Source organism: Microcaecilia unicolor, chromosome 12 (genome assembly GCF_901765095.1).
Source record: "Microcaecilia unicolor chromosome 12, aMicUni1.1, whole genome shotgun sequence".
In the NCBI taxonomy this organism is placed as follows: domain Eukaryota; kingdom Metazoa; phylum Chordata; class Amphibia; order Gymnophiona; family Siphonopidae; genus Microcaecilia; species Microcaecilia unicolor.
Window position 1 is genome coordinate 94,871,157 of NC_044042.1, and position 131,156 is coordinate 95,002,312.

At 45.8% G+C, this 131,156-nt stretch overlaps 1 protein-coding gene across 2 annotated transcripts; it reads right to left on the reverse strand.

Moving 5' to 3' along the window:
* Positions 1–39,824: 39,824 nt before the first annotated feature.
* Positions 39,825–116,310, reverse strand: LOC115482188 (E3 ubiquitin-protein ligase RNF113A-like). 2 transcript variants are annotated; one of them, XM_030221786.1, is made up of 10 exons: positions 115,935–116,310; positions 91,304–91,383; positions 84,454–84,561; positions 78,963–79,070; positions 78,259–78,368; positions 68,015–68,121; positions 67,806–67,895; positions 57,302–57,395; positions 56,254–56,360; positions 39,825–39,965 (listed from the first exon to the last, which is right to left on the reverse strand). In XM_030221786.1, exons 1-10 carry the CDS (start codon positions 116,029–116,031, stop codon positions 39,892–39,894), a joined length of 975 nt encoding a protein of 324 aa, XP_030077646.1. In that variant the 5' UTR covers positions 116,032–116,310; the 3' UTR covers positions 39,825–39,891. The 2 variants fall into 2 exon arrangements, with proteins under 2 accessions (XP_030077646.1, XP_030077645.1); XM_030221785.1 differs by having other exon boundaries at positions 115,908–116,310.
* Between the last annotated feature and the right edge of the window lie 14,846 nt (positions 116,311–131,156).

Sequence of the window (131,156 nt, forward strand, 5' to 3'; positions counted from 1 at the left end):
CAGTCACAGACCTTGGTCTGTGTAATGCGCTAGAAAAACTGAGCACCCTTTACACTTATATAATACATTATTTTGGATATTTAGTTTGATAGTTTTTATTTTTATGTCTTTAAATTTTCTATTTTTGCTTTTTATTATTGAGGTTTCTGGAGTATCTGTAGTTTTACACTTGTAGAAACCGATCATAGGATTTACCCAGTATTTGTTTGAGATTAAATTTTAACTGCCAGACCTTCGACCATTGTTCTAACATTTGGAGATCCCTTCTCATTGTTTCTACTCTCTCCAGGGTATCCACTCTATTGGCTTTGTGTCATCCGCAAAAAAGGCAAACCTTTGCCTCCAACCCTTCAGCAATATCTCCCAGAAATATATTAAACAGAATCGGTCCCAGCATCGACCCATGAGGAACTCCACTGCTCACCTTCCTTTCCTCCGAGCGGATTCCATTTACCACCACCCTCTGCCACCTGTTGGTCAAAATGTTTTCATACTCTGAAATCATTGTGGTACAATAATTTCACTGTACAAAACCAACTTGCACTGTGTTGCAGACAGTTGAAGTATAAAAAGCATACCTTTTAATGAAAGGAAAAAGGAACCCCTCAGCTGCCACACATAAAAATAATTTTTTGATTTACTGTGCTGTCTAATTCTCTTTCATAGATTCTTTAAAAAATATATATATTTATATTTTTTTAATTGCATTGAGTGTTGCTTTAAATTATAACTTTAATCACTACTACTTGAAATGGTAAATTAACCATACAGTCGCTAACGGACTCATTTTCGAAAGAGAAAAACATCCAAAAAGTTTCTGTCTGAACAGATTTCTTCTCAAAACGTCCAAATAGGTATTTTCGAAATCTGTTTTGTAGATGTCTGTCTATGCATTTTGTCTGCAGTGCGTCCAAAGACGAGATTAGGGTGACCCTAACACTTACATTTTACATCCATAATGGAGCACAACCAAAATGTTTAGGGCAAAATGTTCATTTTGGTCTTGACCTGTTTTTCTAACAAATAAGTCAAAAAGGTGCCTTAAATGACCAGATGACCACTGGAGGAATTCAGGGATGATCTCTCTTACTCCTACAGTGGTCACTGACCCCCCTCCCACCCCCCCCAAAACGTGAATAAAAATAGTATTCAATGGCCTCGGATTTTATAGCCAGGTCCATTAGAGCAGTGTTTCCCAAGTCCAGTCCTAGAGTACCCCTTGCCATTCAGGTTTTCAGGATATCCACAATGAATATGCATGAACTTGATTAGGAAACACTGCATTAGAGCAGCATACAAGTTCCTGGAGTAGTGTAGTGGTGTGTGCAGTGCACTGTAGACAGGTGGACCCAGGCCCATACCTCCTCCTACCTGTTACAATTGTGGTGGAAACTGTGAACCCTCTAAAACTCACCAGAAACCCATATAGGTGCTCCCTTCACCCATAAGGGCTATTGTAGTGATGTACATTTGGGGGTAGTGGGTTTTTGTTGAGTTTTGGAGGGCTCAGCAGACACGGGAGCAACAGTGAGATGTGTGCCCTAGGGTGCCCCATTGCTCTTCTGGGATGTCTAGAGGACCAATTTGCTAAAAAGGCTGACCCTTCCTACTTCCCAATTGCTTGATTTTGTGTTAACATGTGCTTTTTTTTTTTTTTTTTTAATAAATGCACAAAGTACAAAACCTTGTTGGAAATTAAATTTTCAAAAAAAGAGACATTTTTCTTTTTTTTACGAAAATGGGTATATTTCTAAATGTGTAGTCTGAATTGTTATCTATGTTGTCTGTCTTTTCAGATTAAGCGACGGGCATCCGAGGCTCTCCCTGAACTACTGCGTCCTGTTACTCCCATCACCAACTTTGAAGGTGCACAGGCCCAGGACCCCAGTGGAATTTTTGGACTGGTGTCTAATCTAGAGCAGCTTGAGGTGGATGACTGGGACTTCTAGCACACCATAGTGGCTCTGTGACACTCAGAGACATTTTATTTCAGGATGTTTGAAATTTATGGTATTCCGTTTCTTGAACAAGGAAGTGTTTACAAAGATAGAATTGGTTCTGGATGGTACCTCCGGCTGCCTGGCTTCTTGCACAAAGTTCCTTTTGGAATATATTGTGAATATATTGTGAGAGCCCCTTGATTTTGGCACTGAACCTGATGAATACTTCAGTTTCCTAGATGCAAGTTATATTTATAAGCACAAGAGAATGTATGTTGCCTACTCCCTTCCCTTCATTTTTAAAGTTGCTCCTAGCACTGTCAGTATTATAAGTAGGAAAGGTATGGGTCAGACAGTTCAGCAAGAGAATGTGCACATCAAGCATTTAAAATATGTCTCCGTATGTTGGAGAGTAACTTTCTCCTTTAGAGCAGGCAAGGATATGGAGTGAAAGATTGTTGAAATTCCACTTGGTACTTTAATACAAACTTATTTTGCATGAAGATAAACCTTTTGTTGTAAAGGAAGGTGCTGATGTCCAAAAGGTATTGATTGGATTCTGATGTTTCAGTAACGGGTTGGCATAGCAGTAGGTGAAGCTCTGCTGAGAATACCTTGTACCTTGCTTTCTTTTCTTGCACAGACTGTCAGGTATGTACGTGGTGGGGAATACAGCATTCATTTAGTATTTACCTTAGCATGATAGAGTCCAACAGGTTTATATTTGGTTTCTGTTGTGTCTTCTATTGAGCTGAAGCAGAATTTCTCATAGCTGGCTGATGGATCCCCCTCCCCCCCCCAGCCAATCAGATTTTCAGCATCTCACCTATATATACATGCAATAAATTAACATCCATTAGAAAACCAATATATGCTAATGTAGATCAAGCATAGTCGTAGATCCTGAAGACCTGAGTGGCTGCAGGGGCTCTAGGTCTAGCCAGAGTTTAAAAGTATAAGATAGTCATAAAGTGTGAATTCAAAGATGTTTCTTTGGATAGAAGTGATGATGGTCTATAAACTTAGGTTTCTTAACAGTAATGGGGGTTCTTCTTGGATAGTAGGATAAATGATCCATGCAGAAGGTGACAACAGACTGCCCCTCCCATAGCCCAGAATAATCCAGAAATCTTTCTAGCATGTGCCAGCCTTCCCCCACATCTGTGCTCCTGTACTTTCCTCAGTTCTTTGTAACAGAGAGAGAATGAGGGAATATGAAAGAGAAATGGCAACCATTCTCTAAGAGGGTCAGCAGGATGTGCAAATCACTTATTCTTGTCCACAGGACACCAATTACAGGTAAGAAACCACCTTTCTCTGTGGACAAGCAGGATAGAGTGATCTGCACAGGTCAGTGCAGGAGCTGAGGATTGTTTGAAAGAGACTATTAGTGTGGCATTTGGTTGAAGGCTGGGTGTAGTCCAGGCAGTTGTCAAGGGAGACTGAAACGCTGCAGGTCATCACTTTCAAAGGGTGTGATTGCAGTTATGGTTGTCTAGGCAATAATTTGGAGAGAAGAAATGTACCGGTGCCTATGGGGCTGCTCTAAAGCAATCATCTAGAAAAGCAGACTGGATATTTATGAGGGAGGTGTCTGTTGCTTGCAGTTAAGAATCTACAGATTGCAGAAGGTTTGTGCTCTCTGATGGTAGAGAGTTCTCTTGGGAACTGGCTGACCAGGTCTGTTAGGTTATAGGAGACAAACAGCTGGGGTCCTGGGTCTGAAGATGGTGAAAGAAGCACATGACAACAGTCAAATATGTGGAGTGTTTCATTCAGCAAGGGTAGTGGGTGTATAAAGAGGGGAAATGATGAATTGAAGTGAAATTGTGAGATGATTTTGCATACAGTCTTCAGAAACAGGTGAGGGGCAGACAGTTTTACTAATATTTCATTTCTTATTTATAAGTCATCCACTGTTTTATATCTGAGTGATGTACATCAAGGATGAGTGCCTTCCGCAGGGTGGGGAGCAATGTTGCAGGCTCAGTGGGTGATGGTGTTAATTGTTGGCAGCTGATGGATGAGAGGTTGATAGAGGTGGGTTTTCCCTCCTCAGTGTGATAGAAAACTGAGATGGCTGCCTAATAGAGGATGGTATTGGAGGCTGAAGTTATTTGGATGCTATTCAAGGTTGCAGATGCAACAGGACACCAATAAGACTTGTCTGTGGGAAGAGATTGGATTGAAGAAACTACGAAGCTTTCAACATCCAAGCTGTGCGTGTTAGACTTCAAGTTGAGGTGCAGTTGCATGCCATTGTGTTGTGTGGCCACAGCTGATTGGAGAGGAAGGTGGAGAAGCATAAAAGCTTACAGCTTCTGAAATATGGCAGCTGGGGGTAGGGGATCATGAAGATAATACAGAAGATTACAAAGGACAAAGCATGTATCATGCAGCTGATAGAGAAAGGGGGTGTGGAGGCATAAGCCAGGTAAGAACCCCAGTATATCAGAAAGGCATCTTTGGCTATTCCTTTGCTCATTGAGGTGAGTCAAAAGCAGATCAATTTATTGGTAATACCCCAGCTGTGAAAGATCTGAAGACAACCTCGTTATGCCAGTTGAAGGTAGGCAGCAGTAAGGAATGTCCTCAGGGAAAAATAGCATGCTATCAAATTTTGTGTGTCTGTGCAAATGCAGTGAGATATGGTGTCACTTTGAGATAGAACATAGCAGAGTGAGGGACCATTTGCCCTGAATTCTGAGGTTCTAGAGGTGGGCAACCCACCAGTCATGGAAGTGTCTAATCTATGGTGTGGGGGCTGAAGATGTTGGGTCCAATGGGTACAGAGTTGCCAGTGTAGTATATGCATTTAGAGTCTGGTGAAAGGAATGACGCAACCTGTAGAAGCTATTTGTCCAAGGAATTTCAAGATAGAGCAGGAAGAGGTGGTCTTCAGCTTGGAGAGCTTCTGGATGAGATAGATATATCTATCCCAAGGGTTAAGTTGGAAGGCCTTTGAACAGGTGGCTTCCAATTGAGTTCCAGTGACTTCTAATGATTATGCTGGAATGAAATAGGATTTTCTGCAGTTGAGGAATCCTAGGCATATGATAGTGGTTTGAGTAGCCAGTCACACTACATGCTGAGTGTGTGCTGAGTTGTTTAAGGATGAAAAGCAAGATCTGTTGCTAGTGAAGACATATGGAGAGACCCAATGGAAATACTCTGGTAGTGTTTGTTGAAAAAAAGAAGGTACCTCTGTTGTGCTAGGTAGATTGGAATATGATTATAGGTATCCTTGCGATTTAGAGATATTGATCCTCTTCGTGGAGAAGAGTTAAGGATGAGAGTCCAGTGAGAGCATCTTGAATTTTTGTAGAGTGATGTATGCATTGAGCTCTCTCAGGTCTAGAATCGGGCTGACAACACACACACACACCCCAGCCCCCTCTCCACCATTCTGTAGCAGTATTGAATTGAAGCCAAGGGAGCCTCCTTCACTGTGCTGACAGACAGCAGATTGGAAATCTCAGTGTGGAGGATGATTGTGTTGCTAGTAGTCTGATGAGGAGGAGAGGGAAAGAGGTTGTAGGACTGCTGGCGAAGAAATGGCATTTAACAGGTATGCTGGGGGAGGGGAGGAGAGCCTGGATTGCCTTCAGAGGTTGGGTTTCTGTGTCCACCCACCTAGGGCCCAGGCCCACCTAATATTGGGCATCTACCTACGTCACTGGATTAATGAGCTTATGAACAAAAATAAGATTGATATTGATAGTGGGGGTAAAAGGATCGCCAGTAAGTCAAGAGAAAAGCTTGTGTGATGGAGACTGTAAATAAAGCCTGGAGGGTAGTATACTGGTCTTTTGTTCACATTGATAGTATCGGACTGTGCACACCAAGCCCATGGCTATGTTGTCATGAACGTCTTCCTTCAAAGAAAAAGCCCACAGTCAAGCCATTTGACAGACTCCAGCAGCACTGGCTGCTGCTCTAAAGTAGGTCTGAAATGCCTTATAGGTGGAACATGTTGAGCACCTTCTATGAAGGTCTAACACCTTTGCAAAAAAAAACTGGAGGCCATTTAAATAGTGAGGATGAGTGACTTTGAGGCATATTTTCAAAGCACTTAGCCTTCCAAAGTTCCATAGAAACCTATGGAACTTTGGAAGGCTAAGTGTTTTGAAAATATGCCTGCATGTGTAATTGATAAGTGATACCTGTGATCATCTTTCTTCCCACTTAAGTGATGGTGTGGTGGTCCCTATTCAGTGATATGTTCAAATGTGAACAAAAGCATGTAGATCTCTTTAGAGAAGAATAAATCACTGGCTTGGTGTAGCTAGAGGCTAGGAGTACACTGTATTTGAAGACCAGCTGTCTACTGGTGGGGATGAGTGAGATGGGTTTGCTAGATCTTCGCTTGAGTTTCCAATTGCAGCCTGTGAATGGAGGCTGTGGCCATTTCCTTAGGAGGGTCAAGATAATGAAAGATGTCCAGGTTCTCCATTCTAGGGCCCAGTGGTGCTGGAGTATAACCAAGGCCATGCATACCTCTAATATCAAAAACTTTGAATATATTCAAGATTTTTGGATTTTTCTGGGCAGATGAAGCACATTGTTCAGTGTTGTCAAGATATGACCTGCGTGGCTCACTCTATCCTATCTGTCCCTGGAGAATTTCTTTAGACTTCTTCTGATGTATATGCTGAGGAAGTGAGGGGCTCCTCCCTGTTCTCCTCAGGACCTTTTGAATGGGTACAGCATTCAGCTAACGTACCAGAAGATTTCTTAATGTTGTTTAGTACTGCCTTACCCCCATCTGGCTTGCAATATTTTCTGGGGAGAACGCTGTTGCTGTTCAGTTTGCTATGTGGCAGGGGCATAGCCAGGAGTGCATTTTGGGGGGAAGGGACAAGTTATTTTCTTGTCCCCCCGCAACATTGAGGCATAACTTTTCTGGCAGGGATGAAGCTGGCACTTCCAGGCATATTCAGTTCAGTCGCTGAACTGAGCATGCATGTGAGAGCCGGCATAGGAGGCCAAAGTGTGCCTGCTTACTCAATGCTGCTCTGTCAGCAGAGGCAGGAGTCATGGAGGAGACTTCTTCAGCTGGCGGGGCTTGGCATCCCCGGCAGCCATTAAAGTGAAGGGGGCCCAAGCTTCAGGCCCCTGAGGCTGCCCCATGGCAACACCACTGGGTAGCAGTTCTGAGGACTCCTAGAGCATTCTGCATCAATTTGCCTGGTTCTGGGCTGCCTCATTCCTTTATTTCTGTTTAGCTGTGTGACTTTTTTTTTTTTTTATAGGGCCAGACCCTGTCTGGTAATAACTGCTCTTGATGTGAATTGGCTGTATTTATAAGTTGCATAGTGTTACTAGTAAAAGATTTGATAATAAAGTTCAGGCTCCTGAAAAACACTTCCTTGGTGGGGTGGCAAAGGGGGAGGAAGATTGTTAAGCTGCATAAACATCAAATCTAGCCACTTTTCTTCCATTACAGTTTTATATTTCAGTCTCTTTATTGGTATATCAAAAAGGTCAATTCAAAATACATCCACCCAAAACAAAGGCACAATCGTGTGAATATGACAATAACTTTACAACAGTCTAAGACAAACCATGGATCGTAAAATCTAACCCTATTGGCTGGATGCTATGAACATCATTTAACCTGTACATGTATGATCTAACCCATTTCCACTTCCCTCCCTGTCCCTCCCCTCCCTATGCCCAGCAACAACCCTTTTACAAATGATAGTGCATATGAATGAAAGAAAACAGGAAGAAAAAAAAAAGAGGAAAGGGGGGAGGTAGGGGTACAGTGGAGATGAACAAACTTCCACTAAACTAATTACTTCCCTTCTAAGTAGTGATTTTTTTTCCTTTTAATAGTTCAACAATCTGCTGCGTGCATGATGGGATAGTATCAGCCAGAAGGTCAAAAAGTACTTTTTCACTGAGAGAGTGGTGGATGCTTGGAATGCCCTCCCGCGGGAGGTGGTGGAGATGAAAACGGTAACGGAATTCAAAAATGCATGGGATAAACATAAAAGAATTCTGTTCAGAAGGAAGGGATCCTCAGAAGTTTAGCGGAGATTGAGTGGCAGAGCTGGTGGTGGGGGGCTATTGCTGGGGAGACTTCTGTGGTCTTTGCCGTGAGGATGGCAGATGCTAATCAAGGTCAGGTATACACAAAAGGTAGCACATATGAGTTTATCTTCTTGGGCAAACTGGATGGACCGTTCAGGTCGTTCTCTGCCGTCATCTACTATGTTACTATAAATCTGCATCCTTTTGCCCTATCTAACTCAGGAGTTCCAAGTCTGTCCATCCTCAATTGATCTAACATATACAATTAACAACATTGCAAGTTGAGAGGAGAAGATTGAAGCCATACACACAATATAGTCTTTATTCCAAATGTCATAGTGTAACTGAAAAATGATTGAAAGCCCTTTGGCGAAGATGATCATTCTTCCAGGTGATTGAATAAGAGCATATAGTCACTGGTCGTTCCCACCATCCTGACATTGTTCTTATTAAAGATTCCCAGAAGGATCTAATGTATTTACAGTGCCAGAACATGTGACCCAAGTGCGCCCTTTCAGATCCACACTTAGGGCATTTTCCTTCTTCTGAGATTCCAGCCTGTCATGTGCGATATGGAGAAATGAATAGTCTCATAAACTTGTACAGTGTCTCCTTATGTTGAATCGAGGTCACATGCCTGTGTGTGTAGATAATAAAGTCCTTTAATAAGATGTGGGCAACCTCCGTTTCTTAATCTCGGGGCCATGCGGATGCCAGGTTTTTGTATGAAATGGCTGGGGTGTTATCCTGTAAATATCTATGATGATATGATAAAGGCACCCCTTGTGTTCCCCCAAGCATGAGGGTCTCAGACAACACATCCTGTACATCTTCGGATAGATCAGTCCATTGCAGGGAACCAACATAGTGTTTTAATTGCTTATAAGCAAAGATATGAGTGTGAGGTAGATCATGAGTCTGTTGCAATTCCTGAAAAGATCTCAATCTTCCCTCATCTGTTACAACATTGAATAAATATCTTAAACCTTTCCTCGCCCATAACGAAAACATCCCCCCACTCTGCTCTGGCAGAAAGACTGGGCTCCCTGTAATGGAAAGAAATGGGGTCACCGATGCCGAAAAACCAAAGTGGTGGCACAACCACCTCCATGCTCTATGAGCTGCATAGAATATTGGGAATTTAAGATTCCAGTGGGCAGTGGTTTTGTTGCGTGTAAGATATGACTGAGGTGTATCGGATGTATGATTTCGCCTTCTAAAGATGTAGCTGAGAATTTCTCGGTCCCACAAAGCCAATCGTTTATATGGCGCATTTCACAAGCAACAGTCAGATAACGGATATTTAGTAATCCCATACTGCCATGGGGTTTGGACCAGGTCTATGGACAACCATAGTTTCCTTCCTCTCCACAAAAATGTCTGTATCAATTTATGAAGCAATTGCAGATCCCTTGTCTTTAAGAATAATGGGAGCATTTCAAAAGTGTATGGCCAACGTGGTAATATAATCATGTTAATTAGGTGTATACATCCCCATAGGGAGATAGGATAAGCCACCCAAATTTGAAGTTGTTTGGCAGTATCTGCCAACAATGGTTGGATATTCGCTTGATACAGCCTGGACAGATCCATGGGTAAGTGAATTCCCAAATATTTGAGGCTTGTGTCCATTCACTGCAGTGGAAAGTCCCCTCTCCACCCTTCTTTCACCTCCACTGCATTAGGAAGGGCTTTAGATTTCTCCAGGTTTAAAGTAAAGCCATAAAACCTCCCAAATGCCTGTCTCACAGTAAGCAGTCATAGTAAAGAAATTTTAGGATCTGCCAAGGTTAAAAACAGATCATCTTCAAATACCAATAGTTTTATCTCTTGGCCCGCCATCCTCACTCCCCTAATGGAACCATCCAAGCTGATCTGACGAATCAGGGGTTCTATGGAGAGAACAAAAAGTAGTAGAGAGACAGGGCCCCCTGACACGTGCCCTTCTGTATAGGAAAGGCCAATGTTTGCTCCCCATTTACCAAAATTTGTGCTTTGGGCTATTGATACAGTGTCTTAATGGCATCTAGGATCCACCCACCGATGCCCATAGAATCATGTACATGAATTCCCATCTCACTTTGTCAAATGCTTTCTCTGCGTCTAGGCTAACTGCAATCACTGGCAGTCCCTGAAGCTTACTAGTTGACATGGCCACCAGTATTTTCCTGACATTGCGTACTGATTGCCTATCTTAACAAAACCGGCTTGTTCATCCCTGATCAAATTAGGAAGCTAGCAGCTTGGCCAATAATAAGCGATATCAGTCTATAGGAATCTGCTGCATCTTTAGGCTTTCCTGGCTTTGGTAACTCCAGGCTTCATTCCTTTTCCCTCGTGGCTCCTTATGCCTGGAATAAACTTCCTGAACCTGTATGTCTAGCTCCATCTCTACCTGTTTTCAAATCTATGCTGAAAACCCACCTTTTCACCACTGCTTTTGGCTCCTAGCTACTACTCAATTGCCTCCCCTTGTTCCTTCTCACCCAGTACTCCCTCGCCCTTAATTGTCTTGTCTGTATTATTTTTAGATTGTAAGCTCTATTGAGCAGGGACTGTCTCTCTGTGTCAGGTGTTCAGCACTGCGTGCATCTGGTAGCGCTATACAAATATTAATAATAATAATTAGTGCTGTGTTTTTGTGAGGAGATGGCTCTTTAAACCACTGTCTGAAAGTATGCAAACAGGGGTTCCAACAATGATAGCTGTAGAGTTTTATAAAAGGCTTCAGAGAATCAATCAACCCTAGGGGGCGCAAGGACTTAATTACTACTACTACTACTACTACTATTTAGCATTTCTATAGCGCTACAAGGCGTACGCAGCGCTGCACAAACATAGAAGAAAGACAGTCCCTGCTCAAAGAGCTTACAATCTAATAGACAAAAAATAAATAAAGTAAGCAAAGCAAATCAATTAATGTGTACAGGAAGGAGGAGAGGAGGGTAGGTGGTGGCGAGTGGTTACGAGTCAAAAGCAATGTTAAAGAGGTGGGCTTTCAGTCTAGATTTAAAGGTGGCTAAGGATGGGTCAAGACGTAGGGGCTCAGGAAGTTTATTCCAGGCGTAGGGTGCAGCGAGACAGAAGGCACGAAGTCTGGAGTTGGCAGTAGTGGAGAAGGGAACAGATAAGAAGGATTTATCCATGGAGCGGAGTGCACAGGAAGGGGTGTAGGGAAGGACGAGTGTGGAGAGATACTGGGGAGCAGCAGAGCGAGTACATTTATAGGTTAGTCATTAGTTTCTTGGCGTGTGCTTTTGATTTTGTGTTTTGACAGGTTAAACAACCATTTCCTCTCTCTCCCTTTCCATCCCACTCTTGATTTTCTTGAATGTCTCTCCTATCCCCCATCAAGCGTCTTTTCTTCAAGCTGAAAAGCCCTAATGCGTTCAGCTTCTCTCTATTACCGACTGAAGCTTCTGTGCCCGAAGTGGGGCATTTAATAAATCGACCCCAGATTGTGATAATTTTGGAAGATTTGTCTGATCTAAAAAATCCTGTACAGAGAAAGCGCTTAAATTACCATCCTCTCTGTAAAGGGCTTGAAAATGAGTTTTAAAGATCGATGCTATGCGATCACTATAATTAGTTATCCCTACCTTCGGGTCCTTCAGCACTGATATAGTCCTAGTGCCTCCCCAAGTTTTAATCAGCCTTGCAAGTAAGCGGCCAGGCTTATTACCAAAACGATAAAGTTTGTAAAGGCAATAAATCATACTTCTAGTAGTATACTCATTTATTTATTTATTAGGACATGTGTACTGTCTTTTTGAAGGAATTCACTCAAGGTGGTGTACAGAAAGAATAGATCAAACATGAGCAATAGGCAATTACAGCAGTAAAAATATTTAACAATACAAAGTATGGCATGCAGGCTTACTTTCGAAAGAGAAGGGCGCCCATCTTTCAACACAAATCGGGAGATGGGCGTCCTTCTCCCAGGGTCGCCCAAATCGGCATAATCGAAAGCCGATTTTGGGTGCCCTCAACTGCTTTCCGTCGCGGGGATGACCAAAGTTCACAGGGGCGTGTCGGAAGAGTAGCAAAGGCGGGACTGGGGCATGCTTAACACATGGGCGTCCTCGGCCGATAATGGAAAAAAGAAGGGCATCCCTGACGAACACTTGGCTGACTTGGTCCTTTTTTTAATGGTGTATACTCCTCTGAGGTATGAGTATTCTCCTGGTTCTACTAATTTGATACAATACCATCCAAAAGAACCCCCCCCCCCCCCCCCCCCCCCCCCCCAAAAAAAAAAAAAAAACTTTTAAATATAAAACAGAGAAACAAAATAGAAAAAAAGAAGAAAAAAACGAAAAAAGAATATATGAAAAAACTTGTGTAAAAAACTGTATGGACTCAGTCCCTTATTTTTTTGGTTTTCAAATGCTAATTGTGCTCAGTCTCTGGGTGTCCCATACTACAGCGGCTGCCCAACCAGTAGTGGGGTATAACCCAAGTTCACATCGTAGCACCCCCCTACCGCCTGTCTATGATGCTAAATTAGAAATATATCCTTCAACTGTACGTTTGTAGTCCTGCCACTCACTGGTGGACAAGACTATCTAATATAATAAAACGCACCGTGAACGTTCTAATGAGGACAACGTTCTGAAGCCATCTGACGTCACTCCCTGAGTCCCTGGCTGTAGGGTTCGTGGCGTTCGTGGTGTGAAGCCACCCAGCCGTCTCTGCCCCGCCCTCGCGTCTAAACAAACAAATCCGGAAGCGAAGCGTCAGGGAAGGAGGCGGCGCTCCCGACGTCTAGCCTTCCCTTCGCTGTGTTCCGCCTTCAAAAAAAGGCGGAACACAGCGAAGGGAAAGCCAGACGTCGGGAGCGCCGCCTCCTTCCCTGACGCTTCACTGCCGGAAACGCCACGGAGGTAAAGTTAAAAAGAATAAAAAAAACAAAAAAAGGGATGCATGGATGCGAAGGGGGGGGGCATGGATGCGAAGGGGGGGGGGCATGGATGCGAAGGGGGGGGGGGAGAAGAGGGCGGGCCAAGCTGGGACATGGGAGAGAGAGGAGCATCGAGGAGGGGCCATGGAAGGGAGAGAGGGGACTTGCTGGAAAAGGATGAATGGAGGCAGCAGGGGACAGAGGAGCATGGATTGGGAGGGCAGGGCTCAGGGAAAGAGGGAAATTGCTGAAAAGGGATGAATGGAGGGGGCAAGGGACAGAGGGGCATGGATTGGGAGGGCAGGACTCAGGGAGAGAGGGGAAATGCTGGATAGGGAAAAATGGAGGGGCCAGGTGACAGAGGAGCATGGATTGGAAGGGCAGGACTCAGGGAGAGGGGAATTGCTGGATAGGGATGAATGGAGGGGACAGATGGGCATGGATGGATATGGATTGCAGGGCAGGCCTCAGGCAGAGAGGGGAAATGCTGGATAGGGAAAAATGGAGGGGCCAGGTGACAGAGGAGCATGGATGGGCATGGATTGGAAGGGCAGGACTCAGGGAGAGGGGAATTGCTGGATAGGGATGAATGGAGGGGACAGATGGGCATGGATGGATATGGATTGCAGGGCAGGCCTCAGGCAGAGAGGGGAAATGCTGGATAGGGAAAAATGGAGGGGCCAGGTGACAGAGGAGCATGGATTGGAAGGGCAGGACTCAGGGAGAGGGGAATTGCTGGATAGGGATGAATGGAGGGGACAGATGGGCATGGATGGATATGGATTGCAGGGCAGGCCTCAGGCAGAGAGGGGAAATGCTGGATAGGGATGAATGGAGGGGGCAGGTAACAGAGAAACATGGATGGCCATGGATTGGGAGGGCAGGGCTCAGGGAGAGAGGGGAATTGCTGGATAGGGATGAATGGAGGGGGCAGTGCCCATGGAGAGAGGGGAATTGCTGGAAATGGATGAATGGAGGGGGCAGGGGACAGAGGAGCATGGATGGGCATGGATTGGGAGGGCAGGACTCAGGGAGAGAGGGAAATTGCTGGATAGGGATGAATAGAGGGGACAGATGGGCATGGATGGATATGGATTGCAGGGCAGGCCTAAGGGAGAGAGGGCAATTGCTGGATAGTGATGAATGGAGGGGCCAGGTGACAGAGGAGCATGGATTGGAAAGGCAGGACTCAGGGAGAGGGGAATTGCTGGATAGGGATGAATGGAGGGGACAGATGGGCATGGATGGATATGGATTGCAGGGCAGGCCTCAGGCAGAGAGGGGAAATGCAGGATAGGGATGAATGGAGGGGGCAGGTGACAGAGAAACATGGATGGCCATGGATTGGGAGGGCAGGGCTCAGGGAGAGACTCACTCTCTCTCTCACACACTCACACTTTCACTCTGACTCTCAAACAGTCACTCTCACATACACTCTCCCAAACATACACACTCCGAGGAAAACCTTGCTAGCGCCCGTTTCATTTGTGTCAGAAACGGGCCTTTTTTACTAGTATATATATATATATATGCAGTGCTACAAAGCGGGGAGTACTTATCGCTCATGTAGATGGGTCAGCTCGGTGCAGGGTCAATCCCCGTTCCTGCCTGCATGTGATATAAAGTTTCTTTTAATTTCAGCAGTGCTTATAGTCCTTGTTCTATAATTCTATCTCGTCATGCTGGTAGTTCCCGACATGCTTGCATGTTTCACCCAAAGAGTCCTCAGGGGAACGATGGATTGCAAGTATAAAATAGAAAAATAGAGAAGATAAAAATAAGAATAAAATTTAAAAAATGAGACTAACAGTAGACAACTGAAGCTCGAGATTATGTAGTCACAATAATAAGCTCACGATTCATATAACCATTCAATTCAAGTAGCTAAACTTAGCCTTCATGGTATATTCAATCAATGTTAGCAGGGCAGTATGTATAAATTTTCTCATGGCTGACCTTTGATGGTCTTTTATTTTTAATGACCAAGCCACAAAAATGTGCCCTAAATGACCAGATGACCACCGGAGGGAATCGGGGATGACCTCCCCCTACTCCCACAGTGGTCACAAACCCCCTCAAATTAATATTTTTTCCAGCCTCTTTGCCAGCCTCAAATATCATACCCAGCTCCATGACAGCAGTATGCAGGTCCCTGGAGCAGTTTTAGTGGGTACTGCAGTGCACTTCAGGCAGGTGGACCCAGGCCCATCCCCCCCCCCCCCCCACCTGTTAAACTTGTGGTGGTGGTAAATGTGAGCCCTCCAAAACCCACCACAAACTCACTGTACCCACATCTAGGTGCCCCCTTCATCCCTAAGGGCTATGGTAGTGGTGTACAGTTGTAGGGAGTGGGTTTTGGGGGGGCTCAGCACACAAGGTAAGGGAGTTATGCACCTGGGAGCTTTTTCTGAAGTCCACTGCAGTGCCCCCTAGGGTGCCCAGCTGGTGTCCTGGCATGTCAGGGGGACCAGTGTACTACGAATGCTGGCTCCTCCCACGACCAAATGGCTTGGATTTGGTAGTTTCTGAGATGGGCATCCTTGGTTTCCATTATCGCCGAAAATCGGGGACGACCATCTCTAAGGTCCACCTACATGTTGAGATTTGGGCGTCCCAGATCGGATTATCGAAACGAAAGATGGCTGCCCATCTTGTTTCGATAATACGGGTTTCCCCGCCCCTTCGCAGGGACATCCTGCGAGGACGCCCTCAGGAAAACCTGGGCGCCTCGTTCGATTATGCCCCTCATGGTATACTAGCAATGTCAACACAATACGTAGTAGAACATTATAATTGGTAGTGAAGGGTAAGGCAAAGTTGTAACGCATAGATAGGTAAGAAAGTAGGAAGAGTTAGAAAGTAAGGTGACTGATTTGAAGAAAGTTGCACATGAGGTCACAGAGATGGTTAAATATCACCTCAGCTAGGGTAGGAGTGGATGAACATATCCCGCTGCAGTATGTACAGCCCGAGTCAATCCTTGTTTGTGTGGGTGAGACTAACAAGTTAGTTTCTTCTTCCATTAAAGACCTGGTTGAAGAGCCAAGCTTTCACCTGTTTCTGAAGTAGAAATAGTATTGTGTTAAGCGGAGCCTTTCAAGCAATGCATTCCAGAGTGTGGGGGCTTGCGGGTATCACATGTAATGTCTTTTGGAGAGGGTGTGGTTAGTGATAGTCCTTGGGAGGACCTTAGTGTCCTTGCCGGTGTGTAGAGGATTATCCTATTCTTCAGATACTTGGGCCATTTTCTCAGGGCCTTGAAGATCAGACATAGACTTTTAAATTTAGCCCTGTATTGTACTTGTAGCCAATGAAGTTTTTGCAAAAATGATGTGATGTAGTCACGTCGCTTGCAACCTTCTATAATTCTTGCTGCTGCATTCTGAATCAAATGGAGCTGGTACAGGCCCTTTGTAGTCAGGCCATTGTATAGTGCATTGCAGTAATCCAGTCTTGATGTTAAGATTTATCTTCTCGATGTAAGGAGAGAGGCAGCGTAGCTGTCGCAAATAGTAGAAGCAGCTCTTGAAGGTTGCTTGGATTTGGTGAATCAGAGTAAGTGTTGAATCTAACTGTATTCCAAGGTTCCTGACTTGTGATTTGAGGGGAGTTCATTCTTTCCAAAAGGAATTTTGATGTCAGGTATGTATCCACTTGTGTTAGGGACCCAGAGAAGCTCAGTTTTACTTGGGTTCATGCAAAGTTTGTTAGGTTTAGCCCATTCTTGAATTGATGTTAGACAGGTAATCAGTTTATTAAAGGCTTGTAGGTAAGTCAGGTTCAGTGGGTATGAGTAGCTGTCCATTGACCGAATGAGCTCAGCTAGTGGCTTGAGTTAGATATTGAACAAAATAGGTAATAGTATTGATCCTTGTGGTACCCCACAAGTCAGTGTCTATGGTGGTGATGAGTTGCTGCCAAACATGAATTGTTGCCTGTCTGATAAATAGGATCTGAACCAGGCAAGTACTTTTCCATTGATAACTGTCTCTGTCAGTCGTGCTAGCAAGATATCATGATCCACATTGTCAAAAGCTGCTGAGAAATCTAGCAGTCCTAACATCGAGGCAAATCCTTTGTCTCAGTTTCTGTGAAGATCATCTAGCAGGGATACGAGGACTGTTTCTGTTCCATAACCGGGTCTGAATCCAGATTGACAAGGATCTAGCCAGTTACTCTTTTCTAGCCATTCATTAAGTTGAACACAGACTGTTTGTTCTAAGAGTTTCCCTAGAAACGGGATGTTGTGGATACTGTCTTGTAACTTTCAAGTTTGTCGTGGTCAAGGTTGTTTTTCTTCAGCAGAGGGGCCACCACTGCCCTTTTTTTTTGTGTTTAAATATTTTATTGGTTTTGTTACAAAAGAGAGAATAACAACATGCTGTTGGTAGTGGCCCATTAGAAAGACAGGTGTTCACAATTTTTGTGGTGCCTTCTATAAGGCTGAGAGTTTAGAGTTCTGATTGCGGTTGGACTGATTGATCCTTCCAGCTATGACTGACAGCTCCTGAAGACGCCAACTGAGCGAAACACAATTTCTGTGTCAGACGCCAATTGAGCGAAACACAAATTCTGTGTCGGGCTGGACAATCTTTTGGAGAAATAGGAGTGTTTGACTCTAAATCTGTTTGGAAATTACGGAATACGGGAAGATTTCCGTGGTTAAAATTGGAACTATGAGATGGGCAGAACCGGATGTGGTTCGCCAGGTGGACTGTTGATTCATTAAGAAGAAAAGTCTCTATCACGGACTGTCTCAGATTCCGGAGGACTTTTTTAGTGAACTTATAAGGGTAATGAATGAATGGATGGATGGATGTGAAGATATGTTTTAGATAATTTTGTTAGGGATTGTTGTGGATTTGTATAGTAAAAATAAGGTATTTTGATAAGTTTAATACATGATTTGTTTGGGAATAAAAATAAAAAAATGTATAAAAATGTTATGATTTTTAGTAATATTTTCCTGTTTTGTATTTGGCCTTCTATAAGGCCCATACTTGCCTGCTGCACTGGAATTTCAAAAGGCATTTGACAAAGTACCTCATGAAAGACTCCAGAGGAAATTAGAGAGTAATGGGATAGGGGGTAGTGTTCTTTTCTGGATTAAGAACGGGTTATAAGGTAGAAAACAGAGAGTCAGGTTAAATGGTCCATATTCTCAATGGAGAAGGGTAGATAGTGGGGTTCCCCAGGGGTCGGTGCTGGGACTGCTGCTCTTTTAACATATTTATAAACGATCTAGAGATGGGAGTAACAAGTGAGGTAATTAAATTTGCTGACGACACAAAGTTATTCAAAGTTGTTAAATTGCAAGAGGACTGAAAAATTACAAGAGGACCTTATGAGACTGGGAGATTGGGCATCCAAATGGCAGATGACGTTTAATGTGAGCACGTGCAAAGTGATGCGTGTGGGAAAGAGGAACCCATACTATAGTTACGTGATGCAAGGTTCCACATTAGGAGTCACCGACCAGGAAAGGGATTTAGGTGTCATTGTTGATAATATGTTGACAATAGAAAATGACACAGGGATGGGGACCCGTGGTAAATTCGCAGTTTAAAAAAAATGTTGACAAGGTTTACCACCCGTGCGGGAGTGAAGCTTTTTATCTCCCTGCTGGAGCAGTAAAAATACATTGCTCCCGCAGTAAAAAATAAAAACCCCAATTACCGCATGACCGGTGTCTCCTCCCTCCCTCCTTTGTTCTTCCCTCTCTTATCTTCCTCCCCGCGAGACGCAAGAAGATTCCTCATAGGCCTTCTCCGGGGCCTTCTCTCCTCTGCTGACTCCTGCCTTGTGATGCAACTTCCTGTTTCGCAAAACAGGAAGTTACAGCAGAAGGCAGGAGCTGGAGGAGGGAAAGCCCTGGAGCAGGCCCACCCAGCCACATTGCACAGCCACAGACTTTACCGCAAAGGCTCTTGCAGCTCCCTTCCACTCTGTCTTAGCAGCAGCAGCAGCAGCATTCTCAATCTAATCTCCTTGGCGATTCAGACAGGATGCCTGCACGGCTGACCAGGAAGCCTTCGTTCTCCATGGACATTGATCACCTAAGCACACAGTTGAAGTGATGCCCTGGTGATGTCACCACCCAGCCTTTCTGTAGCACAGAAAACTTAATAAAGTTCTCTACACTATATATATTGCACATGCAGCCCTCTTGCCTCAGTTTCTTTTTGTCCGCAGTGTGGAATGACCCAAGTTGGTTTTTGTTTAATCCATCAGTTATTTTCAGTCATCATTAGAGATGTAATTTATTGGGTTTTATTTACTGCTATATTCATAATTAAATTGTCTGACTACAGAAGTATATCTCAGAAGACTTCCTGTTCGGATACATCAACTGCAAGCTTTAAAAAACAAAAACCCACATCAAAGCGCTTCACTTCGGCATTGACTTAAGAGTCTATGAGGAACCAAATACCTGCTCTCCCTCTTGCCTCAGTGCCCAGGGATCAGGTTTCTTCAGTTCCTGCTTTCCCCCTTGCTTCAGTGCCCGGGGATCAGGCATCTGCTTTTCCAGCAGCACAAAGTTTTTACTGGAGATGGAGCCATTCTGACCTAATGTTTAGAGCATCTGCCTGTGAGCCTTACATTCTGTGGTAAGTTGTCTTGTCATCTCTTATAAAGATTTCTCCTCGATGCTGAGAATCAAATTCTGGTGTCTCTGAGGAGATTTTGGTACTGAAATTATATTGGAGTATTAGGCACATTTGGTACGTGTCATCTCTCTATGTCGATAACTATAACTCCTCCTCTAACATACACGTCAAGAGCCAGTTATCAGAAGCGACAAGGAGCTCTCAGTGCTGAAGCCCATGATGCTAACACTCTAACTCAAGTGAATTCACACGTTCGATGCCAAGACCTGCGATGCTAACACTCAAGTACAGGCTCCAATTAACAATGGTGCCTAGAAGTAATGAAAATACATCACAGAATCTACCTGGTTTATTTCCTCAACCAATTAACAATGGTGCCTAGAAGTAATGAAAATACATCACAGAATCTACGTGGTTTATTTCCTCAACCTCCGAACGGCTCCATATGAAGGAGTCGGGTAATATATATATATATACTAGCCGTTAAGCCCGTTAAAACGGGCAAGTATTGGTATGCTCTATTTTGATGTATAACTCCCTCCCTCCCTCCCCTCGGCTCCCCGCCCTTCCTCCTTCCCTCCCTCCCAGCTCCAAGGCCCGATTCCCTCCCAGCTCCATGGGCCCCCCCTCCGTCCCTCCCAGCCAGCTGCAAGGCCCCCCTCTGTACATCCCTCCCAGCTCCAAGGCCCCCCTACTTCTGACCTCCTATGTCCAGCATCCTCCCTCCTTCCCTGCCAGCTTCAAGGCCCCCAGTCTTTCCCTCCCTCCCTAGCTCCAAGGCCCCATTCCCTCCCCTCCCAGCTCCAAGGCCCTCCGTCCCTCCCCTCCCTCGCAGCTCCAAGGCCCCCTCCTCCTTCTGAGCATTTATCCTGCCTTCCCCTCCCCCCCCGAGGTCGCTGTTGTCGCCGCTACCGCTCCCCCCCCCCCGAGGCGCCACCGGCCCCTCCCTCCCAGCTCCAAGGCCCGATTCCCTCCCAGCTCCAAGGCCCCCCGTCCGAGCCAGCTCCAAGGCCCCCCTCCATCCCTCCCCTCCCTCGCAGCTCCAAGGCCCCCCTCCTCCTTCTGAGCATTTCTCCTGCCTTCCCCTCCCCCCCCCGTGGTCTCTGTTGTCGCCGCTACCGCTCCCCCCCCCCCCCGAGGTTGCCACCGGCCCCTCCCTCCCAGCTCCAAGGCCCGATTCCCTCCCAGCTCCAAGGGCCCCCCCTCCATCCCTCCCAGCCAGCTGCAAGGCCCCCCTCTGTACATCCCTCCCAGCTCCAAGGCCCCCCTACTTCTGACCTCCCATGTCCAGCATCCTCCCTCCTTCTCTGCCAGCTTCAAGGCCCCCAGTCTCTCCCTCCCTCCTAGCTCCAAGGCCCCATTCCCTCCCCTCCCAGCTCCAAGGCCCCCCCCCCCGTCCAAGCCAGCTCCAAGGCCCCCTCCGTCCCTCCCTTCCCCTCCCTCGCAGCTCCAAGGCCCCCTCCTCCTTCTGAGCATTTCTCCTGCCTTCCCCTCCCCCCCCCCGAGGTCGCTGTTGTCGCCGCTACCGCTCCCCCCCCCCCCCCCGAGGTCGCCACTGGCCCCTCCCTCCCAGCTCCAAGGCCCGATTCCCTCCCAGCTCCAAGGGCACCCCCCTCCATCCCTCCCAGCCAGCTGCAAGGCCCCCCTCCTCCTTCTGAGCATTTCTCCTGCCTTCCCCTCCCCCCCCGAGGTCGCTGCTATCGCCCCTCCCCCCCCCCCGAGGTCGCCGCTACCGTCCCCCCCCCCCCCCCCCCCCGAGATCGCCACCGGCCCCCTCCACCCGGGCCCTCTGTTCTACATTTAACTTACAGCGCCGAAAACCGCAGGCAGATCAGCTCCGTCGGCCTTCCTTCTCTGCCTGTGTCCCGCCCTCGTGTGACGTAACGTCAGCGAGGGCGGGGCACACAGGCTGGGAAGGAAGGCCGACGGGAGCTGATCTGCCTGCGGTTTCGGCGCTGTAAGTTAAATGTAGAAGAGAGGGCCTGGCCTGGTGGAGGGGGTTGGCTGCGACCTTGGGGGGGGGGACGGCAGCGGCGACCTGCAGGGGGGGAGCGGCAGCGGCAGCGGCAGCGGCGACCTCCGGGGGGGGGGGGGGAGCGGTACCATTAGCGGCAGCATCGACGTCCGTGTGGCAGTGACTGCACTCCTCCTCAGCGCAGAGTTTCCCTCTCTGTTCCGTCATCACGTCTTGACGTGGGGGCGGGACAGAGAGGGAAGTCTCTACTGCGCATTTGCAGGTGAGTCGGTCACTTGCCATTTATAGGTTTGATATATATCGAAGCCAAAGTTATTTTGTAATAACAGGCTTCCTCTAGGGATACCTACCCTATTTCTCTAGTATGTTTTTTATCGGACTTCAACCTACCCCTACTTTGAGATGCGGTTTTCTTCTTCTATTGCCTTACTACACCTGCTCACTCAGTTCATTCAGAACCATCAACAGCGGCAATAGGTAGGAATACTAATATTTACCACAGTCAGCTCAGATCCTGAACAGACTTTTGTAGTTTAGCAGTTCAACTTATTCTGTCATCTCTCAATTTAACAGTATCATTTGGAAGAGCTCCTGTTTCCTTCTAAGCAGGATCCTTACTTCCAATAGAAATACATATTTTCTTAACTACCAATCTATTACTTCCGTTGGAAAGTTTTTACTGCTTTATTTCTTTTTTGGACTCTCAAGAACATGACATTTGGTTCTACTATAGTGCCTCCTGCTATATCTTACAATTCTTCTAAAACTAAGACACAGTGTCACAAACCTCCCACAGTGGATTTCCTTATTAGAAAGACCACACGGAGCATCAAGTTGATCCCTTTTATTCTAAATTTGTTTATCTGCAGGATTTGGTTGTTAGCCTCTCAATCGACTATAAAGAATGCTCAATTTGCAGTTCTAATTTTATCTACTGTTCTGGTGATGATGATGATTATACTTAAATTGAATAAAGACTGTTCAGATTACTTACCTACTCAACACCTGTCATCTGTCCATTAGATGAATAAATATATGCATTAGATCTTATTCTCCATTAAACCATTCAAGAATTACCAGAAACATCTAAACCTTCTAACTGTTGGATTGCTACAATTTTGAATGTTCAATCTACTTGATTCGCTCAGCTATACATAGCTATCACAGTATGGTTAGAGTAGCTTCTCTGGTGCTTTTAATCATCCTGTCCTGTCTTTAACTGCTCTCTGTAAGAGGAAATCTTTATTCCAGTTAAATCACAGTGCAGTCAGTTTTTTGTTAATTTTTTAGCTGTGTAGGTGTCAAAAGTCATACCAGCAAAAGCGATGCAAAGACTGCATACCATTCAATTAAATACATTTCACTTCACGTATTTCCTCATGCCAAAGATGAGAGGGGTTTTTTTTCTGTGTTCAATCTCCAAAACTCAATATGAACATTCCAAACGCTCACACTATCTCACAGCTAAAACTTAATGCAGAAAAAACACAATGTCTTGTACTTACCTCACAATATAACACAAAAAACTTCACCACCATAACCACACCATACTGTTCTCTTCCTGTCTCACAAAACTTGAAAATTCTTGGAGTCACCATTGATCGAAATCTCACTTTTGATGCCCACGTGAAAAACACTACGAAAAAGATGTTCCACTCCATTTGGAAACTCAAAAGAGTAAAACCTTTCTTCCCGAGGTACATCTTCCGTACCTTGGTACAATCAATGGTAATAAGTTATCTGGACTACTGCAATGCACTATATGCTGGCTGCAAAGAACAGACTATTTAAAAAATCCAGACGGCCCAGAATACGGCCGCCAGACTCATATGGAAAAACTAAATACGAAAGTGCAAAACCCTTAAGAGAGAAACTTCACTGGCTCCCACTTAAGGAACGCATTGCATTCAAGATCTGCACAATTGTACACAAAATCATTCACGCAGATGCCCCAACCTACATGCTAAACCTCGTGGACCTACCTCCTAGAAACTCCACAAGATCTCGCAAATTTCTCAACCTACACTTCCCCAGCTGTAAAGGACTAAAATACAAGATGATGCATGCCACCACCTTCTCCTACATGAGCACGCAGTTATGGAATGCATTACCCACAGACCTAAAAACAATCGACAAAACAACTACCTTTCGCAAATTTCTGAAGACATATTTCTTCAACAAGACCTACAATGAGAACCTACAGCCCCACTAACCCACTTCACCAACCCATTCAGTTATGAAAGCCCACCTTCTATAAATACCCTAATAAATCCCTTCCTTCTTCTTCCTTCCCTTAACTAATCTCTACACAATACTAACTATACTTGATTCACTGGAATAACTATGTTATCAGTACTATGTAAGCCACTTTGAGCCTGCAAATAGGTGGGATAAGGTGGGATACAAATGCAATAAATAATAATAATAATCTACCATACTTCCATTTTTACAATGCAGTCTAACGTTCCTGCCTCTGATTTACATAAGAACATATGAATAACCATAATGCGTTAGACCAATGATCCATTTAGCCTAGAATCCTATTTCCAACAGTGGCCAAGACAGGCCACAATTACCTGGCAGAAACTCAACTAGTGGCTACATTCCATGTTCACAATCCCAGGGCAATCAGTACTTCCCCATGTCTATCTCAATAGCCAGCTATTCCCTTTCTTTGATGGTAATTCCATTGAACCTAACTTCAGCACTGTGAGTATTCATAGTATCCGTAGTCACAGCAGTACCTCATCTTCATTACAGTGGACTCTCATATTCTCATATTTAGATGTTTGTTTAATTCTACGCCACATGCTGGCATCTGCATTTTATGCATTGCTGATTATGGAAAGCTACCATTTCATTCACTGTCATAGTTGAAGTGTACGACAGCTTCAATCATCATTTTCTTCGTACTATCATATCATCTCGCTCGTACTCTCTATTTAAACCATCAAATTCCGAAGACCTCAGTCTTTCTCCCATTATTCAACCACAGGATGTCAACACTCCATATATTTCCTTACCCTCATTTTCACATAAACTTGTTGCCTAGGAAGATATTAATTACTTTTTACCTTAGTTCTTCACTTCAGTGCTAGGCTGTCCCAGCAAAATTTTATGGTACGAACACCCCTTTTTATCCTTCTACATATTACTATCAAATGTGGCTTCTGTCAACACTGGAGAGCGCATCTAGTGCAACATACTTTCCTGGTTAATAAGATGGTGTGCACTACATCAATCTTTGGATCTGACACCCATTCAATTGGCTCTCAGTAGTTTTTTTTTTCTTCAATTCTTTGCCAAAACATATCTTTTTATGCAGACAGATTATCACATTGCCATGTACTTTATTTACATGCAGACAAGTACCAGCTTGTAAATATTGTGCAAAGAACGCTTTGAATTTAAATAATTTCTTCTCTTTCTCAGATTCATTGCCTTCTCTTGAATCTCTCCCTGATTTAATGAGCAACAATTTATGTTTAAAACAATTTTTTATTGAACATACAGTAAAATAATACAACCATTAACTTTTGTCAGACGTTCATTTTCCTATTACATAATCTCCCTCTTCCTCTTTTGCGAAGCCATAACCCTACAATTGACATTCAATACTGGGCAAGACCAATATCCAGCACTAGGACAACAACTCAGTTAGGTCAACGATTCATCGAAGACATGGACAAGGAAGTCTAGTCTCCAGACTGTCCCCAAATAATATTAGGAGTCCTAGCGTTTGGACAGAACTTATGAATCCTTCCAAGATTGATAATAATATTAGTAATTCATACAAAGTTCTTTGTCCTGATAGATTCCATCTCCCCAATGGCTCCTTTATGCTTTCCCTTAACATCCCCTCCTTCCCCACCCCCCCTTTCCCCCCTATGAGCAACAATTTATTTAAACTTCACATGTGGCCCATCAAGGCCATTTTACTCTGTCCTATCTTACCAGTAGGAATTAATAGTTTTGTTTTCATAACATTCCCTTATTACCAATAATTTCAATTATTGCTCAATTACGAATTTAGAACAAAGTAGCAATCCACCTTTACTAAATCCACTGGAATCAAGACCTTCTTAACGCATTTCTTCCAATGCATCTCATACTACAAATTTTATAACAGATGCAATTGAATTCAATTCACATCATACTAGCCCAAACACTATGAGTCATGCACTACATTGCTATTCATCTACCACCTTTATTGTTGAAAAACTTGCCTTTCAACATACAAAATCAAGGCTGCCTTCGGTACCTTCAATCCTTGATTTTGTTAGTCCGGTTTCTCTGTCTTTTCTATTGAAAAGTAAACACTTTTCTGCATGTGTCTAGCAGTTCTTTCTGTGTCTTTTCCACAAACAGGTTACATATATTATTTATCAAACAACAGATTGTCTTTTTCAGCAATACAACTACATCTTCTTGTATCTGTTTCTCAAACAGTCTGTTACCCAAAAATCTTTTGTTATCACTAAATGCACACTCTCCTTAATTCTTATATTTCTCCTATATATCTCTTATTATGTTTGCTTGTTATAATATTACCTTGTCATTTCACTATCATGTACCAAAACACTTCTGCTATTACTAAATGTATAATTTCTCATGTATTACCACCATTCATGATGTATTGTAAGCCGCATTGAGCCTGCAAAGAGGTGGGATAATGTGGGATACAAATGCAACAAATAAATAAATTAATCTTAAGCCTATATTGCACAACCCATGATTCAATCAGATCTATACACCTAAATATTAGCGCATTCCAATCTTTTTAAGACTGGACACAACACCGAAATAACATCTGTATATATAAAACTTTGAAACTGAGCTTGCTCCAATATAGCCCCTAAAGACTGCAAAACCATATTAAATAAAATCGGCAAAAGGAGCACACCCTGAGGAACAGGGTGATACTCAAACTTCCAAAACATCTTCCCTGCACCTGACTTGGTAGTTTTCTTAATGCATGGCCATGAGTGCTGGGGGCTTTTTTTTTTTTTTTTATCCGCTGCAGTAAAAAAAGGCTCTGGCACATGAGAAAAACGGCTCCCACTGCAAGCAACTTGGTAAAGGGACCCCTAAGTTTTTTGACACTAGAAAGTAATCTGTCCTAGAAAAGGAATGGTGGACTTTAGAACAAAAGTTAAATTCTAACGCTTTAGGGTGGCATAACCTCCGAATATCCAACAGGCCTATATCAGATATTACGTTTTTAAGGTCTTTATTTATAGATTCAGAACATCTACATGGTTTCCTGTCCAGCAAAGGGTCCAGTATACAATTAGTCTCCAGCGAAAATCAAGTTGGCAGGGAATTTTGACAGTAACGTAGATTGCAATGATTGAAAAAAAAAAATGCACTATTACCTGTGGAGGGGGCATAAAGATAGGTACATCATTTTTCTTATGGGAAGCCAGGGAAAAAAATACTGTTTTATGAAACCACTCTGTAGTTTTTCTGATTCTTTTATACATAAATGAGGTTTTTTTTGTAATAGATGTGTCTGCTTGAAGGGGTTTAAGGTAATTTATTCTTTTTTTTTTTTCTTTTTAATTGGATTATTTAGCCCATTTACATTTAATGAATAAATCTTAAGGGAAGGCATAGGGATGATAGCGAATGCTACATACCTGTAGAAGGTATTCTCCGAGGACAGCAGGCTGATTGTTCTCACTGATGGGTGACGTCCACGGCAGCCCCCTCCAACCGGAAACTTCACTAGCAAAGGCCTTTGCTAGTCCTCGCGCGCCAATGCACGGCCGTCTTCCCACCCGAACCAGCTCGTGTTCATCAGTCCCATATGTAGCAAGACAAAGACAAGGGAAGACACAACTCCAAAGGGGAGGCGGGCGGGTATGTGAGAACAATCAGCCTGCTGTCCTCGAAGAATACCTTCTACAGGTATGTAGCATTCGCTTTCTCCGAGGACAAGCAGGCTGCTTGTTCTCACTGATGGGGTATCCCTAGCCCCCAGGCTCACTCAAAACAACAAACATGGTCAATTGGGCCTCGCAACGGCGAGGACATAACTGAGATTGACCTAATAATTTATCCAACTAACTGAGTGTAGCCTGGAACAGAATAAACATGGGCCTAGGGGGGTGGAGTTGGATTCTAAACCCCAAACAGATTCTGAAGCACTGACTGCCCGAACCAACTGTCGCGTCGGGTATCCTGCTGCAGGCAGTAATGAGATGTGAATGTGTGGACAGATGACCATGTCACAGCTTTGCAGATCTCTTCAATAGTGGCTGACTTCAAGTGGGCCACTGACGCTGCCATGGCTCTAACATTGTGAGCCGTGACATGACCCTCAAGAGCCAGCCCAGCCTGGGCGTAAGTGAAGGAAATGCAATCTGCTAGCCAATTGGATATGGTGCGTTTCCCCACAGCCACTCCCCTCCTGTTGGGATCAAAAGAAACAAACATTTGGGCTGTCTGTCTGTTGGGCTGTGTCCGCTCCAGATAGAAGGACAATGCTCTTTTGCAGTCCAATGTGTGCAGCTGACATTCAGCAGGGCAGGAATGAGGATGGGGAAAGAATGTTGGCAAGACAATTGACTGGTTCAGATGAAACTCCAACACCACCTTTGGCAAGAACTTAGGGTGAGTGCGGAGGACTACTCTATTATGATGAAATTTGGTATAAGGAGCATGAGCTACTAGGGCTTGAAGCTCACTGACTCTACGAGCTGAAGTTACTGCCACCAAGAAAATGACCTTCCAGGTCAAGTACTTCAGATGGCATGAATTCAGTGGCTCAAAAGGAGGTTTCATCAGCTGGGTGAGAACAACATTGAGATCCCATGACACTGTAGGAGGCTTGACAGGGGGCTTTGACAAAAGCAAACATCTCATGAAGTGAACAACTAAAGGCTGTCCTGAGATGGGCTTACCTTCCACACGGTAATGGTATGCACTGATTGCGCTAAGGTGAACCCTTACAGAGTTAGTCTTGAGACCAGACTCAGACAAGTGCAGAACATATTCAAGCAGGGTCTGTGTAGGACAGGAGCGAGGATCTAAGGCCTTGCTGTCACACCAGACGGCAAACCTCCTCCATAAAAAGAAGTAACTCCTCTTAGTGGAATCTTTTCTGGAAGCAAGCAAGACACGGGAGACACCCTCCGACAGACCCAAAGAGGCAAAGTCTACGCTCTCAACATCCAGGCCGTGAGAGCCAGAGACTGGAGGTTGGGATGCAGAAGCGCCCCTTCGTTCTGTGTGATGAGGGTCGGAAAACACTCCAATCTCTATGGTTCTTCGGGGGACAACTCCAGAAAACGAGGGAACCAGATCTGACGTGGCCAAAAAGGAGCAATCAGAATCATGGTGCCTCGGTCTTGCTTGAGTTTCAACAAAGTCTTCCCCACCAGAGGTATGGGAGGATAAGCATACAGCAGGCCGTTCCCCCAATCCAGGAGGAAGGCATTCGATGCCAGTCTGCCGTGGGCCTGAAGTCTGGAACAGAACTGAGGGACCTTGTGGTTGGCTTGAGATGTGAAGAGATCTACCAAGGGGGTGCCCCACACTTGGAAGATGCGGTGCACTACTCTGGAGTTGAGCGACCACTCGTGAGGTTGCATAATCCTGCTCAACCTGTCGGCCAGACTGTTGTTTATGCCTGCCAGATATGTGGCTTGGAGCAACATGCCGTGACGGCGAGCCCAGAGTCACATGCTGACGGCTTCCTGACACAGGGGGCGAGATCCGGTGCCCCCCTGCTTGTTGATGTAATACATGGCAACCTGGTTGTCTGTCTGAATTTGGATAATTTGGTTGGACAGCCAACCTCTGAAAGCCTTCAGAGAGTTCCAGACCGCTCGTAACTCCAGGAGATTGATCTGCAGATCGCGTTCCTGAAGGGACCAGCTTCCCTGGGTGTGAAGCCCATCGACATGAGCTCCCCACCCCAGGAGAGACGTATCCGTAGTCAGCACTTTTTGTGGCTGAGGAATTTGGAAAGGGCGTCCCAGAGTCAAATTGGACCAAATCGTCCACCAATACAGGGATTTGAGAAAACTCGTGGACAGGTGGGATCACGTCTTCTAGATCCCCAGCAGCTTGAAACCACTGGGAAGCTAGGGTCCATTGAGCAGATCACATGTGAAGACGAGCCATGGGAGTTACATGAACTGTGGAGGCCATGTGGCCAAGCAATCTCAACATCTGCCGAGCTGTGATCTGCTGGGACGCTTGTACCCGGGAGATGAGGGACAACATATTGTTGGCCCTTGTCTCCGGAAGATAGGCACGAACCGTCCGAGAATCCAGCAGAGCTCCTATGAATTCGAGTCTCTGTACTGGGAGAAGATGGGACTTTGGATAATTTATCACAAACCCCAGTAGCTCCAGGAGTTGAATAGTCATCTGCATGGACTGTAGAGCTCCTGCCTCGGATGTGTTCTTCACCAGCCAATCATCGAGATAAGGGAACACATGTACTCCCAGCCTGCGAAGCGCTGCTGCTACTACAGCTAGACACTTCGTGAACACCCTGGGCGCAGAGGCGAGCCCAAAGGGTAGCACACAGTACTGGAAGTGACGTGTGCCCAGCTGAAATCGCAGATACCGCCTGTAAGCTGGCAATATCGGGATGTGCGTGTAGGCGTCCTTCAAGTCCAGAGAGCATAGCCAATCGTTTTCCTGAATCATGGGAAGAAGGGTGCCCAGGGAAAGCATCCTGAACTTTTCTTTGACCAGATATTTGTTCAGGGCCCTTAGGTCTAGGATGGGACGCATCCCCCCCGTTTTCTTTTCCACAAGGAAGTACCTGGAATAGAATCCCAGCCCTTCTTGCCCGGATGGCACGGGCTCGACCGCATTGGTGCTGAGAAGGGCGGAGAGTTCCTCTGCAAGTACCTGCTTGTGTTGGAAGCTGTAGGACTGAGCTCCCGGTGGGCAATTTGGAGGCTTCGAGGCCAAATTGAGGGTGTATCCTTGCCGGACTATTTGAAGAACCCAACGGTCGGAGGTTACAAGAGGCCACCTTTGGTGAAAAACTTTCAACCTCCCCCCGACCGGCAGATCGCCAGGCACGGACAAGTTGATGTTGGCTATGCTCTGCTGGAGCCAGTCAAAAGTTCGCCCCCTGCTTTTGCTGGGGAGCCGAGGGGCCTTGCTGAGGCGCACGCTGCTGACGAGAGCGAGTGCGCTGGGGCTTAGCCTGGGCCGCAGGCTGTCGAGAGGGAGGATTGTACCTACGCTTACCAGAAGAGTAGGGAACAGTCCTCCTTCCCCCATAAAAACGTCTACCTGAGGAGGTAGATGCTGAAGGCTGCCGGTGGGAGAATTTGTCGAAAGCGTTATCCCACTGGTGGAGCTGTTCTACCACCTGTTCGACTTTTTCTCCAAAATGTTGTCCGCTCGGCAAGGGGAGTCCGCAATCCGCTGCTGGATCCTATTCTCCAGGTCGGAGGCACGCAGCCATGAGAGTCTGCGCATCACCACACCTTGAGCAGCGGCTCTGGACGCAACATCAAAGGTATCATATACCCCTCTGGCCAGGAATTTTCTGCACGCCTTCAGCTGCCTGACCACCTCCTGAAACGGCTTGGCTTGCTCAGGAGGGAGCTTGTCCACCAAGCCCGCCAACTGCCGCACATTGTTCTGCATATGGATGCTCGTGTAGAGCTGGTAGGACTGAATCTTGGCCATGAGCATAGAGGAATGATAGGCCTTCCTCCCAAAGGAGTCTAAGGTTCTAGAGTCTTTGCCCGGGGGCGCCGAAGCATGCTCTCTAGAACTCTTAGCCTTCTTTAGGGCCAGATCCACCACACCAGAGTCGTGAGGCAACTGAGTGCGCATCAGCTCTGGGTCCCCATGGATCTGATACTGGGATTCGATCTTCTTGGGAATGTGGGGATTAGTTAGTGGCTTGGTCCAGTTCGCCAGCAATGTCTTTTTTAGGACATGATGCATGGGTACTGTGGACGCTTCCTTAGGTGGAGAAGGATAGTCCAAGAGCTCAAACATTTCAGCCCTGGGCTCATCCTCCACAACCACCGGGAAGGGGATGGCCGTAGACATCTCCCGGACAAAGGCCGCGAAAGACAGACTCTCGGGAGGAGAAAGCTGCCTTTCAGGGGAGGGAGTGGGATCAGAAGGAAGGCCATCAGACTCCTCGTCAGAGAAATATCTGATGTCCTCCTCCTCCTCCCACGAGGCCTCACCATCGGTGTCAGACACAAGTTCATGAACCTGTGTCTGAAGCCGTGCCCGACTCGACTCCATGGAAACATGGCCACGGTAGGAGCATCGAGAGGTGGACTCCCTCGCCAGCACCGGTGAAGCTCCCTCCGCCGACGTCGTCGGGGAGTCTGCCTGGGAAGCGGCCGAAGCCGGTACCGCAACTCACCTCGGGCAAGGGGCCAGCCGGCGCCTCACTCGACGGTACCGGTGGCGCAAGCACCCCCGGTACCGGAGGGGAAGGGTGCAACAGCTCTCCCAGAATCTCTGGAAGAACAGCCTGGAGACTCTCGTGCAGAGCGGCTGTAGAGAAAGACTGAGAAGCCGATGCAGGCGTCGATGTCAGAGTCTGTTCCGGGCGTGGAGGCTGTTCTGGGCTGTCCAAGGGGGAGCGCATAGACACCTCCTGAAAAGAGGGTGAGCAGTCCTCCCGGTGCAGATGCCTACTGGATGTCGACTGCCTCGGCGACCCAGAGCTCTCGGTACCGAGACGGGAAGGAGACCGGTGACGATGCTTCTTCGACTTCTTCAAGTGAAGCATGTCACCGGAGCTTCCCGGTACCGACGAGGAGGACGTAGAATCCAGCCATCGCTTCCTCGGGGCCGAGGCCGAAGAAGGTCGATCTCGGGGGGGGGGGGGGGGGGGGGCTGTACCGCAGGAGCCCTCAGGGTAGGGGGAGACCCACCCGAAGGCTCACCGCCACCAGCAGGGGAATGGACAGCCCTCACCTGCACGCCAGACGAAGCACCACCGTCCAATGACATCAGCAACAGCGGAGGTCCCGGTACCACTGACGTCGATGCAGCCTTTCGATACCTCAGTACCGACAATGGCGAAGGTAGGAGCCTCGATGCAGTCGATGCCGAAGGTAAAGGCCTCGATGCAGCCGATGCCGAAGTCGAAGACTTTGATGCTGTCGACATCGATGCACTCGATGCCCGTGCTGTTGTCGTCGAAGAGCCCGAGAACAACACGTTCCACTGGGCCAATCTCGCTACCTGAGTCCTCTTTTTTAAAAGAGCACAAAGACTGCAGGCCTGCGGGCAGTGCCCAGCCCCCAGACACTGAAGACACAAAGCGTGCCTATCAGTGAGCGAGATTACCCGGGCGCACTGGGTGCACTTCTTGAAGCCACTGGAAGACTTCGATGACATGGGCGGAAAAATCACGCCAGCGAAATCAAAATTCGCGATGATGACGAAGGGCACCAAAAAGAAGGGAGAAAAACCCGAACCGAGGCCAAATAGGCCTGTCCCGAAAGCGAAAGGAAACTTACTCGGGAAAAAGCTGGAAATACGGGAAAAGGGTAAAGACCGATCGGTCTCTCTTTTTTTTTTTTCTGGCGAAAATCGCGAAGACGCGCGAGGGTCAACTTGAGGGGCATGAAACGGCGGTAAAACACGACCGTCCCGAGCACGGACAAAAGAAGACTGATGAACACAAGCCGGTTCGGGCGGGAAGACGGCCACGCATGCGCATCGGCGCGCGAGGACTAGCAAAGGCCTTTGCTAGTGAAGTTTCTGGTTGGAGGGGGCTGCCATGGACGTCACCCATCAGTGAGAACAAGCAGCCTGCTTGTGCTCAGAGAAATATAATTATATTCTAAATGGATGGCATTGCATTTAGGAAGTTTATACTATGATAGACACAGTTATAAACAGCAAGAAGCCCACTTGTAACATTAAACATAATAATAATAATTTTACTGATATAGTCGCTGTAAGGCCCAGTCAAAAATGAAATAGAAAGAGAGAGAATAAAGAACCATACACGTTATTCACATTCTCACGTGAACTCACAGCAATGTGAGATAAGCAACATAGGGCAGCACTCCCTGACATGACAAAATCGTTGAGCAATAATGCAGAGATGCTACAATGATATAGATGATAATAGCATGTCATGAAAACATTCAAGGGTAGATACATAGTGCAAATATTATGCACATAGCAACATGGCTGCAAATACTCATACAAAGTAATTTCAGAGGCAGGCATATAGTCATCTCATAGGGGTGTGAAATGATTCAGTGAATTTTTTTAAGATCTAGTTTCATGTAAGATTAAGTATTGTTCATATATGTAACTTTGAAAATTGCTGGGTAGACTAATCCGTACTTTGCATTCATCTGCTTTAAAACAGGGCACATTGCTAAAAACTGTTTGCGTGTTGTAAGTTTGTTTCTCGTCATCAGGCACAATATGTATTTTATTACCATTCCATTGAAGGTCTTTAATATTTTTAGCCTTCGTCAAAATTTCAAATACTTGCGGATATCGCAGAGCTTTCACGACTATTGGGCATAGGCCACACATATTGGGCCTATCAGCTGGCATGTGATGAGCACACTCCAACTCAAATGTTCTAGAAAATGAGATGTTCAAAACTTTTAGAATGAACTCTTCAAAGAATTATTGTCAAGCAAGCCTAGGATCTGGAAAGTAGACGAGTAGAGAACGTAATATGAGCTTCAATGCAGTGTGATTTTGCGCCAAGGTGGGGTTTTTTTTAGTTACCATTTTCATATTTGTATGTAATCCTTGATTCCTGAGGCAGGCGGGCTCTCCCACAAAACACAGCCCCATGTCGGGTGTGTTGGTGCTAATAAAGGTGTTTTATTCAATACTACCTGCGTTGAAGCTGGTGTTGCATTGTCTACCCTTCTGCTTTCCTTTTCATGTAGAGATGTTCTCCTGTTTTGTAATCCTAGGATCTGAAAATTATTTCTCCTAGAATCTGTTTCCTGCATCACATGCAAAACCCGTGAGTTTTTCATGGTTGGTGTACCATAGAAATGCTTCATCTCATTGATCATCAGTCTTTGAGGAGGACTCCACATTGCATGACTACATGGGCTGATACCCAAACTCCTAAGTGCCCTGAAAATGACAGATACAAATCAAGGGGTTGGTGGTTGGGAGGCGGGGCTAGTGCTGGGCAGACTTATACAGTCTGTGCCCTGAAAATGACAGATACAAATCAAGGGGCTGGTGGTTGGGAGGCGGGGCTAGTGCTGGGCAGACTTATACAGTCTGTGCCCTGAAAAAGACAGATACAAATCAAGGTAAGGTATACACAAAAAGTAGCACATATGAGTTATCTTGTTGGGAAGACTGGATGGACCGTGCAGATCTTTTACTGCCGTCATCTACTATGTTCTAATTCAGATATTCTAGTTTCTGATTTCGTTTGTTATAAACTTTCAACTGTAGTGGCATATTTGTAATTTCGGAGTGCATAGAAATGATGTTTTGTGCATTATCTTGCACAATAGATTTAATTACAGACAGTTCAGAGAGAATTGGTTCAATAAGTTCTTTTACTTCGCTAGCTGCCGCCATTTTAACTGGAGTAGCCACGTCCTGTTTAAGTCTTTTGTTACTGCAGTTGGTACATGCAGTAATTTTTATTTGCTTTCAATGCAGGCATGTTTCTGTGACAGCCAGATGTGATTTTCGTTGAATAAACTATTATTAGCACGATGTTTGTTGTGAAAATTCAATGTTGGGGAGAGCGATGTCTTATGCTGCCATCTTCAATGTGATGCAAGCTCTGCCTCATGCAGCCTTCTGTGTATAAAGGTTGCCCACCTATGTTCTGTGGATAACACTCTCATCCTTCCTGTGTCATCAGCTCGTAACCTTGGGGTCATCTTCTACTCCTCCCTCTCCTTCTCTGCACATATTCAGCAGACTGCCAAAACCTGTCGTTTCTTTCTCTATAATATCACCAAAATTCACCCTGTCCTTACTGAGCACACTACCAGAACCCTCATCCACACTCTTATCACCTCTCGCTTAGACTATTGCAACTTGCTTCTCACAGGTCTCCCACTTAGCCATCTCTCTCCTCTTCAATCTGTTCAAAATTCTGCTGCACGACTAATATTCCGCCAGTGTCGTTATGCTCATATTAGCCCTCTCCTCAAGTCACTTCACTGGCTTCCTATCCATTTCCGCATACAGTTCAAACTCCTCTTATTGACCTATAAGTGCATTCACTCTGCAGCTCCTCTCCAATCTCATCTCTCCCTACATTCCTCCCCGGGACCTCCATTCACTGGGTAAATCTGTATCTGCACCCTTCTCCTCCACTGCTAACTCCAGACTCCGTTCCTTTTATCTTGCTGCACCATATGCCTGGAATAGACTTTCTGAGCCGGTACGTCAAGCTCCATCTCTGGCCATCTTCAAATCTAAGCTAAAAGCCCACCTTTTTGATGCTGCTTTTAACCTCCTAACCCTTATTCACTTGTTCAGAACCCTTATTTTATCATCCTCACTTTAATATTCCCTTATCTCTTGTTCGTCTGTCCTAATTAGATTGTAAGCTCTGTCGAGGCAGGGACTGTCTCTTCATGTACAAGTGTACAGTGCTGCGTACGTCTAGTAACATAGTAGATGACGGCAGAAAAAGACCTGCACGGTCCACCCAGTCTGCCCAACAAGATAAACTCACATGTGCCATTTTTAGTAGCGCTATAGAAATGATAAGTAGTAGTTCTTGAGCTTGGGTGCATGGACAGTCTCTGAAGTCTTATGTAGATGCTGTAAGATCCTGAGATCTGGATGCCTGGTGGTGCCTCCTTGGCATCTCAACTTTGTGCTTTCAGTACTAACAGATGTGCCGTTTGAGTATCTTGTACAAATTCTACCATGAAAGATCTTAGCTTAAAAACAGTCTAGCTCTGGCCCACTTAAATCATTCCTGGCCACAAAACCACCAGAATTCAGTGGCCCTTAACCAGGTAGTGCAACCGAATACTGGCTCTGACCAGCCTCCTCAAAAAGGTGGCAAGTCAGGGGTGGCGTTGGTGAGGCGCCAGGGTTATGTAGGTCCCTGCCACTATTCAGCGTCGGGACCCAAATAGCTAAGTGGGTGAATTTTAGATTAGCTCAAAAGCCCCTCTCCTTCCCTGGCTTTGACAAGAGGGCCCCCCTTCCATAGCTCCCTGGTGGTCCAGTGAGGGTGGTGGTGCCAGAAGCAAGGCCCCACCCCTGGTGGCAATATTCAGTTGGAACCCACATAAGCTCTGGCAGCCAGGACTTAACCAATTAGGCACAGATATTCAGGGAAAGGGAATGGGGATACACGACTTTTTTTTTTTGCACGGTTTACATGGTATATACAGGTACTTATTTGTACCTGGGGCAATGGAGGGTTAAGTGACTTGCCCAGAGTCGCAAGGAGCTGTAGTGGAAATTGAACCCAGTCCCCCAGGATCAAAGTCTGCTGCACTAACCACTAGGCTACTCCTCCACTCCATAGCATTTATTTATTTGTAGCATTTGTATCCCACATTTTCCCACCTATTTGCAGGCTCAATGTGGCTTACATTTGCCGTAATGGCGGTTGCCATTTCTGGGTAACAGAATTTAAAAAGACCACCATGGGCTAAATATCTACCCCAGTGTTCTCAGTAGCTATCTGTTCAGCAAGGATAACATTAGAGCTGCTCAGAGGGAGGGAGGGGCTGGGTTGCAGACCGTCTTCATCATTCAGACATGGAAGAGTTTCTTTGGTCAGACTGTGTTTAGAAGCTGCCTCCCCTTCCTGCTGCCTCTGAAGTGACAGTGACCTATTAAATCAAAGAAGCAATGTTGTCTGTATATTGTGTAGGACTCATTTTAAGAGGAAGGGAGGCCTCATCCTGAGCAAAAGCATAGCTTGATTCTATCACAAGAGATCTGGTAGTTGTTACATCCCTTTGTACCGTACTACAGGTTGGATGCTCAGCCCTTGCAGGATATAGCTTTTGGTACTTCCCAAGTGTACGGACTAGTCTTGTGAAATAAGGAAGGCCACAGATCTTACCCACTAATTTTCTTTCCCTGAGTCCCTCCAGACCAGTCCAGAACCTGTCCAAGATTGCTGAAACACTTTTTTTTTTTTTTTTTAATATTTTGTTTATTAGGCAAGTAAACATTTAAACAGAGTGATGCTGAAACACTTATAAGAATTCATTCTGTGGACTCCAAGCGGATCAAAGCTTCATTGTTTTTATTTTGTATTTTTGAACTTCATTTTATTCAGTCATTTCTTGTATGGCCTTAGTTTGTTTAAATTCTGGTTGAGTTTCATTTGTTTCTTGTGACCAGGATTTTTTTTTTTTTTTTTTTTTTTTTTAAAGAGGGATATGTCCTTTTACTTTGACACTGAAATAATGACTAGTGAAAGCCTGCACTCATTCAGTGGTTCGTATAAGGCAAACACAACAGTGTCTGGCCTGATCAGGAGGAATTCAAGGAAAGAAAATTGGCAGGTAAGATCTAATTTCTCCTTGCCCTAAATTACACAAATTATTTTTTTCACAGTAGACATGGTCATAGTAAAATAGTATGCTATATTAATATCAGCCTATATGGGTATGTAATCTCCTAGTTTTAAATTCAAAGAAGGACCCCCACATCCGTCATTTTCCAAGAGCATTCAAATGTCTTCTTTTGGTTACCACATGGATTAATCAATTTGTTTTCCTCAGTTCAGGATTTTGCAAGAAATGTTATCGTTGGCCACTGTGACTTGCTGCAGAATCAAAATCTGTTGCACTAACTATGCTACTCCTCTACTGTACTCCAAAGCCTTGTTAAAAAGTTCAGTTGCAACTCGCTACTGCCCCTCCATCCTAAAAGAAAAGAAAATTATTAAAAACCTATCTTTTCGACGAGATATATCACAAAGATCAACATGTGTAATTGTATAATCTTTTGAACTTTTAGTACTGTCTTATAATGTCTTTTGCTTTAACACCATCATGTAATTCACCACCATGTAACACAAACCCTCTGTAAACCTAATGTATATTCACTTCTATTTCCAGTACCCATGATGTATTGTAAGCCACATTGAGCCTGCAAAGAGGTGGGATAATGTGGGATACAAACGCAATAAATAATAAATAAAAATAAGCTGTGGACTTGGGAAAAGCCACTGCTTAGTCTTATTTTATATACCTCTATCATGTCTCCCCTCAGCCGTCTCTTCTCCAAGCTGAAAAGCCCTAGCCTCCTTAGTTTTTCTTCATAGGGAAGTCATCCCATCCCCATCATCATTTTCATCGCCCTTCGCTACACCTTTTCCAATTCTACTATATCTTTCTTGAGATGCGGCGACCAGAATTGAACACAATACTCAAGGTGCGGTCGCACCATGGAGCGATACAAAGGTATTATAACATCCTCACACCTGTTTTCCATACCTTTCCTAATAATACCCAACATTCTATTTGCTTTCTGAGCCGCAGCAGCACACTGAGCAGAAGGTTTCAGTGTATTATCGATGACGACAGCCAGATCCCTTTCTTGGTCCATAACTCCTAACGTGGAACCTTGCATGACGTAGCTATAATTTGGGTTATTTTTTTCCCACATGCATCACCTTGCACTTGCTCACATTAAACGTCATCTACCATTTAGCCGCCCAGTCTCCCAGTCTCGTAAGGTCCTTCTGTAATTTTTCACAATCCTGTCGCGAGTTAACGACTTTGAATAACTTTGTGTCATCAGCAAATGTAATTATCTTGCTAGTTACTCCCATCTCTAAATCATTTATAAATATATTAAAAAGCAGTGGTCCTAGCACAGACCCCTGAGGAACCCCACTAACCACCCTTCTCCATTGTGAATACTGCCCATTTAATCCCACTCTCTGTTTCCTATCCTTCAACCAGTTTTTAATCCACAATAGGACATTTCCTCCTATCCCATGACCCTCCAATTTCCTCTGTAGCCTTTCATGAGGTACCTTGTAAAATGCCTTTTGAAAATCCAGATACACAATATCAACCGGCTCCCCTTTGTCCACATGTTTGTTTACTCCTTCAAAGAATTGAAGTAAATTGGTCAGGCAAGATTTCCCCACACAAAAGCCGTGCTGACTTGGTCTCAGTAATCCATGTATAGAACTGGTTACCCATAGTACATCTATTCTGTAAGGTAAATTGTAATGTGCCCCTTTTTTTTTTTTTTTTTTTAACTTTAGCTCCAGCTGTTTGGATCTAGATTAAGGTCATATACTACTGGTTAGTGTGTACTGTTAGTGCAAGCATGTACGAAGACTTAATAATCCCATGGTCACATGTGCTGGCCACACTATAAAAGTAAGTTTGGTTTAGTCTTTCAGACAGCATCTGCAGGTAAGTGTACAGGTCTATAAAATGAGACAGATGTACTACAATTATATTTAATTTACAATAAAAAAATGCACATCAAGTTCAAGAAGACCCAGAGCAATAACTATTCTGTTTCTTTTTCTTGGTCAGAGTGCTGAGACTGCTGTGCTTTCCATTTCTCTAATTTTGTCATCAGGTCTGCAAAAGAAGAGAGGACAGAGGAAGGATGTATTTTAGTACCAAACCAAACAGCAACCCATAATGTTCTCTCTGTGAAACACTATAAAACAAAAAAGGTGAGAATTCCATATCCAACCCCACTGCTGTTGCTATCATTAGATGCTGAAAAGGGCCAGTGTACCTTCTCCAATGGGAGAGGGTGCACTGGCCCTTCTGTATGCTCCATCAGATGGGATTCTCAAGTAGGCTTGGCTGGATCAAATTTATCAACGTCCAGCAGCTACTCTTAAAATTAATGGCACTTACACTCCCACTTTTAGGCTGAAGAGAGGGACCCGAGAGGGATGTGCTTTATCCCCATTGCTTTTTGCATTACTAATTGAGCCATTAGCATGTTCCATTCAACATCACCCTGATATAAGGGGACTCTGTTGGGGAGGAGATGAGTATAAAGTGCAGCTTTTTGCGGAGCAATCTCTTATTCATTGGGAAGCGGAGCATATGGTTGCTCTTTCTAGATTAAGATAAATATGTCAAAATCTGAAATCTTAAATATTACTCTTGAAGAGAATGTAGTCTCAGTTGAAAAGTCTTATAGGGCTTCTCAGAGCATTAAAGCCAATCTTCCAGGGAAATGGTGAAATAAGGTCTTACCTGCTTATTTTCTTTCCTCTACACCCTCCAGACCGGTCAAGACGCTTGGGTTATGCACACCTACCAGCAGAGGGAGACTGAGAACCCTAAAACTTAAACCAGTATGAGCTAGCAGCCAACCCCCAAGCAGCCAGTAAATCCTTAAAGCAGAAAACAAATGAAACCAATAAACAATTATAACCCCGAAAGGTCAAAGAACCCTGTACTCAGAAACAAAAAACATAAAACACGTGCTTCAACTGACCGAACGCCACAGCGCTACGGTCCCTCTCTGAAATGCAGAGGAAATATATGTATAGCAAGACTTGAAATTTAGATACCTTTCAGCCATAGCAACATAGACCATAAGAACACCAGAACTCTGCCAATCATACTCACCACAAAGAAACATGTACACAGCGGGAGGGTTCTTGACCGGTCTGGAGGGTCTAGAGGAAAGAAAATTAGCAGGTAAGACCTAATTTCACCTTCCTCAGCGACCCTCCAGACCGGTCAAGACGCTTGGGAAGTACCAAAGCAGTACAACTCCTAAGGGCGGGAACCTTGCATCCCAGAAGTCAACACTGCCGCACCAAAACTGGCATCCTCCCTAGCCTGCACATCCAGTCTATAATGTTTCACAAACGAATGCAACGAGGACCAGACCGCCGCCCTGCAAATATCTTGAGGCGGAACCAGTCCACTCTCCGCCCAGGAGGAAGCTACTCCCCTGGTCGAATGCGCCTTCAGTTGGTCAGGCACTCTACGTCCCTTGATCAAATATGCCGAGGAAACCGCCTCCTTCAACCATCTGGAAATAGTTGCCTTAGAAGCTGCAGCTCCCTTCTTTGGACCGCCATACAACACAAACAACCTATTTGAAGACTGAAACTCCCGAGTCCTGGATAAATAAACCCTCAAGACTCGCCGAACATCCAGCTTGGCTAAACGGCGCTGAGACGCATCTCCCAACTTATCTCCCAGCACTGGCAAAGAAATGTCCTGATTTACGTGGAAAGACGACACTACCTTGGGTAAAAACGATGGAACAGGCTTCAAAGAGACCTTTTCCTTTGAGAAAGCCAGGAAAGGCGCACGACAAGATAAAGCCTGCAACTCCGAAACTCACCGCACCGAAGTAATAGCCACCAAAAACACCGACTTCAAAGTAAGATCTTTAAAAGTACTCAACCTCAAAGGCTCAAAGGGAGGCCCTACAAAGACTTCCAACACCAAGTTCAAATCCCACAGCGGTACAACAGGCCACCGAGGACAAATCAACTTTACAGCACGTAAAAACCGAACCACATCCGGGGAAGATGCCAAGGAGACTCCCTGTATCCTTCTCCGAAAACAAGACAGAGCCGCAATCTGCACCTTCAAAGAGGAAAGAGCAAGACCTCTGTCTACACCATCCTGTAAAAACTCTAACACCTCCGGAATGGAAGCGGTCCAAGGCGAACAAGAACGATTGTTACACCAACCTTCAAAGATCCGCCACACCCTAACATAAGCAAAGGATGTGGAACGTTTACGGGACTGCAATATAGTATCAATCACCTTAGTTGAAAAACCTTTCTTCTTCAGCCTGTCCCTTTCAAGAGCCAGGCCGTAAAGTGAGAACAGAGACGGGTCTGGCATCACGATCGGACCTTGCACCAACACCACCGACTCCGCCAGCGCGAGCGGCCCGCCTATCGCCAGACATACTAGATCGGCAAACTAAGGCCAACGAGGACAATTTGGAGCCACAAGAATTACTGTCCCGGCATACCGCTCTGTTCTATGAACTATCCGTCCTATCAAGGGCCAAGGAGGAAACACTTACAACAGCTGGTGAGGGGGCCACGCGAGCACCAGGGCATCGATCCCCTCGGACCTCAGATCTCGCCGCCGGCTGAAAAACCTAGGTACTTGAGCATTGTCTGACGAGGCCATGAGATCTATCAACGGCAGACCCCACTCCTTCACTAGGCGACGGAACAATGGACGATGTAGCGACCACTCTCCTGGATCCAACGTGTGCCTGCTCAGAAAATCCGCACTGACGTTGTCTACTCCGGCTACATGACTTGCCGAGAGACTCTGAAGATAAAGTTCTGCCCAACGCATTAACTCCGCCGTCTCCTCTGACACCTCTCGACTCTTGGTACCCCCCTGATGATTTACGTACGCCACCGCCGTGGCACTGTCGGACAGTACTCGAACTGCCTTGCCTTCGAGAAGATACTGAAGAGACTGCAGTGCCAACCTTATCGCCCGAGTTTCCAACCGATTTATGGACCACAAGGCCTCCTCCTCCGACCAGCGACCCTGAGCTACCTCTCCGAGACAATGCGCCCCCCCAACCTGCTAGACTGGCATCCGTTGTTAGCACCGTCCACTCCAGAGGATCCAAGGGCATGCCTTTTTCCAGATTCGGCGTGTGAAGCCACCATCGCAGGCTGAGACGAACCGGATCTGGCAAGCGCAGTCTTTTCTCCAAGCTCTGAATCTGAGGAGACCACCGCTCCAACAGTGCCGCCTGCAGCCGCCTCATGTGAGCCCTGGCCCAGGGCACTACCTCTATCGATGCCACCATGAGTCCCAAAATCTGAAGGTAAGAGTGAGCAGACGGGAACCGTTTGGCACAAAACTGGCGAATCAATAACTGCATCTTGGCAATTCGAACTGCCGGTAAAAACACCCGGCCCTTCGCCGTCTCGAAGTGAACCCCCAGATATTCCAGGGACTGAATCGGTTCCAGGTGACTCTTGACCAAGTTCACCACCCAGCCAAGCGACTCCAAGAAAGCTACCACCTTCGCCGTCGCATCCACACTCTCCTGAAGGGACTTGGCGCGAATGAGCCAATCGTCAAGATACGGGTGTACCAACACTCCTTCTTTCCCCAAAGCCGCCACCATGACCACAACCTTGGAAAAGGTACAAGGCACCGTAGCCAGACCGAACGGCAGCGCACAGAATTGAAAACGCTGTCCCAAAACCGCAAAACGGAGAAACCGATGATGCGCCACCCGAATGGGAATACGAAGATAGGCTTCTGACAGATCCAAAGATGTGAGAAACTCCCCCTTCTGCACCGCTACTATGACCGAGCGCAATGTTTCCATGCGAAAGGAGGGAACTTTCAAAGCCTCGTTGACCCTTTTGAGATCTAGAATAGGCCGAGAGGAACCTTCCTTTTTGGGGACCACAAAATAAATCGAATAACAAACTGTCCCCCTTTCCGAAACCGGCATGGGAACGACCGCCCCCAGATCTATCAGCCAATGAAACGTCTGCTGAATCGCCCTGGCCTTGACCCGAGAGCGGCACGGAGAGGCGAGGAAAAAATCTGGAAGGAAAGTCTCGAATTCTAGCGCATACCCATCTCGCACCACCTCGAGTACCCACTGATCTGACGTGATATGGGTCCACCTCTGATAGAATTGACTCAAACGAGCCCCTACCCTTACCAGAGGCTGGACCCGCACCCCTTCATTGTGAAGCATGCCCAGAGGACAGACCTCCCCCCGGCGCATCTCGGCCTCCTCGCCGACCTCCGCGAAAGGGCTGAGTACGCTGAAAAAAATCGAACCAACTTATCCAACTCTTCTCCAAACAGCAAGGTCCCCTTGAAGGGGAGAGAACGTAACTTGGACTTAGACGCTGCATCCGCCGTCCAACCACGAAGCCAAAGAGCCCGACGAGCTCCAACCACCAATACCATATTCTTAGCAGAAGCTCTCAGCAGATCATAACTAGAATCTGCCAAAAAGGAAGAGCCCATCTCTAACTTGGCTAGCTCTTGCACCAAGGAAGCTCTATCTAAGGCCGGGCCATCCAAAAGACTTTCAGCCCAACAGAAACACGCCCTGGCTAACTAGGCCCCCGCCCAGAGCGGCCTGAAGTGACAATGCCGAGAGATCAAAATTGCGCCGATTGAAAGACTCTAATCTCCTATCCTGCGGATCTCTGAGAGCAGCCCCCCCCCCATCAACCGGAATAGCCGTAGCCTTGGTAACCGTGGTCACCACCGCATCCACTGTCAGCGACTTAAAGGAGTCCTTATCCCTTTGCGGAATAGGGTACAGTCTCGCCATAGCTCTGCTCACCCTACAAGGAGAATCTGGGGAGGACCACTCCTGGACGATCATATCTCTGAGATCCAAATTCATGGGAAAAGTACGCGCTGCCCGCCGAATTCCCTTAACTAAAGGGTCAAGCTGCTTAGCGTCCACTACCACCGGCTCAGGCGAATCAAACCTAAGCATGGACACTACCTGCTCAAACAGCTCAGGAAGCTCATCCCTAGGGAAAATGCGCACCACCGAGAGGTCTTCACCTGGCAAAGGCCCCTCCTCCTCAGAAACCTTGTCCCCTAGGAACTCATTCCCCAGCAGACTACCCTCGTCGTCTGAGGAAGGCAAGGAAAACAAATCTGGCTCTTCAGACCAATCTAAACGCTGTCGCTTAGCATTCAGAGGCCCTGCTCCCTTCAGAGGCTCTAACTGATTAGGGCCTGACTGCCAGGCCTGAAACATGGCCCAAATAAAATCCGGAGGAAACACCATGGCCCCCGCACCTTCCGGAGGCCTGGAAGCACTCTGCCCCGGACCTTCCAACAGCGGGCGAGCAGCCACCCCTGTGGCGCCCAAATCCAAGATGGCGGCGGTTCCCGCCAAAATCGGAACCGCCGCTACGGGCCCAGAGGACAAGTCAGATCCGGGCAAACCTTTACCGTTACCTGAACCCTCCGCAGCTAGTACCGGAGGCGAAGAATCAGGCTGTTTAGGCTCCCCACAGAACCTGCATTGCGCTCCTGGCACGTCTATCCTCCTTCGCACACAAGAACGGCAGCGCGACGGCTTTCTCGCCGACATCGCGAATTTAAAGCGGTACACCCTAACGTCCCAGCTCTCTCAAAGTTGCTCAAAATCCCCAGGCCTCTCTGTCAGCTTCCCAAACAACACAGTCAAGCACTGCCAAGGAGCCAAACACTGTTTCTTTTTCTTTTTTTTTTTACACTCACAACAAAAGCCCAGTTGCTAAGAGCTGACAGGGACTAAGCACTCAAGTTCCTGCCATAGCAGGAGCCCAGGCAACAGGCAGAAAGTTCAGAAAGGATTTCAAAGCTACAAACTGCCAGAAGTTATGGCTCTCAAGGTTCCTGTCACAACAGGAGCCGAGGCACATGGCTGCCTAACCAAAGGCCAGCCGGGGAATAAGCCACACACCGGCTAAATTCCACAGAGAAAGTGAATCCCACTGGACCCGCTTTTCTTGAAGCACTCAACCAAAAATAATTCCAAGTATTAGTTAAGAAAATCTAATCCTGACTTCCGGTGACGTCACGCTCTGCAATGGCGGTCTGATTGCGGAGCTCCCGTCTTCCAGCCCGAAAACGAGCTAATATAACGAGCAAACGATCCACAAAACAAGGTGGAAGCTACGAGAGAGTGAAGCGATAGCACCGCGATTTGTAAGATGGCCGATACAAAACTCAAAAAGGCAGATTTGGCGAACTTCGCTTACCGCCAACGGGAACGTGCGTCAGAGATTCCGGCCGGAGAGCACGAAGGCCAAGAGTACGCACCTAGCCCGAATTCGCCAGTGAGCCAGAGAGAGAGAGAAACTGAAGGACAAAACGAGGTCCCGCCGGACAAATGGGACCAATTAAGTACGTGGCTCCAGGATATAAAAAAAGATATAAAAGAGATGCGCCAAGATTTCGCGCAACTGAGCGCGGATTTGAGGGAAGAAATTAAAGACCTGGGGAGCCGTGTCAATGAGGTAGAAATGGGGCTAGAAGAACATGCAGAAACTTTAAATGAAGTAGAGAAACATGTGGCAGAACACCAATCGGATATGAAATTTCTGACGGACAAGGTGGAAGACCTTGAAAATAGAAGCCGACGCTCCAACATTAGAGTGCGAGGCCTACCGGATCTGCCTGAATATAATAATTGTGAAAAAGTAGTGCAAGCAATAGCAGCCCAACTTCTCTCCACATCGGACCATCCAATAGCCCCAGAAACTATTCGACTAGAACGAGCACATCGGGCGTTGGGGTCAAGAAAGACAAATACGCCAAAAGATATTGTGGCCTGCTTCTCGGAGTTCAAAGTGAAAGAAGAAGTCATGCACCAAGCTAGAGTGGCCAGCCCAATCACATGGGAGACATACCCCATTGAACTGTTTCAAGACTTAGCAGCTACCACCTTAAAACGGCGTGGAGAACTGCGCCCGCTGACGGAGAAGCTGAGAGCAGAAGGAATAAAATACAGATGGCAACATCCGTTTGCCCTAACATTTTATAAAGAAGGCAAACAACGCAAGGTGGCATCGCTAGAAGAGGCTCATGAATATTTGGGTCAGGAAAAGAGGGATAAAACATCGACACCAAAACCATCGTCAGGATTTCAAAGAAATGTCAAGCAGAAGTGGCAGAGAGTCTCAAAAGGTCGGGGAAGGCTGCGGAGACAAGCGTCAGAGCAGACAATAATACCAGAGAAAGGCCCGTGAAAGAGCAATCACACTTGGAATACAAAGATAACACATGAGGTGTTAATAATATGATAAACTGGATCGGGCTAGATCACACTGAGCAACAAAGAAGGATCAAACAAATTGAGCAGGCTGGAAAAGTAAACGGGACCGGAAGTCCACACCATTATAGGCATGATCTCGATTGCAATAGAGATGTGCTATATCAGGTTATGGGGAAAGGAGGGAGGGGGGGGGGGGGGGGGGGGGGGGGGAAAGGTGGTGTATAAGTAATGACTTATGGATTGATGTTGGGGGATAAAGTGTTCAAATGTGTAACATTTAATGTGCGGGGCTTGAACTCACCTACGAAACGCCAATTAACATTCAAAGAAATGGTGCGCTTAAACGCAGATGTGGTACTCTTACAAGAGACACACCTGAAAAAAGATTATGAGAAGTTAGTGTGCCATAAACGATACCCCACTATATATTTCTCATCTTGTACAAGCAATTCAAAACAGAGGGGGGTGTTAATAGCGTTGTCTAGCGCACTACCTTGGGAGGTTAGTAAGGTTATAAAAGATGTAGAAGGTAGATATTTGATAATGTTAGTGTCACTGTATAATGTTCAATATACAATTGTTAATGTTTATGCACCAAACACGGGACAAGGATTGTTTGTGGAAAAAGTAGAACAGCAAATACAAAAGCACTTGCAAGGTCACCTAATAATGGGTGGAGATTTTAATCTCACAATCCAACCACACTTAGATAACTCCACAGGCCAGGCAGTATATGCTAAATCAGACAGGAAAATATGGAGGAGATTCATGGCTAGATGGGGCCTAACAGATATATGGAGAACCAAGCATGGCCAAGAAAGAGATTACACATATTACTCTTCCCAATATAAACATATTCTAGAATAGATGGATGGATGGGAGATATGATAGTGGTAAATAGAACACGGGAAACATATATTGAACCTCGTACCTGGTCTGACCATGCCCCAGTGGTCCTAGAGTTAATGGCGGGGGCCCGACAGGTGGGCGCCAGATATTGGCGGATGGACGAGGCACTTCTATTAGACACTAAAAATATCCCGGTAATAGAGAAATATATTCTGGAATATCTGGAATATAATGATGTGGGAGAGATCCACCCACAATTTGTGTGGGAGGGGCTTAAAGCAGTGCTCCGAGGGAAATTAATAGCGTTGAGAACCCATCTGACAAAAGAACGAGCAGCACAGGAAGATAATATTAGAACAGAATTACGGCAGCTTGAGCAACAACATAAAAAAGACCCCAAAGACACTAAAGAACTGTCAAAAATGCAGGAATTGAGATTAAAGCTGAATGAGTTACAGATGGTAGATTTAGCTGTCAAACTGCAAATAGCACAGCAGGAAAATTTCGAGTTTGGAGACAAAGCGGGTAGGCTACTAGCATGTAAGCTAAAAAAAAATGTCTCAACGCAATTATATAGGGGGTATACAAACGGCAGAAGGGGGCTATATCTCACAACTTGAACACATACATGAGGCATTTCTTGCTCACTTCACCAATCTATATGAACCAGAACAAACGCCTGAATTAGATGAAATAGAGAAATACTTGCAAGAGGCAGAATTACCTCAGATAGGGAGAGGGGGGTCGACCCAATTATCCGCACCCATCACAGCGGAGGAGATAGGGTGGGCAATAACAGATATGGCAAATGGTAAAGCTCCTGGCCCTGATGGATTCCCCACAAGATTTTATAAATTATTTAGTAGACACCTTATACCAGTATACAGAAACTCTTTAATGCACTGGAAGACTTGCAGAAGCTACCAGACACCTGGAGACTGGCAGCGATAACTTTAATACTAAAACCAGGGAAAAACCCGAAATTATGTAGCTCTTACAGACAATATCACTCCTAATGTGGATTATAAGATTTTCACAAAAATCTTGGCCCGAAGGTTACAGAAGCAACTACCAGGGGTTGTACATACAGATCAGGCGGGATTTATAGAGGGGCGCCAGACCTTTGACAATATAAGGTGTCTAATGCATATTATTCAACAGGTGAGAGACGACCAGACCCCGGCGGTACTACTATCAATAGACGCAGAAAAAGCGTTTGACCGCGTGGACTGGTCGTTCTATTGCAACACTACAACGAATAGGTATCGATGGGAGGTTTTTGAGCTGGTTACGCTTACTATATCAGACACCAATGGCCACCATAAAGGTCAATGGGACATACACAAAACATTTAACCTTTGGCGGGGAACCAGACAGGGATGTGCAATGTCACCACTGCTGTTTGCCCTGTCATTGGAACCATTGGCCAATATGATTAGGAAAGATAGAGAGGTGACAGGGGTGGTGAGGGGCTTAAGGGAACATAAACTTATGCTGTTTGCCGATGATATTCTGATGACAGTCTCGAATCCACTGAAAGCGGTAGAGAGGATAGTAGCACATTTAGCAAGATATGGGCAATTATCGGGATTTAAACCCAATCTAGACAAGTCGATCTTCCTTAATCTCACGGTACCGCCTGAGGAACTGGAGGCCCTTAAGGCCGCCTTCCCTTTGTATGGGCGACAAAATCCATACGATATTTGGGAATCCAGGTAACAACACAAATAGAGGGACTATTTGCAGCTAACTTTCCCCAAAAAGTTGAAGAATTATTTAGCGAATTAGATAAGTGGAAGGACTTAATGTCTCCTGGAAAGGACGTATTAATGCGATTAAAATGATGCTGCTCCCGAAATTGTTGTATTTATTCATGGCAATTCCAATTCCAATCCCCAATAGCTTTTTTGCAAAACTCAATCGCAAAATATTCGCATATATTTGGAAAAAAACGCCCACCAAGAGTACGGCGAACTATGATGTACCAAACTTGGGAGAGAGGAGGAATGGGGGTACCAAATTTTTACTTATATTATCAAGCAGCACAACTTCGTATTTTGGCAGAATGGTCCCCTGGAGCAACTAAGAAATGGTTACATTGGGAAAGAGCATGGTTGGGTAGGAGAGCAATTGGGGACATTTATGGATACCAGGGGAGGAATTGGTCCCCATAATTAAACAAATTCCCATTGGATTAAAACATCCTATGTGGACATGGTATCAAGTGAGGAAGAAGCTTTTCCCTGAGAGGAATTATTATCGGCAAAACGGCTATAAGGTGGGCAACAGGATTCTCAATAGGGAAATCGGAGAAGGTATTTGAGATATGGGCCCAAGCAGGGTTATGCACACTGGGACAGTTATGGAAAGAGGGAAAAATGCTTCCATTCAAAGAGCTCCAGGAAGAGTATGGTCTAAAAGAAAGAGATCTCACATATTACTGTACATACGTAGCTTCATTAAAAAGAAAGCGCAAGATGAGTTAGACCTAGCCGAAACAGATCTGGAGATAGCTATTAGTAGAGGGGGAGGCAGGGGAGGTATAACTCGCATATATCTGCCCTGCTGGGGCGCACTGACCCACAGATGCGCTATCAAGCCCAGTGGGAAGATGCGTTACAGACCACATACACCAAAACAGAATGGAAAGCAAATTACAAATACTTACTTAAGCCATCACTAGCACAATCAGTGAATGAAAATGGGGTTTAAAATATTGTATTGGTGGTACTACACGCCTGAACGCCTCCATAAGATGTACCCGGGAGTCTCGGGCAATGTTGGAGAGAATGTGGACAAAGGGGATCATTTTACCACATTTGGTGGACTTGCGAGAAAGTAAAGATATATGGAAAGCTGTAATTGAACTGTTAACAGCATACTGCAGAGCACATTGCATGGAAAGCGGAAGAACTGTTTGCTTCATTCCGGCCAGCGTCCATACCAAGCGGCAGCACAGACTAGCGATTCAATATTTTGTAGCTGCAAAGATAGGCCTTGGCTCGAAAGGGGAAAGCAAGTAGAGACACCATCCTACAGATGGTACCTAGGAAAGTAGACTTTCTTTACCAAATGTCCAAGCTAACAGCCATGCGAAGAGGATCCGTACTATCTTTTAATAAGATATGGACACTTTATGAACAATATAATGATTACACTCAGTCACCACCTGGGTAGGGAGGGAGGGTAAGATATGGTTGATCAGAGGGGGGGAATTGAACAATGAAAAGCAAATTGTAATTGAAAGTTGGCAGTTTGTAAGCTGTTTATTTGATAACAATTTCAATAAAAAAAAAAAAAAAGAAAATCTAATCCTACCAGACCAGACTGAACTGCTCAGCTGCATGTCTACCCTCTGCTGGAGACTGAGATTTACTGGCTGCTTGGGGGTTGGCTGCTAGCTTATACTGGTTTAAGTTTTAGTGTTCTCTGTCTCCCTCTGCTGGTAGGCGTGCATACCCAAGCGTCTTGACCGGTCTGGAGGGTCGCTGAGGAATAGAGGAGTTATTTCAAGAACTTGATAGATGGAAGGTCTTAATGTTTCATGGCTGGGACGTATTAATGGCATTAGAATGATGGTACTACCTAAATTATTATATCTGTTCATGGCCTTGCCTCTTAAATAGCTCAAAAGAAGGGTTTTCATTATATGAAGTGTCCACCGAGAGTTCAGGTTCGGGCAATTGTGTCATCCTAAAAGGTTAGGAGGTATGGCAGTACCAGATTTCTTGTTATATTATCAGGCTTCACAACTTCATATTCTGGCAGAATGAGTAGTTAGCTCAGAGAGGGTGTGGGTCCAAATGGAGCAGAAATGGCTAAACCTGGTACCACTGAGAGTGATACCGTGGATGTAGAAGACTAAGTTTGCGAGATGTATGAAGCGAGTATCCTTGGGGGTGGAGGGCCCACTCCATATTTGGCATATAGTTAGGAAAAATGTTTTTCCTACTAGATCTTATTTTCTCCATTATGCCCCGGGCTTTCAAGAAGGAACAGTGGGAGGCAAAAGGATTGGCCTACTTTAGGCCAAATTTGGGGAAGAGGGTAAGCTACACCCATACACTGACTTACAGGGGAGTATGTATCCCGTCGCACCGTATTTTAATTATAGACAAATTAGCGATTAAAGCTAGAGAGGAATTAACTTAACAGAAACCGAGACAGGGGACTCGCCTCGGTGTTAGTACTGCTAGATTTCTCAGCAACTTTGATATTGTAGATCATGCTAGCATGACTGACAGAAACAGGTATCAAGATGGTGGAGGCTATTATTAAGAATAAAATTGCAGAGCATATACAAAAACATGGACTGATGAGACAAAGTCAGCACGGATTTAGTGAAGGGAAGTCTTGCCTCACCAATCTAATGCATTTTTTTGAGGGGGTAAGCAAACATGTGGACAATGGGGAGCCGGTTGATATTGTATATCTGGATTTTCAGAAGGCGTTTGACAAAGTGCCGCACGAAAGACTCCTGAAGAAATTGCAGTGTCATGGAATCGGAGGTAGGGTATTATTATGGATTAAGAACTGGTTGAAAGATAGGAAGCAGAGAGTAGGATTGCGTGGCCAGTATTCTCAGTGGAGGAGGGTAGTTAGTGGGGTCCCGCAGGGGTCTGTGCTGGTCCGTTGCTTTTTAATGTATTGATAATGACCTAGAGATGGGAAGACTAGTGAGGTAATTAAATTCGCCGATGACACAAAATTATTACAGGGTCGTCAAGTCGCAGGAGGAATGTGAACGATTACAGGAGGACCTTGCGAGACTGGGAGAATGGGCGTGCAAGTGGCAGATGAAGTTCAATGTTGACAAGTGCAAAGTGATGCATGTGGGTAAGAGGAACCCGAATTATAGCTACGTCTTGCAAGGTTCCGCGTTAGGAGTTACGGATCAAGAAAGGGATCTGGGTGTCGTCGTCGATTGATACGCTGAAACCTTCTGCTCAGTGTGCTGCTGCTGCGGCTAGGAAAGCGAATAGAATGTTGGGTGTTATTAGGAAGGGTATGGAGTCCAGGTGTGCGGATGTTATAATGCCGTTGTATCGCTCCATGGTGCGACCGCACCTGGAGTATGTGTTCAGTACTGGTCTCCGTATCTCAAAAAAAGATATAGTAGAATTGGAAAAGGTACAGCGAAGGGCGACGAAAATGATAGTGGGGATGGGACGACTTTCCTATGAAGAGAGGCTGAGAAGGCTAGGGCGTTGTCAGCTTGGAGAAGAGACGGCTGAGGGAGATATGATAGAAGTGTATAAAATAATGAGTGGAATGGATCGGTGGATGTGAAGCGACTGTTCACGCTATCCAAAAATACTAGGACTAGAGGGCATGAGTTGAAGCTACGTGTGGTAAATTTAAAACGAATCGGAGAAAATTTTTCTTCACCAACGTGTAATTAGACTCTGGAATTCGTTGCCGGGAGAACGTGGTACGGGCGGTTAGCTTGACGGAGTTTAAAAAGGGGTTAGATAGATTCCTAAAGGACAAGTCCATAGACCGCTATTAAATGGACTTGGAAAAATTCCGCATTTTTAGGTATAACTTGTCTGGAATGTTTTTACGTTTGGGGAGCGTGCCAGGTGCCCTTGACCTGGATTGGCCACTGTCGGTGACAGGATGCTGGGCTAGATGGACCTTTGGTCTTTCCCAGTATGGCACTACTTATGTACTTATGTACTAGTACTTGCCTGGTTCAGATCCTATCTATCAGATAGGCAACAGTCCATAATGGCAGCAACTCATCACCACCATGGGCACTGCCCTGCAGGGTACCACAAGGATCGATACTGTCACCTATTCTGTTCAATATCTACCTCAAGCCACTAGCTGAGCTGATTCAGGCAATGGACACTCAGTTCTACATCTACACGGATGATGTGCAGCTACTCATACCCACTGAACCTGACTTACCTACAGCCTTGAATAAACTGATTACCTGTCTAATACCTACAGCCTTGAATAAACTGATTACCTGTCTAACATCAATTCAAGAATGGGCTAAACATAACAAACTTTGCCTGAACCCAATAAAAAAATGAGCTTCTCTGGGTACCTAACACAAGTGGATACATACTTTACATCAAAATCTCTTCTGGGAAGTACAAACTCCCCCTGAAATCACAAGTCAGGAACCTTGGAATACAGTTGGATTCAACATTTACTCTGATACCAAAAATCCAAGCAACCTTCAAGAGCTGCTTATACTATTTACGACAGCTGCGCTGCCTCTCTCCTTACATCGAGAAGGTAAATCTTATCCCAGTTGTGAATGCCATGATAACACCAAGATTGGATTACTGCAATGCACTATACAATGGTCTGACTACAAAGGGCCGCACCAGCTCCAGTCGGTTTACAATGCTATAGCAAGACTCAGAGAATGTTGCAAGCAATGTGACCACATCACATATTTTTTGCAAAAACTTACCAGTACAATACAGGACTAAATTAAAAAAAAAACTCTTATGTCTGATCTTCAAAGCCCTAAAAGGAAATGGCCCCGAGTACCTGAAGAAAAGGATGATCCTCTACACACCACCAAGGACACACACCCTCTACAAGAAGATACACGATATAATACCCAAAAGCAAGCCTTCTCCGGAGTAGCCCCCACACTCTGGAATGCACTGCCTGAAAGGCTCCGCTGAACACAAGACTATTTCTACTTTAGGAAGTAGGTGAAAGCTTGGCTCTTCAACCAGGCCTTTAATGGAAGAAGTAACTAACTTGTCAGTCTCACCCACACACACAAGGATTGACTCGGGCTGTACATACTGTAGCGGGATATGTTCATCCACTCCTACCCTAGCTGAGATAATATTTAACCATCTCTGTGACCTCATGTGCAACTTTATTTAAGTTAGTCACCTTACTTTCTAACTCTTCTTACTCTCTTACCTATCTATATGTTCCATCTTTGCTTATACCCTTCACTATCAATTAAAATGTTCTATTACATATTGTGTCAACATTGTAAGTACTATACTATGCCATATTTTTTAATGTTATTTGAATATTTTTACTGCTGTAATTGCCTATTGCTCAAGTTTGATCTATTCTTACTGTACACCGCCTTGAGTGAATGCCTTTAAAAAGGTGGTAAACAAATCCAATAATAAATAAATAAACCAAGACACTTTTAGAACGAGCAATTGGAGGAGGGGGGGGGGGGGGTAAGGGATTTGTGTCATGAATATATCAGGCTTTACTCTTGTTTTTCTCGCCCCACACTTCCCTATATGTAACGATGGGAAAAACATTTGGGCAAGGTAATAGAGGGAAAAGAAATGGGAGATGGGCTTTAAATATCCTCTGTTACTAGTACATTAATAGATAGTGGACATAAAATGTTATATCGATGGTACTATAGCCCATAACAATTGTTTCATAACGTATCAAGCAGGAACGGGATTATGTTGGAGAAAATGTGGGGTTCCAGGAGATATGTATCGTATACGGTGGACATGTCCTGCTGTGCAAAAATACTGGCAGGATATTCATTTTCTGCCACAGCAGGTGCTTGGGGTGTCTTATCCCTTGCAGGCAGAACATTGCTTATTGCACCATAGACCCTTTGGTATAAAAAGATGATTATAGTTGGGCAGCTTGCTTGGCTTTGGACGCTGCATGGAAGAGCACATCACTTCCCTCTAAATCCATCTATCTCAAGAAACTGGATTACCTTCACCTTATGGCAGAATTGACAACCATCAAGAATGGACAATTGGACTCTTCATAAGATATGGGATAAATATCGGGGTATGGCAATTGAACAAGTCTCCCCAGGGCGATTCTGGAGACCCTGTTGACAGTTAAGGCTTTAACTAGTTGTTATGTGTGAGAGGATAAGGAAGAAGCTGAGCTGAAACTAGGCAAAGATTTCAGGAGGGGATGGGTTTAGGGGATTGCTGATATGCTGAACTTTGATGTGTAATACATACAAAAGTGATGAGAAAAAAAAAAAAGGTTTCTTCTTAAAGCAACCCCTTCAGTGTTCCAGGAGACTTATTAAGATGATCATATTTAGTCTGTCTTAAAGAACTGAGCTGCATTAACGCACCTGAGAGGAAGGTGATGAATGGAATAAAGGAAGGGGAGGGTTTTTTTTTTAATGCACTGAATACAACTTCACTTTTGAAATGCCATGATTAAAGTTATTTTTTTAACCATAATTCTATATACCTTTACCACATATAAAACTAGGAGTTTGGACCAAAGAAACTAATACTTAAAAAAAATGTTTCCCCATCTATACACAGGAATTCTTGGTATTAAAAAAAAAAAAAATACCTTTGGCAGGATTGAAAACACCACTGGTTTGCTGGTCACACACATAGCAACGCTGAGTCTTCCTGTAATGCTGAAGTGCACATCTTTCACAGAAATAATGTTTACATCTGTAAAAAAACACAAAAACAACAACTAAAAAAAAAAAAAAAAAAACAGTGGCCAGTGAACACCAGAATCGCACCATGAGGGTAAGGTAATGAAACAGAGAACTTAGGATTAATGTAAGGCCAGTATTCAGAGCTGTGTGATCATCTGCTTTCAAGCAGGGCAAGAGGATAGGGTCCATGAACAGTGAGAGGCAAAAGGATTGGCTACTTTAGGCCAAATTTGGGAAGAGGGTAAGCATTGGGCTGCCTTCTTATAATTCAACAAATTTCTTTGAATAATTTTCTTGGTTTTCCTTTTTTTGGACACCTTTTTTGATGTGCAACGTCTGGGTTTTGACATCCACTGTTGAGTTGTGTTTTGACATCCACTGTTGTGTTTTTGCTACACGATTGGTTATCCTGTCATCAGCTGAGGATGATGTGATTATTTGTGATTGGACAACGAACGTCTTACAGCTAGCATTCTTCCCTGCCTCAATGTATGTCAGTAGGGGGGCAGTAGGAAGCTTACTCTCTAGTGCTTTAGAAGTTAGCATTTAAATCAAAGTGACTTTTTGTTTGTAATGAGGGTTTTTGAGTTCATGGTTTAAGTTGTGTGTTTGTTTCTAGAGTTTCAAAGTTCTGGAATTAGTTATAGTTTGCAGCTTGGATGCAATGTATTTCCTAAAATCAAATTACTCTAAACTATTTTGAAGTTTATCTTGGCTTATTTCTTATGCTCATATTAATTTCATTTTATTGCCCGTTGCCTTGTTATTTTGTAAGCTGCCTAGAATTGTTAGATAGAGCAGGTTATAAATGGTTTAAAATAAAATACTTTCTGCTAGTGCATCAGAGCCCATTTTCCATTAGTTCAGAAATGGTTGGCATTACTCAGGTACCTGTGAACTTGAATACCATAGAACTGAAATGTCCTACTGAGCACCAATGGAAATACTTACTTAGTAACCACAGGGTCCTTAAAGGAATCTCTACAGATGAAACACTTGAAAGGTAGCTCTTCCTCATCGCTGCTCACCTCGTAATTCTCATCATCTTGCAGAAAACAAAAACATAAGACAGGTATAAGGTATAAGCAGCAGGAAATAACTTTTTCTGCCTAGTTTCTTATAGCAGAATTGGTCTTATAAAAATCATGTCCGTTCCTTCCCTAACAATTTTGCACCATAAAATTTCACTCAAATTTGTGCAAGAGCTAAACGGCCTAGTTCACCTCCAACACACACTTCTCATGTACCACTGATGCCCCTCAACATTTAGACTTCCTTTATTTCCTATGGGGAAGCCACTTCTGTTGAAACAGCAGGGATGTCAAAGAACATGGGCAGACAAACAATAGAGGCAATAATCTGCTCACAAATAAAATGTCAAACAAGAAAAGCAGACTGATGAATGGATAGCTGAGCGGATTTATTTTTAGTTAGCCAACGTGGCCATGTTTCACCTCAAAAGGCTATGTCAGGGGTGATGTGTGAACAATAAAAACTCCAAATGAAATAACATACCAAACAAACACCATTAACAATGCTAGGTTATAGTGCATAAAAAACAATAATGGTAAGCATAAAGGTGACATCCGGTGTGGTGATCAAGAATATCACCAATATGTTGAAATACTAATATTCTTAAAATGGATGTAAACGGTAAAAATTATGAACATATAAAGGGTCACACACAAAATGCACAAAAGGGACTCATAAAGGGCAAAAAGTTGTTTCCCCTTTAATTAGTAAATCTGAATCCAAGACAGCCTAAAAGATTCAATTCTTAAAGCTGCTCTGATCACCAGCCAACTCCATTTCTTGCTTGGTTTCCTAAAGCAGAAAACCACTGATTATGTTTAACTATTTCCAATGCCCCTCCCTCCACATACAACCCCAGCTTGATAGAAATCAGTTTTCTTACCCAACAGGCCAGTGAGGAACAAGTGGGCTAGGCCCCCCTATCCAACACAGAGACAAAAGAGTTGTAAGCCCTGCCCTATATAGAATATTGTGCAACTATCTGCTCTCCTCCATTCTCTGTTTTCAGCAGATGGCGACGGACATTCTGTGCAACTGGTTTCTGAGCTGGTCTGTAAGCTCCAGGATCTAGCTAGGCAACCGGTAACCCCACTGATCGCATGCATGTTAATTTGTAGGTCCATGGTTTCTTAAATCTATCTGCACCACAAGTTGATTTTTTTTCAGTTTTAATTAACCCCCCCCCCCCCCACCCCAATAAAAAAAACAACACATACACACAAACTTCAGGAGAAAGGCCAAATTGTCATAAGAACATATGAAAAGCTAATCACAGAATCCCAAATATTCATGAGACTGGGGGATTGGGCGTCCAAATGGTAGATGAAGTTCAACATTGACAAGTGCAAATTACAGCTATGTTATGCAAGGCTCTGCTTTAGGAGTTAAGGACCGAGAAAGGGATCTGGGAGTCATTGTGGATAGGACGTTGAAATCTTCAGCTCAATGTGCTGCTGCGGTGGCTAAGAAGGCAAACAGAATGTTGACTATTATTAGAAAAGGGATGGAAAACAAACATGAAGATGTTATAATTGCGTTATATCGCTCCATGGTGCGACCGCACCTGGAGTATTGTGTTCAGTTCTGGTCGCCTCATCTCAAAAAAGATATAAATGAACTGGATGAAGGTGCAGAGAAGGGCGACAAAAATGATAAAAGGGATGGGACGACTACCTTATGAGGAGACGTTAAGATGGCTGGGACTCTTTAGCCTGGAGAAAAGATGGCTGAGGGGTGATATGATAGAGGTGGGGTGGAGCAGACAGATGTGAAGCGTTTGTTTACACTTTCTAACAATAATAGAACCAGGGGACACAAGATAAAATTAGAATGTGGTAGGTTTAAAACAAATCGGAAAAAGTTTTTCTTTACTCAGCGCATGGTTAGACTCTGGAACTCATTGCCGGAGAAGGTAGTGACGGCAGCTGGCCTTGCTGAGTTTAAATGGGGTCTGGATAGATTCCTGAAGGAAAAGTCCATTGATCGTTATTACATTTTGGATTTTTGCCAGGTTCTTGGGGCCTGGATTGGCCGTTGTCGGAGACGGAGTGCTGGGCTTGATGGACCTTTGGTCTTTTCCTAGCATGGCGGTGCTTATGTACTACTTATCATTTCTATAGCGCTACTAGATGTAAGTAGCAGGAGTCCATGCTACCAATTCCAGAAAAGTGGCTTACCCCATGTCTATCTTAATAGAAGATTATGGACTTTTCCTCCAGGATTTATCCAAACCTTTTTTAAACCCAGATATGCTGACTGCTGTAACCATATCCTCTGGCAATGAGTTCCATAACTATTCATTGAATGAAAAATTATTTTCTCCCATTAGTTTTAAAAGTATTACAATGTAACTTCATTGAGCGTCCTCTAGTCTTTGTATTTTTTGAGAGAGTAAACATAAGTACATAAATATTGCCATACTGGGAAAGACCAAAGGTCCATCGAGCCCAGCATCCTGTTTCCAACAGTGGCCAATCCAGGTCACAAATACCTGGCAATATCCCAAAAATGTACCAAACATTTTATGATGCTTATCCCAGAAATAAGCAGTGGATTTTCCCAAGTCAATTTAATAATGGTCTATGGACTTTTCCTTTAGGAAGCCGACCAGACCCCTTTTTAAACCCCGCTAAGCCAACCAACCGCCTTTACCACATTCTCTGGCAACAAATTCCAGAGTTTAATTACACATTAAGCGAAGAAACATTTTCTCCAATTCATATTAAATTTGTAGCTTCATCGAATGCCCCCTAGTGCTAGTATTTTTGGAAAGAGTAAAGAAACAATTCACGTCTACCCGTTCCACTCCACTTATTACTTTATAGACCTCCATCATATCTCCCCTCAGCCGTCACTTCTCCATGATGAAGAGCCCTAGATGCTTCAGCCTTTCCTCATAGGTAAGTCGTCCCATCCCCTTTATCATTTTCATCGCCCTTCTCTGTACCTTTTCTAATTCCACTATATCTGTTGGCATCTTTAGAGCTCACTGATATTTGCACCGGTTTTCAGTGCTGGGTCCTTTTTTCATGGAAAATAATGCTTACATTGGCTTCCTATTGCGTATCATGTCAAAGTTAAGATTTTTATTATGACCCATAAAGTACTGCATACCAGTACTCCAGCTTATCTGTCATCTCTCATAATACCGTATACAGTGTACTCCATTTAAGTGCACGTCAGATAAGCGCATGCTCTGTTTAACTGCATGCCGTACTTCAGTCCCGTTTTTGGCACCATCAATGGGGACAAACTTTGGTTTAGCGCACCACTGATAAGTGCAAGATTCGCTTATATGCATGGTTTAAGACCGCTCCTCTGCAGGAAAGACTCCGCATAAGCACACGCACGGAATATGGAAGCCGATTGGCACGTGACAAAGGGGTGATAAATTTGAAATCTCATTGGTTACCTGCCACAGGCGGTAACCAATGAGAGTTAATTTGTTAGAATAAGTTGAAGAAAGTTGTTAGTGTACAATGGAGTTGTCGTCATCGCACAACTGTAAGACTTTAACACTGGCTGAACGAATAGAAGTTCTTAAAAAATTAGAAAACAAACAAAGTCAAGCATCTATTGCTAAAGAATATGGGGTCAATCCCAGTCAAATTTCACGTATCTTGAAGCAGAAAGATCAGCTTCTGGAAGACTGGCAAAACAATACTAATCCACACAGGAAACGTAAAACGGGCAGGAAAAGCTGAGGATGTAGAAGATGCTCTTCTTCGGTGGTTTTCGCAAGTCAGGAGCAGACAGTTTCCTGTCAGTGGTCCACTGCTTATGGAGAAAGCTAATCAGCTAGCTGAAAGTCTTGGACTAACTGAATTCAAAGCCACTGTTGGATGGTTGGAAAGATGGAAGGAGAGGAACAACATAAAATTCAAGAAACAGCATGGTGAGAAACAAGACACTGATGACTTTGGTGCTGAAAATTGGGTTGTTTCAGTTCTTCCTACCATCTTGAACGAGTTTGCACCTCGTGACATTTTCAATGCTGACAAAAACGGTCTCTACTGGCGAGCGATTCCTGATGGAATACTTGCATTCAAACAAGCCGAAACTACAGGAAGTAAAACGTTGAAGGACCGACTGACAATCCTCCTTTGCTGCAATATGGATGGAAGTGAGAAGCTGGAGCCATTCGTAATTGGAAAGAGCAAACACCCCCGTTGCTTCAAGAATGTTAAGCGACTTCCTGTGTCACACGAGACTAACGCAAATTCATGGATGACTGGGGAAATTTGGAAGCAGTGGCTAAAGAAGTTAAGACACTAGAATGTGGGCACAAAAGCGTCAGATTTTGTTGCTTTGTGATAATTGTGCTGCACACAGGGATTATGTCAGGCAGTCTAATGTCAAGGTGGTCCTCCTGCCACTAAACACTACTTCTCTGATTCAACCTATAGATCAGGGCATAATAGCCAATTTCAAAAAACATTAATCGGGCTCTTGTGCTACGTCGTCTGATGAGCATTATGGATGGCCAGACTGGCAAGGATAAACGTGCTGTTGAACTGGCTCGTAATCTATCACTGCTGGATTCCCTGCATATGCAGAAAGAAGCCTGGAATCATGTTACACAGGCAACCATTGTGAACTGCTACAAGTGGGCAAGCTTTGTTAAGGATGTGGAGAGGGACGAAACAGATGCAGCTGTTGCAAACGCGACATATAAACAGGTTATTGACATCCCAGCCGGTGTTACTGAAGAGGAGTTTCATCACTAAGTAGCTGTTGATTACGATCTACAAACAGCTGCCAACAGCACTGATGTTGAGATATGCGCCTACACGCACGCAACAACAGCTGATGATGAAACAGATAATGAAATGAGCAGCGAGGCATATGCTGACAAATTCAACAACCTCTTGTCAGTTTTGCAAGAGCGCTGGAGAGTCTCAACACCGTGCGTGCCTATCTGGAGGCCACTGGATGTCAGTGCTATGACAGTTTTTACCGTCTAACAGACGTAGTCTATGGAACTCACAGACACAATAGTGTACAGAGGACTATGACTGATTACTTCAAGTAAGCCTAACGTCAGTTAACGGAGACTGTACACTGTACATAATAAACAGTACATGTGTTTATCAGATTTCGAGCTTCTTTGGGTCACAACGGTTAAGTGCACGCTCCGGTTAACTGCATGTATTTCTTTGGTCCCAGACCCTTGCACTTAAGCGGATTGCACTGTACTCCCACAAGTATTCTAGTCCTAATAGGGCCCAGGGCCTGGTGGGAGTCTACAAGAGCACGTACTTTCTTTTTTCTTGCTCTTGCATTATGGAACTCCCTTCTGCAGTATCTCCAGCTGGACACTTCTTATTCTTCTTTTCGTAAAGCTTTGAAAACTTACTTTTTTGAACTTGCTTTTTGGATTGGAGGACAGTTTGTCCCTGTGGTAGTAGATTGTTTTTAAGTTTGGATGATTCAATTTTATGCTTTATATATAAGTGGTATGTAAGATTTAGAACACTGTAGTATGGGGATGTATGTTTTGTGTGATTGTTCTTTCCTATTTTATTAATGACGTTCCTTTCTATTTCCTGGATTTTTTTTTTTCATATGTAAACCGCCTCAATTTGCCAGAGAGGTGTATGAAGCTGAAGTAGAAAAATAGGTCTCCCTTTTGAACAAACTCTGGGTCAAAGTACAGCAAGCAATGCATGAAGTTCCAAAGGGGAGCCAGGCTGAGGACCTGCTGTAAGCTACCTATCGGCAATATCAATAGAAATCACAGCAATATTGTGAATTTCTGAACAGGCAAACAACATTAGACAGCAAGGCCCAAAGGGAGAGACAGCAGGCCAAGGACCTCACATGCTAGACCATGATGTCTGAAGTAATTAAAGGCACAGAAACACACACAGCCCCTGCAGAGCAGAATCTGCCCCAATACTCTGGCAGCACTAGAAGTTCTAGGTCCCTGAAATCACACAGGACAAGCCATTCTAGCAGGTCCACTACAAGCTCTCTTGCTCTTAAATTGCAAATGGATGTGGTGGCTTCCAAATAAAAGATTCTTTATAGCAAACAAGAGGCCACTATTGAACGTGAGAAACTTAACATAGAAGAAGAGGGAAAGAAAACAGCTGCCGAGGATGTTGCCACTGCCAAGGCTAATGCGGCTGCTGCTGTTGCCACTGCTGAGGCTAATGCCACCGCCATTGCTGCTGCCTCTGAACGTAAGAAGGCAGAGTTTTATACATCACATTGAAGCTGCTCCAGCAGGCGAAAGAAGCAGCTGTCCTTGAGGCCCAAGTAAAGGCTATTGAAGGAATAAGGCAGGATGGCAGGGAGAGTCAGCTCAGCCACATCATTGCAGAAGATTCTGCCCAGTGAACAGCAGAATATGTGAAGGCTCATACCTTGTCTCACAAAAGCACAGTCACAGTCTGACTCAGAAGAATCATCAGATTCTGAGTAAGCATGTTCCTCTACACGAGTCTCGCTTCCCGAAAAAAGCAAGCCTAAAGGTAAAGCACACCATGTAGGCGAGCCGCCACCAGTGATCCATACTCTTGTATGCAAACGGATGCACTAGCACCAGCTCTCACTCCAGGAAAGCACACTAAAGGAAACGCTTTATTTCAACCACAGACTCTGGTGCTACCCAGGAACTGGGCTCAGATACAAGTTGGGCAGTTATGCCCTGCAAAATTCCCTGTGATTAAGCAACAGCCACTTGACCTGCCATACTTCACACCTGACTTCAAACCAACCCCAGCACACAGGCACCTACTGCCAGTGTGCTAGAAACTTCAGAAAGAAGATTTTACAACATACATGGCTCGCAAAAAGATGGGACTTTACCAGTTCAATGACTGCCCAGAAAAGTATAGAGGGTGGAAATCTAACTTTAAGGATGCCACGGCAATTATGAAGCTCACTCCCACATAAGAGATGAACCTGATGATAAAGTAGCCGTGAACTGAGTCACAAAAAAACAAATAGGCATTCAATCTACAAGATCCAGCATGGGAAAAAGAAGCAATAGATCTAAAAAAAAAAAAAAAAAAAAAAACCTCCAAGCTGTGCACAATGTACAAAATGTTCAATTTATTCACCACTAAAAAAAAATATTTAGATACCGTATTTTTCGGACTAGAAGACGCACTTCTTTCCCCCCAAATTTGGGAGGAAAATGTGGGTGCGTCTTATAGTCCGAATGTAGCATACCGGCTCGCTGTGGGGGGGTGGGGGGGCAGCCAGGGCTGGTCTTAGGCCGAGGTGAGCGTTGCAACCGCATAGGGCCTCGTGCTCAAAGGGGCCCCGCGCAGCGCGCCTTGTGGTCGCTGAGAGGGAAGGGAAGGACGAGGAGGCAAGCCTGCCTGCCTGCTGCTTTTACTTACTGCTGGTTCCCCGCAACTTCGGGTATGGAAATTAAAGATTTCAAGGCAGGGAGCACAGTTGCACGAACAGAAAGTCGGGGAGCTGAGGGCGGACAGGCGGGCTGGGGTTTGAACGAATCGCTGGACATGGGGAGGGGAGGAGAATTGCTGGACATGTCTCATTTAAGGTCCTGCGAGACTGCAAGAGAGGTTGCTGGCGCAGCAGTGAACCGGAGACAAGCAAGCTTCAAGATCTAGCTTAATTTATGGACTTTGCATGGACTTTTGAGGTATTTATGAGAATAGTGGTAACTACCAATACCAGGCGGGGAGTGTTTGCCCCCATATTCATGGAGGCATGTTTAATTTTATATGGATATGTTGGACATTGTTATATCAGATTGCATTGCTTGTAACAGTTTACATTGCTTGTGCCTTTAAGGAAGGCAAGAAGTGCCTTTGGACTACAAATATTAGTCTTCCTGCAGTGCTCTGTAACAGGCCTTTCCTGAGCACATGTCCCAGTTCCCTATGCCTTGTGGGACTTTTCTTATTGGCTGGCCTTGTCGCTATGTATGTGGGCTGGAGCCCGCCCGTCTTCTCTTCATTTGGGGTTTGAAAGTGTGACTGCTGCATGGTTTTCTAAGGACTGTAACCTAACTTTGCTGTCCATGTTGCATATTCCCTCTTTCCATTTAAATTACCAGGTTTTTACCATTTAAAAGTATTGACAGCATCTACTTGTCCGCCAATGCTAAGATTTCCTGGCTTCCCTGGTTACAGTATGAGTTGGTAGAGAACAGACTCCCAGTTCTGCATTGCAGAGATTCATGTGCACAACATCAAAACTGCAAGTTATTTTCCTTTGTTTGATGTGCATTAAAAATTTGGTTCAAGAGTTCCGAGTCTTCACAGTGATGTTCTATACTCTGGTTAACTGCATGCTAATCTCCTGAGTAGAGAGAGCCTTTCAGGAGACAAGAGCAGAACAAAATCCTTTATCAAGAGATCAAAACTTATTTCTAATCATATCCTTTTGCCTCCTATTAAGAATTACAGAATACTTCACTCTCTCTAGCTTCCATACAAAATTCCATCTAGCTAGGATCAACCAGGGGCAAAAGGAAACCAGGACCTCATTTCATCCTTATGACTATCTATTTTATATCTTAATAGTGATGAAAATGTGAGTAAGAACACAAGTTTGTGGCTTTGAAGCTCTGATCTCCTTTATTAATCTCCTGTATCTTGTTTTCTTGTCCGATGGCTGCAGCTAATGCAAAACAAATGGAGTATAAAGTACACTGAAAGGACTCTGAACAAAGGGAGAATATAAAATAACGGGGAAAAGTCTCCAGGTAGACAAACTAATGACTCCAAATTTCAATACTGCTTCTGACTGTGCTAGACGCAGAAAGGAGGAGGAGGAATTATGGATTAAAAAAAAAAAAATCAAGGGGAATCAAGATGGCGATTTTGAGCAGTGGTGTGGAAGCGACGCTCTGCAGGCTGTCGATTAATCTGCCGTGTGGGCTCCCGTTTACTATTCGAGAAATGGGTAAGCGGAAGGGGAAAACTGCGGCACCTACCTCCATGGTCCCGCACTTGACGCCATCTACCCGCCAGACGACCCTCGACAGCTTTGGTATCGCTTCCCAGGTTCAGCGGGATCCTGCTTGCGATCAAGCCCTGCTCTTTCGGGGGCGGAGCGCAGCATAGAGGGAGTTTCGTTGAGTCCTCCCTCGCTTACAGCGCCCCAGCAACTCGGCCTCGAATTTTCTCCATGGGGGGCCACAGAGAATGAGGAGAACACTACCATTACTGTGGTAGGAGGACCCAGGGATCTTCAACCCCAGGAAGTGAAACGTCGCACAGGGACAGAGTCAACCCTGTTCTTCTACTCCTGGGAGGTTAACGCCGGGGAATACTGGAGAAATTAGAAGACCAGCTGTAGTCACACTGGAGACCTTATGGGACGCAATACAGGGTGTAAGTACTGCATTACTACAGATGAATACTTTAATGAAAAACGAAATTTCCGAGTTAAAACAAGGACATCAGGATTTGTCTGTTAAACTTCAAGAGCAAATTGGGGAAAAAATGATAAGTTGAAGGGAACTAGATAAATTACAAAATGTTACATCAGAATTAATTAGAGAAAGAGAGATCCAAGAAACAAAAATTGAATATTTGGAAAACACCGCTCGTAGGAATAATTTAAGAATCTTAAATTTTCCAAAATGTCCACTGTACCCGCAGCCGACATGCTCAGAAATATTTAGAGAAATACTGGAGATCCCAGAGGAGGGCTTTCCGCCCATAACGAGGGCCCAGAATCTATCAGGAAATAAAGGGTTCCAAAGGATTAACTCAAGATAATCCTAATCTTAATCTAACAGATTTTTTGGAAAACTCTCTTGAGATTGTAACAAAGAACAACGTTACTTGTCACATTTGCCTTGGAACCAGACAAAAACAAAATATTTCGACTATATTTTCGTCATTTAAATGACCTTTTTTCTTGGGGGTAAGATTCAAATTTTTCCAGACATTGCAAGAAATACGCAAAAAAGGAGAAAAGAATTTATTTTGTATAAATCAAGGATTTTGAATTTAGGTGGTCTTTTTGTGTTAAAATTTCCTTGCAGATGTTGTATATCCTTAGAATCTGTTAATTATGTATTTTATACCCCCAAAAAGTTGTTGGAATTCATTGAACTTAAAGAAAAAAAGGAATAGACCCCTGGAAACAATCTCATAAGAAATATGCTGTAAAGTCAGCTGTCGGCTACTGTTGTCCCTAACTGCTCTGTAATTTGATTACTTTTTTTTTTTCTTCTGTTGATTATCCTAGTATCTTGATTCAAGTTTTTGATTTTGATTTAGGGGACTAAATTAATAGTATATTTCAATAATATATTTACTATATGTAAAATATGTTATTTATATAATTCTTTATTTTTTTTCTGGATTTCCAAGACATTTATGTTTTAAATATGTAAATGTAAAAAATTAATAAATATGAAATTTAAAAAAAAAATCAGCAGTGTACAATGCAGAACACATCAGTATTGGTGAAAAAATTTGCATACCATTCACTCCATAGCGACCTTCATCCAGCTCTCGTTCAATTTGCCAGCCATGTTTGTAGTCTGATCTGTCATGCAGGAATTTACAGCTGTCTAGAGGAGAAATCAGAAATGGCAAAGTGAAGCTATTTTTCCAGAGCAGAAAGCATGGTTACAGGGCCTCCAGTTCCTTCTCTTTTCACAAATTTGAAACAGATTAAATCATTCCTCACCTCCAAAGCCACAGAATCCAGTCTCCTTATAATCTTTGCAAATGTCTGGCTGGTAGTCCCACCTCACTGTGGACCGCAAATGTTCGGGGGCTCGGATTGGTCCCTTCCTGTGTACAGCAAGAAATCAATACTTCATAAGAAGAGTTCCAAGACTGAAATATTGTTTGTCGGTGCAACATTCATACATAAGTTTTGTTGCTTTTATCTATGGGTTTATTTCTTTATAAAAAAAATTTCACCATAAAAAAAAAAAAAAAAAAAAAAAAGAGTGCTGCACAGAAGATTAATGACATTATAGAGGGAGCCTAATACATGAATATGGGGGCTTTACACACGTTTTAAGTGAAGACTGTTGAACTAGCAAAAACATGAAATATCATCTCCTAACTCCATAATGACAAGGAAACAATATTAATGGCACCAAATATAAACCAGTAAGTGTGCTGTAAGGTTTCATATCTGAATCTGGACTTTAAGAGAGGATACTCAATGCGCTGGAATTTAGGGGTATGTCTACTAAAATATGGTAACCCTAGCGCGTGCTTGGCGGATACAAAAACACTTACCACAAGAAAGCATTAAAGCATTTGTGGTAGCAAGCTGTTTGTATGTGCTAAGCGCATGGTGGTCAGTTTTTTTTTTGCGTTACTTTTCTGGAGGGTGCGTGTCAGGGGTGGAGAATCCCAGCCATCCCTTGGATGACTCCCAGGTCCACCGCTCCAGGTTCCTAGTGCTTCCACCAGCTACCTTCCAGGTGCTGTGGAGGGCTTACAGCCCATCTACATATCCTCCCAGACCTTCTCCGAGGTGACTCCCAGGTCCACCACCAACCACCCAGGGCCTCCGCTCCAGGTGCCTAGTGCTTCCACCTGAAACCTAGAGATGCCACACACCTACAAGTTTTAATTTTCTTCCTGCTATTCCCAATGACTCCAATACAATTTCTTTTTTGATACTGTCCCTTCCCAATCTCTTTCTCCATCTGAAACCATTCCCGTGTATACCGCGGGGATCCCCTCCAGGACCGCGGGGATCCGGTGGGGATGGACCCGGGTCCTGCGGCGTTCCCGTGAAACGGAAGGGAAAACAGAGACTGCCCTGTCTTCAACTCCCTCCCTCCCTCCACCTCGCCTCCCGCCCTCCCCATACATACCTGGCATCACCCTGGTGGTCTAGTGGCTTGCTTCGGATCAGGAAAGGTCCCCCTGCTTTCCTGCCTGCTGCCACCGATCCTTTCACCGCCACTTACTTAAGATGGTTGCCGAGACTTCAAGCAAGCCACTAGACCACCAGGGTGATGCCAGGTATGTGTGGGGAGGACATCCAGGGCTGGAGGAGAGTGCACGGGAGGGAGAGAGCTGAAGACAGGTAGTCTCCGTTTCCCCTTCCTTGCACGGCCGTCACCATACACTCAAAACAGAGCAAACAAACCTATGAGCTGCTGCATTCATGTTGTTCTTTATTATTGGTAGCATTTTTATTTTTTATTACATTTGTACCCCGCGCTTTCCCCACTCATGGCAGGCTCAATCTCACTTGTATTTTCAAACATAACGACTTGTGTAGCATATGGATGTACACAGAGGAAGTATAATAACGGAATAACTTTTCATAGGTAGAGTAGTAATTTGTTTATAGACTTCCTGAATCAGTAGGCCAAGCTCCATCTCTGGCCGACTTCAAATTTAAGGGTAAAAGCTCACTTTTTTGATGCTGCTTTTAACTCCTAACCCCTATTCGCTTGTTCAGTACCCATGTCTGTTTCATCATTCCCACCTTTATCCCTTATTTGTCCAGTTTGTCTTAATTATATTGTAAGGTCTGTTCAGCAGGGACTGTCTCTTACATGTTCAGTGTACAGCGCTGCGTACATCTAGTAGCGCTATAGAAATGATAAGTAGTAGTAGTAGAATGGGCGTGGACACGTTATCCAGCTAGCAGGTTCTAAATACCGTGTGCTAACTGGTTAGCCTGTACACAATGTGGGAGCCTGTACACAATGTGGGAACCTAAAAGAGAAATCCTGAACATTCCCGTATTTCCTAGGTGCACTAGAAATGGGCTTAGTGTGTGAGAATGTCCCATGTTAGCACACACTAAGTCCATTTACTAGTGTGCTTTAGTAGACATAGACATCCTTGAGTCCTGCTACACCAGTTCAAACCAGTGGGTTATGTCCCCCAACCAGCAAATGGAAGGTAGAGGAAAACTGACAGATTCCAGTGACATCATAGATGTAGCCTGCAGCTAGTCAATAGACTTTACCAAAGTGAGTGCCAACCCCTTTATCATTTTGGTCGCTCTTCTTTGAACCTTTTCTAATTCTGCTATATCTTTTTTGAGATACGGCAACCAGAATTGAACACAATACTTCAGGTGAGGTCACACCATGGAGCAATACAAAAGCATTATTCACCATCCCTTTCCTAATAATTCCTAGCATCCTGTTTGCTTTTTTGGCTGCCGCCACACACTGAGCAGATTTCAGCATATTGTCTACAACGACAACTAGATCTTTTTCTTGGGTGCTGACCCCCAAGGTGGACCCTAGAATCAGGTAACTATGATTTGGATTATTCTTCCCAAAGTGCATCACTTTGCATTTGTCCACATTAAATTTCTTCTGCACTTATGTTCATGCAAATGGGTGTCACTGTAAATTTTCTTCTTCCTCCATCTGCTGGACATAATCTACTGGTTTGGATTGGTCTAGCTGGATGAAAATGAATCATGGATCTTGACAAGCAATCACTCTGGTCATATATTTCCACTTAATGGACTATAGGTAACATCCAACCTATGACTGTTCTCTGTGCAGGTGCAGGTGCAGACCAGAAAAGGTACCTCTTCTGCCAGCCTGCAAGAGGAAGGGACATGTGCAATGATCCTAGGCCTTCACTCCAAGTCCTTAACCAGAGCTCTGCCAGAGGACCCTCCCAGCAACAGAGTAGGTTTGTTTTTGGTTTTAGTTGGGGACCACCAGAGTGTCCTCTCCTCAAAATGTCTGCCTGACTTTGGCCCAAGCACAACAGAAAAATGAAACACCACAGGTTTCTCCAGGCCAAAAAAAGTGTACAGTATGTGCTTTCTTTATTCAAGGCAAAAGCTTGGGCACCACCATCTTTCAATGTACCTATTGGAGATATAAATCATCCCTGGTTCTAGTATGCCATAGCTCTGTCTCCATGTTCTCATTACTGGGGCAAGTGTTCATAAAACAGTCCTGCTCCTGCTGTAGAAGGTCAAATAGCTAAGAAGGTAGAAACACAGAAAGCAAACTAATTTCAGTCACTTTGGGAAAGGGAAACTGAATCTGGAAGCCCCTACTTATAAGAAATATTAATACCTGTTGGTATGCGTTAACCCTGTTTCAATAAAGATATTTACAAAAAAGGAAAAAGACCCCATAACTGAGCAAAAATGGTAATATATACATCTACTATAAAGCGAATGCTACATACCTGTAGAAGGTATTCTCCGAGGACAGCAGGCTGATTGTTCTCACTGATGGGTGACGTCCACGGCAGCCCCTCCAATCGGAAACTTCACTAGCAAAGTCCTTTGCTAGCCCTCGCGCGCCCGCGCGCACCGCGCATGCGCGGCCGTCTTCCCGCCCGAAACCGGCTCGAGCCGGCCAGTCCAGTATGTAGCAAGACAATACACTTCAAGGGAAGACACAACTCCAAAGGGGAGGCGGGCGGGTTTGTGAGAACAATCAGCCTGCTGTCCTCGGAGAATACCTTCTACAGGTATGTAGCATTCGCTTTCTCCGAGGACAAGCAGGCTGCTTGTTCTCACTGATGGGGTATCCCTAGCCCCCAGGCTCACTCAAAACAACAACATTGGTCAATTGGGCCTCGCAACGGCGAGGACATAACTGAGATTGACCTAAAAAATTTACCAACTAACTGAGAGTGTAGCCTGGAACAGAACAAACAGGGCCCTCGGGGGGTGGAGTTGGATCCTAAAGCCCAACAGGTTCTGAAGAACTGACTGCCCGAACCGACTGTCACGTCGGGTATCCTGCTGCAGACAGTAATGAGATGTGAATGTGTGGACAGATGACCACGTCGCAGCTTTGCAAATTTCCTCCATGGTGGCTGACTTCAAGTGGGCTACCGACGCTGCCATGGCTCTAACATTATGAGCCGTGACATGACCCTCAAGAGCCAGCCCAGCCTGGGCGTAAGTGAAGGAAATGCAATCTGCTAGCCAATTGGATATGGTGCGTTTCCCTACAGCCACTCCCCTCTTGTTGGGATCAAAAGAAACAAACAATTGGGCGGACTGTCTGTGGGCTGTGTCCGCTCCAGATAGAAGGCCAATGCTCTCTTGCAGTCCAATGTGTGCAGCTGACGTTCAGCAGGGCAGGAATGAGGACGGGGAAAGAATGTTGGCAAGACAATTGACTGGTTCAGATGGAACTCCGACACAACCTTTGGCAGAAACTTAGGGTGAGTGCGGAGGACTACTCTGTTGTGATGAAATTTGGTGTAAGGGGCCTGGGCTACCAGGGCCTGAAGCTCACTGACTCTACGAGCCGAGGTAACTGCCACCAAGAAAATGACCTTCCAGGTCAAGTACTTCGGATGGCAGGAATTCAGTGGCTCGAAAGGAGGTTTCATCAGCTGGGTGAGAACGACATTGAGATCCCATGACACTGTAGGAGGCTTGACAGGGGGCTTTGACAAAAGCAAACCTCTCATGAAGCGAACAACTAAAGGCTGTCCTGAGATCGGCTTACCTTCCACTTGGTAATGGTATGCACTGATTGCACTAAGGTGAACCCTTACGGAGTTGGTCTTCAGACCAGACTCAGACAAGTGGAGAAGGTATTCAAGCAGGGTCTGTGTAGGACAAGAGCGAGGATCTAGGGCCTTGCTGTCACACCAGACGGCAAACCTCCTCCAATGAAAGAAGTAACTTCTCTTAGTGGAGTCTTTCCTGGAAGCAAGCAAGATGCGGGAGACACCCTCTGGCAGACCCAAAGAGGCAAAGTCTACGCCCTCAACATCCAGGCCGTGAGAGCCAGGGACTGGAGGTTGGGATGCAGAAGAGCCCCTTCGTCCTGCGTGATGAGGGTCGGAAAACACTCCAATCTCCACGGTTCTTCGGAGGATAACTCCAGAAGAAGAGGGAACCAGATCTGACGCGGCCAAAAGGGAGCAATCAGAATCATGGTGCCGTCGGTCTTGCTTGAGTTTCAACAAAGTCTTCCCCACCAGAGGAATGGGAGGATAAGCATACAGCAGACCTTCCCCCCAATCCAGGAGGAAGGCATCCGACGCCAGTCTGCCGTGGGCCTGAAGCCTGGAACAGAACTGAGGGACCTTGTGGTTCACTTGAGATGCGAAGAGATCCACCAGGGGGGTGCCCCACGCCTGGAAGATCTGTCGCACCACACGGGAATTGAGCGACCACTCGTGAGGTTGCATAATCCTGCTCAACCTGTCGGCCAGACTGTTGTTTACGCCTGCCAGATATGTGGCTTGGAGCACCATGCCTTGACGGCGAGCCCAGAGCCACATGCTGACGGCTTCCTGACACAGGGGGCGAGATCCGGTGCCCCCCTGCTTGTTGACATAGTACATGGCAACCTGATTGTCTGTCTGAATTTGGATAATTTGATGGGACAGCCGATCTCTGAAAGCCTTCAGAGCGTTCCAGATCGCTCGCAACTCCAGAAGATTGATCTGTAGATCGCTTTCTTGGGTGTGAAGCCCATCGACATGAGCTCCCCATCCCAGGAGAGACGCATCCGTGGTCAGCACTTTTTGAGGCTGAGGAATTTGGAAGGGACGTCCCAGAGTCAAATTGGAGCAAATCGTCCACCAATACAGGGATTCGAGAAAACTCGTGGACAGGTGGATCACGTCCTCTAGACCCCCGGCGGCCTGATACCACTGGGAGGCTAGGGTCCATTGAGCAGATCTCATGTGAAGGCGGGCCATGGGAGTCACATGAACTGTGGAAGCCATGTGGCCCAGCAATCTCAACATCTGCCGAGCTGTGATCTGCTGGGACGCTCGCACCCGCGAGACGAGGGACAACAAGTTGTTGGCCCTCGCCTCTGGGAGATAGGCGCGAGCCGTCCGAGAATCCAGCAGGGCTCCGATGAATTCGAGTTTCTGCACTGGGAGAAGATGGGACTTTGGGTAATTTATTCACAAACCCCAGTAGCTCCAGGAGGCGAATAGTCATCTGCATGGACTGCAGGGCTCCTGCCTCGGATGTGTTCTTCACCAGCCAATCGTCGAGATATGGGAACACGTGCACTCCCAGCCTGCGAAGCGCCGCTGCTACCACAGCTAGGCACTTTGTGAACACCCTGGGCGCAGAGGCGAGCCCAAAGGGTAGCACACAGTACTGGAAGTGGCGTGCGCCCAGCTGAAATCGCAGATACTGTCTGTGAGCTGGCAGTATCGGGATGTGTGTGTAGGCATCCTTCAAGTCCAGAGAGCATAGCCAATCGTTTTGCTGAATCATGGGGAGAAGGGTGCCCAGGGAAAGCATCCTGAACTTTCTTTTACGAGATATTTGTTCAGGGCCCTTAGGTCTAGGATGGGACGCATCCCCCCTGTTTTCTTTTCCACAAGGAAGTACCTGGAATAGAACCCCAGCCCTTCTTGCCCGGATGGCACGGGCTCGACCGCATTGGCGCTGAGAAGAGCGGAGAGTTCCTCTGCAAGTACCTGCTTGTGCTGGAAGCTGTAGGACTGAGCTCCCGGTGGACAATTTGGAGGTTGAGAGGCCAAATTGAGGGTGTATCCTTGCCGGACTATTTGGAGAACCCACTGATCGGAGGTTATGAGAGGCCACCTTTGGTGAAAAGCTTTCAACCTCCCTCCGACAGGCAGGTCGCCCGGCACTGACACTTGGATGTCGGCTATGCTCTGCTGGAGCCAGTCAAAAGCTCGCCCCTTGCTTTTGCTGGGGAGCCGCGGGGCCTTGCTGATTCGCACGCTGCTGACGAGAGCGAGCGCGCTGGGGCTTAGCCTGGGCCGCAGGCTGTCGGGAAGGAGGATTGTACCTACGCTTGCCAGAAGTATAGGGAACAGTCTTCCTTCCCCCGAAAAAATCGTCTACCTGTAGAGGTAGAAGCTGAAGGCTGCCGGCGGGCGAACTTGTCGAATGCGGTGTCCCGCTGGTGGAGAGACTCTACCACCTGCTCGACTTTTTCGCCAAAAATGTTATCCGCACGGCAAGGCAAGTCCGTAATCCGCTGCTGGATTCTATTCTCCAGGTCGGCGGCACGCAGCCATGAGAGCCTGCGCATCACCACACCTTGAGCAGCGGCCCTGGACGCAACATCAAAAGTGTCATAAACTCCTCTGGCCAGGAATTTTCTGCACGCCTTCAGCTGCCTGACCACCTCCTGAAAAGGCTTGGCTTGCTCAGGGGGAAGAGCATCAACCAAGCCCGCCAACTGCCAGCACATTATTCCGCATGTGTATGCTCGTGTAGAGCTGGTAAGACTGGATCTTGGACACGAGCATAGAGGAATGGTAGGCCTTCCTCCCAAAGGAGTCTAAGGTTCTAGCGTCCTTGCCCGGGGGCGCCGAAGCATGTTCCCTAGAACTCTTAGCCTTCTTTAGGGCCAAATCCACAACTCCAGAGTCATGAGGCAACTGAGTGCGCATCAGCTCTGGGTCCCCATGGATCCGGTACTGGGACTCGATCTTCTTGGGAATGTGGGGATTAGTTAATGGCTTGTCCAGTTCGCAAGCATGTCTTCTTCAGGACATGGTGCAAGGGAACAGTGGACGCTTCCTTAGGTGGAGAAGGATAGTCCAGGAGCTCAAACATTTCAGCCCTGGGCTCGTCCTCCACAACCACCGGGAAGGGGATGGCCGTAGACATCTCCCGGACAAAGGAGGCAAAAGACAGACTCTCGGGAGGAGAAAGCTGTCTCTCAGGAGAGGGAGTGGGATCAGACGGAAGACCCTCAGACTCCTCGTCAGAGAAATATCTGGGATCTTCCTCTTCCTCCCACGAGGCCTCACCCTCGGTGTCAGACACAAGTTCACGGACCTGTGTCTGCAACCTCGCCCTGCTCGACTCCGTGGAACCCCGTCCACGATGGGGGCGTCGAGAGGTAGACTCCCTCGCCCGCATCGGCGAAGCTCCCTCCGGCCGACGTAGTCGGGGAGCCTTCCTGGGAGGTGGCCGCGGTCGGTACCGCATGCGGTACCGACGTTGGGGACCTCAACCTGGGCGATGGGCCAGCCGGCGCCACGCTCAACGGTACCGGTGGCGCAAGCACCGCCGGTACCGGAGGGGTAGGGGCGCAACAGCTCTCCCAGAATCTCTGGGAGAACGGCCCGGAGGCTCTCGTTTAGAGCGGCTGCAGAGAAAGGCTGAGAGGTCGATGCAGGCGTCGACGTCAGTACCTGTTCCGGGCGTGGAGGCTGTTCCGGGCTGTCCAGAGCGGAGCGCATCGACACCTCCTGAACAGAGGGTGAGCGGGTCCTCTCGGTGCCGATGCCTGCTGGGTGCCGAATCCCTCGGCGACCCAGAGCTCTCGGTGCCGACACGGGGAGGAGACCGGTGTCGATGCTTCTTTCGATTTCTTCCGAAGCATGTCACCGGAGCTCCCCGGCACCGACGAGGAGGACGTCGAATCCATCCGTCGCTTCCTCGGGGCCGAGACTGAAGAAGGTCGATCTCGGGGGGGCTGTACCGCAGGAGCCCTCAGGGTAGGCGGAGACCCACCCGAGGGCTCACCGCCACCAGCAGGGGAATGGACAGCCCTCACCTGCACTCCACCCGATGCACCACCGTCCGACGACATCAGCAGACGAGGTCCTGGTACCACCGACGTCGATGCAGCTATCCGATGTCTCGGCGCCGATGCAGAGGCCCGATGCCTCGATGCACTCGATGCAGGGGCGGCCGAGGAAGATGTCTGGACGCTGACGACGTCGATGCACTCGAAGATCCCGGTGCCGATGCCGACGAAGAGCCCGAGAACAAAACGTTCCACTGGGCTAGTCTCGCTACCTGAGTCCGCCTTTGAAGCAGGGAACACAGACTGCAGTTCTGAGGGCGGTGCTCGGCCCCCAGACACTGAAGACACGACGAGTGTCGATCAGTGAGCGAGATAACCCGGGCGCACTGGGTGCACTTCTTGAAGCCGCTGGAAGGCTTCGATGTCATGGGCGGAAAAATCACGCCGGCGAAATCAAAAGCCGAAATGGCGAAATTTGAAGCACCAAATTTAGAGGGAGAAAAATCTCGACCGAGGCCGAAAAGAGGCCTACCCCGACGACGAAAGAAAACTTACCGGGGCAAAAAAAGCTGGAAGTACGGGGAGGATTTACACGAAACCCGGCGGGGGGTTTCCGGAGCACTTCCCGACTAGGACAAAGCTTTCCCGAAGGAAAAAAACACGTTCAAAAACAATTGGACGCGCGAGGTCGACTTTCCGGGGCTCGACACGGCGAAAACACGACCGTACCGAGTGCGGACAAAAGAAGACTGGCCGGCTCGAGCCGGTTTCGGGCGGGAAGACGGCCGCGGCATGCGCGGTGCGCGCGGGCGCGCGAGGGCTAGCAAAGGACTTTGCTAGTGAAGTTTTCCGATTGGAGGGGCTGCCGTGGACGTCACCCATCAGTGAGAACAAGCAGCCTGCTTGTCCTCGGAGAATAAAACTCACCCTCAACGTTCTGAGGACACTGACGTCAGTGAAGCCAAGCTACTGACTTCAGTTCCTTCAGGTTCGAAGGTTCGTGGTGGTGAAGCCACCGGGCCCCGCCCTCGCGTCAAACGTCATGACACTAAGGGCGGAGCAAACGTTGAGGGTGAGTTTTATTACTGTACCTGTGCTCCGCCCTCGCGTCATAACGCGATGACATCGAGGGCGGCCCAGGAAAATCGCCACCCACACAGAGCTACGACAACGCTAACAACTGCGGTGGCGCACGAACCAGCTACAACGGCGACGAGCCATGGGGCGGCCCAGGAAAATCGCCACTGTTCTCTGTATGTGACTCACCCCCCCCCCCAAAAAAAAAAAAGCTAGCGCCCGTTTCATTGCTCTGAGAAACGGGCCTTCTTTCCTAGTTATTCTATAATTTGTCAATTTAGCACACTAACCTTAGTGATCACTATTCTGTCTGCAGTGACTCTGATTTTTTTTTTTTTTTGTGCTAACCGAGAGAACATTTTGAAACAAACATACTGTACTTATTACAAAAAAACATTAAAAAGAACACGGCTTAGCACTGATGGAACAGCAGTCCTACCTGACCATTCCAGAGGAGGCGTTCCCCATGGACGTGTCCTTTGGCTTTACATATTTCTGATAATTATGGATTCCTCGATAAATTTTATCATCATCTTTCCCTCGCAGCTCCTAGAACAAAAGAGGAGACAGTAGCAAGTCTTCAGTTCCCCTACAAGTGAAGAAAAGACCGTTGCCCATAGTCCTTAACATACCCAGCCACAGAGAAAAAGGACTGTTTGGGGTCTCTGGTCCCCCAGCACATCATGGGAGAGACCAGGCTTCAAGTCCCCAGAACACCAAAGGCAAAAAGAACTGGAGCAGCCCACTGGCTCAGGTGCTGTGCACTGCTATTTGGAAGACACCTGCTTCAATGACCATGTTGGATTTTCTGCCCAACAGGCCTGCTAGGAATGCAGCACAGGCCCTTAAATGAGGCACTTAAGGGTGACACCTCAGAGCCTAATGCATAGACCCTGACCAAAACTAAAACTGCAATGACCACACCAGATGCGGTGGGGCAGGAAGAAATATTCCTACATATCTGTAAATGAAGGCTCATGATATCGGATGCCAACCCCAGGTCTGACAACTAGAACCATAACAAAGAAAGGGGTCTGGAATTGGGACTTCCAATCGGCACATTAAGAGCGACCATGCACCTCCAGTGGCATACAGGGGACTAAAGCGACAGCAATGCTTTAAGGTACAAGGGAAAATGCTGACATCCTGTATCTTTTGGCTTCGTTCAAAAATGGCTTGGGCGTCTTTGTCTTTTTCTGTGTCTAGTTCATATACTGCTGTTGCTCCCATGTCTTCGGGACCCACGGGTTTCTAAAACAGAAAGAAAGAGATTCCTGGTTAACTTAACAGAAAACAAACCAAAGAGAATTTAAACATCTCACTGCAAAGAGAACATAAGGTGACACAATGGGTAGATTCTATATTTTGCACCTTAAAAAAAAAAAAAACACACACGCCTAGGTTTATTCTATAAAGTATGCCTAAAACTTCGGGCGTACTTTATACAATACTCCTACATTTCTGAACTGTTTACAGAATAATCCAGAATACTTGTCTGTGTGACTAAATTCATTTATTCATTGTTATATCCCACAATTATCCAAAAACAAGTTTTGGTTCAATGTGGCCTACAGTTAACAATTATGAGACTACAAGTAATGCAAATTACAAAGTAATGTAGAAAATCAGAAGCACATACAAATTAACCATAAAATATGTATTGAAAAGGTAGGTTTTTAGTTCTTTTCTGAACACAGTTTGAAATGCTTCTTGTGACCGTATAGATGGATTTGTAAATTATGCTTCTGCAGGTGGGTAGGTGAAGTAGTAAATAACCTCTGGTTCCTGGGCTTGCATTTCTAGGTGATAGTTCAAGTCTAGGAAGTAATCCTGAGACATGCCAAGCAATACTTTGAAAACGAGCATGCTAGCTTTGAAAAATAGTCTGGCCTTGATTGGGAACCAGTGTAACATTACCAATAGTGGGGTTATTCTTTCATATTTTCACTTTTTGAATTTAGTCACAGGCAGTTATGTCAAGTAAACCTTGGTGTAATTGACGACCCCTAAATTAGGTGCGGACCAGCTGTATTCTATAACAATGCGCATAGATTTAGAAACGCCCATGACCCACCCATTCCACGCCTCCTTTTCAGCTATGCGCCTTAGAATTTACGCGCATCACTTTCCAGTATACGCTTAGACAGTTGTGCATGTAAATTCTAATTAATGCCAATTAGTGTCAATAATTGCTTGTTAATTACTACTACTACTACTACTTAACATTTCTAGAGCGCTACTAGGGTTACGCAGCGCTGTACAAATTAATAACTAAGGATGGTCCCTGCTCAGAAGAGCTTACAATCTAAAGGACGAAATGTCAAGTTGGGGTAGTCTCGATTTCCTGAGTAGAGGTGTTGTGATTAGGTGCCGAAGGCGACATTGAAGAGGTGGGCTTTGAGCAATGATTTGAAGATCGGTAGGGAGGGGGCCTGGCGTATGTGCTCAGGGAGTTTGTTCCAAGCATGGGGTGGGGTGAGGCGAGGCAGAAAGGGCGGAGTCTAGAGTTGGCGGTGGTGGAGAAGGGTACTGAAAGGAGGGATTTGTCTTGAGAGCGGAGGTTACGGGTAGGGACATAAGGGGAAATGAGGGTAGAGAGGTAAGGAGGGGCTGCAGATCGAGTGAATTTGTAGGTTAGTAGGAGAAGCTTGAACTGTATGCGGTATCTGATCGGAAGCCAGTGAAGTGACTTGAGGAGAGGGGTGATATGAGTATATCGGTCAAGGCGGAAGACAAGACGTGCGGCAGAGTTCTGGATGGACTGAAGGGGGGATAGGTGGCTAAGTGGGAGGCCGGTGAGGAGTAGGTTGCAGTAGTCAAGGCGAGAGGTAATGAGAGAGTGGATGAGAGTACGGGTGGTGTGCTCAGAGAGGAAGGGGCGAATTTTGCTAATGTTGTAGAGGAAGAAGCGACAGGTCTTGGCTATCTGCTGGATATGCGCAGAGAAGGAGAGGGAGGAGTCGAAGATGACACCGAGGTTGTGGGCAGATGAGACAGGGATGAGGGTGTTATCAACTGAGATAGAGAGTGAAGGGAGAGGAGAAGTGGGTTTGGGTGGTAAGACAATAAGTTCAGTCTTGGCCATGTTAAGTTTCAGGTGGCGGTTGGACATCCAGGCGGCAATGTCGGATAAGCAGGCCGATACTTTGGCCTGGATTTCCGCAGTGATGTCTGGTGTGGAGAGATATAGCTGGGTGTCGTCAGCATAAAGATGATAGTGGAAACCATGAGATGAGATCAGGGAGCCTAAGGAAGAGGTGTAGATTGAAAAAAGGAGGGGCCCAAGGACAGATCCCTGAGGAACTCCAACAGAGAACGGGATAGGGGAGGAGGACGAACCATGAGAGTGTACTCTGAAGGTACGATGGGAGAGATAAGAGGAGAACCAGGAGAGGACAGGGCCCTGGAACCCAAAGGAGGACAATGTGTCAAGAAGTAGGTTGTGATTGACAGTGTCAAAAGCGGCGGATAAGTCGAGGAGGATGAGGATAGAGTAGTGACCTTTGGATTTGGCGAGGAACAGGTCATTGCAGACTTTAGATAGTGCCGTTTCTGTTGAGTGTAGGGGGCGAAAGCCGGATTGAAGCGGATCGAGGATGGCATGAGAGGAGAAAAAATCAATGCAGCGGCTGTGAACGTGCGCACGTTCAAGTATTTTGGAGAGGAAGGGTAGGAGGGAAATGGGGCGGTAGTTGGAGGGACAGGTAGGGTCAAAAGATGGTTTTTTGAGGAGTGGTGTAACCACAGCATGCTTGAAGGTGTCCGGGACAGTTGCAGTGGAGAGAGAGAGGTTAAGGATATGACAGATGGTGGGGGTGATAGTAGGAGCGATGGTGCTAAGTAGGTTGGTGGGGATGGGGTCTGAGGAACAGGTGGTGGATTTCGAGGAGGAGAGGAGATGGGCGGTTTCCTCTTTGGTGATATCAGGAAAAGAGGAGAAGGAGGCCTGGGTTGGTTGGTTGGTTGAGAGAGTGGGTTATAGGATGAAGAGGAGGAGAAGGTTTGGTGGTGAATTCGAGGTTGATCTTCTGGACCTTGTCACGGAAGTAGTCAGCCAGAGATTGAGGAGAGAGTGAGGGGGGGTGGGAGCAGAGGGCACTTTGAGGAGGGATCTTTGGTCTGTCCCAGTGTGGCAATACTTATGTACTTATGACTCTTAGAAAGACATGACATCGTTCAGCACAGTGAGTACATTAACCTTAGCTAAGGGTACACAATGCACTAATTTCTAGCACTTCTACTGAATCCCCCGCTATAAATGTCACCACACACCACTGATTATGATTTTAATTGTTTATGTATTGTCTATTTCATCTTTATGAATTATAATCTACTTTCATACACCCTTTTTTTCATTTTCAAATATTTTTATTGAGTTTTGTTTTGGAAAAAAGAAAACACAACTCAGAAGCAACATCAAAAAAGGGAATCACATGCTGTCCCATCCATAAATACCTTCATATAAAATAATCATACAGAGCACAAAAACAAAAGCATTTTCTCCTTAAATTTCTGATATCTCATCTCATCTCTACATTCCTCAGTTACCTCTAAACCAATTCCCCTTATCCTTCTCCAAAAGAAAACTCTTAGCCCCTTATCTCCCCATTTTGAAACAAAGATGTTATATCAAATATAATAAAGCAAATCCAACAGTGATCCACTTTATTGGAGATCCTTATATACTACTACTGATGCTTATTTTTAAAGCATTACAAAGTTTGTACAGCAGTATACAATTACATATCATATAAGAGACTGTTCCCACTTAATAGAGCTTACAGCCTGGTTCAAACATACATAGTTGACAAACAGAAGTCTAACAGGGAATGTATTTGTTATAAAGAAGTGGTTAAGATTTAAAGGTTACCTACAAAAATAAATGTTTAGACTCGATTTGAATATGGCCAGGAAGTCTGAATGACTCACTTTGGAACTCTATCACAGGCAAATGGCAAGACCTCCATTTTACAAGCAGTAGGGAAGAAAAACTACACCACTGGAAGAAGGAGATAGGTCAGTAAGGAAAGCCTGATATGTACAATTATTCAGGAAGTCAATTTAAAGGATGATGTACTATCCTGGAATACTTACCATAAGTATTCACAATTATTCACAATTATTGGCTCCGATTAGCTTGTTAACTAATTAACTTGTGCGTGCAAATCCAGAATACGACCATATTTGAGTGTGCAACTCAAGCTGCACTATATAGAATCCGGGGGGGGGGGGGGGGGGTAGTGGGCCTTTTCTTGTCCTTTATTAAAAGTTGGGTCAATTACTAACTACATACTGAAAGCATCCATTTGGAGACACTGCCTCCGAGACAGCACAAAATTAAACATTTTCGTTCATTCACAGATCTAACAGTCATGAAGGCTCATATCATCAGCAGGACCACAGACCTTTACTTGGTCTTCTAGAGACAGAAAACGGCTCCTAGATAAGGTTTAGTGGGTTTTAGGTGAAGAGGCAGAAATGCAACCCCCCCCCAAAAAAAAAAATAAACAAACAGTTATCACCATAAACAACCTGCATGCTGCAGTGAATTTCAATTGAAGGGACTTCTTGGACAGAAGTTCTAGAATGGCTTAAATCATACCGAAAAGCGCTCACTGCATGCTTGCATCTCACAAGCAATAACAAAACCACCTCTTCACAGACACCTCTTGCCAACTGAAGTGAAGATTTCAAAATAAACACATAACACGTTAGTGCTGCCATTTGTTGATGAATTATGGAGGTGGAGGCAATACGTTTCACTTAAGCCTCATATGTTAATGAATTTTCTAACCCTGGTGTATTTTAAGATACTCACTGCAAAGCATTCTGAGGAACTGTAGCTTTTACATTAAGTTTACCTAGGGGCACAGTACTACCAAATTTTACACTCTAAACAGTAGAAGAATTAAATAAAATTAACCACTTATCTTCTTCATGATGACAATGAAGTCCAGAATACAAAAGAAAGATCTTAATGATTTTAACTATCAACTAAATTACCTTTAAAAGTTGGGGGGGGGGGGGGTTCCCTGTTGCTTAAAAGCAAAGTGTCAGCCCTAGCAGTGATATCTGAATTTTTGAGCAAAATTCTATTTTACAGATTTCAGAGTACAAAAATGCACAGAAGAGGAAATCTTAAAAAATGATTTGTAGGATTTTGTTTTGCAAAGAATTCCCTGGTCTTATCGTAGTTAAAAATTATCCCAAACAGAAAGACTGTGAGGTAATATAATAAAGCATGATAATAATCAATTTTGCTATTAAGCAATTGCAGTTTCTTTTATATTCTTTTAGAGAAAAAAAGGAACAAGTCATAGTCAGGGCTTCTGGTTTTAGGTTTAACTTATAAACTAAAATAAAAAACACTCGAAAACACCCCTTCCACTAGTAGTCTTTCATTTTTCTTCTTGCTTGTCTTTGTTCCTTTTCTGAGCTGACACATGTTTGATTCTACCAGAAAGGGTAACCAGCAAGAACCCCTATGGTGACAAAAACACTGACACTTTGTGCCCTCAAAGAATCACTAATTAGCTGGAAAATAAACATCTAAGTTTACAGTTTATAAACACCTTAGAAGTCCTAATCAATAATCTACTAAAAGTTTTCAGTTAGGTTTAACTCTGCTCCTTACCGCAGATCTGGTTGATTTGTAAGACACAGCAATACCTTTCACTGTGCCCTCTTCACTGCTGCCACCGCTGTCACTGTATTCTGTCTTCTCTTTCACAGATCTCTTGGTCTGCAAAATGAATGATTAACATAGGATACTGAACAAACTGAAACACTGCAGCCTTCTATGTTAAAGCATGTGAGTAGGGACAGATTTAAATTTCACACATCCTTAGGCAAATCAGCCAGTACTGTACCCCCCCCCCCCCCCCCCCCCCCCCCACACACACACACACAATGGATACAACCAAAGAAGGTTACATTTATTATATGCAGGTACTTTCTTTGTCCTTAGTGGGCTCACAATCTAAGTTTTTGTACCTGGGGCAATGGAGGGTTAAGTGATTTACCCAGAGAGTCACAAGGAGCTACAGTGGGAATCAAACCCAGTTCCTCAGGTTCTCAGCTCCCTGCACCAACCATTCTTGGCACAATCTTTCCCCCCTTCTTCCTATCAACAACAGGAGAGCAGCACTTCTGACTGAAGTCTGGCCTCCTCCTGTTGCACAGTACAAGCACCTAGACTAAGAGTTGTATAGTACAACTGCAGATATACAGCCCTGAACATCAGTGATAAGTATTCGGGTACAATAAGAAGTTACATTTTAAGTATGTGCCTGAGGCAAAAGGAAATAAAATTACTTACCCAGATCACAAGTATTATTAGTGAGAAAAACAAGACTTGAAAACTCTTTTTCTTTTTTTTGTTCTCAGCACATTGCTCTAAGCAGCAACTCACCCTTAAGGAATGGGGGAACCACCAAACATTGCTTGCATGTAAGACAGAAGGTAAAATTATGTATCATACCTGATAATTTTCTTTCCATTAATCATAGCTGATCAATCCATAGACTGGTGGGTTGTGTCCATCTACCAGCAGGTGGAGATAGAGAGCAAACTTTTGCCTCCCTATATGTGGTCATGTGCTGCCGGAAACTCCTCAGTATGTCGATATCAAAGCTCCATCCGCAGGACTCAGCACTTAGAGAATTACACCCACGAAGGGACACTCTGCCCAGCTCACCACCGCCGAAACGGGGGAGGGGAATTAACCCAGCTCATCCCCACACAAGTGGGGGAGGGGAATCCGTCCAGCTCATCCCCGCGGAGCGGGGGAGGGACACCACACCCGCCGATGCGGGGGGATCTGGCTTATCCTGCAACCGCAACCGCAGGAGGAGCTGACTGACCATAATACCGCCGAAGCGGGAGGGGTACAAAGCTGCCCTACAGCCGCACGAAGCGGGAGGGAGTGCCGGCAGAATTTAAATCTCAATCCAGCCCCGTAAAACGGAGGGGAGAGGAATGCAGCAGCTCACTGTAACACAAACTCGTCTCAACTCTTGAAGAATCCAAGTGAAAGAAGAACTTGAACACGAAGTCCTCCTGAAGTAACTGAAGGCTAAACTTGAACCTAAAATTCAACCAGAATATAAACAGTACAGATATCTGGGAGGGGCTATGGATTGATCAGCTATGATTAATGGAAAGAAAATTATCAGGTATGATACATAATTTTACCTTCCATATCATCAAGCTGATCAATCCATAGACTGGTGGGATGTACCGAAGCAGTACTCACCCAGGGCGGGACATAGAAATCCCTGACCGCAACACTGAAGCTCCAAACCGGGCCTCCGCCCGAGCAGCCACAGTCGAGCGGTAATGCCTGGCAAAGGTATGGGCCTTCCCCGCGGCCACCTAAGCCGCTGCAATGGCTTCCTTGCCCATCTTGCCACTGTAGGCTTAGAATCCTGCAGACCCTTACGAGGACCTGGAAACAGGACAAACAGATGATCCGATTTCCGGAAATCATTGGTCACTTCCAAGTATCTGATGATGACTCGTCTCACATCCAGAAATTGAGAGCAGAGTATTCCTCTGGGTAGACCTCCCTACGAAAGGAAGGGAAACAGAGCTGCTGCATCACATGGAAGCGAAAAACAATCTTGGGCAGGAAGGAAGGCACTGTGCGAATAGTCACTCCTGCCTCAGTGAACTGCAGAAAAAGCTCTCGACATGAGAGTGCCTGGAGCTCGGAAACTCTTCTGGCTGAAGAGGTAGCCACCAAAGACTGCTTTCAACGTCAGGTCTTTCAGAGATGCCCTTGACAAGGGTTCAAAAGGCGGCTTCTGCAATGCTCTTAGCACCAGGTTGAGATTCCACACAGGCACCACTGAGTGCAGAGGAAGGTGCAGGTGATTAACTCCCTTGAGAAAGTGCACCACATCTGGCTGCGAAGCCAGGGAAGCACCCTTCAGGCGGCCCCTGAAGCAAGCCTGAGCCGCTACCTGAACTTTCAGGGAACTGAGCGACAGGCCTTTGTCCAGACCTTCTTGCAGGAACGCCAACACTGAAGAAATTGGAGCAGTGAAGGGAGAAAGTGAGCCTGCTTCACACCACGCTGCAAAGATACGCCAAACCCTGGTGTAAGCAGTAGAAGTAGAGCGCTTCCTCGCTCTCAGCATAGTGGCGATGACCTTGTCTGAGAAGTCCTTCTTTCTCAGACGCTGCCGCTCAATAGCCAGGCCGTAAGACCAAAGGGGGAGGGATCCTCCATCACCACGGGACCCTGATGTAACAGGCCCTGCTCCACTGGCAGCCGCAGAGGATCGCCGACTGAGAGCCTGATCAAGTCCGCATACTAGGGACGTCTGGGCCAATCCGGACCCACCAGGATTACCCTGCCGGGATGCTTTGCCACCCGGTCTAGCACCCTGCCCAACATGGGCCAGGGCGGGAACACATAGAGAAGCTCTTGTGTCGGCCACCGTTGGAGAAGAGCATCTACTCCCAGGGATCGAGGGTCCCGTCCTCTGCTGAAAAAGCGCGGCACTTGGCAATCGGCCGATGACGCCATCAGATCTAGGCTCGGCTGGCCCCAGCGCTTCGTGATGCCCAAGAACGCCTGAGCAGATAGCTGCCACTCTCCGGGCTCCAAGGTATGGCGACTGAGAAAGTCTGCCTTGACATTCATGACTCCGGCAATGTGGGCCGCTGACAGCTGTTCCAGGTTCGCTTCCGCCCACTGGCATAGATTCATGGCCTCCTTGGCTAGAGGGGCGCTCTTGGTACCTCCCTGGCGGTTGACATAGGCCACAGTCGTGGCATTGTCCGACAGGACCCGTACAGGCTTCAACACCAGTACCGGGATGAACTCCAACAACACCAACCGAATGGCTCTGAGTTCCAGGAGGTTGATAGACCACTTTGCCTCTGCAGGAGACCAGAGCCCCTGCGCTGTCCTTCCCAAGCAGTGGGCTCCCCAGCCCATCAAAGAGGCGTCTGTCGTGACGACAATCCACTCCGGGGTCACCAGAGGCATTCCTGCAGACAACTTGTCTGTCTGCGTCCACCAGCTCAGCGCCTTGCGCACTGCTGGGTCCAAGGGAAGGCGCACAGCATAATCCTCCGACATCGGAGTCCAGCGCAGCAGCAGAGATTGTTGTAGTGGTCTCATATGAGCCCTGGCCCAGGGCACCACTTCCATCGTGGCCGTCATAGAGCCCAACAGCTGCACGTAGTCCCAAGCCCGAATAGGAGAGGCTACTAGGAACTAGTCCACCTGAGCCTGAAACTTGACAATCCGATTGTCTGGCAGGAACACTCTTCCCACTTGGGTGTCGAATCGAACTCCCAGATACTCCAGGGACTGAGTCGGGCGCAGCTGGCTTTACTCCCAGTTGATGATCCACCCCAGGGAGCTCAAAAGAGCAACCACCCGGTTCACAGCTTTGCCGCACTCTGCATAAGAGGGGGCTTGGATCAACCAGTCGTCCAGATAAGGATGGACTTGAACTCCTTCCTTCCTCAGGAAGGCCGCGAAGACCACCATTACTTTGGAAAAGGTCCACAGAGCAGTAGCCAACCCGAACGGGAGGGCTCTGAACTGGAAGTGTCGGCCCATTACTGCAAAACGCAGAAAGCGTTGATGAGGAGGCCAGATGGGAATATGCAAGTACGCTTCCTTGATGTCCAAGGATGCCAGGAACTCTCCTGCCTTCACTGCCGCTATAACAGAGCGGAGGGTCTCCATGCGAAAGTGCCGAACTTTCAAGGCCCAATTGACCCCTTTGAGGTCGAGGATAGGCCGTACAGAACCTCCTTTCTTTGGAATCACAAAGAAAAAGGAGTAACATCCCTTGCCAAGCTGATTTTCTGGCACCGGAACGACCGCCCCCAGGCGGATCAGATTGTTCAAGGTCTGCTGCACTACCACAGCTTTGACCGGAGACTTGCAGGGAGAGAGTACAAACCCGTCTTTTAAGGGTCGGCAGAACTCTAGCTTGTAGCCGTCTCTGATGACTTCCAGCGCCCAAGCGTCTGAAGTTATTGTGGTCCACTCGCCCATAAACGAGGACAGCCGTCCTCCAATCTGCACTGGGGCGTGGACCAAGGCCCCGTCATTGGGTACGAGACCCTGGGGGAGGACCGGAGGGAGCACCTCCGGGACGGCGGTCTCTGCGAAAGGAATGCTGCTTGGGGGAGAAGTTCCTCTTGAAGGAAGAGGGGGCAGAGGAGCCCGACCTGCCCGGGCGGGTACCGACGGGTTTCCTGAAACCGTCCTCTGGAGGTACCAGGGCGAGTACTAGCCCGAGCCCTGACCTCTGGTAACTTCTTGCCCTTAGACGTGCCGAGATCGGTCACGATTTTGTCCAGCTCGACCCCAAAGAGCAGCTTGCCTTTAAAAGGCAATCTAGCCAGGCGGGATTTAGAGGCGTGGTCAGCAGACCAATGCTTCAGCCAAAGCCACCGCCGCGCAGAGATTGTCTGAGCCATGCCTTTCGCTGAGGCCCTCAAGACATCATACAGCAAGTCTGCCAAATAGGCAGAGCCCGATTCCAGGGCCGGCCAATCAGCCCTCAAGGAAAGATCCGAGGGGAAAGCCCGCTGCACCATAGTCAGGCACGCCCTGGCCACATAGGAGCCGCAAATTGAGGCCTGCAAACTTAAAGCAGCTGCCTCAAAGGACGACCTTAAGGCCGCCTCCAATCTTCTGTCTTGGGCGTCCTTTAGGGCCGTGCCACCTTCCACCGGCAACGCCGTTTTCTTAGTCACCGCAGTGATTAAAGAATCCACGGTAGGCCACAGATAGGCCTCACGTTCCCTTTCAGTCAAAGGATAGAGGCGGGACATAGCCCTAGCCACTTTAAGGCTCGCTTCCGGGACATCCCATTGAGCCGCAATTAAGGTGTGCATGGCATCATGCACGTGGAAGGTTCTAGGCGGGCGCTTCGTCCCCAGCATAATGGCAGAGCCAACAGGGGCTGAGGGAGAGACGTCCTCCGGAAAGAAAATCTTCAAAGTGTCCATGGCCTGTACCAACAGGTTGGACAAATCCTCTGAGCTAAAAAGCCGCGCTGCAGAGGGGTCATCCGCTCCATCCGAGCGGGGATCCGTCTCCTCCAAGGAATCCGCAAAGGACCGTTGGGAGACCTCAGATATGCTGCCCTCATCTACATCGGAGGAGACAAAGTCCTCCAAGGCCTGGGAATCAACCCGAGGGCGTTTACCTCTGGGAACCTCAACCTCTTTACCAGACGAGGGAGCAGGGGCAGCGTTTTGCATAAGGAAGGCCTGATGCAGCAGCAAAACAAACTCGGGGGAGAAACCCCCAAGACTGTGTACTTCTGCAGCCTGGGCAACAGCACTAGACGCACCCTCAACCGGCGCTCGCAAGAGCGGGGGAGAGACATGCTGCGCATCCAAAATGGTGTCCGGCGCGACACTCCGCGAAGGAGCCGCGCGGGAAGAACGGCGCTTAACTTTAGCCGCTTTTGTGCCGTCGCCCAAATTAAGGGCGTTCATGGCATTAATGTCTCCAACCTCAAGGGCGGCCCAAGAAGAAGCCGTCCGAGCCGCGTGGCCGGCCAAGATGGCGGAGGCGAGGAGCGGGGGATGGGCGTTTATGGCGGGAAAAATCGCCACGCCGGAGGAAGGACCGGGACATTCATCGGCCACGAAACTGTCACGCAACAAGGGCGAATCAGGCTTTAAGACCCCCGCATCCTCTCTAGAAGCGCCCAAGCGATCCGGGGAGCGACTCTTTACGCCCTCGCCCTCCGACGCCATATGCCACGTGGAGATAAATTGGGGAACCCCCTGCCCGCTATAAAAAGGTAAAAATTACCTGCTGTCCGCTCCGAGCTGTAACGACCTGGTGTCCCAGTGAGTAGCTGCAATAAACGTTTAAATAAACGTCGAAATAAACGCCTTTAAGGACGTTCAAAAATTTTTTTTTTTTTTTTTATCGGAGCCAGCGGGAGGGGGGAGAAAAGGAGGGACCTGGCGCCACCAGGTTTGCACTTGCTCAAAAGAGCCCTCAACCCCAGGCACTCAACAAAACCTAAAAATTAGGCTTGGAGGCCTAGCCAGAGCTGCTGCTGTGTGTGACCACCACCTGCTGCGATAGAGAACATACTGAGGAGTTTCCGGCAGCACATGACCACATATAGGGAGGCAAAAGGATTGCTCTCTATCTCCACCTGCTGGTAGATGGACACAACCCACCAGTCTATGGATTGATCAGCTTGATGATATGGAAAGATGGTTTTAAAATTAAAACTGGTCCAAAAGAAAGTATGTAAGGTTGCCAAAGCTTGGACCATGCTATCTGTTGTAGCACTGGTATGTGCTATTGCATTTATGAGACAGCTTCCTCACTTCTTACCCCTCCCCCCCTTGTCATGAAAAGGCAGAACATTTCTGATCCATAATGTGACACTACAGACAACTACAATCCTGAGGGTGCAGATTACACACTTACTGCCCCGTCCCCACTCCCACCTGCTAACATGCTCCCAACCACTTACGTGTTGTATCATTGGATTATGAACTGCCCGTTTCCGCTCTTTACGGACCACCGTGTTGGCCTCGCCCTCACTGCTGCTTCCTAACCAAAGGAAAAGAAGGGAACAAATTCCAGTTAAATCCAGTGATCACCATTTTCATTATTTAAAATTTAAAAAAAAAAAAAAAACTATTCTCTGCCTACTGTCACTATACTATTTAGAGATACTTGACTGAAAACATGAAACAAGTTTCTTCCTTTAAGGATACTTTTCGGCTCCCCTTCCTATGCACACAGAAGAATGGGATGGACCATGGCCTGACCCCAACTAACTTTTGTTTCTATATGTAAGGTTTTCAAATCTGGGACACCCCGGCAACTTTCTACCACAAAAAAATTATGTTCTTTTGTGATTGTTATTAGATTATACCTGAAAAGTATATTCTTTAAGTTGCTTAACACAAGATACAATAAATGCACTGCCAAGATTCAAACAGCACCAAGCTGACCTATGAAAGAAGCAGCACTGGAAATATTACATCAGGAGCTAGATCACCAGTAAATCTCCTACTGGACAAACAGAACAAAAAGGACTGTCGCTCAAAAGCGCATGGTTCGGGAAAAGATACCTCACAAACGGAGACTGATTCAAGATGGCGTCAGGTTAGGACGCGGTGATCCTACCTCGGATGGTCTTTTCTCAAACTTGTTTATTTTCTTCTCAACTATGCCCAAAAGGAAGGGGAAGACGAGGGGGGGTAAAAGCTTACCCTCCACGATACCTCCTCGAGGGCAAACTCCGATTACGGATTTCACCGTCTCTGTCGCTAATTTGGGCGCTCCATTAGCCGAGGCAGAGAGGAGCCTTGGCCAGGAGAGTGAATTATCACTCAGCCCACGAAGCCCGCGTTTGCCTCGTGTAGCAGGAAGTGACGCTGGAGGAAGTCCCGTCCAGCAGCCCGAACTCGAAGCTGCGGTCTTGGGGAAGGAGCACTCCTTCAACGCTGCGCTGCTCCCGCTGAGTTTTACCAGCGAAGATCCGAGCCAAACATCCACCCCCAGAAGTAGGGGTAACATGGATAACATCCAGGTGGAAGCCCGAACCGCACAGGAGATGGCGGACCGACAGCTGGGACCTGCACTGCAACTCCTACCCCTGGAGAAGCCACCTAAGGTGACGTTGGAGTCTTTGTGGGGGGCGATGGAATCTTTACATAAAATATGTTTAACTTTTGTTTCTAGCTCCCAAACTAATACTTTAAAGATAGAATCTCTTCAGACTAATTTGGCTTCTCAAGCTAGTAATTTAAAGCAATGTGAGATATCTATCTCTTCACTGAAAGAACAAGAGTGTAAACTGTTCCAAAATGCGGACTTGATGCACAGGAAGATTGAAAATTTAGAAAATGGGACTAGAAATTTAAACTTGAGGTTTTTGAACTTTCCCTTTGTTAAATACACCCCATTAAGAGATTTGTTCCATAAGCTGCTGAAGGAAATTTTCAATTATTCTGAGACAAACTTTCCCCCAATACAAAAACTTTATATGATACCTGCTCGAGAATCCAAGGAGAAAGATAAAGAGCCTATTGAAAACGTTTTGGAACACTTGGACGCATCGGCATTGCTTGAGCAATCACAAGAGGTGGTTGAGTATAGATCCACTTTGTTGGTATCTTTTGTCTTTTTGGCGGATAAAGAAGCTATCCTGAAGCAATATCTGAGACAAACCTCCTCTATGGTGTTTTTGGGGGAAAGATTTCAACTATTCCCAGATGTATCGAGAACCACACAGGAACGGAGGAAAAAATTCCTGATGATGAGACAAGAGACAGTACAGATGGGAGCTAAGTTTCAGCTTCAATTTCCTTGCAAATGCGTAGTTTTTTATGAAAATAAGACTTATCATTTCTTTGAGCCTTTGCAACTCCGTTCATTTTTAAATGCAAAGTCACCTAACCCGCCATAGGGACCCAACAGAGCGGACTTGATTTGTTTAATAGTGACAACCTGATGCCATACTTGTATTTTATTTATATATTTCTTTGTTAAATATCCTTATCCTCTTCTAAGGTTTTATTTCAGTCTCCCCATGTAGAGGACTATGATGATTAATAGTTTCCTATGGGATTTCTCCCAATTAATGATTATTGCTACTGATATTATTGTATTATTTCTTGACAAAGCTTTGCTTTGGTATGTAATTTAAAAGTTATAAATAAATAAATAAAATATCTCACAAACAGGGAAGATAGGGTTTCTGGATAGTGAGGTTGCACAACAGACCGTGGTAGGCCAGGTGCCCTTAAATACAACTAAAGATCAGACAAAAGATGGCAAATCAATAGTGTCAGGTACTAAGCATCAAGCAAATAGGAACAACAAACATACTCTGAAATGTCTATATGCAAATGCTAGGAGTCTAAGAAATAAGATGGGAGAGTTGGAATATATTGCACTAAATGAAAAATTGGATCTAATAGGCATTACTGAGACCTGGTGGAAGGAGGATAACCAGTGGGACACTGTCATACCGGGGTACAAAGTATATCGTAGTGATAGGGTGGACCAGACTGGTGGAGGGGTAGCATCAACATATATAAATGGCGAGTGTCGTACTCACTCGCAAATGCGCAGTAGAGACCCTCTCTGCCCCGCCCCCACGTCAATACGCGATGACGAGGACGGAACAGAGAGGGTCTCTACTGCGCATTTGCAAGGGACACCGCCGTCGCTAACGCTCCCCCCACCCGGAGTCGCCGCCACCACCCACCTTCCACCCAGTCGGGCCCTCGCTCCTCTATTGAAACAGCAAGGGCACGCAGCACACAGTTCTGCTGACCTGCCGTCGGCCTTCCTTCTTCTTCTCTGCCTGTGTCCCGCCCTCAACGACGTTACGTCACACGAGGGCGGGACACAGGCAGAGAAGAAGGAAGGCCACGGCAGCTCAGCAGTAGAGCTGTGTGCTGCGTGCCCTCGCTGTTTCAATAGCGGAGCGAGGGCCCGACCGGGTGGAAGGTGGGTGGCGACGGCTCCGGAGGGGGGGGGGACGAACTCGGAGGGGCAGCGGCGAAATCGACGGCAGGGTGGGGGGCCTTTCAACCCCCCCCCCCTCCTATACTAGCCAGTTTTTACGGGCTGAACGGCTAGTTGTATATTAACGAGAGCCTTGACTCAGATAGATTACAAATTCAGCAGGACACAAATCACACCTTTACGTAAGTACATAAGTAATGCCATACTGGGAAAAGACCAAGGGTCCATCGAGCCCAGCATCCTGTCCACGACAGCGGCCAATCCAGGCCAAGGGCACCTGGCAAGCTTCCCAAACGTACAAACATTCTATACATGTTATTCCTGGAATTGTGGATTTTTCCCAAGTCCATTTAGTAGCGGTTTATGGACTTGTCCTTTAGGAAACCGTCCAACCCCTTTTTAAACTCTGCTAAGCTAACCGCCTTCACCACTTTCTCCGGCAACGAATTCCAGAGTTTAATTATATGTTGGGTGAAGAAAAATTTCTCCGATTTGTTTTAAATTTACTACACTGTAGTTTCATCGCATGCCCCCTAGTCCTAGTATTTTTGGAAAGCGTGAACAGATGCTTCACATCCACTCATTATTTTATATACCTTTATCATGTCTCCCCTCCCCTTTGAATCATTGTGGGTTGAAATTCCATGTATAAAAGGGAAAAAAACAGTGATAGGGGTGTACTACCGTCCGCCTCGCCAGGATGAGCAGGTAGTCGCAGAAATGATAAAAGAAATCAGAGACGCGAACAAAATGGGCAATGTGATAATGGGTGACTTCAATTATCCAAATATAGACTGGGTAAATGTAACATCGGGACACGCTACAGAGGTACAATTCCTTGATGAAATCAAGGACAGCTTTATGGAGCAGCTGGTGCAGGAGCCGACGAGAGAAGGAAAAATTCTAGACTTGGTCCTTAGTGGAGCGCATGATCTGGTGAGGAACGTTATGGTACTGGGGCTGCTTGATAACAGTGATCATAATATGATCAGTTTTGATATTGACCTTGAAGTAACTGTACACATAAAGTCAAATACGTTAGCGTTTAACTTTAAAAAAGGAGACTATGATAAAATGAGAAGAACGGTAAAAAAAAAAAAAAAAAAAAAAAAAAAAAACTTAGGGGGGCAACTGAGAGAGTAAAAACTGTACAACAGGCGTGGACGCTGTTCAAAAATACCATCCTGGAGGCCCAGGCCATACATATTCTGCGAATTAGAAAAGAAAGACGGAAGTCCAAAAGACAGCCGGCCTGGTTGAAAAGTGAGGTGAAGGAAGCTATTAGGGCTAAAAGAAACGCCTTCAGAAAATGGAAGAAGGAACCGTCTGAAAATAACAAGAAGCAGCATAAGGAGTGTCAAAGCAAATGCAAGGCGCAGATAAAGAAGGCCAAGAGGGATTACGAAAAAAAGATAGCATTAGAGGCAAAAAAAAAAATAGTAAAAATTTTTTTCAGTATATTAAAAGCAGGAAGCCGGCAAAAGAATCGGTTGGTCCGCTGGATGACCGAGGGGTAAAAGGGGCGATCAAGGAAGACAAAGACGTAGCGGAGAGACTGAATGAATTCTTTGCTTCGGTCTTCACCGAGGAAGATTTGGGTGGGATACCGGTGTCGGAAATGGTATTTCAAGCGGACGAGTCGGAGAAACTTACTGACTTCACGGTAAACCTGGAGGACGTAATGGGGCAGTTCAGCAAACTGAAGCGTAGCAAATCTCCTGGACCGGATGGTATTCATCCTAGAGTACTGATAGAAGTAAAAAATGAGCTTGCGGAGCTACTGCTAGTCATATGCAACTTATCCTTAAAATCGAGCGTGGTACCGGAAGATTGGAGGGTGGCCAATGTAACACCGATTTTTAAAAAAGGCTCCAGGGGAGATCCGGGAAATTATAGACCGGTGAGTCTGACGTCAGTGCCGGGGAAAATGGTAGAGGCTATTATTAAAAACAAAATTACAGAGCACATCCGAGCACATGGATTACTGAGACCAAGTCAGCACGGCTTTTGTGTGGGGAAATCTTGCCTGACCAATTTACTTCAATTCTTTAAAAAAGTAAACAAACATGTGGACAAAGGGGAACCGGTTGATATTGTGTATCTGGATTTTCAAAAGGCGTTTGACAAGGTACCTCGTGAAAGGCTACAGAGGAAATTGGAGGGTCATAGGATAGGAGGAAATGTCCTATTGTGGATTAAAAACTGGTTGAAGGATAGGAAACACAGAGAGTGGGGTTAAATGGGCAGTATTCACAATGGAGAAGGGTAGTTAGTGGGGTTCCTCAGGGGTCTGTGCTAGGACCGCTGCTTTTTAATATATTTATAAATGATTTAGAGATGGGAGTAACTAGTGAGGTAATTAAATTTGCTGATGACACAAAGTTATTCAAAGTTGTTAAATCACGACAGGATTGTGAAAAATTACAAGAGGACCTTACGAGACTGGGAGACTGGGCGGCTAAATGGCAGATGATGTTTAATGTGAGCAAGTGCAAGGTGATGCATGTGGGAAAAAAGAACACGAATTATAGCTACATCATGCAAGGTTCTACGTTAGGAGTTACGGACCAAGAAAGGGATCTGGGTGTCGTCGTCAATAATACGCTGAAACCTTCTGCTCAGTGTGCTGCTGCGACTAGGAAAGCAAATAGAATGTTGGGTATTATTAGGAAAGGTATGGAAAACAGGTGTGAGGATGTTATAATGCCGTTGTATCGCTCCATGGTGCGACCGCACCTTGAGTACTGTGTTCAATTCTGGTCGCCGCATCTCAAGAAAGATATAGTAGAATTGGAAAAGATGCAGCGAAGGGCGACTAAAATGATAGCGGGGATGGGGCAACTTCCCTATGAAGAAAGATTAAGGAGGCTAGGGCTATTCAGCTTGGAGAAGAGACGGCTGAGGGGAGACATGATAGAGGTATATAAAATAATGAGTGGAGTGGAACAGGTGGCTGTGAAGCGTCTGTTCACGCTTTCCAAAAATACTAGGACTAGGGGGCATGTGATGAAACTAAAGTGTAGTAAATTTAAAACAAATCGGAGAAAATTTTTCTTCACCCAACGTATAATTAAACTCTGGAATTCGTTGCCAGAGAAAGTGGTGAAGGCGGTTAGCTTAGCAGAGTTTAAAAAGGGGTTGGACGGTTTCCTAAAGGACAAGTCCATAAACCGCTACTAAATGGACTTGGGAAAAATCCACAATTCCAGGAATAACATGTATAGAATGTTTGTACATTTGGGAAGCTTGCCAGATGCCCTTGGCCTTGATTAGCCGCTGTCGTGGACAGGATGCTGGGCTCGATGGACCCTTGGTCTTTTCCCAGTATGGCATTACTTATGTACTTATGACTACTACAGATCCCTACACTGAAATTACGTTCTAGCAGAATCATTCACAGGATATACACAGGATATCCAATAAGTTAGCATTTGACTTTCAAAAAGGAGACTATGATAAAATGAGAAGAACGGTGAAAAAAAACAAACAAAAAACTTAGAGAAGCGACTGTGAGGGTCAAAAATTTACATCAGGTGTGGATGCTGTTCAAAAATACCATCCTGGAATCCCAGGCCAAATATATTCTGTGTATTAAAAAAGGAGGGAGGAAGACCAAACGACAGCCGGCATGGTTAAAAAGTGAAGTGAAGGAAGCTATTAGAGCTAAAAGAAAATCCTTCAGAAAATGGAAGACGGAAACGACTGAAAATAATAAGAAACAGCAGAAGAAATGTCCAGTCAAATGCAAAGCGTTGATAAGGAAGGCAAAGAGGAACTTTCAGAAAAAGAGTGCATTAGAGGCAAAAACACATAGGAAGAATTTTTTTAGGTATATTAAAAGCAAGAAGCCATGGTATTACTGGGTTGGGTAGAGAGTTGGTTTCAACGCTAAAGGGTAATAGAGATAGTAAGCATTACCATAAACGGGAGGGATATGACTGGGGTGTCCCTCCTGTTCTTATTGTGTGTTAACTGTGCGTAGACTCAAGTCTCAAGCTTATGAGCAATGGTGAAAATTGTTTCTTGGAATGATGGGGGAATTAGCTCGCCCATAAAACGTTCAAAGATCCTGTAATATTTACATAGACAAAAAGTAGACTTAGGTGCATCTCCTGCAGTAAGGCTAAGTCAAACAGAGCACACCAAACTCAAGTCATGGTGGGTGGGAGACTGTGTGGCGGCCCATGAGCAGGGGAAAATGGGGGGAGTGGTGGTCCTAATTAAAAAAGGGTTGGTCTCGGCAGTTACTCCCCTGTTTATAGATCCTGCGGTGAGATATGTAATATTAGAGGCGCAGGTTGATTGGCAGAAAGTGCTTATTTGTAATTTGTATGCCCCCAACAGCTATGATCGGAGCTTTTACCAGCGAATAGTTAATTTTCTGATGCAGCACCCACATGAAACTTTAGTGGTTGGTGGGGATTTTAATGCAGTATGGGATCCTCTTCTAGACAAATTGGTACCAGGGAACGTAGCTTCCTACCATCTCAATAAGGGCTTGTTGCATAGTGGATGTATGGCGGGTGTTACACCCTCCAGAAAAAGATTACACTCATCTCTCGTGTGCACATTCTACCCGATCGCATATAGATTATCTGTTAGTGTCTTGTCAGATGTTTGGTGGGATTGTTAAAGCAGAGATAGGGCCCTACATCATCTCGGATCATGCCTGAGTTTCACTGGAATAGTTGATGATCGCATGATAAGCAATACAAAAGCTGGATGTTTCCTTTAGAATTCTACAAGGACCAGATACTCTAGGGGTGGCTCCACAGTTGCTGGGAATCCTATAAGATTAATAGTAGAGAGCATCAAGTGGACCCCATTCTGTATTGGGAAGCAGCGAAAGCTGTACTCAGGGAGGAAATTATAAGTCATGCTCATTTTGTTAAAGTCTCTCGCGACAGAGAGACTATGAGGCTGAGCAGGCAGGCGCGTCAACGCTTTGGCCTCACGATGCGGGTCACAAACAACAGGTGATAGAAATACAAGTTGCCTTAGATGAGCTCTTAAATCGGAGGATTGGAGGGCAATTAAATCCCAAACGTACTTTCGCTATATGTTATATAAGCATGGTAACAATGTGGCGCGGTTAATTCATCCCCCCAGAAAATTCTAATGATTAGACAGGAGGGAGGAAGTTACTCTCACTCTGATGAAGCAATTTGTGGAGTATTTCAGGCCTTTTATAGGGACTTGTATGCCCCTCCACCAGAGATGGGGCTGCCGAGTCAACTATATCTCGAGAACATCAGTTTGCCCAGGCTTAAGTAGCTGGAATTGGATCGCCTTAATGAACCGATCGGTGAGGAGGAGGTGTCTTTGGTGGTAGCTCGCAGCCCGTTGGCAAAAGTACCAGTGCCAGATGGTCTGCGGGCTGAATTTTATCAACTATTGAGTGAGGATATCATACCCGATCTTACAGGTTTTTTTTAATGCACTGATAGACTCAAAATCCTTGCCCTCAGCAATCAACCAGGCGCAAATCATTGTTCTGCTTAAACCCTGGAAACACCCATAAGAGCCAACCTCGTATCGCCCCATTTCTCTTTTGAACTATGATGCCAAGCTACTAGCGAAGGTTCTTGCTAACAGACTGACACGTGTGCTACATGAGTCCCAGGTTGGTTTTGTGGGTGGCAGGTCGGTGGCAAAGAACCTACGGAAGATACTGACCACCCTGGAATTTGGCCATCGATATAGGTTACCATTGTTGTTAGTAAGCTTCGACGTGGAAAAGGCCTGATTTATCTCAGCAATTCAGGCTCTATATTCGAATCCCAGTGCGACAATTTTGGTTAATGGGATGGAATCTCAGAGTTTTCCTATTTTAAGAGGAAGGCGACAGGGTCGTCCCCTCTCGCCACTCCTTTTTATTTTGTCTCTGGACCCTCTCATTAGAGACATTATGGGAAACCCCTTGATCAAGGGAATCCAGATAGGCTCAGATAATTTTAAGGTTGCAGCGTTCGCGGATGACCTGTTGGTACATCTTACGGACCTGAGGGGATCCTTAGAGGCCCTCCTGGAAGCGTTTCGGGAATATGGAGCCTACGCAGGGTTTCGTATCAACTTAACTAAATCAGAAGTGTTGGCCTCATCATCAGCCTCTGGCATTGCTCTGGGCCCAGACTTCCCTCTACGATGGGCGAATACCTCTTTCAAATACTTGGGTATTTGGCTCACAATGAAGATTTCATCCCTGTATCGACTTAATGTCTCGGCCCTGTTACAGGATACAAAAAAAATAACTGGATGGTTGGATGGGCCTCCCATTGATGTTGGTGGGCAGGGTAAACTTAATAAAGATGGTTGTATTCCCAAGATGGCTATATATCCTGCAGACGTTACCCCTTCGGCTACTGCAGAAGGATCAGAAGTTGGTGAACAGGCTGTTTAGTCGTTTCTGCTGGGCCTGCAAAAAGCCAAAAATTGCTCGAGGTAATGAAAGGCAGCTGGAATCGGGGGGGGGGGGGGGGGGGGGGGGTTGGGTTTCCTAACTTGCTTCTTTATAACCAGGCATGTCTCCTTCGCCACCTAGAGGACTGGTTTCGACAGAAGCAAAAGTATACACCTATAGACTTAGAAGTATTTTTACCCCTTACAATTTCTTCTCATTGCTACATATCACGTCTGGTCAAGTACCGAGACATTTACAGGGAAGTGTGCTGCTCAGACCTTTAAGGGAGGCCTGGCATGGTGGGTGCAGCAGTTGGGGGGCAGACCGGTGGTCTACGACCAAATATCGATTAGAGGCAATATTGCCTTTGAGGCCGGAATGGATAACCCGACTTTTCTTATCTGGGAGAGGAAGGGTCTCTCCACACTTGAGCATTTGTTGAAAGAGGATGGGGAATTTATTATGTTTGAGGATATACAGGAGCGGGTGAGTCCCACATAGGGGAATTGATTCGCATATGCGCAAGTTAAACACTATGTAAGGTTAAAAAGTGACATAAGAGGAAGTGACGTCATCACTGGGAGTTGGCCGCATGAAAGAGAAGCTCCGGAGGTGCTTCGATATTAAATAAGATCTCACCTGAGAAATTAAGGAAAATCGCGTCACCGAAGCTCCAGCTAAGGTCCGGCAGCATGACGACCCGAAAAAAGTTGGAGAAATACCACTTCAAAGCGGACAAAACAGAGGCGGAAGCGGCGCTAGAGAAGACAGCGGGGAAGCGCGGAGCCAAAATGGCGGCGGATGTCTCGGACTCGGAGCTGGAGCACGAAGAGCGCTCGGAGAGCGAAATGGAGCTCACTAAGAGGGATGTTGCCAAATGGTTTCAGGAATTGAAGACGGAGGTTGTAACCTCAAAAAAAAGAAATTCAAGCTGCTGTTGCTGAATTGCGTGGAGAAATTCAAGAGATAGGAAACAGAGTGGCCCTAAATGAGGAAAATATAGAGGCAATGGGAGAGGAGCTACAAATTGTGCAAGCTACCCTTAAAGAGGAAAAACGAATTAGAATGGAGTTGGAACTGAAGATGGAAGATCTTGAGAACAGATCGCAGAGAGGTAATTTGAGATTCAAAGGGATCCCTGAGGAGGATCAATTTGGGGACTGTGTAAAAGTAATTCAGGAATTGTGTGCATTCATCTCAACTTCGGGGGAGAACTCCCAATCAGAGCATAGACTGGATACTGTGCAGCTTGATAGGGCGCACAGGAGTCTTGGTCCTCGGAGAGGAGATGCACCCAGAGACATCATAGTATGTTTTCACGAGTTTCAAGCAAAGGAATTGATTTGGAAAAAAGCAAGAGGCATGGGGGACATAGCATGGAAGAACTGTAGTGTTAAAGTTTTTCAAGATTTGGCGCAGGCGACTTTGACAAGAAGAAGAGACTTTAAAATGGTGACAACCTATCTGCAGCAGAAGGGTTTAAGGTACAGATGGCTTTACCCATTTGGCCTGCAATTCACAATGGGCAATCAATCCAAAAAATGTCAGACCACGGAGGGAGCGTGGAAAGCATTGCTGGACCTGGGGTGTAAAGATCTTCCGGCAGAGGGACAGAGGCCGAAAGGAGAGACTTCGGGCTCCGGGATCAGGTCGCAATCGGGATGGACAACAGTTAGAAGAGGCAGGAGATGAACATCACTACCCAGTACAGTTAAGCCCAGCGCAAGGAGATCAAACTTGACTGTAATGGACAAAATGGGGGGGGGGGGGGGATGAGCTGTTGAAGTGGTTAAGGGACTGTTAGGGCTCAAATAGAGGAAATGTTGTGGAAAGGGTGAGCGCATGAAAGGTGGATGTTTGGATGGGAGAGATTGAATGGGATAAGAGGGAACACAGTGGCACCCGGTAGTTGACACACTTCCTTCAAGAACTAACTGGCAGGACGGGAGGGAGGCCGGTTGAAGACAGGGAAGGGGGGGAGTGGGGAGGGGGTTAGGATGGATTCATGGAATGTTAATGGCTTAAACAACCCAGGGAAAAGAAGTATTATTTTTAATGAACTCAGGCGTTTAAAGTGGGACATTATTATGCTCCAGGAAACACACATACAAAAGAAAGATCAAAGGTTGCTGCAACATAAGAATTTTGGAAACTATTATGCACTGGCAGACCCACGGGGAGGCAAAATGGGGGGTCTGGCTACATACATTAGGGAGGGGGTTCCATTTCACAAGGAAGATATGTACACAGAGGCACAGGGGAGATGCATGGCGATAAAAGGGAAACTATATAATCAGACTGTAACAATTATAAATCTATATGCTCCCAACACAGGGCAGGGACAATTTTTTGAATCTCTTCGAGAAGAATTAGCACAGTTCGCAGCAGGCAGGGTAATAATGGGAGGAGATTTTAATATGACCTGGGCAGGGCTGGATCATTCCAAGGGTGAAGGAGGTAATCTCCAGCCACATAGAAGTAAGCTAAAGGCTTTAGTCAAGGAGTTGGATCTCCTTGATGCCTGGAGGCTGCAACATCCTAGGCAACAAACATTTTCATTCTATTCGCACGCACAACAGACCTACACAAGAATTGATATGCTCTGGGTTAGCCGCTCCCTATGGGAAAGGGTAGGAGAAACAGAAGTAGAGAGCATTCATGCTTCTGACCATGCCCCGGTTTGGATCACGTTCTCGGATCTAGGGCAAGAAAGGAAATCTACCTATTGGAGGTTGAATGAATCATTAATAGGGAATGATAAGATCTGTACAGAGATCCGGGGGGCCATAAAAGAATATATGGAATTTAATCATACGGGTGAGGTGTCTGATGGGAGCTTGTGGGACGCTCTTAAAGTGGTTATAAGGGGACGCCTCATCAAAAATGGAGCGATCCGGAAGCGGGAGCGTGAATCTAGGGAATTGGAGATTAGAGAAAGATTAGCACAATTAGAGGCGGAACATCAGGAGGGAAGGAATCTAGAGGTCTTGCAAAGTTTATTAGAATGTAGGGCTGAATTACAAAAACTGCAGGTGGAAAAAATGGAATTTCAAAGGCATCTCATGCAACAGAAATTCTTTGAATTTAGTAATAAATCGAGTACTATGCTAGCCCGCTTTCTTAAGCAACGTCAGGTTAATAGTACAATATCGATGATTAAGGGACAGGGAGGGATTCCTCTGTACAGTGACAGGGCTATACGTGACCAATTTGTGCAATACTACACGACTTTGTATGCGAGAGGGGCAGAGGTTTCCAGAGGGGAAATACAACAATATTTGCAGGAGTTGGGACTCCAGCAGTTATCAGGATCACAAAGGGAGATGTTAGAGCAAACCATAAACCATAAAGAAGTGTTTGAAGTAATTAAAAATTTAAAAGGGGGTAAGGCTCCGGGACTCGATGGGTACACGGCCAAATTTTATTTATTTATTTTTTTCCAATTCTTTTTTAATGGTATAGATTTATCTTACATTACAAGAAGAGAAACAATAAAACAACATTACACAAAATGTCTGGTCTACTTATCTAACATCTGATATTATCCCTATACCTTCCCATTCCGACCTCCCCCTCGACCCTCCCCCCCCCCCGTATCATGGTGGTGCTTCTTGCTGTTCCTTAAATTGTTCATAAGACTGCCATAATTTACCAAAGGGACCCACTCGCCCTCTTCTGATAGCTGTCAATTTGGCCATTTGATACAGAATATCCACTCTCTGCCATACTTTTTGCATATCCGGCGATTGCTGTTTTTTCCAGTTTCTTGCTATAGCAATTTTAGCCGCGACCAGGTATTGCGTCGCCAGCCTATGCTGCAGCCCCGTCGTTGATATCAGCTTGATATGAAGTAAACAGTTTTCGGGCTTGCATGGGAAGGGTTGTTGAATCACTTTAGTAATCATTGAGGTAATTGCCTTCCAGTATTCTATTATTTTGGGGCACTCCCACCAGATGTGCATGAATGATCCCTTCTCTCCACAGTTTCGCCAGCAGTCTGCCGATACCTCTGGATATATGCGATGCAGTCTCTCTGGCGTATAATACCACCAGTAGTATATCTTATATCCATTCTCAATTGCACTCTGAGCCAGAGATGGTTTAAAGAGATAACGATATCCCCTCTTCCAGCAGTCTTTAGTTATTGTGGTTTGTAATGCTGTTTCCCATCTATTCACATACATTTCTTGGGGGTCAGTATGACTTAACAAAGCTAGATAAAGACGTGATATACTTCCTCTACCCCCACCCTTCCCTAATGCAATTTCCAGAGATGTCTCCCCCAATTCCAATTCCTCACGTGCCTTGCTAAGGATATAGTTACGGATACAACAGTAAAATACTTGATCTCTGGCTTGCAGCCCATATTCCTCCTGCAGTATTGGAAAGTCTACCATTTTGTCCTCATCCCATAATTGACCCAAAGTGTAGAGCCCTGCGCGTGCCCAATGTTTGTAGCTAATTTCTGTCCCTCCAAGCGGAAACCCCGGGGCCCTACCTATTCCTGTCTTGTGAAAGTATATTCTTTCAGGAAACCAGTTCCTCCTAATTTGATGCCAAGTGGTCAAAATGTGCCTAATTCCTATGGGAGCCCTTCTACCTATATTCCTAAGATCCTTGTCCAATGACCACATAATATCCCCTATTTCTCTCATTCCCAACCAAGCTCTTTCCCAGTGCAGCCATTTTTTGTTAACAGCCGGGTGCCAATCGGCTAGAATTCGTAATTGGGCTGCCTGATAGTATAAGAGAAAATTTGGCACTCCCATCCCTCCTCTCTCTTTTGGTTGGTACATAATATTGCGTTTCACCCTTGGTGGTCTCTTTCGCCAAATGAAGGCAAACATTTTCCTGTTTAAATGTATAAAGAAGCTTCGAGGGATAGGGATGGGTAGTGCCATAAAAAGGTATAGGATCTTTGGCAATATGATCATTTTTATCGCATTAATACGTCCAGGATATATTTAGGCCTTCCCATCTATCCAGTTCACCAAATAGTTCTCTCACTTTTTGAGGATAATTGGCCTCATATAGCTCCTCCAACTTAGGAGTTACCTGAATCCCGAGATATCTTATAGATTTAGTGGCCCATATAAAAGGGAGTTCAGTTTTGAGCCGTACTACCTCCTGCTTAGGAACTGTGAGATTTAATATCTCTGTTTTATTAATATTTACCTTAAAGCCCGATTGTGCCCCATATTGTTTCATTATCTCTATGGCCTGCTTTATGGAAGATTCTGGGCTTGTTAGCGTCAAAAGGATGTCATCTGCAAATAACATCAGTTTATGTTCCCTTTTCCCACGCACTATCCCCTTAACTCCTTCCTCCCTTCTGATATTACATGCCAGTGGCTCCATTGTCAGTGCGAACAGTAATGGTGATACTGCACAGCCTTGTCTAGTACCTCTCTTCAGATGTATTGGTTCAGAGTAAGAGCCATTGACTTTCAGGATCGCCAGGGGAGCCTGATATAGGAGCTGTAGCCATTTCAGATATCTCCCCCCCACACCGATCTTATCCAGGGTCGCAAAGAGGAAAGGCCATTCTACTCGGTCGAACGCCTTTTCCGCGTCGACCGAGAGAACAACTGCTGGCACCTGTTCATCCCTGACCTGCTGAATGAGATGTTGTAAGCACCTAGTGTTATCAAATGCCTGACGCCCTGCAATAAAGCCCACCTGATCCTCATGTACCAATCTGGGCATCATCACCTGTAGTCTACTAGCTAGTATTTTTGTGAATATTTTATAGTCCACATTTAGTAGGGAGATAGGTCTATATGACCCACATTCTTGAGGGTCCTTCCCAGGCTTAAGTAACAGGGTGATCGCCGCCAGCCGCCACGTATAGGGCAACTCTTGTGCCTGATCATACGCAAGAAAAAGCCTCAACAAAAGTGGCGCCAACAGTGAGGCAAATAGCTTATAAAATCTGGCGGGATACCCATCTGGCCCTGGAGCTTTGGCATGTGGCAAATTCTTAATTGCTTCCTTTATCTCATCTATTCCTATGGGCTCCGATAGTCTCTCTCTTTCTCCCTGCGTTAATTGCGGTAGCTCTACCCCCTGTAGGTAGGTATTTATCTCCCCGACTGTAGCGTCCACCTCTGATTTATAAAGGCTTGTGTAAAAATCATGAAGTGTTTCTTGTATATCCCCCGTTTCCGTGACTGCCTGGCCTTGCTGTGTTTTGATACTATGGATATGGTTTCGTGTCATCTGCTTTTTCAGCTTGTTCGCTAACAGTCTACTTGCTTTATCCCCCAGCTCATATTGCTCCTGTTGAACTTGTTGTAATTGACTCGCCACTTCTGCCATTTGCAACTCATTAAGCTGCATTTTATATTTATGAAGCTCATTCTGGAGATTTATATCCTCAGGGTTCGCCTTATGTTGCTGTTCTATTTGCGCTATCCCCTCTCTAAGTTCTCTCTCCTTGGCTGCTTTGTTTTTATTTAAGTGGGCCCTGAGGGAGATTAGCTGCCCTCTCAATACCACCTTTAACCCCTCCCAAAGGCTCTCTGGGTGGACATCTTCCACGTCATTAAACTCAATGTAATCTTTTATGTATTGTTCTACCTTTCCCACATTTTCGGGGTCATGTAAGAGAGCTTCATCCAGCCTCCAGTACCTTCTGCCTCCCTCTGCATTTCCATTCCCAAGAGTCAGCCGGACTGGAGCATGGTCAGACCAAGTGCGAATGCCTATTGTTATTTTTTGTACAGCTCTAGCCATCATCCCATCCCCAAGCCAGAGATCAATTCTCGAGTATGAATTATGCGATGCTGAATAATATGTATAATCTTTTTCCTGCATGTGCGATACCCTCCATAAATCTATTAGGCCCCACCTCTGCATAAAACTGGAAATCATTTCTCTGTCTTTTCTAGCATATCCAGCCTGCCCTTTTGAATTATCCATCACCGGGTTCAGTGTCAGGTTAAAATCCCCACCCATTAATAATTGGCCTTGCATGTTTTCTTGCAACACTTTTTCAATTTCTTCTATAAATTTACCTTGCCCTTCATTGGGTGCATACACTGTCATAAATGTATATTGAGTATTATAAAGTGAGGCTATCACCATAAGATATCTGCCTCCCTTATCTTCTATTGTTTTAATAATGCGCCATGGCAGTTTGTCTGAAAAGGCTACCAATACTCCTCCCTTTTTATGATGCTGCCTGTTCGCAGCGTGGAGCATTACTGGGTATCTTTTGTGGGCTATCATTTTCTCATGACATTTTTTTAAATGCGTTTCTTGTAACATAATTACATCACCTTTCATTTTTAACAGTTCGGTAAACATACGCTTACGCTTAATTGGTGAGTTGAGGCCCTTAACATTCCAAGTCACACAGTGAAACATATTATATATTGCTTTCCCCTATGATCTAGCCTAGTCAGCAACCACCAGATACTCCCATCTTGCCCCCCTCCCTTCCCTCCCCCCCTTCCCCCCCTTTCACACAAAAGACATGTCCCATTCACCTCTGGATACATGCCTCTAGCTGAGAGGAGCAACGTCATCTCCCGTCTCTCAGCTCGCTCTAGTGACTTCTCCTTCCCCTCCTATTGATATAGTTCTTTGCCATCCTGTTCCAGTGTTCAATCATATGACTCCTCTCCAATCTGTCTATTGTCCATATCATTTTCCCGTTCGTGAATGTGCTTGCTTGCCCGATATTTGTCGTCGGAGGCGTCCACGGCCTTGCGATACCCTTTGCCATTTGGGTTTTGGGGGGCAGACTACCGTTCCTTGCTCATCTTGTGGAGGATCTTCTGTAGTCTCCCTTCGCTTCAGATATTCCTGCGCTTCTTCTATTGACGCCACTCTCCTTTGCTTTCCCTCTTGAAAAAAGGTTAGGGCAAATGGATATTGCCATTTATATGACACTCCTTCCTCTCTCAACTGCGCCGTCAACGGACGGAGTTCTCCCCGTCGTTTAAGGGTCAAAGCTGATAAGTCCTGGTATAATTCAATCGGGTAGCTCTCCCAAGTTATAGGGGCCGCCCCTCTTGCCTTCTTCATCACTGCTTCTTTCACTGTGAATTTTGTAAAACACGCCACTATATCCTTCGGCTGATTCTGTTTCCGCATACCCAGTGCCCTATGGGCACGTTCAATGCTGATTGTTGTTTTATCATAGCATTCAGACTCTTTAGATAATAATTGCGCTGCAATGGATCTCACCACCTCTTCACAATTGTTAAATTCGGGCGCCTCAGGTACCCCCCGAATTCTTATATTGGAGCGTCTGCTCCTATTCTCTAAGTCCTCAACTTTGTCTAGGAGGTACCTAGCTTCACTTTTCCTCTCCTCCAGTTGTTGCTCCATAGCTTTCATCGCCTCTCCCTGCTCCTCTTGATCATTTTCTATCTCCAGGACTCGATTTCCTAGCTCAGTTATTTCACCTCGTAGCTCCGCGCTCAACTGGGCAAAGTCCCTTCGCACTTCTTTGAGGTCCGTTTTAATCTCTTGAAACCATGAGCAGAGCTTCGCCGAAATCTCTGGTTCTACCTCCATTCTTTCATTTGGGGGCTCATCGCGTGCTCGTTCTGCATTTTCATGCTCCCCTCTCGTGCTATGAGCGCCATTTTGTTCCGTTCTCCCTTTCTGTTGTTGATATGAGAACGCTGCTAGGTCCGGCAATTTTGCCTTCGCTTGCGACATCATTTGATTTCGTTCTTTTTCACCAGTCCGTTGCTATGCTTTTCAGCCAATTTGCGGGGTAAGGATCGCTACTTAAATGCTTTTTTTTAATGCTGATCAACGGGAGCTTCGTTTTCACTGCTCCATTCTGTAGCGTGACGTCACTTCCTCCCACGGCCAAATTTTATAAGGTCTTTTCCAAGGAACTGGTGCCTGTCCTATGTAGAGTAGGTAACAGTGGTTTGACAGGCGGATCTTTCCCACCTAGTATGCATGAGGCGGGGATATCGGTTCTGTTAAAGCCGGGGCGTGATCCAGGAGTGTGTGGCTCATATAGACCGATATCCCTGATAAACGTGGATATTAAGATTTTAGCCAAGATAATGGCCAATAGGCTGGGGATAGTGCTGCCGTATTTGATAAATGAAGATCAATCTGGTTTCGTGCCCAAGAGACAGGTGGTAGATAATATAAGGAGATCATTACATATCCTATGGGGTACTCAACAAAGCGAAGAGCCGCTGGCTTTTTTGACAACGGATGCCGAGAAGGCATTCGACAGGGTGGAGTGGAACTATTTATGGGAGGTGATGAGTGAAATGGGATTTGGGGAGAGATTTGTGGGATGGTTACAGTGCCTATATAAATCACCGGTAGCCAGAATAAAAGTGAATGGGGGTTACACAGGACAGTTCACGATTCAAAGGGGGACACGGCAAGGTTGCCCTCTCTCCCCATTATTGTTTGCGATCTCCATTGAACCCCTGGCACAGCGGGTGCGAAACCTAGCAGATATTAAAGGGGCGAGGATAGGGGATACGGAGCATAAAATAGCATTATTTGCAGATGATGTCTTGTTTTATGTTGGGTATCCACTATTGACACTGCCTATTATTAAACGGGAACTGGATAGATATGGGGGGATGTCTGGCTTTAAAGTTAATTACGATAAATCTGAATTGATGGGGGTGACTCTCTCAGACAGCGAGGTAAATAGTTTGCTGGAGTCCTACTCATTTAAAAAAGCGGTAGGACATTTTCGGTATTTGGGAATTCAGATTCCGAGGGATTTATCTCAATTATACTTATTGAATTATATCCCACTGTTTAGAGAATTAAGGAGAGATCTAAGTAAATGGAAGCATGGCTGGCTGTCATGGTGGGGCAGGATAGCAGCAATAAAAATGAATCTGCTCCCTCGGCTATTATTCTTCTTTCAAACCTTGCCAATCTCAGTCCCTAAGGGAGAGATATCTAGATTACAATCTGAAATATTCCGGTTCATTTGGGGAGGGAAGGGGGCCAGACTTTCCAGGAAGATTATGTGGAGAGCAGTGGATCTAGGGGGTAGAGGTATTCCCAATTTACAATGGTATTACGGGGCGGCCCAATTAAAATTTATGACGGAGTGGAATAGGGGGGATGAGACAGCATTAACAAGGTTGGAACAGCATTTTGTGAAGGGATATTCTCTAAAGGGAGTATTATGGGCTTCCATACCCACTAAAACTTATAAACTTATAACGAGGAATCCATTCATCATTCACTTGTTAAAGATATGGGGGTCACAAAGGGATAAATTAAGAGGAACGAGAATATTATCCACCAATGCATTAATTACTCAGGAGCCCAGCTTTCAGGCGGGAAGACAGGGTAGGGGATTTGCAGGGTGGGCACGCAGGGGATTGGTCAAATTTAGTGATTTATTAGATTCAGGGGAAATTAGACCCTTTGAGGAACTACAGGAAACATACGGACTAACACAGACAGATATGTTTGCCTACTTGCAGGTTAAACACTTTGTCGGTAAGCAGGGATGGGGTAGTCCTGCAATGGAGAAGGCGGAGACCTTTGAAGACACATGGAGTTTTGTGAGCAAAAGGGGGAAAGGTATAACTCTGTTTTATCGCCATCTCCGGGGGGAGGAATTCATTAAATTTTCATATATGAAGGAGTGGGAGCGAGATTTAGGGAGTGAGCTGAGTGTGACTGAGTGGAAATCTATATGCAGGGAGGTGAATAAGGCGTCAATATGTGTATTGATTAAAGAAAATGCATACAAAGTATTAAGCAGATGGTACTACACACCTGACCGTGTGAAAAAGATGTATCCTGACGCTAATGATCAGTGTTGGCGTTGTGGAAAAGCAGTGGGAACATATTGGCATATATGGTGGTCATGTACTGTTCTGCAAACTTTTTGGTCAGATGTTGCAAGCTCTCTCACTAAAGCACTGAAGGTTGATTTCCCCTGTGATCCTAAATGGTGCCTTCTGGGGGGAGGGAATAGAAGGGGTTTGAAATGGCATAGACGGGTAAAACGCATAAGTCTGGCGGCAGCGAAGTCCCTTATAGCTTTTCATTGGAAATCGAAATTGGGATCGACCGGACAGCAATGGGCAGCAAAAATTAAAATAGTGGCCGAGATGGAGAAACTAACAGATCGCAGACTGGGGCGATTAAAATTAGATGCTGAGGAGTGGGTGCATTTGGATAACATACTGGGTGAAATGTAAAGTTTAAGTTACTATGCATAGGGGAAGGGAAGGGAGTTAGTTTGGGTGGGAAAGGGAGGGAGGGGCAAGGGGAATAAATAGATCAAGGAAGGGAGGAGGGGGGGATAAAAACGGAGAGTGGGTAGGTCGAAAAGAGAACTATGCACTTATACATGTAAATGTTTAACCTTGGAGGTATATTGTTCTACAAGGAATGTAATACGTGTTCAGTATTTTGAGGTGTTATGCTTGTTAAGCTCTCAATAAAAACTTTAAAGTAAAAAAAAAAAAAAAGTGACATAAATATAAATGACAACTTACACATAGCACTACATATGGAACAAATGTTTCATTTTTATTTATATATTTTTATTTACACTTGTATTTATATTTTTGTTTTAGACCCCTGAAGAAGGCCTTTTGGCCGAAACACGGACCGTGTAGGGTCTTAATAAATCATTTTTGGCTGTTAACATCTGCGACTTCAGTCTGGTCCTTCTGGATATCTTCCGCTTGACTTGTTGTTTCCTCCGTTGTATTTGAGGCAGAAAGAAGAAAGGTCTTATCCGGAGCGATCCAGAAATTTCTATGGCGAAGCCTGAGATCGAGGCTCCCAATTAGTGTCCTTCACACGCCTAAAACGCATGGGAGAATGGGCCTATTAAGTATTAGATACCTTACGATAGCTAGCTCTATGAGGCACATAAGGGATTGGCTGGTGGGGTGCCAGGAGTTCTCAGCAACCTCAATAGAGAGTCGTCTGCTTTCCCTAATGTGCACCTCAGCTGGCTGCTACATTCGAATTAACACAGCCCAGACATTAAGATCGCTACAAACCCATTCTTGACATCTTTTTATTCAAGAGCATCTTCCACTTTCTGGTTTCCTTGGTCGTACTCCCACTTTTTACACATTCTCAGTTAGTTCAACACCATTTTTGTCATTATACCATAATCCAGACTTCCCGGTGGGTACAACTTCAGGAGTGTTTGCTCGCTGGCGGCAGAAAGGTATTCACTTTTTGTATCAAATAGTTAATGAAGAAGGACAACTACATGTTTTTAAAGATCTACAAAGAGAGTACACACTGCCAGCTTCAGATGTGTTTGCTTACTTGCAAGTGAAACATTATGCCACATCGGTGAGCTGGATCAACCTATGTGAAGATGTCCAAGACACGCTGAGTATGGCGCTGACACTGGGATCCCAAAATGAAGTCCCGCTAAAATATCATCACAGACATTTGTTAGACACCACAGAGGACATAGACTACAGGAAGCGGGCACAGGACTGGTCTGAAGACCTTGCTGTTGACGTGTCAGAAAGTGTGATACAAAACTTCCTGTTATCTGTTCTACGCAGCTCCCCATTCACAAGACATTGGGAGCTACAATATAAATTTGTACTCCGTTTGTATGTGTCGCCACATAGGGCCCAGAGAGCAGGTTACGGAACAACTGGGAACTGCCCAAGATGTGCCTCTCCTCGGGCCACCTTGGGACACATGTTTTGGGCCTGCCCGAGAGTGCAAAGATTTTGGAAGCAAGTGCTCGAGGCGGTATGGACATACTGGCATAGAAGGACGGTGTTACAGCCATTGATGTTATTCAAAGTATACAGATACGTCAAGCCGGCGTTGCCAGGATATCGGAGATTTTTGCAACGTGCGATACTGACAGGAAAGAAAGTGATTTTAAATGGCTGGATGGACCAGAAAGGACCGAATATTACCCAATGGAGAATACTTATGATAGATTTGTCCAAACTGGAACGATATGCAGTCCAAGACCTAGATTCCAAAGAAGGAAGGCGATTGCAACAGACTTGGGGCAAATTCTGGAATACGCTACAACCATCAGCAAAGAGACAATTACTTGTCACCTAATTTCCAATGCTCTTTCTTATAGATATTTCTAGAAGATAGTAAAGGGAAGGGGAGAGGGGATGGGAGGGAGGGAGGGAGGGGAGGGAGTTCCTTAGTTATATAATGTTTGATAGCAAAGAAACGACATGTAAGTTTCCTATATGGATTTAACTGTATTTTGAATTTGCTGTCAATAAAAATTATTGAAACATAAATTGACTTGGGAAAATCCACTGCTTATTTATGGGATAAGCATCATAAAATGTATTGAGCTTTTCTGGGATCTTGCCAGGTATTTGTGACCTGGATTGGCCACTGTTGGAAACAGGATACTGGGTTTGATGGACCTTTGGTCTGTTCCAGTGTGGCAATACTTATGTACTTATTCACCTCGATCACACATACAAATACAGCAAGCCACCAAATACAGACCAAGGGACCACTAATTAAATTGAAACATGCACACAAAAACTAACGTGGAAACCCCAATAAGCCAGATTGTGCATGCAGTACAACACTGTTTGCTTCTTTTACAAAGCTGCGCTAGTGATTCCCACACAGCAAATGTGAGGATGCCCACAGGAAATGAATGGGCTTCCTCTCATTTGCTGCACCAAGAATCGGTAGCGAAACTTTGTAAAAGAGGCCCTAAACAAACAAACAAGAATCCATTTCCTCTGGTACTGGGCAAAATACAAAGATACCAGGGATGCACATTTCCAAAAATCTCCAGCCTGCCACTGGGTAACTTGGCATCTCTGAGCTAACAGCAGCTGACATTCCAATTAAAAATATAATACAAAATGTGTTTTTCTACCTTTGACTGGGCATTTTATTATTGTCTCAGTCCCATCTTGACCATCTTTCCCTAGTTTCTCTTCTCATCAGAACAACAAAAAAGCACAGGGTGTATGCTTCATTCACCGTGTCCCAATTGGGCCCACATCAGAATTGGCCCAATTTCCCAAAGCTTCCACTCATTCAATATATCCCATTCCCAAGGCCCTAGCCCCTTTCTACCTGAGTCTGCCAAAACTAGTTGGGCGCTATTATGGTCTGTCACTGTGTTTTGCTCTACAGCTGCTTAGGGCAGATGTCTTCCAGGCTGTGGTGCCTCTGTCCAGACGAGTCTGTCACTAAACTACAGGTACATGGCCATGATCTATCTGTATGTGGATGGACAAGACCTAATACACTGCAGCAAATCATGGGTAGAAGACTCTACGAAGGCAGCTCAGTACAGCTCCATAACTTTTTAACTGGCTTGTTGATACTATGAGCCGTAGTAGCCAGCCAGTGGATGGACAAGAATCAAGAATAATCAGCCAGATGCTGTATGGCGAGGGCTTTATTGGATAGTGGGAAAAGTGGATGGCGGTACTGTACACTACTTTGGATGCTACAGAGAAGCAATGTCTACATGAGATTAATAAATACATTAAATAAAGCAATACTGTGATACATATGCAAGTTCTAGAAAATTAGCCAATAAGTGCCACTGAGAAAGGACTATATTTTCTCAATTCATAATGCCCTGCATAAGCCTAGTAGCAGCAGTAGGCCTTTTCTTAGAAGATAAGCATTTAGCAGCTAACATGGGTTTTACCGCATGGTAGATATTAACATAGACCGTCACTAATGTATCCTGTTTTATTACAGCAACCAGCATAGTAAAAACCTGTACTAGTTGCTTAAGGTGGGAAGTGGGCATGACACAGGCGGGCGGAGGGGCCGGCTATAACAGCTTATGCATTCGGCAGACAACTGTAATACTCAGTGCTAGGGGCACAAATTCAAAATGGGGGATGGGGACAGGGATAGAATTTGGTTTGTTTGGTTCCACTGCTGTTAGCTCAGAGATGCCAAGTTACCCAGTGGCAGGCTGGAGATTTTTAGACAATCCTGAATTAATGACCACCCCATCCTGGTACATTATGGGACTTGCAGCACTGATTCCAATGGGCAGGGTCAGGCACTACAAATCCCATACTGCTTTGAGATACATGTTCAAAACGGGTCAAAATGTTTCCAGCCTGGAGCTGGGTAAGTTGACATCTCTATTAGCTTCCAGCATCCTGAAGTTGTTTCTGCAACTACCACCCAAACAGAATCTGGGCCTCCTCCTCCCTCCCAGTCCCAGGCCCCGAGGTCGCCGCTATGCCCCCCACTCCCCTCCAACCTATTGCTGCCTCTCCTCTTTCCTCACCGTTCTCGTCTCCCTCTTGCGCCTTCCTCTTCCGGCCCGTGAACTTCTTTGTGCTTTTCTTGAAGAAGAAAGTACAGACAGGTTTCTCCTCCGCCATATTTGCTCGTCACAACCAACGAGCGGCTGCACGGATCCCGGGAAAGACGGCACCCACCGCACGTGTAGCATAGAATGATGGAAGTAGCGCCACCTGCTGCTCAATCTTGGAGTGACGCAGTAACAAGGGGGTGGCTCCTCGGGCAGTTTTGTCCTTGCGGTGGCACCAGGGAGGTTGAAGAAAACAGGAGACAGGGACCAGGGTGATCCTATGTAGTCCATTATATGAGCTGAAGCCTGTAGGCGGAGCTTGCTGCCATTTTAGTACACCCAAAACAACAGCGAAAGATTATTTAAAATAACGGCCTGCCCATGCCTGGTCCATCTGTAAAAAGTCTAAAGCTGTTCTATTTGGATAGGCAGTACCTTTTCTTTTCTTTTTTTTTTACTTATTTGACAGCTATTTAATTTACTTGAAAGCTTCCCATATCTAGATATAAATATCTTCTCTCTATATAAAAGGCACCACCAACGTTCTAAATGAAGCCTCCAGCCGGAAGTGTGAAGGGGGAGAGATATCCGGTTTCCCCATGAGTGTCTGCCCCGCCCTCGCTCTCTCTGTAACACAAACAGTGAAGGAAAACACAGCAAAGCACGAAATCAAATCGCTCTCTCTGTAACAGTGAAGGACTCCGAGGGGGGGAGGGGAGAGAGGGCAGAAGCCCTCACTATCTCTGTAACACAAACACAGCACAGCAGGAAACAACACTGAAGGACTGACTCCCAGGGAAGAGGGGACAGAGAGCAGAGGGGACAGACAGCACACTCCCACATGGACACAGAAGAAAACCTTGCTAGCCTCCGTTTCATTTGCATCAGAAACGGGGCTTTTTTACTAGTCATGAAATAAAAATTGAATATCACTAAACAGCTTTAAAAACCTGAAGTATAAATCAACTTATGCGTCAAGTTTCTCTTACATATGCACAGTGCTTTTTTTGTGCCGGTACGCAACGGTACGGCGTACCGGCACCTTTCCCCCCCCCCCCCCCCCCCCCCGCCACACTCCGGGCGAGTCCTGCACTTACTTTTTTTTTTTTTAAGACTCAGAACGCGCGAACGATGCAGCCGGCAGCGATTGAAAGAGGCTGTCTGGCATCTGCATCGAAGCTTCCCTCACCCTCTGCGAGTCCCGCCTATGCGGAAACAGGAAGTTGTAACAACGAAGGTGGGACTCACAGAGGGTGAGGGAAGCTCCGACGCAGACACCAAACAGCCTCTTTCAATCGCTGCCGGCTGCATCGTTCGCGCGTTCTGAGTCTTTAAAAAAAAAAAGTAAGGTCAGGACTCGCCAGGAATGTCGCCGGGGGGGGGGGCAAAAAAAAAGGTCCAAGAATTGCTGGACATGGGAGAGGAGAGGACAGGGAACGGAGAATTGGTGGTGGTCATTGCTGGGAGGGGAGGGAACGGAGAATTGCTGGACATGGCGGGGAGGGGAGGGAACAGAGAATTGCTGGACATGGCTAGGAGGGGAGGGCAGGGCAGGGAACGGAGAATTGCTGGACATTGCTGGGAGGGGAGGGCAGGGAATGGAGAATTGCTGGACATTGCTGGGAGGGGAGGGAACGGACAATTGCTGGACATGGCTGGGAGGGAAGGGAACAGAGAATTGCTGGACATTGCTGGGAGGGGAGGACGGGACAGAGGAGAATCGCTGGACATGGGAGGGCAGGGGAGAGAGGAGACATGCTGGACATGGATGGAGGGGAGAGCAGGAGATAGAGGAGAATTGCTGGACATGGATGGATGGAGGGGTTGGCGGGGAGAGAGGCGAAATGCTGTACATGGAAGAATAAAGGAGGAAAGTAAAGAAATAAATGGAAAGGAAGCCCTGGAAATGGAGTTAAGAGAACAGATAGAGAGCAGCAGAATAGACACTTGGACCAGTATGGATAGAAAACAGGCACCAGACAACAAAGGTAGAAAAAAATCATTTTATTTTCATTTTAGTGTTTGGAATTTGTCCAATTTGAGAATTTACATCTGCTGTCTTATTTTGCACTGGGTATACTGGAGCTGTAACATCTTACAGAAATGATTTATAATGAAAAAAAATCACAAGTTATTGTTTTTCTACTATACCAGTATATTTTCAATGATGTCTGTTTATATGCGCCATGGCTGGTATAAGGGGTGTGGCTAATGTGGGTGTGGCTATCATAGGGGTGGATCCATATGTGGTGACTCCGCCCATAATGAGTACCGGCACCTTTTTTTCTACAAAAAAAGCACTGTCATATGCACACAGCTTTGGAATTCTCTACCAAAATGCCTGAAATCTACGAATAATCATTTAGAATTCTGAACAAAAAAAAAAAAAACAACTAAAAACTCATCTGTTCAAGAAGGCATACCTCACAGCAGTGACGATCCTAGGTCGGCTGCCACCCAGGGTGGATTGCCAATGTGCACCCCCACCCCCGGGTGGAGCATGACACACACGCCCTGGCACATCAACCCCCCCCCCTCCCCCAGGAGCATTTTTAGCTGCTGGGAGCAGCCGCGCGGCTCTCGGCTCCGCTGGCTCCATCTGCCCCGGAACAGGAAGTAACCTGTTCCGGGGCAGAGGGAGCAGGGAACCAGCGGAGCCGACAGGTGCACGGCTGCTCTCTGCACCCCCCCCCCCAGCAGCGTGCACCTGGGGCAGACCGCCCCCACCGCCCCGCCCTTGGTACGCTGCTGCCCCACAGTATTTGACATAAACACCGAATAATTAAATATGGCATTTTAATCAGGAAACGGACAGTTTTCAATCCGACGCATGCATTTGTTCACACCGAAATCTGTAACCATCTCTGCAGAACTATGTAAGCCACTTTGAGCCTACTAATAAGTGGGAAAAGGTGGGATACAAATATAACAAATAATTATTGTAGCTGGTAGAACAAGCACTTACAAACTCTGTATTTTGTTCTAATTTTTCTACACTGTTCTGTACAATACAGATGATGAGATTTCAGTGAGGATATCTTGTTTCATGAAGGGTTCATCTTAACTGTTGTTGCAATCTGCCTTGGGAAGTCTGGGGCCGTTTACTAAGGTACGCTAGCAGAAGCGTAGCCAGGTTGAGGCATGGGGGGGGGGGAGCAGAGAGTGGACTTCCAAAGGCGCCAGTGCCTATTTATCACATGGTAGATTGTGTGAAAAATAGGCGCCGTTGGAAGTCCATTCCCTGCCAACCCACCTAGCTACATCTCTGCGCACTAGCGTTTTTAGTGTATGCTAAAAATGAGCATGCACTAACCGTATTGACGCCCATAGGAATATTATGGGCATCTACACGGTTAGTGCGTGCAGGCACTAAAAAGGCTAACACACTAGTGCAACTTAATAAACGACCCTTGGTATTATAAAGATGGAATATATTGAATTAAATGGAAGTAAAATTAAACTCTCCTTTCATTGGGGCACATGGAATCACATCTTAATCTGTTTTGTAGACATTTACATTTTAGATACACAAATGGATTATTCTGTTTTGAACATGTTTCAGAGGCAAGTGGTTTTATAAGTCAAAATAGAAATATATATTTTGTTTCATGCAGGTCTCTTTTGTTTAAGCATAACTAAATGGGCTATAAACCCCTAATACAGTCCATTGGTTTTCTTATATTTTGTTCTTCTAATGACTTACACTGTGCCAAAACTGAAAACTCTTCTCGATCTGGTCGATAATAAAAAGGAGATCATTGTGAACACTATCCACCCTAAAAGGCTGTTTTGTGGCTGTACGTGAGGAATTGTGATATTGAATAAGGAAGTGTATGTTTGTGTCCCTAGTCGTGCATCCAAAGTTTATATAATCCTTTCAAGAAAGTCAGTTAATAGTTTCACTTAGTGTCACTGTGGAACATAACCACAGAGACATGGTATGGTGGCATTTTCATACCATCCGTCTATCAGTGTGGTAATACTAGAGCCCAGCTAAGGAACAGGCTATTCAGAGTTAGTCTTCGCTGGACCGAACTTGCTTTCCTTGTGCCATCACCATCCAGCTGGATAGGCACTAGGCAGTGTCTTAAAAGGTGAAGGATAAAGGATTTTTATTTTTATCACACATTATCCTAACCAAAATTGGGTTCAATGTGGCTTACATTTGAAAATACAGTGAGACAGAATTATATAATTCAGTTATATCATGAGAGCAAATAGATGGATATGTCTGAACCATTTAACAAAGTTGAGATTAGCATATATACCCGACTGGGCATTTAAAAGTCTGTCCTTCAGTGATGGTGCATGTTCAGAAATCATAGCCATAAGTATAGACAGTTATTCAAATATTATCACATGCACACACCAGATCAGGCTTCCATATCCACATTGGAAAGGTAAACAACAACATCTCCACAGTACATCCAAAACTTAGGGGCCCTTTTACAAAGCTGCAGGTACTGCACATCAAATCGGTACTACTACTGGGCTAGCACGTGTGCCCAGTGTTAATTCCGAGATTGGCATTCGCCAAATCCATGGTAGAAAATATTTGTCTATTTTCTACCGCTGGAGCGTTCCCAGAGGTAATCGGCAGCGCAGTCATATTGGTGCACGCTGGATGGTTACCATCTGGGTAGCACGTGAGCCTTGTCACCTCTGGAGGGGCCACCCCCCTCTCTCGACTCCTGTGGTTCTCCTCTGGGGCCTCTGACCCAGGCCTCCGCTTCATCTGACTTGCTGGCAAGCCCACACCCCACTCACTCCGGTGGGGCTGGATAGGCGCCTCAAAGGGGGTTTCCACTAGGCTACCCTGGGCCGCCTTCTCCCCCTTTCCATGTGCTGGCTCTCGCAGTCCCTTCCGGTGTGCCCTTTCCCAAAGCAGAAGAAAGTCACAGCCCAACTCTGGCAAAGTCTACAATTTATTTTTCACAAAACCAAAAAAACATAACAGTCGTGGCTGGCTTACATCCCATTGGAAACAGCAGGGTAATTGATTTGCAAACTCCAAGATGGAAACCAAACGAAGCAGATATATATGTGTGGAAAACAATATTTAATGGATACAAGTCAATAACATTAGCAAGCCTTGCAAATTTTATTGACTTGTATCCATTAAATATTGTTTTCCACATATATATCTGCTTCATTTGGTTTACATCCCATTGGGCCTCTTACTAGAAGGGCAGTACACACCACACTTGCTTACCCCTTCCTACCCCCCCCCCCCCCCTTTTAACTCTGGTTCAGTCAATCCTTGCCCTTTTTCCTCATGTCTAAAAAAAATTAAAAAAGGAACCTGTGTTCCCCTCCCCTGGTCGGTCCACAGGAAGGAAGAAATGGGGCTCAAGCAAAAACCTTTCCCTCTGCTGTGCCCAGAAGCGGAGCCAGGTTGATGGCGCGGGGGGAGCGAGAGCAGATTTCCGCCGGCACCAGCGCACATTTTCAATGCAACACATTGAGAAAAAAATAGGCGCTGGCACTGGCAGAACTCCATTTGGGTGAGCAGCCGCTCTCCTGGCGCCCCCCCTAGCTACACCACTGGCTGTGCCCCAGAGAACCCTTACACCCCTCCTTAGTGCTAACCACACGTACCAGTTTTCTCCAGGGCTCTCTGAAAGGCTTTAGAAAGGCACATCCAAACAAGGTGTCTGAAGATTAACATATCTCACATGGTACAAGTAGCATAATACAACCATATAACAGTAGCATCCCATAACATTATATGTCCATTTGTTTATTTTTGTTGCAGGAATTGATGCATGAATTTATGATACTTCAGGAGTCAGACAGCACACCAGAATGAGAGAGAAATCTTTATTTGCCAGCAAACAAAGTAGAACATCAGCATTAAGTCTCTTCTTCTCTTTCTCAGCTCTCTGTGTCTTTGTGGCTTCTGTCTCAGCTGCTTCTCTTCTTATGCTGTCTTCTCCTTCTTCTGTCTTCTCCTTCTGTCCTTCTCTTTCTTCTGAGCTCCTTCTGACGTAAACTGCTTCTTCTCCCACTTAAATACAGTTCTATCTAGCCTAGCCTAGCCCCCTTACTCTCCAATTGGTTAAGGAATAGATTGATTACCTTGCCTCAACCAATCAGCTCTATACAAATATCAGTTACATAGGTTCCAGACATCCTAAACTGACCTATGACCTGGGGGCCCCTCAAGCTAGACATTTGGGCTCCAGAACTCCTACATGTTATTATGATTGATTTCTCATCTATAGCTTAACCTGGGTTCACTTAGAGGATAATGGATATTCTTACATTTATTATTCTCATATTCCTAGTACTAACTGCTAACTAAACTCTGGCATTCATTAAAGGGGTCAAGGGCCAGTCTTACTTAATGGCATACATATCAGTTATTACTTTCAAGATCCATTCCTACATTTTACCTATAATTAATCAAGGAGAAGAGAGCTGACTAGTCCTGACCTCTTTTCACCTATCAGCTCCATACATCAAATCAGCCAGAACTATGGCTAAGTCAAACCATATGTTGATCTCTTCAACTACAGTTTTGCTTAGAAAGTCAGACAAAGAGTAATACAGAATTTAAAAAGGTTTCCTACATATTAACTACACAGAATACATATTCTAAAATAAGCATCCTTATAAGACATATTCTACATACTTATAATGGTCTCTATATCTATATCTAAGCTATCTCCTTATAACAAAATCTACATATTAAGCACTTCTAAATAGTATTTCAGCCTATTCCTTAAACTACAATATGTCATATGTCTGGCTCATGCCTGCTTGCAAAACTATTCAATATGCCTAATAGTATACAAATGTTGAGCTAGCCTTCATCATTCACAAGGGACAGAGTTTCATTTCTCACTGACCTTTCTAACCTTTAGCTTAGCCAAGCTAGACATTGAAAATAATCTGAACCATCTGGCATTCCTTCACTTTAGTTGCAAGGTAAAAAATTGAACTTTTTAAACACCAGACTTTTAATATCATTTCTTTGTCCACTGCCTCATTTTCACGTTTCCTCCCCCCCCATATCCCCTTCCCCCCCTTTCCCTAACCCACCTTCCTCCCTCCCCGCCTCAAGACACTATTCACTTATGTGTGTGTGCGTGTTTCCGTATATACCCCTCCCACAAACCTTTTAGTTTACTTCCCCTTTGTGCTAGGGCAGAAAGGTCCATCCACTCTCCTTCCCCTCCTTCCACTTCAGTCCCTTCCTCCTCCCTTTTGCCTGCTTCCCAGTCCATCAACTCCTCACCACCTGTGTTTTCCACCTGTTCATCTTTGCCCTGATTAGTTTCCAAGCAACAATCATCCCCCTCCCCCTCGGCCCCTTGGGGCGTGTAGTCTTTCGGTTCCCTTCTCTCTGGATCCTCCCCCCTTCACCAGGGCACTTGGGAACATGGTCCTCCCTTATCCCCATAGACCTGGCATCGCTCCTCCTCCCCTGGATCCTAACTGGTCGGTCTGAGGCATCCTGCTGGGACTTGTAGCTGTATGCACCAGGGGAACGCAGGCTGCTGCTGGTTTGCTTCTTCTTCACCTCTTCCCCTCCCAGGGACCCCTCACATACCCCCCCCCCCCCCCGCTTAAGTGATTGCCCATTCCGGATCCTGAACTCCCCTGGAGACCAGTGTTGGCAATTCATGACAGGGCATCAACATTCCCCAGCAATTTCCCTGCCTGATGCTCAACTTCATACTGGAAAGGTTGGAGGGCCAAATAGGGCCAAATACCAGCGCATAAGACGCATGTTATTATTTTTAATTTGGGACAACCAGTTAAGAGGAACATGATCAGTAACCAGTTTAAACGGACGACCCTCCAAGTAATATTGACAAGCCAAAACTGCCCATTTTATGGCTAAACATTCTTTCTCGATCGCGGCATAATGTTTTTCATGGGGCATTATCGTCCTACTAAGATACAAGATGGGATGCTCCTCCGACCCATGGACCTGTGATAGGACCGCTCCCAGCCCCGGCTTCCTGAAATCAACCGCTCTTAGCACAGGCTCCTCACATAAGGCCATTTGCAATGCACGTAAGACTCTGCCTCTCCCCACCTCAATTGGTTAGGCTTACTTCCCTGAAGCATATTAGTCAAAGGGGCTGACCAGGAGGCAAAGTGGGGAATAAACTGTCTATACTATCCGATCAAACCCAAGAAACCTCGTAACTGTTTTTTTTTTCTTACAGCCTGGACGACATGCCCTCCCCCCCCCCCCCCCCCCCCGTCCCCGTCCCTTCCTGGTCTCCCAGCCCTGCTCTTCCAAGTAAGTATCTCACGTGCTTGTGTCCCAGCCCCTCTCGATAGTTGATTTTTTCATGCTCACTTTTGGCAAATGCACTTTTTTTTTTTTTCACAGGCAGGATCACAGGACACCCTCCTGTCCCTCCCCTGTGTGGCAGCCCCTCTCTCAATAGTAAGTATTGTTGGCAAATGTACTTTTAAACCCTTTTTAATTCAGATGCAGGGCTTGCGGCCTCCTCACTATCCCTCCCTCCCAGCCACCAGACACACTCATAATGTACACTTGTAAAAGTTGTTTTTCTTTTGTTTCCTCGCAGCCCCAGTTACCAGCTATGCTATATTGCATTGTCCTACCGAAACCTCGAGCCCTTGAGTCCTCAGATACGTTATGAATACTGTGGTATGACACTGCACTGCCCCCCCCCCCCCATACAAGATACACTGATACATGCGTTCAGAATTCACAACAACTTTTTTGTTTCTGTTTTCAAGGTGCAGTAAAACAGCAAGATCTGTCAGTCCTGTGTGATGGTGCAAGTGAAACACCTTGAACAGCAAAGTCTGTCTGTTTCTTAATGCATTTTTTTTAACGTATCGTGTCGATAGAATCGAGGTGTGTAAAAACAAACGTATCTGTACTCATCACAAGGGTTTTGTCACAAGTTTTTATTTGTATGATATTAATAAATGAACATTTAAAGTATTCATACAGATGGTCTGTCTAATGAATTAAATATTAGCTGTGGTTTAAAGAACACTATGTATATATGTCTTCTTGTTTCTACCTTGGTAACTCATATATATGATACAGTAATGCACAAGTGGTAGCTCACTACACAGACTGTGGAACTCTAGCAAAGTACTCCCGGATCAGCTGCTGTCGCATGGCATTTCCCCTGGTTACATGGGATCCTCTGTCCAAGGGGGTTATGTCCACTTCTGAAGGCACTACTATATCGATCTCTAGGTGATGCTTCAGTATGATGTTATGCAGCATGCAGCACACAGTCACTATCCAGCTTATAATTGAAAAAGAAAAACGCCTATATTTCGACCCAAATCGGGAGATGGGCGTTTTTCTCGCAAAGGCACCCAAATCGGTATAATTGAAAGCCGATTTTGGGCGATTCCAACTGCACTCCGTCGCGGAAACAAATAAAGTTGATGGGGCCGTGTCGGAGGCGTGGTGGAGGCGGGACTGGGGCATGGTTATCAGCTGAGGAGAGATGGGCATCTTTAGCTGATAATCGAAAAAAAAAAAAAAAGTGTTTTGACTGTGATTTTGGGTCACTTTTTTTTTACCCTTTTTTCTCACAAACAAGTCCCAAAAAAGTGCCCCAACTGCCCAGATGACCACTGGAGGGAATTGGGGATGACCTCCCCGGACTCCCCCAGTGGTCACTAACCCCTCCCACCAAAACAAACCCCACTTTAAAAACTTTTTTCCCAGCCTGTATGCCAGCCTCAAATGCCATACCCACCTCCATGTCAGCAGAATGTGTTTGATCCTCTCACAGCCTTTCCCTGGGTCAGATGTGGCTCTCGGGTGCACTACAGGGTCACATCAGCATTGCATTGTGGTGGGTGTAGGGTATTGGGCTCCGTGATTTCATTAGCTTGTGTTACAGTCTCACGATGTTGGTAGTTGGTAGGCTCTTCTCCCATGGTGCTTTTCCCTCTGCCTACTGGGTCAGAGTGTGCCCTGTTGTGTTTCCTGTTGTAGTCCATGCGGTAGTGGCCATTTTTGTGAGCCAGTTTTAGTTCCCTTTCCCGTGTTAGCCACGTTATAGAACTTAGTTCTTACCTTGAATGTGGTTGAAAGAGGGCATTGTACAGCATTCTGCCAGCTCTGACCTACTGCTAATCTCAGTACCAGGAAGACTCGTTGCCAGTGGGGCACAACCTCTGATCTGCAGTTAACTGTGAGTAAACGCGGTTATTCCAATAAAGGACGTTTTCGGAGAGATTAGTCTTCAGGTGTCATCTGGTGTGCCAATGTTATACAGCAGCAACAAGTCCTAGAGGCCTGCGTTTATGCAGGTCCCTGGAGCACTTTTAGTGGGTACCGCAGTGCACTTCAGCCAGGTGGCCCCAGGCCCATCCCCCCCACCTGTAACACTTGTGCTGGTAAATGGGAGGCCTCCAAAACCCACTGTACCCACATGTAGGTGCCCCCTTCACCCCTAAGAGCTATGGTAGTGTTGTACATTTGTGGGAAGTGGGTTTTGGGGGAGGGGGGTTGGGAGCTCAGCACCCGTGGTAAGGGAGCTATGCATGTGGGAGCTTTTTCTGAAGTCCACCACACTGACCTAGAGTGCCCAGTTGGTGTCCTGGCATATCAGGGGGGCCAGGGTACTACGAATCCTGGCCCCTCACATGACCAAATGGCTCGGATTCGGACGTTTTTGAGCTGGGCGTTTTTAGTTTCCATTATCGCTAAAAAAGACAAACGCCCAGCTCAAAAACGTCAATTTTTTTGAAAATACGGTTCGGCCCACCCCTTCACGGACCCGTTATTGGAGATAAACACCCATGGAGATAGGCGTTTCCGTTCGATTATGCCCCTCCACGTCCGCCACCTTATCAGGGGAATATTGCAGTGAACCCCCGGAAAGGTGCAAGCAGCGAAACCGGCTCTTTAGTACCCCTAAAGTCCGCTCAATAGTACACCTAGTCGAGATGTGTGACTCATTGTTGTGCTTCTCTGCCTCTGAGTGGGGCGCTGCGCCATGTTTTAGATCCATATCCAGCATCCCCTGCAGGAACACAAAAATATATTGCTATCAGTGCCTAACAGTGTGCCAAACAGAAGCCTCTCACAGCTATGTAGTGCCACTTTTAAAACAGGTGTCATATGCATCCCCTCCTGCACCACTGCCACATCTGTTAAAACACAAAAACGCTCACCAAGAAGCCACCCTTGTCCAAATTTCCCCTTGGCAAATTTCTTTCCCAGCACACTGTTTGACAAGATGTAAGAGTCATGGCAGCTCCCCGGATAAAGTGACACCACATCGAGGATCCTATGGTTTGCATCACACACTGCTTGGACATTCAGCGAGTATCCCATCTTGCGGTTACAGTACTGTATTTCTTGATCCATAGGTGGGGTGAAGGCAACATGTGTGCAGTCAATAGCCCCCAGGACATTGGGCATGCCAGCAATCTTGTAAAAGTCCTGCTTGATCCTCCTCTGCTCCTCTTCTCCTGTAGGGTATGTAATGTGCTTGCAAACACATCTTTTCAGGGCGCGCAGCACCTTCAATATAGAGCAAAGGGGGGCGTTGGGGGGTCATATGGTGTATTTGGCAATGCACTTTTTAAACTCATCATGGCTCGGGAAGAAAGATATGAGAAGGGGGTGTAACAAAGGGGGAGGAGGGCAGAGCAGACACCATGGACGCAAGAGGGGGAGGGGGTAGTGCGAAAATCAGAGTAGTACCTGTGTTAGATGTCTTGAAACAGTAGACTGGTCCACACCGCTGTTACCCCCTAATACATGTTGGAATGTCCCTGTGGCAAGGAACTGCAGAACAATCAGCAGCTTCACCAGCCCAGGTACTGCATGAGATCTTGCAGTGGGTGGGTCAATATCAGCTCGTATTTCCTTGGTCTGGACAAGCAGTAGTCATCTACTATTTTCCTGTCTGATGCCTTCCAACACCACCTGTGGACGGAACACACGTGGACGGGGGTGGAGGCGAGGGCGAACGTGGGCAGGGTCTTGATGAACGTGTTGCCTCGGCTCCTGTCCCGGCCTGCCAGCTTGTTGCTGTCAGCTTGTTGCCTCCCAGCAAAAAAGTGCAACTGTGCCAATAAAAATCCACCATCCATTTCCAAGTTGCGGCGAGACACGTGTAAGACAAACATGATGATAGCACACAGATTTGCACGTCACTTGTTAATTACGTACAATATCCCCGGCACTACTTCTACGTCATATATATGCGCACATACAGCCAATGCGTGGAGACATGATGACCTGGAAAGTAGAAGCCGATTGGTTTGAGTGTGTTTTTTCTCCTGCCCGCCGCGTCAGGAAATTCACGTTGCTTCATGCAGTATTTCTGATCACATGCTGACCTCAAACCCCCCCCCCCCCCCCCCGTTTGTATTAACATGTTGTTAATTTTTTATGTACTACAATTTCTATTATTTCAGTCCCCTGGCTGTCTAATAACCCACCCCCCACACAACCTCTTGGAAAAAAAACATCACAAGAACACACAGAATTGTCTTAACAAAAACAAACTTTATAAATGTTCAAAGGGAGGGTGTAATATATAAAAAATGCAACAAGGGAGGGTATATATATATACAATATGTACAAGGAGGGGATGATATATTATAGATGGGGGAATGTGGGGAGGGGATATATTTACAATATGTATAAGGGGGGAGATGGCCTGTGGGATGGCGGAGATGGAGCAGCAGGGCCCCCGTCACGGGGAGCGGCGCTCGCTCTGCCTGGCTGGCGCATGCTGGTGAGGGGGCGGGCTCCGGGGGCCGGCGGTGCGCCCGCGCCGCTACCGCTCGCTGCCTGTCTCGCCACTGGGGGATGGCGTCTAGTATGAGGGCGCAGATGCTGAGCAAGAACGACGCTAACTACAAAGTGCACTTCAGGATGATCAACGAGCAGCAAGTGGAGGACATCACCATCGACTTCTTTTACCGGCCTCATACCATTACCCTCCTCTCCTTCACCATCATCAGCCTCATGTACTTCGCCTTCACACAGAAAATGTTAAAGTCCCACTTTTTTCAAGCAAGTTTACCCTAATGGACCAGCTTAATTCCACCAGATCACCTACGATACTCCTGCTAAGATGTCGACGCTTACTCTGACCCCAATGTTATACTCAATCCCTCATCTTCTTCCCTCCATCCTTTACCATTTCCCTCCCATTCTCCTTCCCTTTCACCTATATCCTTGTCTACCTTCCCTATTCTAGTTCATTACGTTCTTTTCACATGTCCTTTGTAATGCCTTTCATAATGTAAGTAGTTATGATCTTCACAATTTATAATACTGTTCCTACAGTTCCTTGTTGTTACTGTATTCTTTACCATGTAAGATGCTTTCTTTTACTATGTAAGCCGCACTGGACCTGCTGTATGTGGGAAAGAGCGGGGTACAAGTGTAATAAATAAAAAAAATAAAATAAATTATAGAGGAGGGAATGTGGGGAGGGGATATATATACAATATGTACAAGGGAGAAGCATAGGCACCCCGTATAAGAGGCTTGGGGAGGCTTAGCCCAATGGTCGACTTCCGTTTGGGTGTTGCACCCACCCTACCCGCCCCCCTCGCGCGTGCGTTTTAATTGTTTTACTTCTGTGGCAGCGACGTCATGGACGTTGCTACCACGGAGAGTATGGAGGTCAGGAGTCAGGACCTGCCCTGCACTAGCCCCGCCCCTCCCAAGAGCTTCTTATCACCACGGCAACCCCTACAAGGTCTGGGGAGCACCCAGGAGGTTTAATGGAAATAAATCACCATTGCCAGTTTTAAATTGGGCCACTTTTAAAGAGGACTCCAGGAAATTTTATTACGGTTGTGGGTTCCGCCCCCTTGGCAGCGACGTCATTGACGTCGCTACGGAGGTAAGCTCCGCCCCCTTTAGCCTCTCCAAAACAGTTGGCTACCGACCGTCTATGGGGAGGATATATTATAGAGGGGGGAATGTGGGGAGGGTATATATATACAATATGTACAAGGGGGGAGGATATGAGGTCAAGGACACTTTTGTGCAAGTCCCAGTTTACTACTTGTGCACTAAACTGTCTAGAACCAGTTTAAAAACCACATTGCTGGCTCGTTAAGTTTAGTGCATCTGTCTATGTGAGAGAGGGGAGGGGAAGGAGAGAAATGCCAGACCATGGAGGGGCAGGGGAGAGGGAAGAGAGAGCTCAGATGGGGGAGAAATGTTGGATCCACAGGAAAAGGGGGGGGGGGGGAGAGAGAGAGATTCTGGTATGGGAGTAAACATAGTAACATAGTAGATGATGGCAGAAAAAGACCTGCATGGTCCATCCAGTCTGCCCAACAAGATAAACTCATATGTGTATATCTTACCTTGATTTGTACCTGCCTTTTTCAGGGCACAGACTGTACAAGTCTGCCCAGCAGTATTTCCCGCCTCCCAACCACCAGTCCCGCCTCCCATCACCGGCTCTGGCACAGACCGTATAAGTCTGCCCTCCACTATCCTCGCCTCCCAACCACCAACCTCTCTTCCCCCACCTGCTCCGCCACCCAATTTTGGCTAAGCTTCTGAGGATCCATTCCTACTGCACAGGATTCCTTTATGCATATCCCACGCATGTTTGAATTCCTTTACCGTTTTCATCTCCACCACCTCCCGCGGGAGGGCATTCCAAGCAATGAAAGTCTGAAAAGAGAGAGATTAGATGAATGATTGGAGAAGAAAGTAAGAGAGTTGCTGAACCTGGGAAGGGAGTGAGAGACAGGTAAAAGGTCATGGGTTTAATACCTGTCCTTTCTGTTGTATAACCCAAGCACTCTTAAATCTGGCCCTGCTCTAACCAGTAGGCCACGCCTCCAAAAGTGGCTCAGATGATAGTGAATTTGTTAGCCAAATACCTTTGCATATGAGTGCTCAAAGTGTGTATTCATTAGCCATTATTTAGACCCTGCAGGAGGTTGAAGAAGGCAAGCTAAGGTAAACGCTCTTATTTTATTTTTGTAACCTATAGGCTCGTGAACCATATTCTCATTAAATCAGAGCCTTATAAACCAAGGTGTTGGGTAATCACCTACCCACAATGGGCTCCCTTTTCCACAGTAGCTCAGATCTGTGAATATTCATATGAATCATTATTTTTATGGGCACAACAGGAGCACAGAGAAAAATACAGACCTTAAAAAAAAAAAGGAGAAGGGGACCGGCAGGGGGTGAAGGAGAAAGCAGAAGAAAGGAAATGAGGAGGCGAGAGA

Coding starts and splice junctions, on each gene's coding strand:
- LOC115482188 (XM_030221785.1), bottom strand. CDS start 116,031: ATGGCGGAGGAGAAACCTGTCTGTACTTTCTTCTTCAAGAAAAGCACA. Junction 68,122..78,258: donor GCCTCCTCTGGAATGGTCAG/GTAGGACTGCTG, acceptor TGCTGTACACAG/GAAGGGACCAATCCGAGCCC. Junction 39,966..56,253: donor TGTTTTCAATCCTGCCAAAG/GTATTTTTTTTT, acceptor CTTCTTTTGCAG/ACCTGATGACAAAATTAGAG.